Here is a 127716-nt window from a genome sequence, read left to right on the forward strand (position 1 = left end):
TCTTTAATCTTAGGGTATCTAGGAGACAGAAAGCACACACAGAAAAAAGTCTGAGAAATTTCGGATGGTGCAGGTGCATTCCCCCCCCCCCCTTCAAGGCTTCCTTAAGGCAAATAGTAGAAATCGTAGGAGTATGTGTAGAACACACAGGCTCTGGAGTCAGAACTGCCACCTTGGACGGGTCACTCTCCCAGCCTTAGTTTTCCATCTGTAAAATGGGCATGCCAAAACCAACCTTCCAGGATCGTTGTGAGAATGAAGTAAATAGACACAGCCCCAGGTTCTTGTCCCACCTAGCACTTACCACAGTGTGTTTAAATGTTTAAAATGTGTTCCACCGCTGTATCCCAGCTTCTAAGATGTGTCTGGCACAAATGTTTGGGGAAAAGATAACATTTATAAAAGTCCACCAGGCTCACAGCTGATCTTCAATAAATTAAATGCACACATACACACGTGTATATACACACACACATAATATATATATATATATATATATATATATACATACACATACATATACATATGTGTAAATATACGTGCATATATATGTGTGCACAAAATTAAGAGGTGGAAAGAAGGAAATCTCTCACAGAGATGTGGGAGTCCTCCGGAATCAATGGAACAGGTAGTAATAGCGTGGATGACATTGTACTGGGATCCGAGGCTCTGGGTTCAAATCCATTCTTGTCCTGACCAGCTCTGAGGCAGTACCAAGGGTGCAAGAAATACAGCCAGTCTCTCTGGTTAATCTCCCTTCACCTATTGGATCTTCTAAGCAGCCTCAAATCCTTTCTGGAAAGATCTCACACATAAAACACCAGCCGATTGAGGGTCTGATTCCTCTCTGAGCCTCCGGTCGTCATCCGTGAAAAGGGCACAAGCAGCTAAGGTTTGGGGGAGCCTGCAGTGAAAGCACCTGGCAACCCGGGGGGCCTTTTACACCCAGGGGGAAGGGCCGTGGCGCGGAGTCTGACCAGCATCAGTCCAGAAATGCAGACTTGCCCAACGAAAAAGCCCTGAAAGGGCAGGCCACGTTTAAAGAAAATAAAGGTGGATTCCAGGCATGAGCTTACCACGGGGCAGGGGGACTTCCCCGCCCCCAGGTGCGCCGCCCGCGCCGCCCACCCCGGGCGCCAGGCGAGGGAAGCCGCGCTCTAGGACCCGAGGAGGAAGAGCTGCGGGGAGACGGTGCCTCCAGCGGGTGCTGCCGCGAGCGGCCGGCCGAAGGGGCTGGAAATGAAAGTAAAGCGCTCCGGAGCCACATGGACGGAGCTGCCGGGGCGGCGGCGCCGGGAGCAGGATGCGGCCGCCCGTAATTAAATAGCATTTACTCTTATTATTACTAATAATAATAACGTAATCATACCTCTAGTCATAGCATACCATTTATCGGGCTCGGCGCAGGCCCGCGGGGAGCGCAGCCCGGCCGAGGTGAGTGCTGCGCGGGGCCCGAGCCCGGAGGGGCAGAGGCCGGGGCCCGACCGCGTCCCGGCGGCCGGCGGCGGGAGGGCTCGGGGGCGCCCGGGGGCCGGGCCGGGCGGAGGCGCGGGGGATCCGGGCCAGGCCGGAGCCGCGCGGGGCCACCTGGAAAGTGCATTTTGCAGAAATAAAGCAAGAGCCGCCAAATCCTCATTTCCTCCTTTTTGGGGCTCCCCCTCCCCTTCCCCGTGCCTTGCCCCAAAGTTTCAAAGTTGTGCGGCCGGGGGCACCTGCCGCTGGGTGATTTGGCTGTCCCTGCAGCTCCCGGAGGGGGGGGTGCTTTGGAATTTTGTGTCGTGGGGGGCTCCCGCCCCGGCGTCCGGAGCTTTGGGGTGCGCGGATGCTTTGCCGGCCCCCGCGAAGGGGGCCGAGGAGGCTGGCAGGGGCGTCTCTGGCAGCGCGCCCCTTCCTTTTGTGTGCGCAGCGCCAAGAGTTGGAGGGACCGCAGCAAGGGCCGTGGACCGCGGCCGCCGACGGGTCGCCTCTGCCGGCTGCCGCGGCCACGCGAGCCCGGGGATCCGGGGCCTGCGGCCCGGCCCGGGGGGAGGGGGTGGCAGGAAAGGGGGGCGCGGTCTGGGTAGGGGGGAATTTCCGGTCGCAGGATTCGTCTCTGGGCTCGAAGGAGTGATCCGGCCCGGCCGCCGGGCGGGGAGTGCGCGGGGATTGCGGGGTGGGGGTGGGGGACGCAGCTCCAGCACCTGGGGGGCGCCCCGCGGGGATGGGCGCCCCGGAGCCGCGGACCCCGGTCTCGGACCCTCCTTCCACTCTCAGAGGGCCTCAGGGACCCCTTCGGGCCAGCTCCCTCCTACCCCCCCCCCTTCCCCTTAAAATCTGTCTGGCTCGGATGTTTATAAGATGTCTGGTTTGGGGGTCTTTCACACAGACAAAGCAGTTTTCCCAGGAAGAAAAAAAAAAAAATCGTAGGAACGATTTACTCTGACCCCGATGGCTGGGGTGCCAACAGGGCATCAACGGGGAAGAGAAGGGGCTGGGGGCCAGAAAGGGGGGCTGGGGAGTCTGGGGTAGAAAAGCATATTGGGCCTGGAGTGGGGGACTGGGGGCCCACAGCAGCTTTGTTAGGGATTTCATTTCTCTTAGGTTGCACACACAGACTTTGGTGCCTAGGTACCAGACTTTGAACCCCAACTTCTTACCATTTTCCTCAGCGTCTGCAATTCATCCAGCCCCATGAAAATAGCAGAATGCAGATCCTTGGCTTTTCATACAAACACGATAATTATAGTACATTTAGCAACTGTTTAACCCAAAATTCCGGCAGAATCTTTACGTCTACTACCAAGACTACTACAACCCCTCTCCCCACATACAACCAACCATACCCGCCAAGGTCTTCTTTCCCCATTTTGACATCCCATAGAAATTAGACTGCATACAAGGGATGCATGGCCAAAATGCTATTGGAACAGGTTTGAGGCATGGGGTACCTTAAGCTGGGAAGGAGAAACCTATGTTCAGGAGGGATGAGATCTGAGCATGGGAGAGAGATTTTTGTTGGTCCTTGAGCTGGGATGAGGTTTGTGTTCTGTGGATGCCGTGAATTACAGGCTGTTGGCTTTTTGTTTGCGATGGACAGTTAAGAATGTGGGTGTGGGTGGATTATTTGGGGCTAAGAAGCTCTGTGGGATGAGCTAGTCTCTAGGTATAAGAAAGTTAAGGCGTCAGTAGGTTTGGCTTGGAGAATCTGAAAATAAGAATCCCTTAAATAGCACTTTTTGGTTTATAACAAAAGGGCTTTCACATATGCTGGCTCATCTGTCCTCCATAGCAACCACATCAGGTGGGCATTTTTCAATCCTCATTTTCCAGGTGGGAAATCTGAGGCTTCTAGAATCAAAGGTCTCTCTGTCACATAGCAGAGCTAGGATTCCCACTTAGTTGTCTGGCTCCAAATCTTCAGTCTTTCCAGGGTCCTGGGCCACCATAACAAGTTAGTTTTCAAATGTCTCCTGTGAGCATGGTGAGGTGCTAAAGGGCAGGCTTGGGGTTGAGTTTGTCACTGAGAGCCTGACCGGAACCCACGATAAGACCAGGAAATGCTCTAATACCAGAGTCAATGCAGTGGGAGTGAACAGGAGAGAGAGCTCTCAGGGTAACCTGGAAAAGTTAGGAGAGGCTTCCTCCAGGAAGTGGATCTTGAGCTTGAAAGAATGGGGAGGCTTGGCTGGGGGACAGAAGAGGAAGGAATTCCTGAGCTCACCATGGTTGCTTCTGTGCTGGGAGGTTGACGTACATTCTCTCTGATTCTTACAGTGGTACCATGAGGAGTGGGCATTATTCTTATTTTTTTTTTAAGTTTATTTATTTATTTTGAGAGAGAGAGAAAGAGAGACAGAATCCCAAGCAGGCTCCACACTGTCAGCACAGAACCTGACGGGGGCTCAAACTCACAAACCATGAGATCATGACTCAAGCTGAAGAGGGGCGGGCATTGTTATCTCCATTTCACAGATGAAGAAACTGAAGAACACAGGATTAATGTGGCTGGCTCGATGTCACCCAGTTGGATTTGAACCCAGGCCTTTGTGACTGTTGAGTGTGTTACGTTGGAATCGATGTCACAATTGGACCACCTCCATTTCGAATATGTAGAGACCAGGATAGTGTGACTGAGCAGATGCAGTGGGGATGGGGGCTTAAGCCCAAAGACCAGCAGGCTCTCCAAAAGGCCAGGGAGTTGTACTGAACTACCGTATGTCCCAGGGCCTGGTCCTGTGAAAGTATTTAGGAGATTTCTGGGGCGCTTGGGTAGCTCAGTCGGTTAAGCATCTGACTCTTGGTTTTGGCTCAGGTCATAGTCTTGCGGTTTGTGGGATCAAGCCCCGCATTGGGCTCCACACAGTCAGCATAGAGCCTGCTTGGATTCTCTCTTTCCCTCTCTTCCTCTTCCTGCTTGTACTGTCTCTCTCTCTCTCTCTCTCTGTCTCTAAATAAACCTAAAAAAGAAAGAAAGTACTTAGGAGATTTCTGGAAGCATGCCTCGAGAAGGTAGGATGAATGGTGGTGAAGGAGGTCTGGGCCCTGAGTGTGGAATCTTAGTCCATTTCCCTAATGCCTATGGGTGTCTGGCTTGACACCTTGAAGTAGCTTGTAGATTGGAAAGGACGAAGATATGGTTGATTAACCCGAGCTTCCCAAGAGCAGAACTGGGTCTGATTCACCCCCTGTGCCCCAGGCTCAAGTGGAGGTGCCAGGAGGACGCTTTCGGCCAGTGTGTTGTCATGTTGAATTATACCCCAAGTGTAGAGGAGGAAGGTTTATTTTGCCCCAGGGTGGAGGGTCTTTGTAGAAGAAGTGCCATTCGAACATTTGAGAGACGGGTTCAAGAAAGGCCAGAGAAGGCTTTCTGAGAAGAGGCACCGAGTCGGGCAAAGGCAGCGTAAACGACGGCGCAGGTCACCTGGTGTAGCCACCATGTGGGTGGCAGGCATGAGATCAAGTTCAAGTCAGGCTCTACCGCTGTGGTCCCTTGGGCTCTCGGCCTAAATTTCCCTTTCTGAAAGCAAGCCTTGAGGTTTGATTGTGTGATGGTAAGCTGTGGGAGACGCCCAGTGCCTGGGGATCGGGGCAGGAGAGTCCGATGATGAGAGGAACTAGAAGCGGAGGGATTTTTAAGTTTGTCATCATTTAGCCATTAACCAATCCAGCAATTACTGATAGTTAAGCCCTGTTGTGAGTGTTTTTTCCTAGATGAGCTTACTTAATCTTTGTAACAGCCCTGAAGGTAGGCACTGTGATTGTCCCCATTTTACAGATGAAGAAACTGTCAAGGGAGGTTAAGTGGCAGAACTGGAGAGCAGACCCGGACGACCAGGCAGCCTGGCTCTTGACTTGGCCCAGCGTGGGACGAGGGGTGGCTGGGAGAGGCGGGGCAGGGAGGGGAGAGCGAAAGGGCCCCCCCCCCCCCGCAGTGGTAACTTCAGGTGGAAGAGGAGGAGGTGTCCTCTGAGGAGGTCCCACTGCAACCCGAAGCCGGAGCCTTGGCCCAGGCTGATGAAGTGACTGCTACGTGTCTGCCCCCAGGAGCCTCCACAGAAGCCAGCTCCTTTCATCACATTTAATGGCCCATAGAAAACGGGCTCGGTTTCCTCTTCTCTGTCATCACCAGCTCCGGGGCTCCTTCCCGTCTTATTTATTTCCCTAGGAAGTCTGTTCCCCTGCGAGTACCCTGATGGCTTCTGCAGGTGTACGAGCACTGTGTCTGCATCAGGCTGTGGGGACCACTGCTGCGTTCCAGAACCCAGCTGTAGCCGACTTCAGTTCGGCCGCACATCCCAAGCCCCGAATCCGAGGTGACAACGCAGGCTTGATGGCAGCATCGGCAGTAGTGACACCAGCCACCGCGTATTTAAGGCTGCTGTGTGTGGCCTGGCGCTTTCTGGGCCTTCTCTTATTGACTCCGCTTCACAGCTCTTGGAGGCAGGAACACGAATTAGCAGCCCCATCTTGCAGATGAGGAGATTGATGTTCCAGGATCACATGGCTGTGGCAGAGCAGGGAGTCGGCGGGGAGGGGTCAGACAGAGCCAGGCATATGACACCCCTGAGCCCAAGGTCTTTGCTGCTATGCAGGAGAAGTACCTTCAAGTTATTTTATTAGTTAGTTAGTAGTCTGTACACCCAACGGGGGGCTTGAACCCATGATCTCAAGATCAAGGGTCGCATGCTCTGCTGACTGAGCCAGGCAGGCACCCCTCAAGTTATTTTAGTCTCCGTGAAGGTCTTTTCTTATCCTTCTGGAAATCCCAATTATCTGTTGTTTGTATTGTGCTTTTGGCCATATTCTCATTAATCCTCTTGATGCCCCTTTACGGTAAGAAGTCCCTCTTTTGCAGAAGAAAATTGAGGGGTCCAGCCTCCAGCTCTTGCTACCCTGTCCCTGCTATGACTTTGGAAAGGGGACAGGGTGTCACATTCCCTTGGACCGAGAGCCACGTCTTCCTAAGTGCTGGGGCCAGCCAGGGAGCATCCACTGAGCACTTCCTGTGAAGGCTGCAGGGGGAAGTGGAGGCTGTGACCCTTCTGGGGTTAACAGAGGTCCATCTGTGCTCTTGTTCTCTGGCGCATTCCATGTCGTGCCCTGTCCCCCTGCAGCCAGAAGAACTTAGGGCAGGGAGTCCAAAGTCCTGAGTTTCACTCCCAGCTGCAGCACATACTAGCTGCATGTTCAGGGGCACAATCATATTATCACTCTTGGCCTCAGTTTCTTGTTCTGTGAAATGGCCTCACTGATTCAGTCCTACCTTCCTTGAGTTTGCTGTGAGGCTCAAATGAAGAGGATTTGAAAGCTATAAAGGCCACTGGTGTGACAGCGTGGTTGTGGTGGCCATAACCTCCAGAATGTTCCTGAATCTTCTCCGCTGCCTACCTCGATCCGGGCCTGGACCACTGCCGTAGCCTGCTAACTGACCTTCCAGCCTCACCTCTTGTCATCTGTCTTCAATGCAGCAGCCTCAGTAAGGGCTCTTCTCAAGATTTAAGTGGGACCTTGTCACTCCTCTGCTGAAAACCTCCCAGTAGCTTCCTGACTCAGAACACAGTGCTGGCTCCCCAGTGTGGCTTGCATGCAGCCTTCTAACCAGCCTTACTCTGCCCCTCGAAACTTGCTTCCTGCTTGGCTTGCCCTCACTCCAGCGCTGCAGTCACACTGGCCTTCTGTCTTTTCCTTGAACATTCTGAACTTGTTCCCACCTCAGGGCCATTGCCGTTGCCGTACCTTCAGCCGGTGCACGCTTACCTACCTTCTGTGTTCCCATGGTGGGCTCCATCTTATTTCTCTTAAATGCCACCTCCCTGAAGGGCCATCCCTAAACTCCCAGCACCGCTACCCCCTGCCCCCCATCACTCCCTGCCACATTTCCTATTTCAGCGTGTTTGCCACTCTCTGTAGCTTTACTTGTCTTTTGCATTTAACATTGCCCTGTTTATTTGTCTTCCCACGCCTGGACCACATGCTCCACGAGGTCGGGGACATTATTAACCCTGTTCCCCCAGCATCTGGCATATAAAGGTGTTCTTTGGTTATTTGTTGGATAAATGAATAATAGTAGCAGGGTGGTCCAGATCAGCCCTTGCCAAAAAAGAGTGGCCTAGATAGATAAACTGCAAAGGAATTGGTGTTGACTGATCAAAAAGCGCTTACAGGGTAATTTTGCAAGTTGCCAGCGCTCTCTGACAGTACAGGTTCAGCAGAAACACAAATTTCTGATCTCCTCTTGGATGTGGGGGTTAGGGGCCCACGATATAAACCTGCAAAGCAGCCTTGCAAGTTGGGTATCATGAGCTCCCTCTTCCAAATGACAAAACAGAGGTTCAGAGAGGTGCCCTGAAAGCCAGCTTGGGGCTGTGGCGCACTCCCGGGCTCAGAGTCCTTTGCACTGCCCCAGCCTGCCTCTCTGTCTTCAGACAGTGAAGCGGGCTGAGCAATCCATGGAACACTCTTGGTGCCCAAGTGGTATGACCACAAGGATTCCTGAGCTTCTGTGCACAGGGCCAGTGACTTCTCAATTGCTCAAAAGAAAAAGCACTCCACAATAGTAAGTGATCACTCTGAGCTATGGGACACTGGATGATTTCTCCCCGCCCCACCCCCCGTGTATTATATTTGCCCATAATTCCCAAGCCTTTTGCAATAAGCTTCTGTTCCTTTCCTTTCCTTTCCTTTTCTTTATTTTCTTCCTTCCTTCCACTCTCCCCAGAGCCTGACCATGCTGGTGCCAGCAGTGTGAGAAATATAGAAATGCATCTCTCTTGTTTTTTAAAATTTTTTAAGGTTTATTTTTTATTTATTTATTTTTGAGAGAGAGAGAGAGACAGAGCACAGTGGGGAGGGGCAGAGAGAGGGGGAGACACAGAATCCGAAGCAAACTCCAGGCTCCAAGCTGTCAGTGCAGGGCCTGATGCAGGGCTCGAACTCGCCACCCAGGTGCCCCGAGCTTCTGTTACCTTTCTTTGAAAGAAAAGTTAGTTTAAACATCTCATCTCCCTTGATAGCTGGGAAGTTGTGAAGAAGCTGGAGCCTGGACCCCTGGAGACACAGATGTGGGACTGAACCCTTCCTGTGCAGTTTGGCCCCCAAGTAGCTGGGAGGGTAAGGCAAGAGCGAAAAGCCCTTTGTAACTGCTGACTCTTAGTTTGACTTATGGTGGCGCCGTGGGGGAGGCCTGAGGGAGGTTTCCTGAACTTTGGTTTCTGTTCAAGGTAGTTAAAAGAAAACAAATTGCAAGTTGCTGAGGCCTGTGGGTGGTCCTTTTCTCTCCGTCATTCCTTGACAAGTGGTTTCTGGTGGAGCCTGAGGTGGTACCTACGCTGCTTCTGGCTTTCTTCCTCAGCTGCTGGGTGGCCTTGGGCAAGTCGTGGACTCTCCAACCCTCACTTCTTTTTAAAAGATTATTTTTTTCTTTTCTTTTCTTTTCTTTCCTTTTTTTCTCCACCCCCCCACCCCCATCCCCAACCCCCGTTCCTTAAGTAGACTTCATGTCCAGTGTGGAGCCCAACCCGGAGCTTGAACTCACAACCCTGAGATCAAGACCTGGGCTGAGATCAAGAGTTGGATGCTTAACTTACTGAGCCACCCAGGTGCCCCAAGACTCTATTTTATTTTTTTCAAGCCTAGCTTTTCTGTGGAGAGTGGACATGGTGGCACCTACCTTTGAGATTATTGTAGGGATAAACATGATTCCTTAGGACAGGGCTTCTACATCATCTCTGTCCTGCAGACCCATTGGGCAGCCTGGGGAAGCCCGTGAACACCTTCTCAGAATACCGTTTTTAAGCGCATAAAGTAAAATATGCAGGATTGCAAAGGAAACCCAATTCTCTCGAACCGTAGCTGGGCTTTTTATCAGTGCACTGAGAACCAGATCTGGCAGTGAGTCTAACATAAGCGCCATAATTCTGAAGTTGTGATGAGCGTGAACAATATTTTGTTGTGCCTGCAGTAGCTGAAATGTGAAAGAGCTGTGATTCCTAGCACGACACTATTGCAGCGTGTTGCCTGCCTTTGTAATTGAAGGGGATGCTAAATACCAGGTAGGGGGTAGTGAAAAAAACTTCTAAATGTTTTCCCATCCAAGTTCATGGACTCCTGAGTTCTCTCTGGGGGCCGCAGGCCTAAAACCCTTGGCATAAAAGGTGGATGACACCCAGCACATAACCTCCAGAAATGAGCCAAGACCCCTGCTCGGCCTCTTTGGAACAGAGGGGCCTCAGGTGGACAGACAGGGTGCACGGGGACCGTGGGGAAGAGATTCGTGCAGACCCGGAATTCTGACTGGTGAGGTCGAGGATGGCGAAATTGAACCTTTGCTGGTCTCTGAGTAAGCTGTCGAGGGCCTGGTGAGTCAGGAGAAGTGCCAGGCATCTTTGGAGATGACGTAACCTCAGGTAGTATTCATGCAGTATACGAGGCCAATCTGTGATACGCGGCCAATCTGGCACCGACCGCTCGCCTTTCATGAAACCTGGAGTAGGTGAGGGCCAGGCTGGCAGAGTGTGAGATGAGGCTGGAGGCAGCCTGCGGGGATGGGAGAGGAGCACCTTTGAGTCGGGAGGTCAGAGTGTGTGGGCTCCAGAGCCCAACTGCCGGGGTTCAAGTCGCCGCTCTGTCCCTTATAGCCTGGGTAACTCTTGCAGGTTAGTTCACCTCCTTGTGCCTCGGTTTCCTCATCTGTAAAATGGGGATGATGATAGTATTTTCTTATGGTGTGTTGTGAGAATTATGTGTTCTATTTAAAGCTCTTTGAGCAATGTCTGGTAGGCGAGAGCGCTTAATAAAGGACTGAAATCAGCACCTTTGCTGTTATTCGAGGGTCTGTGAGATTCCGCTCCCATAGTTGGAGAATAGGTTGGAGAGTGCGGCTTCTCTGTGCTGCCCAGAGATGAATCAGATGCAGCGTCTGCCTTCAGGAAGCTCAGGGTTTAGGGAGAGGGGGACATAAGCACACCCTGTCCTTTAGCTAGGGTAAGTGCAATGGTTGTGCCGAGCTGGGGTGCTGTGTTAGCTGGGGGTTGGGGAAAGGGTCTTCCCGGTAGAGGAGCCACCTCAGCTGAGCTTTAAAGAGGCGCCGGGCACTAGCCAGGGTGGGAAGGAAGCAGTGGGTGTGAAGGCTGTTCCACACAGAGTGGGCAGCTTGGGTTTGACATTGTCAGAGTGTGACATTCCAGGCCAGTCATGGGGCCGGAGGGGAGGCGAGGTACTTCCTATGGTGTGGTGTGCCTGGGGGGAGCCGCTTGGCCTTCATCCTCCTGGTAGTGGGTGTCGTGAAGGTTTTGTTTGTTTTTCGATTTTTTATTCACAGGAAGTAGCAAAAACAGTACAAAGAATTCCCTTCACCCAGCCTCCCCTGCTGATGGTATATGGTGGTTGTACATTATCAGAATCAGAAAATCGGCATTGTTTCACTGTGAGACTACCGATCTTATTCACCTTCCATCTTTAAAAAAAGTGTTTTTTTTTTTAACGTTTATTTATTTTGAGAGAGAGAGAGAGAACCAGCAGGGGAGGGGCAGAGAGAGAGAGGGGACAGAGGATCCGCACTGACAGCGGAGAGCCTGATGCAGGGCTGGAACTCACAAACTGTGAGATCATGACCTGAGCTGAAGTCGGATGCTTAACCACAAAGCCACCCGGGTGCCCCACCTTTCATCTTTAAAAAAAAAACAAAAAACCAAAAAAACTGCATTCATCTGTGTGTGCGCCTATGTGCACCTGTTAAGGGTTTTGAGCAGGGGAGTGACGTTGACATGTGTGTTAGGCAAATCTCCTCAACCACCAAATGGTAGATTGGAGGGGGCTCGTTGGAGGCTGTTGGCAGGAGATGCTGAGGGCCTGAGACCCGTGGTCATGGAGATGGCAGGAGGAGCTGCAGGGTGGAGGATGTTTCAGAGGTAACGGTGGAAGGAACTGGGGACTGAGAACAGGATGGCAGTTGGAGCTATGAATGGAGTTTGGGGAAAATGGAGGAGGAGCGGGAGCAGGGGAGATGCTGCGAAGTTTGGATTGTGGTAAGTTGGAGGAGCACCCAACTGGGATGGGCACCAGGGAGGACTTTGTGGACACATGGGCATCCGAGCTGGGTCTTAACGGATGAACAGGAGTTGGCTAGGTGTGTGTGTAGGGAGAGGGCATTCCAGGTAGAGCGCCTAGGATTAAGAAAGGCATGGAGGTCATAAGCGGCCTGGGTGTTGGACATCTAGGTGGCACTGCCCAGGGGTTAAGAGACATGAATCTGAAATATTGGGGAGGGGGTGAGCCTGGCAGGAGGAATAGATTTGTGAGTCATCGACATGACTCACGAGATCATGACATGCAAGAGCTCCTCTGGGGAGAGTATGTAGAGGGAGGAGGACAGAAGCGCTGTCCCTTAAATGGAAGCTCAGGTGCGTTGGTCTTGAGACCTGGGCAGAGGAAGAGGAGCCCCTGACAGAGCAGGAATGGTCAGAGAGGCGTGAGGAGGACGTGGCAGACGCAGCCGAGAATATACTGAAAAAGGCAAGTGAAGAACTGTCCCTCTATGGGACTTAGCAACTAGAAGGTTCCTGGAATGGGGAGGACCTGTGGCAAGCACCTTCGGTGGAGTGGGACCAGGGCTACTGAGATGTGGGGGGTGCAGGGGGAGGTAAGGCTCTAGAGACAGTGTGGACAAGAAACGTTGCCAAGGAGGGGCATCTGGGTGGTTCAGTCGGTTAAGCGGCCGACTTTGGCTCAGGTCATGACCCCGCGGTTCATGAGTTCAAGCCCCACTTCGGGCTCTGTGCTGACAGTTCAGAGCCTGGAGCCTGCTTTGGATTCTGGGTCTCCCTCTCTCTCTGCCCCTCCCCTGCTCATGCTCGCTCTCTCTCTCTCAAAAATAAATAATAAAAACATTTTAAAAAATTGAAAAAGAAAAGAAAAGAAAAGAAAAAGAAATGTGACCAAGGAAAGGAGGAGAGGTTGTGCATGATCCAGAAGGGGAGGGAGTTACTTGGAGGTGGGAGACACACAAGCATGCTGACAGGCTGCGGGGTCCTGGGACTGGGTCCTGTTGCCTCATGGGCAACAGAGATGGTGATATGTGTGGGCCCAGGCTGCCCGAATTTGAATCCCAGCTCTATCGTGTACCAGCTGTGTGACCTTGGGCAACTCACTTCACTTCTTTGTGCCTCTCTTTTTCCCTCTGCAAAGTGAGACTAATAGTCTATCTCACAGGGGTGCTAGAAGATATTATGTATAAAGAGATCATGACGTGCCTAGAAAAAAAGAGAGGGAGATCACGACAGCCTCTGGCATGAGGTAACCACTAAGAAAATGTTATTATTGCTTGATTATTTCAAGTATTTCTGTTTTTGTCATTTATTTAACACTCATTGGTTCTTTTTTAAAAAATTTTTAAAATATCCATTTATTTTTGAGGAAGAGACAGAGTGCAAGCGGGGAGAGGGGCAGAGAGAGAGAGAGGGAGGGAGAGAGAGAGAGAGAGAGAGAGAAGGAGACACAGAATCTGAAGCAGGCTCCAGGCTCTGAGCTGTCAGCACAGAGCCTGACAAAGAGCTGGAACCCATGAACCAAGAAACCATGACCTGAGCCGAAGTCAGATGCTTAACCGACTGGGCCACCCAGGCGCTCCAACACTCATTCATTCTTATCTATATAATGCCTGGGTTAGATGAGTTAATATTCATTCATCCATTTCTTTTACCACCGTTTATGGAGCACTTGCTCTGCACCAAGCACAGGGCCAGGCACCGAGATTTCAAGAGGCTGGTACAGTCCCTGCCTGGTCTGATGAAGATCTGAATTTCTGAGTCTTTCATCTTCAAACTCTTCTCCAAAGTGGGGGGGGGGGAGGGGGGAGAAACACAAAAAGCAAACAAACAAAAAACCCCTTCATGGTTCTCAGGTCAATGGTTTGGTCTTTTTCTTGGGAAGAACAGCCCATGGACATTCGGGCAAACCTGCAACACTGGGTTTAAAACCAGGCTGCTGGTTCCCACTTGGGCTCTGCCCTACTGGGTTGATCTCAAGTCAGTCATGTCATTTTGCGTTTTAGATTCAAGGTGAATACTTTGTGGGAAAAAAAGAATCTAAATCATTCTAAGGTGTACAAAGCAGAGTGTTCTGTGTCCTGTTGTTGCCCCTTGGCAGGTCCCAGTCCCCAGAGAGAACCAGTTAAATTGGAGAATATCTTGCAAACTTCTTGATGTAAACGCACATTGCACACAGATGTGATCATACGACACACAGTGTTCTGGAATCTGCTGCTTTTTTTCTTTCTCAATGTTGTATGGCGGCATCTCCATGACAATGCACGTAGATTCAATAGCTGCACTGTAAGGGGTATTGTGTAATTTAACGGATTAAGCTAATTCTCTACTGGTGGACATTGAAGTTCCTTCTAGCTTTTCACTCTTTAAAAAAAGACATCCTGTGCAAATATAATTGAGTGCTTGTACAAGGATTTGGGTAGATTAAGTTCGTGGAAGTGAAGTTTCTGGGTCGAAAGGGCGCTTTATCATTTAGAAGGAGTTTGGCTGCAAGTAACAATTCCTACCTCAAAATCGGAGTTCATTATAATCTCACGTGATTAATGAGGCGGAGCAGTTCCAGGATCAGCTAATTTATTGGGCCAGACACGTCATTCAACACCTTTGCTCTGTCTTTGCGCTCTGCCATCCCCAGCGTGTGCATCTTCTCGATACTCCCCGTCCTACTGCAGCAAGTAACAGATCATTGCTTCTGCCCTGTACTAAGTGTGAAGAAAACCGTTCCTTGGCTGACTTCCCCTCCTTTCTCATTGGCCAGGACGATGTCACATGCCCTTACCTAAGCCAATCACTGGCAACCAAAGGGACTGTTGTGATTGGCTTAATCCAGTGCAGGTTCACCTGAGTGACTGGGAAAGGAACAGCCTTGGGGCTGTGCAGGGAGGTAGAGGGGCAAACCGGCTGGCTTCCTGGTTTTGGTAGATGTTGCTACGCCACTTCGCAGCGATGCTGCCGTTTCGCCCTCTCAGTGTACTTGCAGTGTTGGAAAGTGCCCATTCCTGCACCTGCATCAACTAGGCTCTCTTCTTACCGTGGTCTCAGAGGTGAAAAGTTGCTGCTTATTGTGTGGTTCTTTTATCAGTGAGTTTGAGTGTCTCTTCTTCATGATTCATGTTTCCTGTGGGTTTCCTGTTTATGTTCTCTGCCCCTCTTTTTAAGTAATCATAATGATTATAAAATAGTAATGGTTGACATTAAATGCTTATCCTGCCCGTGGCATCTCATTGAACCTTGGCAACAACCCTATAAAGAAGGTATTAGTAAAAAAAAAAAAAAAAAAAAAAAAAAAAGAAGAAGAAGAAGAAGGTATTAGTATCCCTGTTCTAGAGATGCGGGGGCGTGAAACACAAAGAACTCAAGCAGCTTGTATACAGTTAATACGGAACAGGTCTCGAATTTGAACCCACCTGTGAACCTGGGTATGTGGTCACAGACTATGCTGACATGTTGGAATTGTTTCCTGTTGGTTCCTTAATTCATGGCTATTTCTGCGAAGAGCCGTTTGAGGTAGGTCCCACTTGAAATTCCCAAATTATAAGAACATGGACCTAGAGTAGGGGGGAGGGGACTTCCCCACCTGGCAGTGGGGTCCTGGGGAGGCTTGGGCCTGTTTTCTCCTTTGACATTTTTTATCCCTTGCACTTTTTTTTCTTTAAAAAGATACAAGATTTGGGGTGCCTGGGTGGCTTAGTCAGTTGAGCATCTGACTTCAGTTCAGGTCATGATCTCACAGTTTGTGAGTTTGAGCCTTGCATGGGGCTCTGTGCTGACAGCTCGGAGCTCAGAGCTTGGAGCCTGCTTCAGATTCTGTCTCCCTCTCTCTCCACCACTCCCCCACTTGCTCTCTGTCTCTGTCTCTCAAAAACAAATAAACATTAAAAAAAAAAAGACAAGATTTGGGGAGCTGGGCAGCTCAGTCAGTTAAGCATCCTACTCTTGGTTTCAGCTCACGGCATGATCTCACAGTTTGTGGGTTTGAGCCCCATGTCGGGCTCTGTGCTGACAGCATGGGGACTGCCTGGGATTCTCTCTCTGCCCCTCCCCTGCTCGCTCTATCTCCTTTTCTCAAAATAAATACTACAAAAAAATAAAATAAACTTGTTTAAAAAAAAAAGACAAGATTTGGGGAGCCTGGTAGGTTCAGTTGGTTGAGTGTCTGAGTCTTGATTTTGGCTCAGGTCACGAGCCCCACGTTGGAATCTGCACCGAGAATGGAGCCTACTTGAGATTCTCTCTCCCTCCCTCTCTCTCTCTCCCTCTGCCCCTCTCCCCTAGACACACACAGTCTCTCTCAAAAAAAAAAAAAAAAAAAAAAAGACAAGATCCATTTGGCCCACATGCTCCTTGTTCTTCTAGCAAGTGCCCTGAGCATGTCTCACCCCTACCCTCACCAACCATGCCCTACCCCTACCCTCATCATCAAGGAACTCACCTCCCTCTTCAGCTGAGAACAAATGGTCTTTGAACCACTGTCTCAGTGTGCTGGGGATGCTATAACAAAATACCATAGACTGAGTGGCCTAAACCACAGAAATCTATTTTCTCACAGTTCAGGAAACTAGAAGGCCCAGGTCAAGGTGCTGGTGGATTCAGTTTCTGATGAGAACCCTCTTCCTGGCTTGCATATGTCTGCCTACTCATTGTGGCCTTATCTGGCCTTTCCTCTGGGTGTGGACAGGGAGAGAGAGGGAGTGCTCTTTGGTGTCTCCTCTAATAAAAACACTAACCCTGTCAGACCAGGGCCCCCACCTTATGACCTCTGTAGAGGCCCTATTTCCAAACAGTCATATTGGGGATTAGGGCTTCAACATGTAATTTTGGGGGGACACAAGCATTCAGTATATAAATTCTGCCCCTTACCCTCCTCCCAATTCATGTTCTTATCATGTGCAAAATGCATTCATTCTGTCCCAACAGCCCCCAAAGTCTTAACTCATTCCGCCATCCACTCTAAGTCCCGAGTCTCATCTAAATATCTAAATCAGGTCTGAGTGAGACTGGAGGTAGATTCATCCAGAGTAAATTCCTCTCTGGCTGTGATCCTGTGAAACCAGACAGTTTATGTGCTCCCAAAACACAATGGTGGGACCGGCGTAGGATAGACATTCCCGTTCCAAACGGAATCAGTTGCAAAGAAGAAAGAGGTGAGGTGCTCCAAGCAAGTCTAAAACCTGGTGGGGGCAAATTCCATTTGCTTTGAAGGCTTGAGAATCCTCTTTGGCTTGCTGTTCCTTCTTGCTGGCTCGCTGGGGCACAGCACCGGCCCCCCAACGGCTCTTGCAGTGGGTCACCCCCTGCAGCTCTAAAAAATGAATTGGTGGCCCCACCCAGGCAGCTCTGATGATCTGTGGATCAGGGTCAGACTTCCTTTTTTTTTTTGAAGGATAGAGCGTGTTTGCATCCAGATAGCTCTATGGTCCGGTCCTGTAGAATTCAAGAAGTCCAGCAGCCTTCCTGCATTCTGCTGTCCACTTTTCTCTGACCCCTTTGGTTCTAACGGGCAGAGTTTCTGTTGGTATAACCCCATCTCTATTTCTGACTTCTGCCGCTAGCTGATTAAGTCCGTGGTTCACACCCACACTCACCTCATCAAATGGCTGTTCAGCCGCATCCTTACTGTTCTCTTCAGAACACGTGTTCCTTTTTTTTTTTTTTTGCAATATGAATAGGCTGAGAATTTTCCAGCTCTTTGAATTCTGGTTCCTTTTGTTTAACAATTCTTCAATTCATCTCTCATCTCTCAAATTTTACTATAAGCAGTAGGGAGGACGCATGCCACACCTTCCATACTTTGCATAGAAATCTCTTCTGCTAAATATCCATTTTCATTGCTTGCAGGTTCTACCTCTCAGAAGAAACTGGAACACAATTTATTTATCAATCTGTCTGTCTGTCTGTCTATCTATCTATCTAAGTTTATTTATTTATAATCTCTGCACCCAACATGGGGCTCAAACTCACAACCCTGAGATCAAGGATCGTGTGCTCATCCTCCTGAGCCAGCCAGGCTCTCCACTGGAACACAATTTAGCCAAGTTCTTTGCCACTTTGGGACAAGGATCACCTTTTCCTGAGTTTCCAAGAACTTATTCTTCATTTCCATCCGAGGCCTCACCAGAATTGCCTTTAACATCCTTATTTCTACCGGCCATCCCTTCATGGCCATCGGGGGTTGTTCTAGCTGCACCTCAAAGCTCCCTGAACCTCCTCCATATGTTTAGGTATTTGTTACAGCAGCACCCCCACCTCTTGGTACCAAAATTTGTACTCGCCTACTCAGGCTGTGGGAATAAAGTACTGGCTCAGAGCTCTACCCTAATGACCTCACTTAACTTGAATTATTTCTTAGAGGCCCCATCTCCAATACAGTCCTACTGGGGATAGGGTTTCAACGTATGTATTTGGCGGGGACACAAACATTCAGTTCATAACAACCACACATACAAAGGTTCTCCCAGAGGAAAGACATTGGGAAGGAGGGAGGGGTGTGGGGCCTTAGGTGTTTGCTGGGGACTGGGGGGCTTTTGCTTACTTGGCACTTTAACAAGGCTGTCCAATGCCCATCTCTCCAGACCCTTTGAACCCAGGCTGTAGGGTCACTGTGTGGCCTTGAGCAACTTTCCTGGCTTCTTGGAACACTTTTTCCCTCCCTGATGGGGTTGTAGTGAAACTTCAAAAAAAAAAAAAAAATCACATTTATTTAACGATGTCTCATTTTCAGGTACGGTAAAGCCAGACACAGAGCTTTTTTGTTCAAAACCTGTGACTTCTCGGGGTGCCTGGGTGGCGCAGTCGGTTAAGCGTCCGACTTCAGCCAGGTCACGATCTCGCGGTCCGTGAGTTCGAGCCCCGCGTCGGGCTCTGGGCTGATGGCTCAGAGCCTGGAGCCTGTTTCCGATTCTGTGTCTCCCTCTCTCTGCCCCTCCCCCGTTCATGCTCTGTCTCTCTCTGTCCCAAAAATAAATAAACGTTGAAAAAAAAAATTAAAAAAAAAAAAAAAAAAAACCTGTGACTTCTCATCTTACTTTAGGGTGAAGCCACGGCCCTTGCTCTGCTGATGGAGACCTCACATATGGTCTTCCCTGGTAATGTCACAGACCTTCCCATACACCACTCTTCCCACTGCCCACTCTGCTCCATCCACACTGGCCTCCTTGCTCTTCCTCAAATACACTGATCAGTCTCTACCTCAGGACCTTTGCACTCACCATTCTTTCTGCTTGAACACGTTTCCCCACGTGGCTTGCTCCCTTCCGTCATTTTGATCTCTGTTCAAATGTCAAAGAGGCCTTCCCTGAGTCTGCTATATAATTATAGCACCCTGCCACTCTATCACCTTATTTTTTTCCTTTCCTATGTGTATCCTTCCTGTGTGACGTTATACATTTATTTCTCCTATCTCTCCTCTACCTGCACATATACTCTAAAAGAGGACTTTGTCACTTTTGTTAATTGCTAAATCCCCAGGGCCTAGAACATTTTAGGAATCCCTTAAGGGCTCATCGCACAGGTGGCTGGCTGGCTGCCTCCAGTGAAGCTCCTTTTTCTTCATGTTGTGGCTGTGTCCCTGCAGCCTGGTTTCCCCACTAAACTGCGAGGGGCAGGGGTTTCGTTTCTGTCATGGCTGAGTCCCCTGCCTCCAGAGCAGCGCTTGGCACAGTGGAGGAGCCACTCACATTTAATGAGAGACTGAGGTCCTGATTGTTGCTCTGCCCACTTCCCCCTGCTCGCACAGGGCCACTGCCTGGCAGCCGCTGTGGTTTTCCTTTCCAGGTGGTATGCTTCATACTTTACTTGCCCCTTCCATCTGGGTGTCTGGCACTTAGCAGGTGCTCTCTAGCTTACTTTCTGAGAGGCACACGACTGGGCAAAGCCAGACGTAGTACCAGACCACGCAGCTCTTGGGGTGGTCTGTCCCCCTCCTCGTTAGCAGGGCCCACGAGAGCGACCAGCAGAAGGTCCTTCAATCAGGGAGAGGTGAACCCAGTATCTGGTACATGGTAGGCACCCGGGAGGCGTGGGTTTCCTTCCCTTCCTGCCACCTGACCTTCCGGCTTTCTCCTAGTTGTGGGCCAGGCCTGCTGGCTGACCCCTGTTGGCAGCCTCGAGGCGGGTTGGAGCCTGGGCTTCCCCATCCTCGTGGCTGTGCAGATTGAGGGGTGCCACAGGGACTTGTTGGGGGTGGGGGGAGGCTCAAGCCAGTCTCAGCGTGAGTGTTTCTGGGCAGGTGTCCTGTAAGGAATGTCCGTTCTCTCCCAGTCTTCTCAAGAAACTTGTCATTCTCCTTCACATCCAGCTCAGGAACCACCTCCTGCAGAGCCTTCCCCGGTTCCCCCAGCGGACCCACCGCTCCTTCCTCTCAGGTCCCAGGCCCTTTGCACCCACAGCCAGCCTGCATCACAGCTGACGGCCCACCTGTCTTTCCCCCCGCCCCCCGCACTGGACCAGGAGGTCCTGGTGGGCGGGACTGGGCCTCAGCCACCAATTCATTTTGTGTCTCCCCTGCCCCCACACCTGGCACCAAGCAGGGAGGGCATAAATGTTGGTTAGACTGAACTATACCCTCACTCTCCGGGGCTCTCTCAGAGGATACTAACTCACCAATGTGTCGGGGGAGTCAGAAAATCTTCCCGAAGGAGGGGGGATTCCCTCCGCATCCTGGGCCCCAGTAAGACCTGGGCCTCCAGCTTGGTGTTACTTTGTATTACTCTGAATTTTAGCAGTGGTTATACTCTCACTGGAGAGGGGGTGTCTGAAGGCCAAGCCACATGCATCTCCCCCAAGCATCCCTGGTTTCTGGCTGATCTTGCGTATGGTGGCACTTTTTTTTTTTTTTTCTCCGTTTTTATTTATTTTTGGGACAGAGAGAGACAGAGCATGAACGGGGGAGGGGCAGAGAGAGAGGGAGACACAGAATCGGAAACAGGCTCCAGGCTCCGAGCCATCAGCCCAGAGCCCGACGCGGGGCTCGAACTCACGGACCGCGAGATCGTGACCTGGCTGAAGTCGGACGCTTAACCGACTGCGCCACCCAGGCGCCCCGAGTGGTGGCACTTTTTTTTAAGCACTGCAAGGGCCCAGCCCCTTGGGACAGCCCTACCAGCCTCTACCAGCCTGGCAACATTGCTTATGAAATAAAATCGGTTTGCCAGCCCTGGCCTAGGGTCTATACTCTCAATTGAATGACCCTAGAGTGGTCGATAATAGATCCTAGAACAGGACATTGGAAGAAGCATAATATTTTCACACAGAAGTCTTCCCCCAAATTGCCCCCAGAGACCTCTGCCTTTCCTGGGCCATGAGTATTCAACACCAAACACAGGCTGAGGTGCCTAGGAAGGCTCCTAAGTGGTTCTACCTCTACTGTACCCTCGAGGAGGGAGAGCAGCAGCCTCTTTCCTGACCTAAAGTCAGCATTTCCAGGCCTGGCCCCCACTTGCTGGCTGCAGGCCTTGTGACCTCTCTGAGCCTCACTTTCTCCATCTCTCAAATGTGGGTCCCAGATCGGCTCAGCCCCGAGGGTCATCAGTCAAGATCAGATAAAATGTGAGAGATGTCAGGGATTTCATGAACTATTGGATGCAGCCTGACAGAAGGCCTTCCCTTCCCTGACACCAATGAGCCAACTCCTATTCACCCTTCAAAGCCCAATTCAAATGTCGCCCCCTTTGTTTCCTAAATGTTTCAACTTTTTTGTGCCTCATCCCAGCCACAGAAGTCTGGTTTGGGGTGGAGTTGGTGGGATGTTCTTGCCATGTCTCTAATTAGGTTATAAGACCTGGGTGCAGGTGGCCACGCTGGCCTCACCTTATAAAATGGGCCTGTAGCAAATGTTGAATGCCCCCCATAGAAATCCTGATCTACAAGCTACCACTTGTAAAGTGTCTGCTATGTGCCCGGCTCTGAAATGAGGACCCTCCTCTGTATTCAGCCCACCAGGAGGTGCTGTTTGTAATCCTCATTGTACAAAGCGGGAAGCTGCTAATCAGGGAGGTAGAGTAGCCTGCTCTGGGATTTGAACCCTTCTCCGTGGTGCGGGCACACAGCAGTGCTGCTGCTCTGGGTTTTTGGTGGTCAGAGAGGAGGATTCGCCCGAGGCTGTGTGAGGAACCTCCTTCATAACCACCTGGGGCAGGGAGTATTTTTTTCCTTGGCATTGGATGCGGACTTAGGAATTCTCACTTGGGATGGATCTGGGCAGTGCTTGTTTCTGGTAGGTCTGCTCAGACTCCAGGGCTGGGAGGAGACTGGACAACACTCCCCTCTGACTGCTGCAGTTTTCTGAGAGAACTACAGGCTGAACAGGGCTGGGGGAGGGCAGGGGGGCAGCCGCTCCCACCTGGTGTGAGCTGGTGTGGGGGTTTGGGGAAATGTGACCAGTGGGAGAGAGTCAGTGAAAGAGACTCGGAGTTAAAGAGAGTCATCAGACACTCTAGGTAGGGAAGGGCAGGGTCGGATTTGTGGGCCTGAAAGCACCCCCCCCCCCGCCGTGATGGCCTCAAGGAGGTGGGGGGTGGGCAATGAGGCAGCTGGTCCCCTTGGCTGGGGGCAGGAAACAGCCCAGGTGGTAGGGAGGGATGGGGGCTGGATTCTGACCTAGGGCAAAGTGACAGGGCTTGGTGGTCATGGCCGTGACCAAGCCCTGTAGTGCTGGTTGTCTAGGCCCATGGGGGTCTGCTCCCCTGCCACAGGCCTGCTGCCCACGCTGGGCCACACTGTGTGGTGACGGGTGCACCCTTGCTTCTCCCACCAGGTGAACCTCTCTTCCAGGGCCAGGACTGGTCTCACCCATCTGTGGTTCCCCAGGCTCCCAGGAAACAGGACAAATGGGTATATGATGGTCCCATCAAAGGGAGGGAGAGAGGGGCACCTGGGTGACTCAGTCAGTTAAGCATCCGACTTCGGTTCAGGTCATGATCTCGCAGTTAATGGGTTCACACCCCGCGTTGGGCTCTGTGCTGACAGCTCAGCGCCTGGAGCCTGCTTCAGAGTCTGTGTCTCCCTTTCCTTCTGCCCCTTCTCCTTCCTTCTCTCTCTCTCTCTCTCTCTCTCTCTCTCTCTCTCTCTCTCTCATGAAAAAAATAAATTAAAAAAAAAGGGAAGAAGAGAGACTCCATGGAGGAGCTAGGCTTTGAGAGAGGAACGGGATTTCCTTCACAGGATGGCTGCCCAGGTGGAAAGAAGTGCAATGGCAAAAGTTGGGGGACAGGACGACCACCACAGACCGTTCTGGCTGGAGGCCTGGAGGGGAGCTTGAGTGTGGGCGCGATGAGCACTGGTTTCCTAGACAGGGAAGCTGAGGACAGAGAGACCGACCAAGAGGTGTGCTTGGCAAGGCAAGGCGGTCCAGACCCATCACTGCCTGCCTCCTACAGGAGAACAGGGTCATCCCAGGAAACACTTGAAGTTTTTTTGCAGGAGGGAGGAACAGGGTTGGATAACACATATCCCCAAGGTTGTTGGACTTTATTTATTTATTCATTCATTCATTCATTCATTCATCCATTATTTTTTTTTATGTTTACTTTTGAGAGAGAGAGAGAGCACGAGCAGGGGAGGGGCAGAGAGAGAGGGAGAGAGAGACTCCCAGGCAGGCTCCACACTGTCAGCGCAGAGCCCGATGAGGGGCTCGATCCCGCGAACCCTGAGATCATGACCTGAACCGAAATCAAGAGTTGGTTGCTTAACCGACTGATCCACCCAGGTGCCCTGTGGTTGTTGGACTTGTCCTGCTCCAAGCGCTCTGCACGTGCTGTCTCCTGAGCCCTCCTGACAGCCAGTGGTGCAGGAGCTGCCTTCAGCCCCATGCTCCCCATTAGGAGACCGTGGCCCAAAGTCACACGGCAGGTGTAAATGCTGGCATTCACACTCCCATCTGTCTGAGTCCAGAGCCCTGACTCATGGCCCTGGCAGGGCAAGCAGATGTCTAGTGGGCACATGGGCCCTGGCCCTGCCCAGTGTGAGGATCTGATGCGGAGTCTGAAGACTCGTGTGGCTTCACCCCTCCCTGGGAAGGACACATGGGAGGAGCGAGATCCAGGGAACCGAGATTCCCGATCTCACACTCTTAGAGCCTCACAGCCACCCTGCCAGGCAGGGCTTATCAGCTGACAAGTTACGCAGAGGAGGAAAGTGAGGCACAGAGAAGTGAGATGGCCTGCCCTGGCCACAGGGTGTCTCACAGCTGTGGGCGTGGCCAAGGATGTGGCGTTCGGTCTAATAGAGCCGTTTGCCTGCTCATTGGTTGAGTGGCCTTGGCAAAGAAATTTCATTCTTTGTGCCTCCCTGTCCTCATCTGTAAAATGGGTTAGTGACACCTGCCCCTCTTACTGGACAGGATTGTGAGGATGTGGTTGACCGGATGGAAATAAAGAACAAGGTAAGGAAGTTTTAGAAGGTATTAACACACTTGCTCCCTCCCCAAAGTAGCTGGGTGTTTTTATACCTGTTTTTTTTTTTTTTATCTTTTTAAAAAAATTATTTATTTATTTTTTAATTTACATCCAAGTAGGTTAGCATATGGTTTCAGGAGTAGATTTCACTCCTGAAATAATGATTTCAGAAGTGGATTCTTTAATGCCCCTTACCCATTTAGCCCATCTCCCTTCCCACAGTCCCTCCCTTAACCCCCTGTTTGTTCTCTATATTTAAGTCTCTTACATTTTGTCCCCCTCCCTGTTTTTATATTATTTTTGCTTCCCTTCCGTTATGTTCATCTGTTTTGTATCTTAAAGTCCTCATGAGTTAAGTCATATGATATTTGTCTTCCTCTGACTAATTTCACCCAGCATAATACCCTCCAGTTCCATCCACATAGTTGCAAATGGCAAAATTTCATTCCTTTTGATTGCTGAGTAATACTCCATTGTATAGATATACCGCATCTTCTTTATCCATTCATCCACCGAGGGACATTGGGCTCTTTCCATATTTTGGCTATTGTCTATAGTGCTGCTATAAACATGGAGGTGCATGTGTTCCTTCGAAACAGCACCCCGTGTCCCTTGGATAAATACCTAGTAGTGCAATTGCTGGGTTGTAGGGTAGGTCTATTTTTAGATTTTTGAGGAACCTCCATCCTGTTTTCCAGAATGGCTGCACCAGCTTGCATTCCCACAAACAATGCAAAAGGGATCCTCTTTCTCCGTATCCTCGCCAACATTGTTGTTGCCCGAGTTGTGAATGTTAGCCATTCTGACAGGTGTGAGGTGTTATCTCACTGTGGTTTTGATTTGTATTTCCCTGATAATGAGTGATGTGGAGCATTTTTTCATGTGCCAGTTGGCCATCTGGATGTCTTCTTTGGAGAAGTGCCTATTCATGTCTTTTGCCCATTTCTTCACTGGATTATTTGTTTTTTTGGGTGTTGAGTTTGATAAGTTCTTTGTAGATTTTGGATACTAACCCTTTATCTGACGTGTCATTTGCAAATCTTCTCCCATTCCGTCGGTTGCCTTTTAGTTTTGATGATTGTTTCCTTCCCTGTGCAGAAGCTTTTTCTTTTGATGAGGTCCCAATAGTTCATTTCTGCTTTTGTTTCCCTTGCCTCTGGACACATGCTGAGTAAGAAGTTGCTGTGGCTGAGGTCAAAGAGGTTTTTGCCTGCTTTCTCCCTGAGGACTTTGATGGCTTCCTGTCTTACCCATTTTGAGTTTCTTTTTGTGGATGGTGTAAGAAAGTGGTTCAGGTTCATTCTTCTACATGTCGCTGTTCAGTTTTCCCAGCACCACTTGCTGAAGAAACTGTCTTTATTCCATTGGATATTCTTTCCTGCTTTGTCAAAGATTAGCTGGCCATACATTTGTGGGTCCATCTCTGGGTTCTCTATTCTGTTCCGTTGATCTGAGTGTCTGTTGTTGTGCCATGTTTTTACACCTTTATACACCTTGGTGCCCCTGTTCACGCCTTCGTACCAGCCTTCTGCTGATGCAGGCCCACCTTCCCGGCTGCCCACCATCCTCTCTCTGTAACCACTTGATGGGGGGAGAGTGAGGGCCACACTGTGGGGGAGAGCGTGGAAGAGGCCCGTGAGTGGCCTGGACGGAAAATGCTGGCTTGAGACCAGGCAGCTTCCAGCCTCTTTTCCACGGGGTGATGGAGCCCCAGGCTCAGGTTCTGACTCAGGAGGAGGCCCACCCCACTCTGGGCTGCCACTGGGTTGGACCAGCTGATCCCAACTGATCTTCTAGCCCATACATAGTGCCACGGAAGCCAGCTGGGCCGTCTGGGTCTGGCGGGGAGCTCCCAGCCCCTGGGGGCTTTGCCCTAAAGACCAAACCTCTAGCTCTACTGCCAAGCCTCCCTTCTCCTTAAGCAGTTTCCACTCGCTGCCTCTCTGCAGCAGGCCCCCTGCGTGTGCTCAGTGCCATTCAATTGCTGTGCAACTTCAGGCCTGTCCTCAGCCTTGCAGAGCCTCTGTCTTCTTCATCCAGAACATGGGCGATTCCCTCCCTTGCCAAGACAGGGCACACACCATGCCCCCTGGCCTGCTCCAGGCCAGGCTGGTTCAAAGTGCAGAGGGGCTGCTGGTGGTAAAAGAGGATGGCCTGGGTTCAAATCCTGCCTCAGCTATGAGCGGGCTCAAGACTGGGGCTCCCTGAACTTGTTTCCTCCTTGATAAAATGGAGACAAAATGACACCTGCCTCGTGCCACTGTTGAATGATTCAAAGAAACCCTTATACAAAGTGTGTGGTGCTGCATTGTAGCTATAGTCACTGGCATCGTTTTGCATTTTCCCTGTCTCTTCTCCCTGGACTGAGTTTGCTGTTCAAACAAGGTGTTCTCCTGGGACTTGAGGGTGTCTGGTGCAGCACTGCAGCCCAAGCCATGTGTGAGAAAGGGCAGGAGGCCTCCATGCAGCTCCCTGCCCATCAAAGGAACAGCACAGAACCAGAGTCCAGTGGGGCCTGGGCGTGCAGGGCAGGAGCTGCGTGGTCTGGTTCAGACGGTCTCTATAGGTCACTGCCCCTCAGCGTCACCTGTGAAATGGGATGAGTGCAGGAATGAGAGGGAGTGCACAGTGGGATGGGGACTGCGACCAGCCACCGGCCCCTGCTGACTAACTGATGGACTGTTCTCTCCCCCAGAGACTGATGGAGAGGCAGAGACGGAAGGCGGACATCGAGAAGGGGCTGCAGTTCATTCAGTGAGTGTGGGGCTGGCTGGGCGGGCGGGGGGCCAGGGACGGCAATGCCCGGGCTCTCTCCAGCTCTCCCTTTACTTCCCACTCATCCTTTGCTGCTCAGGCTCCCTTGTGTGCTGGGGAGTGAGGAGGTGGGTTGTGCTAGGAAGGGGCTGGCATGGCAGGGGCTGGGCGGCCGGGGGGCGATCTGTGAAACCACCCCCATGCACACACACTCCCTGACCCTGGTCACCCTTCAGTCCCGCTCAGCATACCACTGTACCCTCGCCCTCCTTACACGCTGGCACGCTCCCTGTTAATTCTCCTGCTTGCCTGTGCACAGCTTATAATCAATCAATAAATCAGTTTCCATTTATTAAGCACACCTCTCAGGCTCTGTGCTGGACCCTTCATGTCCATCATCTTCTTAATCCTCACAACAGCCCAGTGAAGTAGGTGGTCTTTTCTCCATTTTGCTCAGAGATGTTAAGAAACCTGTTTATGGTCACGCAGCTATAAAGTAATAGGATTCTTTTTTTTTTTAATGTTTATTTATTTTGAGAGAGAGCACAAGCAAGGGAGAGGCAGAGAGAGAGAGGGAGAATCCCAAGCAGGTTTAGCACCGTCAGTGCAGAGCCTAAGGTGAGACTCAAACTCAGAACCGTGAGATCATGACCTGAGCTGAAATCAAGAGTTAGACACTTAACCGACTGAGCCATCCAGGCGCCCCCAGTGATAGGATTCTAACCCAGGTCTAGCTGACCCCAAACCCACATTTCTTTCCATTATTTGTCCCTCAAACACATGCCATGTTTGTTTTTAATTTTTTTCTTTACACACAAAATATTTTCAGTAAATTTTTTTTACCTCTTAAATAGATCTCCAGAGGTGTATTTATCACGACACTAATGAAGTGTAAGCTGCAGGGCCCCTGATTTGTGTGGGTCCTTTCCAAAGCCCTGGAAGGCTCCCTTAGCAATTCTTAGTGTCTAATTTTGTGTTCTTTTTCTTTTCTCTCTTTTTTTTTAATGTTTATTTATTTTGAGAGAGAGAGAGAGCAGGGGAGGGGCAGAGAGAGAGGGAGACAGAGAATCCCAAGCAGGCTCCTTGCTCAGCAAAGAGCCCACCATGGGGCTCGATCCCAGCACTGAGAGATCACAACCTGAACGGATATCAAAAATTGGACCAGAAAAAAAAAAAAGTTGGACCGATATCAAAAGTCGGATACGGGCACCTGGTTGGCTCAGTTGATTGAACCCCCGACTTTGGCTTGGGTCATGATCTCACGGTTTGTGAGTTCAAGCCCTGTGTCGGGATCACTGTTGTCAGCGCAGAACCCACTTCCAATCCTCTGTCTCCCTCTCTCTCTGCCCCTTCCCCCCGCTTGTACTTTCTCTCAAAAATAAACGAACATTTTAAAAAAAGAAGAAAATATTTTTTTAAAAAGTTGGATGATCGGGGCGCTTGGGTGGCTCAGTCGGTTAAGTGTCCGATCCAGATTTCCTCTCAGGTCATGACCTCGCAGTTCGTGAATTTGAGGGCGCGTGGGGCTCCACGGCGGAACCTGCTTGGGATTCTCTCTCTTCTTCTCTCTCTCTGCCCCTCCCCCCCCCCCCGCTCACTCACTCGCGTGTGTGCACACGCTCGCTCTCTCTTTCTCTCAAAATAAATAAAGTTAAAAAAAAAAAAGTTGGATGATCAACCGACTGAGCCGCCCTGATGCCCCTTGTGTTTCTTTTCTTAAATAGGAATCCCCACAAAACTAGGATTTATGTCTACATGCCCTCATATAAACTCCCCAATTTTGTTCTCTCACACAGACCTCTAAAACACCACCTGCCTCTTCACCACAGACTGGGTCCCTTGTCACACACACAGTGTCCCCATCGCTCTGATGGTGCTTGTGTTGACATTCACATGCTGTCCTTCCTCAGCTTGCAACACGGTCACTTTGTCTTGTTCAGGCCACTGCAAGGGCTGTGGCCCACCTTTCCCTCTTCTCTAGGCCAGTCTTCCATTTGGGGGGGGGGATTTTTTTTTTTTTTTAAGTTTATTTATTTATTGTGAGAGTGAAAGAAAGTGCAAGCGGGGGAGGGGGAGAGAGAGAGAGGGAGGGAGACAGAATCCCAAGCAGGCTCCTCACTGTCAGTGCAGAGCCCAATGCAGGGCTCAAACTCACAAATCGGGAGATCATGATCTGAGCCGAGATTAAGAGTCTGTTGCTTAACGAACTGAGCCACCCAGGCGCCCCTAGGGAGGGCTTTGATTTGGGGGGAGTGTTCAAATTTTATTCAGAGGCCAGTCTTGCAGATACAGTGTTTCATAAGAACTCTGTCTTTAACTTAAGTCACTGATTTCCGTGGAGCTGGACCTTTGAGCCCTGCCTTCTGAGTCCCCGCCCCCCCCCACCTCCCTGGGTGGTCTCCATACCTGCGAAATGAGACAAGGCCCCTTCCCTCACAGAGGCATTGTGCTGGAGGTAAATGGTAGGTCGCTCTGTGTCCTCCTTCCCCTTTCCAGAGAGGAGCTCCAAGAAGGTTCAGCGATAGGACAGCCTCCCGGGAACCCCAGTGTTAGTCTCCTAAGGGATTGCTTTACAGGGTAACACAGTAGGACCTGCTGGTTTTAAAATTAACTTTTATCACATGTAGATTTTGTGTGCTTAGCATTTATTAGGCACCTCTGGGCACGGAGCACTGTAGGAGCTGTGAAGCAGCTTGCATGGGTGGGGTGGCACTGGCTTGTGTGGATGAGGTGACCTTCAGGTCAGAGTGTGCCCTACTGACCTGGGAGCTGGGGCTGGAGGGGAGAGGCTGGAGGTGGGAAGCCAGGAAGGAGGGTAGCCGTGGGGCCTGGCTGGGCAGTACAGGGAACAGCGATGGGCCCTGGTCCCTGACGGTGGGGAAGCAAGGAGGGCAGGATGGGAGCCCCACTGTCACAATCAGGGACACCACCTCCCTCACACACACAGGGGAGGGACCTCGGTGTCTTCTCTCACCCCTTTGGCTGACTGGCTCAGGCTGCTCTCTCTTGCCCAGGTGCCGGCAGCAGCTCTGGGCAAAGGAAAGAGCCCCAGCCCTGTGCTTTAGTCCCAGCTCTGATGCCGACCTGCTGTGTGACCTTGGCTGAGTCACTGTCCACTCTGAGTGTCTGTTTTCACCTCTGTGACATGAAGGACCAGAGACAAACCCCAGCTGCTCTTCTAGCTTAGCCTTTTAGCCTGACAGATGTGGCTCTTTTCTCCTGGACTGATGCTTTCTTCTATACTGAGCTGGCATTTTGTGGGCCACGGGGGAGGAGAGGGTGCCCACAGCCCCATCTGCTGGGCTGGAATGAGGAGGCAGGCTCTGACCTGGCCTTGGCCAAGGTCATGTGTGTTTGGGGGGCTGGGATGGGAGAAGGGCAGAAGCTGTCCAACTGGGGGGACCTGAGGTGGACTTTTCCTGCTGCCTGGGGCCTGCATTTACAAGTTTAGCGTGTCGGGGGCACGGTCATTCCCAGAGAACTGGTTTCTCAGGAAGAGGCCAGCTGGCTGGCCTTCTCAGCATCTGTACCCGGAAAGCCTGGGGCAAACACAAGGCCTTCCTCCCTCCCTTCCAGCAGAAACGGAAGACCAGCATGTGTTGGTCTGGGGAGAAAAAGCTGCTGTTCCCTTACCCCAATCCACAAGGTGACATCTGAGGTCTGAGGTAGAGGCGCCCACTCCTGGCATGATCTGTGGCCTTTGGCTCTGGCTCCTGGGGCCTCCATGAGGCTGAGACCCCTGGGCTCACCCAGACTCTGTGTCTCTCTCCTTTTTCCTGCTAGGTCGACACTACCCCTAAAGCAAGAAGAATATGAGGTGAGCATCGGCGGCGGGGCCGGGGGAAGGCAAAGGGCAGGGGTCCCCAGGAGAAGGGGGGTGTAGAGGCCGGGTGCCAGGGCTGGGGCCGCATGCAGACCCCTGAGCCCCCTCTGCACCCCACTCCCTGGCAGGCCTTTCTGCTCAAGCTGGTGCAGAACCTGTTTGCTGAGGGCAATGACCTGTTCCGGGAGAAGGACTACAAGCAGGCCTTGGTACAGTACATGGAGGGGCTGAACGTGGCCGACTACGCTGCCTCCGACCAGGTGGCCCTACCCCAGGAGCTGCTGTGCAAGCTACATGTCAACAGGGCCGCCTGCTACTTCACCATGGTGAGCCCGCACCCCCTCCCCTCTTCACCCTGCCCGCCGTTTCCCGCAGATGCCCAGCCAAGCTGGGCCCGCACCCCAGTGAGCCTCTGCAGGCCCGGCTCCTCCACCCCCTCCTGTGGGAGTGTCACCGCCTGCTTCCGTGGCTCTCAACCCCAGCTGCACCACAGACTCACCTGGAGAGCCCTTAAAGTGCTAATACATGGTACAAAAAGTGGTTTGTAAGGATACGGATGCCTGAGCCCCACCCCCGATGAATTAAGTTAGATGTTAGACTGTTAGACACTCATCAGGCTGGCCTGGGCATGGATAGGAGTCTGTAGGGAGTCAGGGCTGAAAACCGCTACCCTCATCGTGCACTGCCTCTTTCTGCAAACCCCTGGCCACTCCTGCTCCTTCCTCCTGGGCTCCCTCCCATCTCCCCCCATCCTCCCGAAAGCTCTGGCCTCCTCCTCTTCCCTGTCCTGCTTGCTCACTGACTCAGTCACTCACCAGATCCTTAGGGATGCTCTGCCGTGAGCTCTTTAGAGGACCCCCTAACACCTCTGCAATCCAGAGTGGACTGTTCTGGATAAGCAGGTCTACCAGGTACCTGTTCACACCGTGTTCTGTACCCTGAGCTGCCTTCTTGATTTCACTTCCTCTCAGAGGTACCTTGATTACTCTTGGGCCATGAAGTTCTCAGCTGAAGGCAGATATGGAAGTAGGTGTGTCTGAATGGCCAGGCTCATTGCTGCAGAATTTGAAGGCCGTCCCCCCACCTCCAGTGGCCTGCCAGTGCCCGTTGCAGCCCCCTGAGCTGGACATACAGTTGCCCTTGACCAGAGTATGAATGTCAGAGGTGTTTCCTGGAGCTCTGGAGGCCCCTCCCCGATCCTCCAGCCTCCCCCGTCTCTGCAGGGAAAGGGGTGGGAGGGAGATAACCAGAGCTGACCGTGTGGCCTCCCACTCCTCTCCGCAGGGCCTGTATGAGAAGGCACTGGAGGACAGTGAGAAAGCGCTGGGCCTGGACGGCGAGAACATCCGGGCGCTGTTCCGCAAGGCACGTGCCCTCAGCGAGCTGGGGCGTCACAAGGAGGCATATGAATGCAGCAGCCGGTGCTCCCTCGCGCGGCCCCACGTGAGTGCCCTGAGTCCTGGTGCAGGGCTGGGCTCTGCTGAGCCTGTGTCCCCACCTGTGCCGTGGACCGGCAGATACTGATATTTGCACCGAACTCTGGTTGTGTTTCAGGCACTGCTGAAAATACACAGTGTGTATTAACTCACTTAATCCTTGCATCAGCCCTTTGAGTTAGACGGAGGAACTTACCCGGGAATCACAGCTGTGGGCTGCAGAGCTCACACTTGAACCCAGGCAGTCTGATTCTAGAGTTGGCATTCCTTTTTTTTTTTTTTTTTTTAATTTTTTTTTAGTGTTTATTTTTGAGAGAGAGACAGAGCATAAGCAGGGGAGGGGCAGAGAGAGAGGGAGACACAGAATCCAAAGCAGGTTCCAGGCTCTGAGCTGTCAGCACAGAGCCCAACGTGGGCTGAAACCCATGAACCGCAAGATCATGACCTGAGCTGAAGTCAGACGCTTAACTGACTGAGCCACCCAGGAGCCCCTAGAGTTGGCACTCTTAACCTCTAGGGTTGCAATAAGGACTCAAAGGGGTGTCACATGTGTGGGGGTCCTGATGTCCAAGCTGTCACTAGGTGGGAGAGAGGCAGGGAATTGACCACTAGTGAGCCTTGCTTGCCCTGGCCCACACACAGCTGGGTGCATGCCCCCTCCTCCTTTATTCACCCACTTCTTAAGTACTTAAGTATTTACTAAGCACCCACGAACTACCCAGATCTGTGCCCTTCAGGGACCCACAGTCTGCTGGGAGACGTGGAAACATCCCTGGGGTTTAGGTCTGACTCCACCGCTGACCCCCAGCATGACCTTGGACAAAACACCTCCCCCGTCTGCACATCAGCTCCTTGTCTATGAAGCACCCTTCCTATTTTATCCCTGAAACAATGAGTGTAAAAGGGCTCAGAAAAGGCTCCATTCTGCCCAGGAGTGATCAGGATCTTGGAGGGCTCCCTGGAGGAAGGTGGGCTTGAGTGGGACCAGAAGAAGCAGGAAGGATCTGGTGGTCAGAACAGAGAGTGGGAGGCCATGTGCATAGTGGTCAAGGATGTTGGTGTCAGAGAGCTGGCCTGGGTTTGAATTCTAATCTTGGGTTAGCCACCTACTAGCTGTATGACTTTGGACACACAGCTTAGTCTCTCTGAGCCTCGGTTTGCGCCCCTGTCAAACGGGGGTGGTAATATACCAGGCATCATAGAGCTATGAGGATGGAATCTGAAAATCACACAGTAGGTTCAGAAAACATTCGCTGTTACTGTCCTTTTGTTTATTTTTCATGCGTCTCCGATTCAGCTTAGTTCACAATTGAGAACCTTTCTTATGACAATAGTCCCTGGTCCTACAGCGTTTCCTAGTGTTCCCAGCACGTCCACATCCAAGTCTCATGTCTGCCATTCCTTGGCAGGCAGGGTGGTGCTTACCTCACTGTACAGGTGAGGACTCCGGGGCCCAGTTAGGGCCTCTGACTCTGAGTTGGGGGATCCCCCCGTGCTCCAGTCTTTGTTGGCAAATACTGGCTGAGCCCTGCTCCGTGCTGGGTACTGGGGACCAGAGATGACTCAGACTCTGGCCCTGGGTTCCAGGAGCTCGTCAGGTAGGGAGGTGGACAAATGCTCGGGGTATTACAGCATCCCTGTTGCCTCTTTGCTGCCTGGACCGCAGTCACCGTTTCTTTTTTACTGGTTAGTCTCTCCCACTAGACTGGTGCCTCCTCGAGGCCTGGGCCCCATCTGCCCTCTGCTAGTGGCGTCTCTGGTCCTAGCCCTTGCCTGGCACTTAATGCATATACAGTAACACAGCCTTGGAGGGAGGAAGGGATGCTGGGTGCTGTTATTGAGCGCTAACTGTGGGCCGGCTGGCTATGTTCCACACTTCCCGCATTCTCGCTCCCGTGGGCCCGGGCACGACCCACATGTCCTTCCTTGCAAAGAGTTCCGGGACGTCGTGTGGTGAAAGCAGCAAGTTGTAAGTCGTAGAGCAATAGGTGTAATGTGATCTCACTTATGTTAAAAAAAAGAAAAAAATCCTCACAAAACAAAACTGAGCATCCTTTATAGATCTGTAGGCACGTTATGCACGTTCCTGGAAAAGAGCTGCAGGGAAGCACATCAGACCACAAGGCATGCTCCCTCCGGGGAGGAGCCTAGTGTGAGGATGGGGAAGCGGGTGATCCAGGGGAGCTCTTGCTCTCCCTGCAACATTTCAACCGTCTACAGTAGAGTGACACTACGCCTTGCTGAATTTTAGAAATAGAAAGATAATTCAATTTTACCTCTTTTTCAAAAAATTTTTTGAAGTTTATTTCTTTTGAGAGAGAGAGAGAGGGAGTGCAAGTGAGGAGGGACAGAGAGAGAGAGAGAGAGAGAGAATCCCAAGCCAGCTCAGCACTGTCAGTGCAGAGCCCGACACAGGGCTCAAACTCATGAGATCATGATCTGAGCTGAAGTCGGATGCTTAACTGGCTGAGCCACCTGGGTGCCCCTAGAAATAAAAAGATAATTTTAAAATCCAAAGCAAAAATTATTCCTTTCCCCTCCCCACAGTGAAAGGGAAAAAGGGAAGCATGGGTTCTGGTTCAGCCCCACCACATGCTAGTCGTGTGACCTGGGCAGCCAGTGACCCCTCTTAGGGCCTCGCCTCCTTGTCAGTAACATGGGGTGGGGCGCTCGGCTGGTTCCATCTGTAGAACTTGGGGTAACAGCAGACCCCCCCCCACCCCTTCCCTGCAGTGCTGTTCAAGGTCTCTGGAGCACAGCTGCTGAGCTAGGGCAGACTAACCCCCTCCACCCTGTGTCTTGCTGTTGCAGGATGAGAGCGTAACTCAGCTTGGTCAGGAGCTGGCTCAGAAGCTTGGGCTTCGAGTTCGGAAAGCGTATAAGAGGCCCCAGGTAGGTGGGCTCTGGGTGCTGGGAGTTCACGGGGGTGGAGATGGGGAGGTCTGAAGGGAGCCCAGGCACCTCTGGGGAGAAGTGGGGGAGGGTGGCCAGGGCCAGGCCAGGACAGAGAGGAATGATAACAGGTGATCTTCCCTCTCTGTTGGCCGAAAGCCCTGGACTGACTTCCAGAACCTTTCGGAAAAATGAGAGAACAGTCAAAGCTTCCAATTCACTTTAGACACCAGCTGCTAACACCTCCTCCTTCCCCTGGCCTGGCCGACTTAAGCACCCCCGAGATGGCCTGAGATGACACCGGTGTCTTTTCCGCCTCATGTTCTCACATAACCTCTGTATGGTGCAGATATCTATTTGGCTCATTTAGATCCACACTTATTCACTTGGCACCTATTGTATGCCAGGAAGCTGCATGTAGGAGAGGGTACGGCTCTAGAGTCTGCTGTGACCTTGAGCAAGTTAGTTCTTTCCCCCCCTGTGGTTTTTACATCTGGAACATGGGGATAATTATGCCCATCTCAGGGGGTTCCTGGGCGGATCATCAAAATCAAAGAATGTTTGATGTGGCACCTGGCACACAGTAGGAGCATGTATGTGGAGGTCCGTCCTCTGCCAGGTCACAGTTACAGGAAGAAAACGTCCAAATCTGCTCCAGAGAGAGAACAGGTAACTTCTGATAGGCCTTGGGGCAGGGAGCCTTAGGGCACTATGGATGCCAGCTGCCCTAATTGATGGGACCCTGAGCATCTTTCCCGAACCTTCATCTCTTCCCACCTCTCTAATCCCTGCAGGAATTGGAAACATTTTCTCTGCTTAGTAATGGCACTGCAGCTGGCCTGGCGGATCAGGTAGGATGGGGGCTGGGACCCCAGGCCTCCCTCCCTGCCCCCAGTATCAACCTATCTTGGTTCATCCCTCAAGAGAGCTTTGGATTCACTCTCTGGGGTATCATGCCCCCAGCGGTGGATCCTGGGCCATTAGACTGAAGGGCTGGGTTCAATCTGTCCCAGCCCCCACTGATGTGAGCCATGCACCTGGCTGATAGCCTGGGCCTGGACGAGACTAATAACACCTCTGGGATGCACAGCACCTCCACCTCTTAAGAGGGGCCTCCTGTGACCACAGGGGCAAAGTGTGGGGACAGGCCGCGGCCACTATGGGCAGGGAAGTCTCACCCCCACCCTTCTTTCGCTGTTTTCCTCCTCACTGGCCATTCTGCATCTAGGCCTCTGGGTCTCAAATGTCTCCCCTCCTCCATACCCTGCTTTCTCTGCCTTTTCATTTTCAAGGCCCAGCTCAAGTGTACACCCCCCACTGAGACCCTTCCCGATACCCCTGCCTAAGCAACTGCCAGGGAGATGCACAGAAGTGGGGGTCAGAGCTCACACCTGAGACTCCCACAGCATGCAAGCTGTGGTCTTGAGCAGAACCTTCACTTCTGAGCCTCAGTTTTTAAAGCTGTGAAACAGGGGTGTTGTCCCTCGCCCAGAACAGGGGAGTATACCCAGAGGAGTGTGGCACCTGAGGGAGCTGAGGAGCAGTAACTGCTGAGACTACAGCATTACCCTGGGTTTGGGACGCCCACACGCCTCGGGGCCAAGACCCTTGTGCCACCACCAACAGACCTGGCTCACCCTCGGGGCGGTGCCAGGGCCCAGCACACACACTGGACTCTCCCACTGCTCACCACACATGATCAGGTAGACTTCGACGCCTTTTGGAAGACCAGGGACGGGCTCTAAGAGCGCTGGTGGAGGCTGGTGTCCTGCCTTCTTGTATGTAAGGGGAGACTGAGGCACAGAGTGAGGAAGGGACTTGGCCAACATCCCACAGCAAAGCAGCAGCAGGCCCGCCTGCCTTCTTAGCGTTAAGGGTTTTCATTCACTCACTCAGCAAACTCCCAGGGGACCCCTTCTTGGCCCTGGGCTGGGAGCTGGAACATAGCTGAGTTAGGCACATCCTTGCCCTTGGGACTCCTGGGTGCTGAGGGAGACCAGTGTGGATCTGCCCGTACAGCCCCCCTTGTGGATCATAACCAGATACTATTGGGCCTGGCACATGCTGGATGCTCAAAAAAAAGCTATAGCATTTTGCTCTAACAAATTGCCGTGAACTACGTGGCTTATAAACAACAGTAATTCATTTCTCACGGTTTTGGAGACTGGGGAGTCCAAGATCAAGGTGTTGGCAAATTCGGTTTCTGGTTCACAGATGGCACCTTCTAGCTGGAACCTCACATGGCAGAAGGGGCAAGGGAGATTTCTGGTGTCTCTTTTATAAGGGCACTAATGCCATTCATGAGGGCTTCACCCTCAAGCTAATCACTTCCCAAAGGCCGCACTTCCTAATACTATCACTTTGGGGCGTAGGATTTCAGCATATGAACTTAACATTCGTTGAACATATCACAAACATTCAGACTATAGCACTGACTGACTGACTGACTGACTGAACAATTGCAAATAATTTCACACTGCTTGAGGGAGGTACTGCCTACCCCTATTACCAAGGAGAAACCAAGAAGTTGGGTGACTTGTCTGAGTCCACTGAGCCTGGAGTAGGTACATGGAAAAGAAAACAATCGTGGTTCCTGCTCTCAAAGAGCTCACAGTCCAGGTCGAATGGACACTAGCCTGATTATTTCTGGTTACAAACCATCATGAAAGCTGTAAAGACAACGTGTGGGGAGCCATGGGCCATTGGAATAGGGAGGCCTGATTTAGACTGGGCATCAGTGACCTTTAAAATGAGACCGGAAGTTTGCAGAGTAGGCAGCGCATGGGGTGCTGGTAAAACAACATTTCAGATGGGGCGGTATATGCAAAGGCCCTGAGGCTTGGAGGAACTCAGAGTATGGGAGGAACCCAGAGGAAGGGAGGCAGGGCACTAGTGGGGCTGGAACATTAGATAGAAGCCAGACCACCTACCCCCTGGTGAGGTGAGTCTTTGTCCCAGGAGTGTTGGAAAGGTATTGGAGGGGAAGAGTATTGATTCAGTTCATTGATTCGTAAGGGCGTTTTTCTTTTGTTTTTGTAAATGATACTTTGCTTCCTTTCCTTTCCTTTTTTTTTTTTTTAAGTTTATTTCTTTATTTTGAGAGAGAGAGAGAGCAAGGAGGGGCAGAGAGAGAGGGGGAGAGAGAGAGAGAGAGAGAGAGAGAGAGAGAGAGAGAGAGAGAGAGAATCCCAAGCAGGCTCTGCTCTGTTGACACAAACAGATCCCACTAACAGGGAAATCATGACCTGAGCCAAAATCAAAGTTGGATGCTTAACTAAGGGAGCCACTCGGGTGCTCCTGATTCAGAAGGGATTTATTGAGGGCTCCTATGTGCCCAGCATAGAATTGACTGAGGCACTGGAGATACAGCCGAGAAAGAAATAGTCAAGGAGCCCCACCCTTGTAGAACTTACAGTCTAACTAGAGGAGACAACAAATAAAAAGTGATAAGTGCTGTGGAGAAGGGGGCTGGGGAATGCTGGGGCAATTGGGAGGGGTTGCAGTTTTAAACAGTGAGCAGGGAAGACCTCAGTGAGGAGACACTGGAGCAAAAACCTGAAGGTGAGGGGTGTGCCTTGAGGAGGTCTGGGGGACCAGGCAGACGGAATGGCTAGTGGAAAGGCCCTGAGGTAGGAGTGTGCCCAGTGTGTGGGGAGAACAGCCAGGAGGCCATATTGGCTAGAGGGGACTGTGCAGGGCTCCTCGTTCCTCCTTCTAGAGGGTTTAGGGAGGCAGGGAGTTACTCAGGCAGATCTTTCTTTTTTCTTTCTTTTTTTTTTTTTTTTTTAAAGCTAGCTTCCTCCCTTCCTTCCTTCTTTCCTTCCTTCCTTCCTTCCTTCCTTCCTTCTATGCAGATAGGGGAGGGGCAGAGAGAGAATCCCAAACGGGCTCTGCGCTGATCAGTGTGGAGCCTGATGTGGATTCAGATTCACAAACTATGAAGAGATCATGACCTGAGCTGAAACCAGGAGTCAGCCGCTTAGTCAATTGAGGCACCCAGGAGCCCCCAGGCAAATCCGATTCAGAGTTTCTGGGTATCAGCGGCTCCTGCCTCATTCCTAGAGCTCAAGCAACAGGGGCTCCCTTCTGTTTTCTGCTGATAGTGACATGTTGTACCTTAAAGGACTACTCTGGGGTGATCCTGGCTAGGTACGTGATGGGGTACCCCTGCTCCTTCCTTCTCTTCCCACAGTGACTGCCCTGGTTAAGGCCACATCCCAGTCTTCCAGGTTGGGCTAACCTCCCCTTCTTGTCCCCCAGGGTGAACTCTGACAGCCAGGCCTCATGAGTCTCTCCCCAGCATGGAGACCCTCAGTGGTTATTAATTAAAGCATCTGTTTAGAAGTAATAACTCCGGATACTCTTGCTTGGCGTTCAGGGCCCCCTGCAGTCTAGATCTGCCCTCCCTCTCCTTCCTCACCTCCTCCTCACGCACCAGATGGTGTGTGTGTGTGTGTGTGTGTGTGTGTGTGTGTGTGTGTGTGTGTGTGTGGGCTCCTTGACAAGCTCATCTGAGAGCAGGACCATGGCTTCCTCTGTTCAGTGCCTGTGCCTGGCACCACTTTGGAGTCAGGTCAGGGATGCCCGGCTCCACAAGGGCCTGCCCTCAGTGTCCACTGAGTCTGCAGCCAGGGGACCACGATGGTGCCACGCATGGCATTGGGCACCCCAGCCCCTGCCAAACCATCCCCGCAACCGTGCTGGGGCCCCCACCACGTGCACAGGGGCCAAGACTGGCCATGGGGGTCGGGGTCTGTGAGGAGCCCAAGCAGAGTGGACCCCACAGATCCTGCCTCTGTGGGCCACGTGGTGCTGCGCGTGTCCACATGCACACACGCACGTGCATACGCCCAGTCACATCCACACGCTTCTGTGTCCACGTACCACGCACACAGAGCCACGTACTTACATGCATATGTACACACACGGTGGCCTAAGGCTCCACAGAGTAGTGAGGGGGGAACGTTCCAGCCAGATCCCCTGACCCGGAAGCTTGACACACACACCGTGTGTGAGCCTGGCTGCGGGGATCCTGGCAGGGGTCCCCAGCCCAGGAGTCCCAGTCATTCAGCCAGTAAGTCATTCCACGTGTGTGACCGGCAGTGGGGACTCATGAGCTGCAGCCACCGGGAGCTTCTTACGACCTGGAGATGACACGGGCAGGCACAGGGTCCGTACCAGCGCTCCCGTCGGCAGCGTGAAGGGCGAGACACAAGGAAGGCCGTGAGTTCTAGGAACAGATTAGAATGCGAGGCAGCCTTGGTTGGGGAGGAGGGAGCCAAACTCAAAGACAGAGACACAGCTCGAGCACAGGCCTAGCGGCGGGAGAGAGAAACGCGTATCCCAGGCCACAAGACTAGTTCTAGTTCGGAAGAAGCCGGGCGCTACAGCCGGGCCTGTGTTTTGGTTCAGGTCTTGAGCGCACCCTTATCTGAGGTGGCCACTCCACCTCCCGGAGAGCTGCCAGGGCCTGCCATTTCGTGACAGCCACGGGCACAAGGCTCGCCGGGGCGGAGGCGCTCCATACTCGTTGCTACCTGAGTGTCCCTAGCAGGAAGGGGCAGGGAGAGATGATGGGCTGGAGCTGGGTGGCTGGCAGGGGCCCCGGCGAGCCGTGGACAGCACCGAGCAGGGAGACGCACGGCCGTCCCTAGAGACGTTCCTCTGGCACCTCTGTCCCCACCTCACGTGTTTCATATGCTTCCCGTGGGAGTAGCAGCTGTGACCCAGCACGGCAGCTCTGGGTTTGTGCAGCCAACCCCCACCCCGCCCCGGACATTGAACGGCACAACTTCTCCGTGCAGGGCCAGGCTCCAGGGCACAAGAAGGAGGTATTCTGTGCAGGTGCCCGGGTTGGGGTCAGACAGCCCCTCTCTGGCCCCGGAGTGGCCGCGTCCCTGGACCAATGTCTCCTCTGTGTGGGGGAGAACACCTCTCAGGGCACCTGGACCTAGGGCTGAGCTTGTCTGGCTGTAAATTGCGGGCCCGGCCTGGCGTGAGGCAGGGCCCTGGGTAAATCTTGTTGCTGTTGGCGCCACTGTAGATCCACGGGGCCACGTGGCTAGCAGTGAGGCTCTGGTCCCCCTGCTTCCCTCAGTGGGTGCACAGAGAACGTGGGGTCACCCAGGGGCCCAGCTGGGGAAGGGGAGGATGTGCCAGGCTCGAGAAATGACTCGGGCCACAGCCAGAGGGGGACGCCAGGCAGGGACGATGCGGCAGGCGAGTCTGTGGGGACAGAATGTGGCGGCTGGTGAGCGGAAACACCCAGGCCCCCCAGGCCAGCCTCCTGACAGACACAGAGAGCACTTCCTGTGTGTCAGGCACTGTTCTGAGTTCTATGCAAATGTCAAGTGATTTCAAACTTCTAACTGTCCTAGAAGGTGGGCGACTGTATTATCCTTACTCCACAGAAAAAGGAACAGGCCTAGAGAGCATGAGGAACTTGGCAAGGCCACAGAGCAAGCTCAGGCCCAGCTTTCCCTCCAACAGCAGGTCCACCAGTGGCAGTGGAATCTCACCAGGGCTCATTCGGCCTGGGGCTGTAATTGGGGGAGTGACACTGGTGATTCGAGGGGTGGCACTTTTGTCATAGAGCTGCAAACTATCCACGCAGGGCACAGGTGTAGGAGGGCTCAGTAAAATCCTAGCCACCTGGCCCGGGGTATGGACCCTATGCTGTGATGGGTAAGGAAACTGAGGCTCAGAGGTTATATCTCTCCCCGCCCGGGGCTCTCCTCCAGCAAAGGGCAGATGTGAGACTTGTGTGACTCCTGCCTCCTGACTGTTGCCTGTCCAGACCCGAGCTTAATTCCAGCAATAGGGCAACTGGGTGGCTCAGTCAGTTGAGCATCCAACTCTTGATCTCAGCTCAAGTCTCGATCTCAGGGCTGTGAGTTCAAGCCCCACGTTGGGTTCTGCACTGGGTGTGAAGCCTACTTAAAAAAAAAAAAAAATACCAGGGCACCTGGGTGGCTCAGTCGGTTAAGTGCCCAACTTCGGCTCAGGTCACGATCTCACAATTCTTGAGTTTGAGTCCCGTGTCGGGCTCTGTGCCGACGGCTCAGAGCCTGGAGCCTGCTGCAGATTCTGTGTCTCCCTCTCTCTCTGCCCCTCCCCCACTCGTGTTCTGTCTCTGTCTCTGTCTCTGTCTCTCTCTCTCTCTCTCTCTCAAAAATAAGTAAACTTAAAAACTACCAACAATGGTCACTGAGGTGAGGTACCATGGAGGAGGTACCATGGACTTCCTAGCCCATGTCTGCCTGACCCTCTGTGTCTTTCTTCCCACAGGGAACTTCCAATGGATTGGGGTCCATAGATGACATCGAAACAGGTAGTGTCCCTGATTTGAGGGGACAGGGTGGAGATGGGACCCCAGGAAGGCTCAGACGCTCCCAGCCTGGGCCTGAGGGCTCCCTGCCCTGGGGTTTCCCCCTCAGGGAGAGGAGGGTGGGGGGTCTGCCACACAGTAAAGTAACACTGGTCTCATGTCCTCCACTCCAGGCCAGCCCCTCTCCCAACTGAGAGACCCCTTCTCTTCCTCACTGGCTTCCAGGAAGAGTCACATTTAAATTTTTTTTTTTTCAACGTTTATTTATTTTTGGGACAGAGAGAGACAGAGCATGAACGGGGGAGGGGCAGAAAGAGAGGGAGACACAGATCGGAAACAGGCTCCAGGCTCTGAGCCATCAGCCCAGAGCCTGACGCGGGGCTCGAACTCCCGGACCGCGAGATCATGACCTGGCTGAAGTCGGACGCTTAACCGACTGCGCCACCCAGGCGCCCCAAGAGTCACATTTAAAAAGTGTCCCTTAGAGAGGGCATTGCTTAGCCCAGGGGGACAATATTCAGGCACTGGGCCAGGCCCATTGGAGAGATATTGTAGGACTGAAGGACCCTCTCCTGTTTTGTAGAGGCCTTCTTTCACTATGACTGAGCCTCCAGGCATGGGGTCAGGTGGGCGGGACAGGCAGGATTCCTGACAGGAGCTAGGGAAAGGAGGGAAGGTATTGCAGGAGAACCCTAGGGCCCTGGATCACCTCCCCATCCCACCCCCCACCAAGCAGGACCCCCTGCAGCTACTGAACCCTCCCTCCCGTCCACAGACTGCTACGTGGACCTGCGAGGCTCCCCGGCCCCCCTCCCCTCTACCCCCACAATGCCCCTGTTCCCTCACGTTCTGGACCTGCTGGCCCCCCTGGACAGCAGCAGCAGGGCCCTCCCTGGCACTGAGAGCCTGGACGACTTCTCCGACGGGGATGTCTTTGGTCCGGAGCTGGACACCCTCCTGGACTCACTGGTGAGCCCTGCTGCCCCCATTCTTCTGCTCCCCTGATCCCCTCCCCCTCCCCAGGGCCCCAGCACCTTCATCACCTGTCCCACAAGGGGTGGAGGGAGGGTCCCATTCCCATGTCACAGTTGGGGAAACTGAGGCCTGGGGAGGGAAAGGGACCTGCTTGGGGTACAGACCTGAAGCTCTAGGATACACAACCAGAGGGACCACAAAGATCCTTAGCTCCACTCGTGGGATGGCTCTGGGCTGAGGCACAGAGGAGTTGGCTTGCCTGGGGTCCACAGTGCCTGTCTCTGCCCAGGCCTGGGTGGTCGAGTTCTCCTCCAACCCCTCCCTCTGTTCCCCACCTCGCAGTCCCTGGTCCAGGGAGGCCTGCCTGGCAGCGGCGTGCCCAGCGAGTTGCCCCAGCTGATACCCGTGTTTCCCGGTGGGACCCCACTGCTGCCACCTGTAGTGGGTGGCTCCATTCCCGTCTCCAGCCCACTGCCCCCTGCCTCCTTTGGCCTCGTCATGGACCCCTCCAAGAAGCTGGCCGCCTCTGTGCTGGATGCCCTCGACCCCCCAGGCTCCGCACTGGACTCCCTCGACCTGCTGCCATACTCGGATACCCGGTTGGATGCCCTCGACAGCTTTGGGTCGACCCGTGGCTCCCTGGACAAGCCCAACTCCTTTGTGGGTGAGACCTGGGTGGGCACATTCACCCCCACCCCCTTGACTGTTCAAGTGCCACCACATCGCCAATCTCTGGAGACTGGAATCAGGATTATGGCTCTATTCGGCCAAAGCCCAGGCCCTCTCACCCCATTGTGGTCCAGAGCCACAATGGCCTCTGAGTTGCTGTGTCTCCTGCAGTGCTCAGCACAGTGTGGGGCTGAGGCCAGAGGGGTTGGGTGTCTTGTTCAAGATCAAACAGCAGAGCTGGGAGAATCCAGGACTCCAGACTTGCAGTATGTTGCTCTCTGCCCAGACTTCTGGGGCAGGCTGGTAGGATCCCATGGGGATATTCCTGAGGCTGGGGGAAGCAGTGCGAGCCTGCAAGCTCCTTCATCACCACTCTGAGCTGGGTGCCAGGGACCCAGAGAGGAAGCAGACCTGTCTGGGCCCTTACTGGACCAGCTTTCTGACAGTTGGACCTAGCCCAGGGGATGAATCCCTTGGGGATCCATGAGGCTGCAGGAGCACTGATGTGCTTCTCTCAGCTCTGGGGTCAGAGGAGACTTCCTGGAGGAGGTAATGGCTGAGCGAGGTCTTGAAGGAGAAGGTCTTAAAAGAGCAGTAGGATACAGGCCTGCCTGATGGACAGACTCGCTGACAAGCAGAGTAGTCAACCAGAGGGGAAGGGCCTTGAAGACCTGAGGCTGGTGTCAGAGGACCTTTGATCCAAGCTGAGAGCTTGGGCTTTCTCCCAGGGGCAGTGGGGACCACAGCAGGTAAGCACAGGATAGACATGTGCAGGCTGGGACACTTCTCTGTTCCTGGGCAGTGGTCTTGAGAGTAGAGTCAGGGGATCAGCACAAATTAGGAGTGGATGTGTGGCCTGGGGGGGTTCCTACAAGTTAGAAATGCATACAAAGAAGTCCTCAGAGGGCTTCTCACGCCCTTCAGAGCAGAACAGGTGACCCCTGTGTTTTCTTGCCCAGAGGAAACCAAGTCCCAGGACCATCGTCCCCCAAGTGGTACTCAGAAACCAGCCCCCTCGGTGAGTACTTGGCCCAGATCCACAACCAGGCACTTTGGGCCCTCCCAGGGGCAGCAGGGAAGTGGTTGTGGGCTTGAAAGTAGGGGTGAGCCTTCTGCATGAGATGGGGTACTGCATCTCCCAAGGAGAGGCACCCTCAGAATGGATGGGCCAGAGATGGTCTCTTCCTAGCCCTTCTGGACTGAGCCGCCTGCTGGCAGGGTGAGCTGAGGGCACGGCCCAACCCTTGTCCGACAGAAGAGGCCGTTGGGGCTCAGAGGGGTTAAGTAACTTCTCCGGGGTTCGTAACACCCCTGTTCTCGGGACTCAGCCAGGTTCTGAGTTTAGGAGAGCACTTGAGCAGGTGTCAGGCAGCCTGCGCTCTGCACTCTGGCCTCAGCCTAGACACGAGCTGTGTGGCCCTGGGGAAATAACCTAACCTCTCTGAGTCTTGCCTCCTTCCCCAGCTGCTGATGTGTTGGGGGCTTGGGAGATAGAGGCTGGGAGTGGGGAGGGCATGTGCACAGGTCCCAGTCGGGCCATTCCTGTTTCTCTGCTTTCATGTTGGGCTTTTGCTCAAAGGAAGATTCTGGGCCAAGGTCACGGTCACCCGTGTACCCCCACTAGGGTATTCTGATCCCTATGTTATAGATTCTTGGATCATGTTACAAGGAATTCCTTGCCTGGGAGGGTAGGAGAAATAGGAGGGTAGTACTGGGCTACAGTTCTGATCTTGGGTGGGTTGCGGGGGGCGGTCACGGAGTCCCCAGCCTCTGGTGCCCAGGCTGGCCCTGGTGGCTCTGGCCATGGTCCAGTGCCCAAGATGGCCACCCTCCTCCCATCCCAGCCAGAGCCCTCCATGCCCAACACCGCCTTGCTCATCAAGAACCCCTTGGCTGCCACCCACGAGTTCAAGCAGGCCTGCCAACTCTGTTACCCTAAAACAGGTAATGTCACCCCTCTGTCCAGAGATATTGGGAACCTGGAGAGTATCACATCCCAAAATAACAGAACCCTCGTGTACCCGTCAGAAGCATGGGAAAACAGAATCCCCGCCGGGTATTTCAAGCAGGTGGGCGGGGGAGTTTGGATGGCATAGAACATGGGAGTTTGGGCTTTCAAAACTGCTAGAAGGGCTGGAGGAGCGGAAGCTGGGAGGCTCCACTGGCCTCTAGGCTGCTCTTCCACAGGCTGAGGACCAGAGTCGGGTTGTGCTGCTCCACACAGCGATCGGGGGGGCCGCTGGACCTTCTGGCCTGAACCACAGCCGCCCACAGCCCGGAGGCTGGTTCCTGGCCATGGAGTGGAGGCCCGCCGGCTGCTGCAGGGACACCTTGGCCCACACCTCACTCCACCTCCACCTCTTGGTCCGCTTCTCACGACTGCATCTCCTTGGCGAATGCAAACTTTGCCTGGAACCCAGGTGGCAAAGGAGTCTGGGAAATGTGGTTCCTAAATCCCCAGCTCCCAAATCCAAGGGAGGCTACAGAAGTTTGGAATAGATGCCCAATGCCTAGAGACCATTTTCAGCACGCCTGGAATCTCAGAATTCTAGACTAAGACTCATTTGCCAGAAGCCCTGAAGTTTTCATGGGATACTCTCTTAGGATGCCAGGGTTAAAAATCTTAGCAGTCTAGAATTCTCTGTCTCAGGGGTATTAGAGTTAACAGGACCTTAGAGGTTGTCTAGTTGCTGTCGTCTACCCCCTACAAGATGTCCCCCTTCATCCCCCTGCCACGTACATGTCACCCATGAGAGTCATCTCACCAAAGTTCCCAGGGGCTTGCGGGGGTGGGGAACAGAGCGCCATCTTGTTGGATGGCTATGCCCACGCCGAAGTTCTTCCTCACAAGGACCTCGGACTGCCTCCCCAGTCCACACGCCCGCTGCCCCTGTGCCGAGAAGCTGACAAACGCCCCATGAACTGCTATGCACCTGGTGCTGGCACAGCCAGGTCATTCGGGGTCCCCACAAGGGCTGATTCCTCACTGTCAGGGCAGAGGAGGCTCTGCGTCAGAAGACTTGGCGGGAGCAGGGCGGGGGAGGGTGAATCGGGGCAGTGCCACGCTGGGCAGGACCAAAAAGGGGCCGACCTGCTCTCTGCCAGGTACTGTCTTCACGATACCTTCTAGGGAAACACAAAATGTCTGGCTCACTGGAGGGTCAGGAAGGGGGCTGGGTGCCTTAGAAAGGGTGCTTTGGAGGGGGCCTCCCCTCAACCTGCCTCCAGGGAACGTGTGGCCAGGAAGAGTGTGGCAGGAACTGGCAGGAAGCCCAGGTGAAGGAGGTGTGTTTTTAGGCAGGAGTCCAATTCCCACGGCTTGGGCCCATCCACTGTCAGCCTTCATTTCTACATCTGAAGTTCGTCTCTGTCCACGTGTACCCACAGGCCCGAGAGCGGGTGACTATACCTACCGGGAGGGCCTCGAGCACAAGTGCAAGCGCGATACCCTGCTTGGCCGGCTCCGCAGCTCCGAGGACCAGACCTGGAAGCGGATCCGGCCCCGGCCCACCAAGACCAGCTTTGTGGGCTCCTACTACCTGTGCAAAGGTGGGTGGGCTGCGGCAGGGGTGGGCAGCACAGCCGGGGCCTCGCTCCTCTCACGCCCACCTGGGCTCTGCCCCTCATCACGGGTAGACGGGTGGCCGTTCACCGAGGATGAATCCCACACCAGAGTGAGCGTCTAGCTCCCCACCCCGACAGCTCCACAGACTGGTGGGAATATTCGAGATGTTCCGTTCCAGCTGGAGCCCCTACTGAGTGGGAGGGTCAAGCAGTTCACAGAGAGTGGTGGTTGTCACTGCAGGGTCGCAAAGGCTGTTGGAGAGATGTGGAGAGAATCCACATAAAGCATCTAAGACTGGCACATAGTAAAGGGCTTGATGAATAATAGCTTTTATTTATTTGGTTATTTATTTTAAGTTTATTTATTTGTGAGAGAGAGAGAGAGAGAGAGAGAGAGAGAGAGAGAGAGAGCACAAGCAGGGGAGGGGCAGAGAGAGAGGAAGATACAGAATACAAAGCAGGCTCCAGGCTCCGAGCTGTCAGCACAGAGCCCGATGCGGGGCTTGAACCCACGAACCGCGAGATGATGACCTGAGCTGAAGTCAGACTCTTAACCAACTGAGCCACCCACGTGCCCCTATTTATTTATTTTTTTTTCAGTATCACTTTTAGGTTTTTATTTACATGCTAGTCAGTTAACATAGAGTGGATAATAGTAGCTTTTTTTTTTTTTTTCTACGTTTTTTATTTATTTTTGGGACAGAGAGAGACAGAGCATGAACGGGGGAGGGGCAGAGAGAGAGGGAGACACAGAATCGGAAACAGGCTCCAGGCTCCGAGCCATCAGCCCAGAGCCTGACGCGGGGCTCGAACTCACGGACTGCGAGATCGTGACCTGGCTGAAGTCGGACGCTTAACCGACTGCGCCACCCAGGCGCCCCAATAGTAGCTTTTAAAGCTGCTTATGTTGTCATTTTCCTCACTTCTGGCTCATGTGGATTTGGCCAGTATTTGACGGACGTTTGGCACATACCTTATTTGGGGTCTTCTGTTTCCCGACCAAGCGTCTTGGCGCAGTCTACCTGGCACTGCATGAACAATCACGACCTTGTAAAGCGCTTTATCGTGCCACCCTTCTGTACGCACCATCACGCTCCTCACAACTCCACGTGAGGAAACTGAGACTTTGGGAGGCTCTGCCTTTGTCCCCCCACCCAGCTCGTGGCAGTAGCCCCAGGCTTTCTGGACCAGCTTGCTGTCCTCCCAGCAGGATCTTGAGGACATGTCACTCCTGGGCTCAAAGGCCTCAGCTGTCCCCTGGCCAGTGTGGGTGAAGTCCAAATTCTGTGAGCCTTACAAGTCCCCCCCTCTGCCCTAACCACCCCCCAAATATACTGAATCCTGACTCCTTTGCACACTCCTTTGAACTTGGTCAAGCGGCACCCAGATCTTAGGAAGCCACTCCCTGCAGGGCTCCCCAAGGGATGCAGGACTGGTTCCAGCACAGAGCAGCCGGTGGTGATCATCTGTGCACCGGCTCACTTGTCCTCGTGTGTCTGCGGCCTGGCAGCAGGATGGGGCAGTGCAGACTTAGAGCGTGAGCAGGGGAGAGGAAGGAAGAAAAGCAGTTCCTGCCCCCAGGAAATGGCAGGGCTCTGGGTTGTGAGCCTGCTGCCCTCCCAGCTCCCTGGTCCCCAGGAGTTTTTCGGTTTTTTGTTTTTTGTTGTAAAGTAGGCTCCACACCCAACGTGGGGCTTGGGCTCACAACCCCAAGATCAAGAGTCGCACGCTCTACCGCCTGAGCCCACCAGGCCCTCCTGGTCCCCAGGGGTTTTATTTATTATTTCACTTAACCCTCACAACAACCCAGTTCTCTGTTTATGGGACCGACAGCTGAGGAATCCCAGGGAATCCCAGCCCAATCTGCCTAGGCCCTTAACCAATGGTATTTTCCTGGTGAATAGTAAGAGAAACACCCCTCCTGTTTATGTAGAGGCTTGTATTCCTCTCCAAAGCCCTTTATCCTACCTTTCATCCTGCCCGACCCACATAAGGCTGCTTTGTGAGGTGGTGGGGTGGGGTAACTGCATGCTTTGTAGATGGAAAAACAGGTCCTCCCCCCAACACAGGTGCAGGGCAAAGAAGGGACCTGGCCTGAGAAGGGCTTCCCCCAGCTCTGCTGCCGGACCCCTCCCCAGTCCTGTGATGAGCAGGCCAACCCCCCCACCCCCGCCGTGGCGGAGATGAACCTGGGCCCGGCCTGCCGCAGTGGCGGTCCCAGGAGCTCTGCGGGCTGCCGTCCCGCCTGGCAGAACGTGTGTCCTGTTGCCTCTTTGCAGACATGATTAACAAGCAGGACTGTAAGTACGGGGATAACTGCACCTTCGCCTACCATCAGGAGGAGATCGACGTGTGGACAGAGGAGCGGAAGGGCACCCTCAACCGTGACCTGCTCTTTGACCCGCTGGGGGGCGTCAAGCGTGGCAGCCTCACCATCGCCAAGCTCCTTAAGGAGCACCAGGGCATCTTCACTTTCCTCTGTGAGGTATCTGCCCACTCGCCTGCCACTTCCACGGTCAATGGCGCACATGGGGCTGGGGGAGGGGCTCCCCAGTGCACTCCATTATAAAATGTCCATCTTGGAACCGTGGGTTTGGGAGGCCTGACTTTAGAATCAGTGGATCCTTGGACTGTCAGAAAGGTCCATTGGACCCTAGCATGCTAAAGCCCAGATCCTATCCAGCCCCCTCATTTGGGGGAGGCTGAAACTGAGCCCAGAAAGAGAGATAATCATACCCCCTCTTTCCTTCTGACCATCAAAGGCCAGGCTCGGCGCCAGGGGCTTTCAGTACTCATCTTCCCCACACCTCCTTGTCTCACTGTGCTGACTCCAATGCCCATTACAGCTTCCTGCCCACTCCCCTGCCTGTGTCCAGGCTGCCCCCTGTCCTGGGAGTATCCTCCCTGTGTTTCTGCATCTCAGACCCTCCGAGGCTCCACTCTGATCCCAGCAGCGCCACCAAGTTGTTGTTAGTTCCTTCCCCTGAGTTGCCCCAGATGACCCTGCTGGCCCCCTGCTTCCCCCCGCCCGATCAGAGCATGATGAGGGCAGTGACAGTGTCAGGCCCACGTCCGTGGAGTGAGAGCTCCGGATCCAGGCTGCTGGTGCAGCTCAGCCCAACCCCGACCCTTTGCATGGCCGGCCCTTCCCCCCAGCTCTTAGAGCAGGTGGACCAGCTGCTCCCTTCAGAGCAGTCAGCCTGGAATCACCGCTCCCAGCTGCAGCTGCATGTGCTCTCAAAGCACTCGCCATTCTGTTATGTCCTTTCTGAGCTTCACAGTGAACCCATGGGACAGCGGGCATGGTTACCCCAGTTTACAGTTGAGGAAACTCGGGCTCAGAGAATTGGAGTTACACCCCCCCCGCCCCAGGCATTTGGGGTGGGGGACCAGCGAGAGCTACAGTCCAGGCTGTGAGCTAGAGCCAGAGAGATAGGGGCCACAGATCCTGGGGTTCCCTTTCTCACTCCCCTGACTCAGGGCAGGGCTTGCAGGGACCCAGTCTGTCCCTCCCCGGGTGGCCATGCCAGGTCCCAGCCCACCCTCTCCTCGGACAGATCTGCTTTGACAGTAAGCCCCGGATCATCAGCAAAGGCACCAAGGACTCCCCGTCTGTCTGCTCCAACCTGGCTGCCAAGCACAGCTTCCACAACAACAAGTGAGTGGGACTCACAGCCCGGGCCTGGGAGCAGGGGCACAAAGAGACTTAGGGTAGTTCAGGTGCCTGGGGAGCAGCTGAGGCCAGAGGGTTGACTTAGGGCGTCAAGGCAAGGGGCAGAATCCAGCATCCACCTGGAAAGGATGAAACCCCATTTATTGAGATCTATATTCCAGGCATTCTCTCGGGTATTTGAATGGTCTCCTCTGTCTTACGCGGGAGGAGACACAGTCTCTGTTGTACTGATGAGGCTTGGGAGTAGCTCACGCAACAGGCACGTGGGAGGCCACATCTCCGACTCCCATCTGGTGCCCTCCACTGTCGTGACATTGGCCTTGGACAGTGAGTGGGAGGGGCTGAGTCAGGTCTGACACTCAACCTTTGCTCCCTCTTCCCTTGGCTCTGCCCCAGCATGGATGATAAAGTCCAGGCCCTGGGGTCAGATAAACCTGGGTTCAGATCCCAGCCTGATCAATGCCTGTTTTATGCCCTGCGTGCAACCCTTGGTTTCCCTGTCCGTAAAGTTGCTGGGGTTGCTGTGAGCGTAATTAAAATTCCTGTCCCAGAGGAGATGCTCAATGATCGTTCCCCTGGCCGCAGGAGTGGCTCTGGAGCACTGAGCTGGGGAACCTGCCCCTTCCCCCATCCACAGGCCCTCCCTTCTCCCAGCCTCATAGCAGGTGGCATCTGTGCCCTCCTGCTGGCAGCTCCACCTTTGAGCTGGCCCTGCCTTGAGGCCAGGGGAGAAGCATACAGCCGAGTGTAGGATCCCCATGTCTTGCCTATTGTGGTGTTGTGTTCTAGAAGTGGTTAATAGGGCAGGAACACCCAGGGAGAAGCCTCTCCCCGCAGGCTTGCCCGGCACTGGGGAGACTGGCCCTGTCCAGAATAGTGGCAGTGGGGGTAGGGGGTGTTGGGGCTGCAGACTGCATTGTGCCTTCCGCCCCCGTGCCCGCCAGGTGCCTGGTGCACATCGTCCGCTCCACCTCCCTCAAGTACTCCAAGATCCGCCAGTTCCAGGAGCACTTCCAGTTCGACGTGTGCCGCCATGAGGTGCGCTACGGCTGCCTGCGGGAGGACAGCTGCCACTTCGCCCACAGCTTCATCGAGCTCAAAGTCTGGCTGCTGCAGCAGTACTCTGGTGAGGGGGCTGGGCAGGGGCGGGCAGAGGGCGGCGACAATTGGCTGAGGGTGGATGGGCCGGCCCGTGGCAGGTGGCAGAGGGGGACTCGAGTTCAGGAGGGGCGGTTAGCGGGGGAAGGGGTGCCTCTGCAGGAGCCAGTGCTCCCCAGACATCACAGAGGACACAAAGCCTTGCTCTCGGGGAGCTTCCAGGCTTGGAGGGTCCTGGGTTGATCCCTATCCAAGCCGTGCCGGGGGGGAAACACATACAGAAAAGGGAGAGGGGGCGGAGCCGGGCTGCCTGATTGGTCATCAGCAAGGTCACTTCCCCCTCACTGAGCCTCCGTTTGCTCATCCGTGAACTGGGGATCCTAATCACCTCAGAGCTGAGGAGATGAAAAGATATCACTCCCTCACTCATTCATCTAATAGGATGACGAGTGCACCTGCTCTGTGTCAGGGACCGAGCAAGACTACTCGAGGTCCTTGCTCTCAGAGAACATCTGATATCTGTAAACGGGGGCAAGGCAGGCAGTGCAACAAGTAGGTAATAAATCCCGTATTCCATCTGTTCGAGGATGCACATACCTCCCCATCCCCCACTGCGTGTGGTAATCTAATTAGCATTGGGGGGGGTGTAACATAAAATAATGGTGCATCTAACAATTGATGTCTTCTTAGAGTTGATGAAATGGGGTTATGTAATTTCAGATGTGCTCAGTGCTGTGAGGAAAATAAGGCAGAGCAATGGGATGGGGAGGGACTCAGGCTGGGGCATTTGGGATAAGGTCTCTCCGAGGAGAGTGGCATTTGAGCAAGGAAGGGTAAGGGGAGCATGCCTGGCAGAGGGAATGGCAAAGCTGGAGGCCCTGAGGCCGGAGCAAGCTTGGTACAGAAAGGCTGTCTGTGACAGCCGAGTGGCTGAGCATATGGGGGGAGGAGGGCCTGAGAGGTAGGTAAGGACCCACGTGTGTACAAGTCTCTAGGCCGTACACAGAGTTAGGATTGTTCTAGATAGGATGTGCAGGGTCTGGAGGGTTTAAGTGGGTAGATAGCATCTGATCAGTATTTTTAAAAACTCGCTCTGGCTACTGGGTAGAGAATACAGGGGTGAGGGTAGACAGAGGGGGCCCAGGGAAGGTGTGGCTCAGGCCAGGGTGACAGCAGCAGGGTGGAAGGAGTGATCAGATTCTGGGGGTGCGTTGACGGTGGAGCCAGTGGAGTTGTCGATGGACCGGATACGAAGCATGAGACAAAGGATGGCATCAAGCGACTGCAAGATTTTTGACCAGACTAACTGGAAGAACGGAGTGGCCACGTTCTCAGAAGGGGAGGCTGTAGGGGGAGCAGGTTTGGGGGGTCACAGCAGGGCTCGGTGTGGGAAGTGGAGATGTTGAGCAGGCAGCTGGATGTGGAGGTCCGGAAGTTCACCACCGAGGTCTGGGCTGGAATATTTGGGACTCATCAGCCAGCAAGTGTGTGTCAGGGACAGTGCCTGATCCAGAGTAAGCCCCAGTGACAAGCAGCCACCATGGAGCAGGAGGCCTAGGACAAGGTCGAAAGGAAATCAGTCTGAGAAAGAGACTGGAGGGGATGGGAGCAGGGTATGCTTCACGAAGAGGCTCCAAGCTGTACCTCAGAGGGTGGGCTCGGCGTCAACAGTCAGAGTGGGAGGGTCTGGGCCACCAGGGGGTGTCTGCCTTTGCTCACCTGCAGGGGTCCCTCCGTGAGCTAGGGAGCCAGGCTGGGCCAGGCACGGAGCCCGAAGAGCCACTGGGCTAGCGGCTGCCAAGCAGGAGTGAGGCCCGAGGCCCCACTGAGCGAGGTGGAGGTGCTACCTCAAGTCGAGGAAGGGTGCTGAGCAGCTGCCCCAAGAGACGGAGCAGCATGAGGGCAGGAGAGCCCCCACACCATGCCGCAGGGCCAGCCTCTCTCTTGCATTTTCCCACTCTTGGCTGCATTTTCTGCTCCTGCTCCCTGGGAGGGCTTCGAGCAGGTCCCCCATTCCCAATTGCACGTGAACAAACAGGCCCAGAGAGCATGAGTGCTCTCCCCGCACCCCACGTCTTTCTGTGCCAGGGCCCACTTGGGGGGTGGGGGCCTGGGCGTGGCACCTGGAGATGCCCCGCCTTTCTCCTCACTGAGCCCCTTCACGGACGCCTGCACGTGGTCCCGCCCTCCACAGGCATGACCCACGAAGACATTGTCCAGGAATCCAAGAAATACTGGCAGCAGACGGAGGCCCATGCAGGGAAGGCCAGCAGCAGCTTGGTAAGGCCCTGGGTCGGCGCTGGGCGGGGGGTGGCATCAGGCCCCTGAGGGCCACTCCCCGTTCCTTCAATTGAACATAATTTCAGACTTACCAGAAATTTGTAAGGATAGTACAAAGAATTCATGTATACCCATTTCTCGATTCCCCAGACATGAACCATTTTACCACATTCCACTCTCACTTTGTCCTGGTATGTGTGCACATCCACACAGAGACACTTATCTACAATTATAACCTACCTTTTTCTGAATCACTTGAGAATAAGTTGTAGCCATGATGCCTCATCATCCCCCAAAACTTCAGTGTGTATTTCCTAAAAATAAGGACACTGTCTTACATAATGACCGCAGTACAATTATCAGCATCACAGAACTAACATCGGTGTAATTATTCAGATTATGATGTCCTATTTATTCAGATTTTGTGAATTGTCCCCAAGTCCCAAGTGACACTGCATTTATTTGTTGTGCTGTCTGGTCTCTTAATCTAGAGCAGTCCCCCAGTCTTTCTTGTATTGCATGACATTGATGGTTTGGAGGAGCGGCTGTCTTATAAAAGGTCCAGCCAGAGGCACCCGGGTGGTTCGGTTGGTTAAGTGTCCGACTCGTGATTTCGGCTCAGGTCATGATCTCACAGTTCGTGAGATCAAGTCCCGTGTTGGGCTCTATGCAGACAGCTTGGAGTATACTTGAGATTCTCTCTCTCCCTCTCTCTCTGCCACTCTTTCTCTCTCTCTCTCTCTCTCTCTCAAAATAAATAAGCATTTGGGATTATCTGATGGTTCCTCAAACCCCAGAGGTGATGTTCTTCTCAGTTCACTCATCAGGAAGCACATCATCTCAATTTGTCCCATTACTGGTGATCACTTGATTGAAGGTGCCTCTACTATATGGGTTTCTCTCCTGTGAAGTTACATTTTTCCCCCTTTGTAATTAATAAGTACATTCTGGGGAGATACCTTGAGACCAGGTAAATATCCTGGTATTCCTCAAACTTTTCACCTACTGATTATATCATTTCCATCTCTTTTGATCCTCATCCTGCTCCTGAGGAAGTGAGCTGTGGCATTTGCAGATGGGGAAACTGAGTCTTAGAACATGCTAGAGACTCACCCAGGGGCACACTTAGTGGAGTAAATGCCTGGTTCTCTGACATCTTGTCCTGAGCTCACTCTGCCCTCCCACAATTGTGCACCATTCCTGCCACCCCTGAGGATTCCTAACCCATAAAATGGGGTCATAATCCTGCCTCCCATCTCCCAGGGTAGGTATGAGGGTACAGAAGCTGACCAAGCTATAGCTTGCTGGGTCCCTGCTCTGCACCAGGCCCTGTGCCATCCTGATCCTCATATGCTTCCCTAAGAGGGAGGGATCATTATAGCCATAGATGACAGTGGGGACAGAAGGGGTGATCTCAGGCCCAAGAGATAGCGTGAGCTGAAGCCCCTGTGCCATCCAAGAGGACCCCCTCCCCAGGCCAGGCATACCTACTGGTCAGCTTGGGAGAAGGCCGGGCCCCTAGCCCCTCCTGAGGCCAGCATGGGTGTGGCAGTGAGCCAGGGAGAAGGGCAGGCTGGTCGACGGGGCTGCCTGGCCCCCTTGGGACTTCCCTCCTCTCTCTCCCTAGTCCTTCTTTCTGTTCCTTTTTCTTTCTTTCTCTCTCATCTTCTTGGCTGTTTCCCTCCTCCGCCCCTTCCTGTGCAATCCTCTTTTCCCCTCCCTCTCCCCCTCCCTGCCATGTGGTTTATTTTTTGCTCCTGGCCAGGATCCCGGCTGGAAAACAGTGAGGGGCTTAGGTTGGATCTGCAGTGTTATCTTCTAAGAGAACTCGGAGTCCTTACCACCTCTACCCCTTCTTCCTACTCAGGGCTGCTGCAACGGTCCCCAGAGATGGGGGCAGGCCCGGCTGCCCAAAGGTGCCATGACTGACTTCAACCCACTCTTGCTGCCAAGGCCCACCCCGGATACCACCCTTGGGCCTGGCTCAGGAACAGGGCTTCTGTGCCAGTCGTGGCCGTGACCAGGGCATGAGGGGTCTTGGCTTGGCTGCCATCAGAGTGCAGGGCCAGTAGCACCGTGAGGCCGAGAATGAGATGCCAGGGTGGGAACTGCTGAGGCCCAGTGCCCATGGTGCCATAGCGGCGCCATCCCACAAAGAAGCATGAGCACCCGCCTCTTGCCAGGTCCCTGTCCTCAAGCCACTTACCCGTGGGGGGATTAGTAACCTCTCTGAGCCTCTGCTTCTATCCAGTCAAGTGGGAACGAACCCACCTACCCCCCAGGGCTGCAGCAAGGAGCTGGTGAGGCTGTGCGGTTGTGGAAAGGGAAGGCCAGTGAACTGGCGTGGCTGTTCGTTAGAGCAGTCCCCACTTACCCCACCTGTGAAATGAGTTCCCTCAGGCTTCTGGAAGAATCCAGTGGAACACCTAGAAATCAGTAGTGACATGGAGAACCTACTGTCCGCTCTGGCACCGGCCATGCCCCAGCTACAAACATGCCTCTACCTTGTTACCAAGGTGACGTGTGGGTTGTCCTGGGGCCGAGCCAGGCTGCGAGTGTTCCAGCACCAGGCCAGGGTTCAGTTCACACACACGAACAGAGCCCCTTCCTGCTCAAAAACAGGCCCTGAGCTAGGTAGTGCCAGGGACACAGAGTACTCCCATGGGAAGGGACATGTGCCCTCCAGCCTAGAGGAGTGAAGGCTGCCCGGAGGGGTAACCCTACATCTAAGGCTCCAGGGAGGACAGGGAGGCTCAAGGTGACAGGAGAGCTCATAGGTTAGCCAATATAGCTGGGTGAGGGGGTTCAAAGTGGCAGAAGACAAGGCTGGGTGGCCACTTCCCCCACCTCTCCCCCTACCCCCACCCCAGACGTGCAGAAGACCAGGCCCTCCTGTCTGCAAAGGAAGGGCTGGAGCAGAGGATGGGGAGTGAACAGGGTGGGGCCGGAGGGAATCCAAGGCTGCCCAGAAGTCTGTTCCACGGCAGGCTCCTGTGCAAGTGGCTTCCCACCTGGGCCCTGCTGTCCACAGGCCCGGCCCTTGTAACTAGATAAGTTGATCAACATGAGGTAGTTCGGGTTCTGTGGGAGCCCCTAGGATGGGCAGCTGCCACTTAGCAGAGCTCCGGGGAAGGTGTGGTGGTTGAGCTGAGGTTTGAAAGTTTCCAGAATAAGCCTGAAGCAAAAAGGAAGGGCATTCCAGGCAGAGGGAACAGCATGTGCAAAAGCATGCCACGCTCAGGGAAATGCCAGCAGCTGCAAAGAGCAGACCCACGGGGACTAGCTGGATAAGGCAGAATGTTCAGTCAGGAATCTGGAGCCCCGTCCCAGGCCTGGCTCCCACACTGAGAGGCCATGAGCCCTGGGGTGGGGAGGTAACTCCCCTCTGGTAGTGGACTGGCTCCTTCTAAGGCTCTAGGTGGCTCGAACACGGTTGGAGGCCACCTGCATGACAGACCCCAGGCCTCAGCCCTGGTGCCTGTGGATTCACCGGCCCCTTTCCCCAACAGGGTGCCCCTCGGACACATGGGCCCAGCACCTTCGACCTGCAGATGAAGTTTGTGTGTGGCCAGTGCTGGAGGAATGGGCAAGTGGTGGAGCCTGACAAAGACCTCAAGTACTGCAGTGCCAAGGCCCGGCACTGGTGAGCCAGGCGACACTCGGGGGCTGGGGTGGGGGGTGGGGAGCCCACCCAAGCGCCGTGAGTCGGGAGTTAGGAGGCCGGGGCTCTCTGTGGAGCTCACACAGCCCGAGGCTCTGCCCTGAGCTCTCCCAACCATCTCCCCCCCTCCCCCCCACCCTGCTCTGCCCTACAGCTGGACCAAGGAGCGGCGGGTCCTTCTGGTGATGTCAAAGGCCAAGAGGAAATGGGTGTCGGTGAGGCCGCTGCCATCCATTCGCAACTTCCCACAGCAATACGATGTGAGCGCCAGGAGTGGGGTGCAGGGTGGTGGTGGGAACTCAGACGTGGGGGCTGAGGGGCCTTCCGAGGGCTTGCCTGCCGGCTGGGGCTGTAACACAATCCAGGGGAGCTCAGCAGGCTCTCCCCGCGCCCACCCGGCAGCTCTGCATCCACGCGCAGAACGGCCGCAAGTGCCAGTACGTGGGGAACTGCTCCTTCGCACACAGCCCGGAGGAGAGGGACATGTGGACATTCATGAAGGAGAACAAGAGTGAGTGGGAAGACTGGGCAGGGTGGGGGCCTGGCCCAGTGTCCCCTCACTGCCAGACACCCCGAGTCATCAGTCGGCCCAAGAGCACCTGCTGTCTCTCCCTTTGCCACCACCCAGGCCCTCCTCCTGCCCCCCGCCCCCGACCGTGCCCGCCCAACCGCAAGGCCTGGGATGCCCCCAGCTCCCAAGTCCAGGGGGTGTCGTGGGGCAGAACGGATGAAGAATCCCCTCTCACCAAGCACTCTGGCCTCCATTGCCCACCAGTCCTGGACATGCAACAGACCTATGACATGTGGCTAAAGAAACACAACCCAGGGAAACCAGGGGAAGGGACCCCAATCAGTTCTCGGGAAGGGGAGAAGCAGATCCAGATGCCCACAGACTACGCCGACATCATGGTAACCCCCTCACGCGTGCGCGGGCCCGGGTCTGAGCCGGACCTGGGAGGGCGTGGGGTGGGAGAGCGGTCCAGGCGGAGGTGCGAGGAACGGGCACCCACGGCGGTTGTGCCCCCAGATGGGCTACCACTGCTGGCTCTGCGGCAAAAACAGCAACAGCAAGAAGCAGTGGCAGCAGCACATCCAGTCCGAGAAGCACAAGGAGAAGGTCTTCACATCCGACAGCGACGCCAGTGGCTGGGCCTACCGCTTCCCCATGGGCGAGTTCCGGCTCTGCGACAGGTGCTCCAGGGAGGGCGGGACCCGTAGGGCGGGCATGGCGGGCCTGGAGGAGCCTGGCAGGCTGCAGGGTGGGCCTGAGATGAGCCTGGGGTCTGGAGACAGCGCGCAGAGGGTGCTGTCCTGAAACAGCTGCTCCTGGATGTGAGGAGCAGAGGGAGCGGGAGCAGGGTAGGGAGGGACGGGGTGGGCTCAGAACTGCCAGACCCCTGCCTGCAGCCCTGAGGCAGATCCTCGAGGAGGCTAGGACGTGCCAGCTTTCACCAGGACCGGCGCTGCCCAGGGGAAGGCTTGTCTTGCGAGGGGAGGTTGAGCCGCCGGCCCGAGGTCCACAGCCCGTGGTGGACAGGGCTCGGGCTTGGGCAGTGAGCCTCCTGCTGCCTGCCCGCAGGCTCCAGAAGGGCAAGGCCTGCCCAGATGGGGACAAGTGCCGCTGCGCGCACGGGCAGGAGGAGCTCACCGAGTGGCTGGACCGGCGTGAGGTGCTGAAGCAGAAGCTGGCCAAGGCCCGCAAGGATATGCTTCTGTGCCCGCGGGACGACGACTTTGGCAAATACAACTTCCTGCTGCAAGAGGATGGGAACACCGCCGGTGCCGCCCCAGAAGCCCCTGCTGCTGCCGCTGTCACTGGGGAATAGGGCCATTTGTGGGCCTCGGGTGAAGTCCTAGGGTTCAGGGGGCGGGGGTGGGGACAGAGGTCCTGATAGGAGGGCCAGGGCAGGCCAGGGCTGGGGGCGGGGGGCCGCCCTCCTCAGGCAGCCCCCGGCCCCCTGGGGCCCCGTCCGTCCTCCGTCCTTTCTGCCCCCACCACCTGTGTGCATACCCAGGTGCGTGTGCTGTAGCCCTAAGCGGTCCCAGGGTCCTCGTCCTGCTGGAACACCCTGGGCAGACACCCCCAGCCCCCGCTCTCCTGGTTGGGGAGGGAGGGGCCTGGCTGACCCCTCCAGCTTCAGCCTACAGCTTTAACTTCTGTCTGCTCCTAAAGGGGGCCCAAAGCTCAGGGCTGGGGAGCCTGGGGTCCCCACTTGAATCTGCAGCAGGAGGGTCCTTTTCCCTGCCCCACCCTCACCTCAGATCAGTACACAACAGAGGGCTGGCGGCCCCAATTAGCTTTAAAATGCAGCCCCAGGGTGGAGCTGGGAACACAATACTGGTCGCTTGCCCTCTGGGGCCTCAGTTTCCCCTTTGGTTGGAAGAGTGGGAGGGGCTGGGCTAGATGATCTCTAGAGCCTCTCCAGTCCGGCCACCAGCCCAGCCCTCCTCCCTTGTGAGCCACCAAATGTAGACTTTAGGTCCTAAGAGTCCTCAGAGATGACTCAGCTCAAGCCCCCCCTATTGCAGATAGGAAGACTAAGGCCTGGAAGGGAGGGGTGATCTGCTCAGGGTCTCCCGCCCACGGCACAAGGTAAAGCCAGAGGCAAACTAGTCAAAAGGCTCAGGGCCAGTTGTCTGCTGGAGCCTCCAGGCTCTTGGCAGGGATATGACAGTCTCTGAATCAGTGTGCCACAGGGGCTCCAGGCAGTGGAACTTGTTGGCTGAAGAAGGGAGGCTCAGGGGATTGGTCATGGCAGCACCCTGTAGAGGGACGGTCCCCTCCTGAGGATGGTCGTAGCAAGTGTAGCAGCAAGTTGCTTCCCACGCCAACTCAGGGCGGCGGTAACAGGCAGGGCACCCATGGGCTCAGCTCCTGCATGATGCACTGGGAAGAAGGGGAAGGGTGGGGGTCAGGGAACGTGGAGAGAAGGGAGATGAATGCCATGGGCCACTCTAGGATCGCTGAGCATCATGGGTCACTTTAGGATGGGACACAGCTCCTCTTTCTTGAGGACCCAACATGGCCCTCATCCCTTTCTCCCCAGACCCAGACATACAGTCACGCCTGTCTGTCCCAGCCCTCCCTGATTCCCGGCCCTGCCAGCTGCCTGGGACCTCAGCTGACCCCCGGCCCCTACCTCCAGCCGCCAAGCCCTTTCCCATGCCTCTCGTCTGACCTGTCTGCGTGCACCCCCTCCTCTCCATCCCACCCACTGTGGGCAGACCCGGCCTCCCCTGGTTCCTGAGACATTCCAGAATGCCCCACACTGTTGGCACAAGAAGTGGGGCCCCCCGGAAGCAACCGGGGACCACAGCTGGAGTCAGGGGTGGGGGGTGAGACAAAGAGAATGGAATCCCCCTCATTTCTCCTCAAGCAAGGATCGATAGTGAGCAATGATGTGATTATGGGCACCCCAGACGCAGAGAACCTTGTTCCTCCTGCTGTCACTGCCCAGCCTTTCCCAGTAATCGTGGCATGCATCCTTTCTTCTCCCTGCCCCCTTCCCCCAGCAGGCCAGCAGATTCGTGCTGGTGGCGTGGCTGGAGGGGAGGAGAGACCACACCCGAGGTGGGGGCCGTGGCTGTGAATGTCGATGACACTTGTTTTCCCTGATCCGTGGTGTTGCAGTCTGTCGTCACCAGCCTCGTTTTTAGTGTGTATATATGTCGCCCCCGTGATGCATATATACACAGGTATTAAATATATCGCTCTATATAATATTATATATGTGTGTGGTATCCAAGGAATCACTTCTAATGAGGGCTAAAGATAAAGAATTTGGCCAGAAAATGCAGCCATCCTGGTGTGTAATTAAGAGGGATTTTTCAGATTCGGGACTTGGAGCCATGGGTTGGAGGTGATTTCTCAGCAAGGGCAGGAGTGGCCTCGCCTGGGCCCAGTTTCCAGACCACTCCAGCCTTGCCGGGAGAGAGCAGTGGTGCTCCAGGAAAGAAAATGATTGGTGTTTGTCTCCTGCCCAGAAGAATAGGATTAGTGTCCAGATTTTTCTTCTTCAACATGTTACCCATCCAGGGTCCCCTGGGATCTGGGGCTCCCTGGCCTGGCCAAAGCTGGATCCCCCCACAGGGTTGGGAAGAGGGCCAGAGGTGGGGGGCCTGGGGACAGGAGTACACTTTGAAGGATGAGGGTGATTATTTCAGTCATGATCCTGACTGGGAGGCTTGGAGAGTTGAATCAGGGGCCCGTGCCTACTGCCAGCAGGCAGGGACAATACTTTAAACATAGTGATGGGGGGGGGGGCAGGCGCCCCCAATGTGAGTATCCCTTTGGAGTAGGGCGAAGGAGGGACGCTGCATTTCTCAGCTGGGCAGTAATCAATTTAATGGTCCTTTTAAAATGTCTGTGTATTAAAAATTTAAGAATACCACACTTTAATATTAAATATTCATAAGGTCTAGTATCTTGATAATAATGTAGATGTTTTAATAACAATTTTTGTCCTTCTTAAAATAAAATGAAAGAAACTTGATTCTTTTAGCCTTTGTTTCTAGAAAATAAACGTGTGCACTTTGACCTCTGTCCCCGACCTCTGTCGCTCCTGTTCCTCCCTGCCTGGAGCTTGTGCCCAGGGGCCTGGGCTGCTCTGTCCACATGGGGCAGAGCTGCCTGGTGCTGGGCATGCCTAAAGGCAGAAATTCCGAGGGGTGAGGGGCAGAAGGTCTGTGTCCCTGTGTAAACAGGGCCACCCAGCTGACCCCAGCTCAGGCAGCGCCTCAGCTGGCAAGGACAAGCTGTGCTGTGTACAAGAGGCCCCAGCAGCCACCCTTCACTGGCTCTCCTGCAGCCTGCCTGCTCACAGCCTTCCGCATGGGGGTCCCAAGGTACCCACACCTCCCTGCCTTTATCAAGGACACCGTCCTGAATTCCAGTCCTGAATTCTGTGCCCTTTCTGGGTGTGGCTTTTCCAGAATAGCGAGGAGGCATGCCATTGCTTTGGAATATGATTCTGACTGCAGCTTGGACTCCTCGGGACCCAGATTTCTCATCTTTAAAAGGAGAGAGTATGTTAGATTGGGAATTCTCAATTCGGGGAAGTCCATATCTTCTGGGATGGGAGGTACTTTCTCAAATCTCTTGGGTTGTGTGTGTTGCAAGGGATGGAGGGGGACCCTGATGGGAGGGGCCGCATATGTTCAAGAGCAAGCTCTCACCAGATAGCTGTCAACTGCAGTGTGGAGTGACACCAGGAACAGGGGGCCAAAGGTGCATAGGGGCTCAGGTGCTTGATAAATGACCGGATGAGCAAGAGAAGCCAGCAGCTTGATTGAGCACCTGTGCACCAGACACTGGATGCAGCATGTCTGTTCCCCACGACAACGCTGCACATTTGGTGTCCACATCTTAGAGACATTCAGCAAAGGTTCCAAGGACCCTCAGGAGACAGTAAAACAAGAAACACTGGGAACTGGGTGATTGGCAAAGGTCCCTTCAGCGCTGACGGTCTGGGGTTCTCAGCACCCCTGGTAGCACCGTGAAAAACGAAAGTGGCGTGGCAAAGTACAGGCCCCCAAAGGAAACCTCCAGACCCAGCCTCAAGCTGGAGAGATCATGAACCTGCATCCAGACCTCCCATGAATTCAGAAAATCAAAGACCGTAAGATAAGCAGGACTTCAATGTGCCTGGTGGACTAAACTCTTAAATTCTCTACGTTCCCCTAAATTCTCTTCTGGGCCTCCTTTAGCTCAAGTTGGTAAACATTCACTGAGCACCCACTCTCAGATCCTGGGAACAAGGTTACTGAAGAAATGTGGCTTCCCTTGAACCCAAGTCTGCCAGGGGATGCAGACCTACGTGGGAGAGGGCAGGATGGTTTGACAGGCACTGCGGTGGGAGGCATTGCAGGTGCCAGATCCAGGGAGGGCTTCCTGGAGGAGGTGAAACTGGGATAGAGGCTTCAAAAGATTGCTGTCCCATGGTTGTCAATGCACACTCATTGTCCCGCATCTTTCTTTTTCTCTCAATTGTATTTCACGCGTGTCTCCAAGCCCTGATGTAACTTAGGTATTATGATCAGTGGCCGACACTTTATTCATCAAGGGACCGGAGCTGACTTGAGCAGCCCCCAGTTATTGAACACACGTCTGTTTCTGGTCTTCCCTCCTGTGAGTAAGGGTCACAGTGAACACCACCACCACCACCATGGAGCCCCAGCAGGCTTCTCCCTGCCTCTGAGGAAGCTGCTTCTGAGGGAGGCCCTGGGCAGGTGGGGTGACTGTCAGGGACCTGCAGATGGTGAAGGGGCTCTGCACCTCTCTAGAGAAAGCCCTTGAGGGCTTTGCCAGAAACTGCATCCACATATACCCCCTCCCAGGGGAGCCATCTCTAGTAGGCATCAGCCTCTGAGCCAGGAAACCCAAGAAGTGCAGACAATCCCAACACGCCTGCCATGCGGCCCCTTCCAAATGTCTCCGGGTTTCTATGTGGCCTCCCCTTTCCCCATCTCTACCCTCTCCAGCCTCTTGACCCAGCAACCTGCTGATGTGGCCTCTGTGAGAGCACAGGTGACACTGCCAACTGGGCCCCCCGGAGTAGGGGTGCCACCTGGATTGACTTGCAGTGGCATGAAAATTCCCTAAGGGCGGGGACCTGCCCGGCCGGGTTTCTGACTTAACTTTGAATCTCTCACAAAGTCTTGGCTGGTGCCAGGTATGCAGCAAGTACTCACTTATGGTCTTAGATGCTTAGCACATCTGTACATTGGAAGGGTTCTGCAGAGAGTTCATAGGGACAAATGTCCGAGGATGGAATGTCACTTATCAGGTGGGTATTTTTGCGACACAGGGCGTTTCCTGTTGCCTCTGGAATCATGCTCTGTGGGCACCTACCCACTGCACCTTTGTGGTAAGCCAGTCTAGCACACCAGAGAGTTCTTAGGCCAGGGAGCGGTTCAGTCAGCTCCAGCCTGCAAATCCCAGGTCAACTTGAGGCAACCTGAATGCAAGGCCCACCTCACCCTCACTGCCCAGGGTCTCAGAAGCACAGGGCACTAGAAGGATAAATAAGAAACTAAATGTCTTATGAGATAGAGGAATGGAGAGGAAGAACAGGGATAGAAATTACATATGTGCATATAATGTTTATGTATTTTTGAGAGAGATTGGGAGTGGGGGAGGGGCAGAGAGAGACAGGGACAGAGGACCCAAAGAAGCAGGCTCTGAGCGGACAGTAGAGAGCCCGATGCAGGGCTCGAGCTCATGAACTGTGAGATCATGACCTGAGCTGAAGCCAGGGGCCCAACCGACTGAGCCACCCAGGCACCCCTGACATTATGTTTCTAAAGTATACCTTTATCAAAAGTGTTGAGCTTTGAGCCATATAATGTTCTTTGTATTCAAAACTTGAAATTAACTTTTAATTAATTTGGGAAAAGAGCATAGTTTGGGGAAGGCTGTTAGCAAGGAGGGGAGGGTAAGTAGAGGACAGGCTGAGGGCTGTTGGAGAGGCCAGGGGGGTTCCTGGAGTATTTTTGCTTCTGTACAAAATATTTTTGGAAAACAGTGAAGAACTGCATAGAAATCATCTATGCGCAGGGAACCAAATGCTTATTGCATCTACTTGGATCGTCAGAGACATAGAACCAGAGCTGAGAGGAACTTTAGAGGTCACAACACTGAGTAGTTTTGGAACCGAGACCCAGAAGGGCCATGCAACTTGTTCAAGATCCCATGTCCGTGTGCGGCCTGACACCATCCCCCCCACCCCCACCCCCACCCCGCCGGCCGAGTTTGATGTCGGTCTTCAATGGAGGGAGACATACAAAATCTTGGCTTTGACCACACATTCAAGTGGCCTGGGGACCACAGAGGCCAATGTCCTGGTGAGAGGGCCAGAGAGCGGGGGCTACAACAAACAGCCAGTTGCCACGCAAGTCCCCAGGATGGACTGGGCAGCAGGACGTCACCCGAGACCAGCCTCCACCAGGTTGGCAGAGCTTGCTCCCTTTCAATGGTGCCTGCTCTGCCTGGCCTCCCAGGGCTTGTCTGCTGGGCACCTGCCTCTTTCCCCTCCCCGGAAGACCAAAGGAATCCCAGGCTGCAGATATTCTCACTTCTTGTAGGAGCGCAGACTTCAGGCTCTGCAGATGGCAAAGCCGCAATTGCACACACCACACGCAAACCTGTGTGCCTTGCAGGACGCATGTGCGGAGCATACAGATACCTGCCTCAAAACATGCCAACAAACCCCTCTGGGCTCACGAGCTTGCAGGTGAACGTGTGATGCCCCTTCCCGTGCTAGTGTGTGCCAACACAGAGTATGTCCTCTGTCCTGAGCTGCCTGGGGTGCCAGGGTCTCAGGTTCCAGCCCAAACTGATCTCCATGGCCGGCCCTGCCCTCTGCTGCACTTGGCCACCGGGGCCCCTCGGCCGAGCGTGCCTGAGTGTGCAGGGCACACTTGCTGTGGGCGTGGAGCCATCTCCCTGTTCTCACCTGGCAGGCCCCGGTTATGGCTCCCAGCCTGGGGGAGAACTTCCCTTTGCAAAGTTAGATAACAGCCCGGGCTCTCTGTCAGAGGATTGGCGCGGCGGCTCCACGTGCTGCGGCTGGCGCAGAGCCAGGCCCGCCCTGCCAGGCAGCGGGAAGGGAAGGCCTGGCTGCAGCCGGAGCTGGCGGGTGGCCGAGCTGGGGGCGGACGGGTGGGCCGGGGCCCCTACTGCCCATTGGCTGCCTCAGGCTCCCGCCCCGCCCGCCTCCAGAGCCTGCGGCTCCCGGGCCAGCTCCTGTCTCTCTAGCTGCTTCTGAACTCCCGGAGCAAGCACCTCCTGCCGGGCCATGTCGAGCTGTGACCGGATCGGAGTGGCCCCTGCCATGGACATGCCTGAGGTCCTCAAGTCCCTGCTGGAGCACTCTCTGCCTTGGCCAGAGAAGAGGACAGGTAGGAACAGAGGTGGCCTGCGTTGGCTGGCTGCCCATGTGCCCGAGGGGTGGGGGCAATCACAGGCACCAGTGGCAGGACAGGCGTCTCCAGGCAAGGGAGGGTCCTCGGTAGGGGTCTGCCCTCGGCCCCTTCCCGGGCAGGCGGAGGGCTGGGTGCAGAGAGGGACACAGTGGCGGGGAGCGCCACTGCAACTCGGGGGCTGCCTCCGAGGCCTGCTAGCTTTGGGAAGCCACGGCCAGTGTGTGGCCGCTGACAGGTGCTGTGCTCACGTGGGACGAGGGCAGGACCGGAGCGCCCTGCCCAGAGAATGCACTGAATGCCGACTGCTTATCTGGTTCCTTCCCTCCGCACGTTGGGATGGCAGCGGGCTGGCAGAGACTGTAGGTGTGGGCAGCCTCCTGTGTCTGGAGAAGAGGCTTTCCTCCTTTCGCCTGCTTCAGCTCCCGCTCGCTGGAGGGCTGAACCCCTGGATGGGATGGAAGCCGTTATGTAACAGGACCACAGGCTCGCAGCCCCGGTTCCTAGGATACACAGGCAAACACGGGGCCAGGGAGCCAGCAGAGAGGGCGTGGACCGAGGGGCAGCGCCAGCAGCCGGCGCCAGGTGTCTCCTGAGTTCTGCCTGAGACACCGAAGCCCACGGCTAGATTTGGGGGCCAGGGTGCTCGGAGCGCGCCCTCCTGATACATCTCTCTCCAAATCTCTTCTAAGGTGTCCGGGGCTCACACCCAGGTCCTCGGTGCTCAAAATCCACATGTGCCTTTAAAGGAGCCCAGCAGTCCTCTGCTGCCGGTGTCTGACTTAGGAGCCCCGGGTGTCTTAGGGACCTTTCTTGGGCTCTCCCTCATCCTGCTGTGCTGGCGCCAGATCTGTCTCACCACCCGAGCCCTGGTTGTCCCCACAGGACTTCCTTACAAAGGACTCTTAGCTATTCCCAAACTCTGGAGCCTGAGGACAGACACCACAGCCCCTGCCCTCTTTCTCACCCCACTGGGGAGTGAGGAGTCACTGCCCAAGGCGGGTAAGGTGGCTCCCAGAGGTCAGGGCACGGTCCCTGTGGGCTCTCTCACAGAGCTCTGGGCCCAGGCCCCTCAGACCACCCCCCAGTGGTTTTCAACACTGAGGCAGTCGGGGCCACCCCCAGAGGTGGGTATCATTAGAAGGAGTTGGCTCAGGCCCCCAGCTGTTAACCAGGAGAAGCCCATCTTCCCTGGAAACCCTCAACTCAGCCTGGGCGATAAAGCTGCAGCTGACTTTTTCTTGACATCTCTGAAGGGCCGTGTGGGTGGATGAAGCTAGAAGTCCTTGCAAAAGCTAGATGTAGGTCCAGGCACCCAAGGAAGGTAGGGTGTCCCCGGATGGCCCAGTGCACGCACAGGGAGCACCTGGGCGACCAGCAGCCCTGCAGGGACAGCTGTCAGCTGGGCAGGGAAGGGTTCTCGGGGCAACTCAGGACCAGGATGACAAGGCTTTAGAAATATGACAGCAGCTGCTGGCCGCTGGCTTCCAGCTGGTCCCTAGAGCTAACGCTGGAAAGTCCCCATTGCTTTCTGTGGATGGGCAAAATCGGGGTCTGGCACTGAGGGGGCTTGCCCAAGTTCTCAGGCCGAGCTTTTCCAAGAACTGGAGATTTCTGGCTGAAAATCAGTTTGGCTGGTACGGCTGCGTTGGTCAAAGGGGTCATGGACCAGATTCTCATGCCACCTCCTATCCTGTCCCTCTCCTCATCTTTGATAAAAATGAATGTACCTACCTGAAAACCAATATTCCTTGGTGAAAAGAATACACATGCCACACAGAATGAGAATCTCCAGCAGTCATGCAGCGAGTACTTTATAAGTTTTCTTCCCCTGTGTCCCCTGACACTGGCATCTGCGCTCAGTGGGAGAACAAAAGGGTCGGCTAGTCGCCCCAGAGCGCGGCCGGTCCTCGGGATTGCTCACCCTTTGCTTTGGTGTGAAAGGGGTGGTTTCTCCGTGGGGGACGGCGGCCTGTTTACAAACCGCCCCCCCTTTCTCCAGCCCAGTGACTGCTTCGGCACACATTTAGGTCACATGCAGAGCATATCTTGGGTCCAGCGTGAGGGAATTTTAGAGGCAAGCCGTGCACGGTGTGAAAAAACCCAGGTGTGCTCTCATGAGACCTTGCTCTCCCTGCAGCCGTGTTCTAGTATAAAGATGCTCCCTAGCACCCAACCTCGGGGCTCCTCTCCCTCTTGCTGCCCTGGGCCTCCCATCCCAGCCTGCGCCGACCTTCACCTCTTTCCTGTCCCTGGTCGAGCAGACTTTCTCCAGCACAGCTAACCAGGCTGGAGACTCCCATGGCTTCAGGTTGTAGTGGCCACCTGGTGGACCCTCACTCTGGCCGCCAGGGTGACTGACTTTCCTGAGGGCAGACAAATTCATATCCAGCCAAAGAGGGGGTCTGTACCCTAAGCCCTGACTCAGTTTCTTCTCTGTCTCTGGTCCCTGATCCCTAAGGATTATTCTTGTTTCCATTCCTGCTCTTTCTCCTGAGGATCCTCTTCCAAGAGGTAATTCTGTTCCCGCACAGTCTATCTCTCACTTTCTTCTTCAGCTTCTGGAAAGACTCCGGTTCCCTCAACCACACTTAGATCTTTACACCCTGTCCTTACCTCAATGCACGGGCCTCAGCTACGCTCAGAGGCCGGCCCCCCATATTTCTACCACCTTTGGTCCCTCGGGCCTCCTTTTCAGGGAGATAAGTAGCATGAAAACACACCCAAGGTTGAACAAGTCCCTCGCTTTGAGCTGGGCAGACAGGGTACCTGCCTCAGGGAGCTTTTGACTAGAATTGTTTTTTAATGTTTATTTATTTTTGAGAGAGAGAAAGAGAGAGCATGAGCAGGGGAGGGGCAGAAAGAGAGAGACGCAGAATCTGAAGCAGGTTCCAGGCTCTGAGTGGTCAGCACCGAGCCTGACTCAGGGCTTGAACTCATGAACTGTGAGATCATGACCTGAGGGGGAAGTCAGACGCTTAACTGAGAGCCACCCAGGCACCCCTTGACTAGAATTACTTGTGGGCCACCCAGCAGGGGAGCCTGGACATGCCCCCCCTCCCCCCCCTCCCCCCCAGTCTGTAAAAGGGCAAAAAGAACACCTGCTTCCCAGGTATGTTGCCAGGATTAGAGGAGTTGTCCTATGTGGAAGCCTTTGCAAACTGTGAAGTGCCACAGTTGTCTCTGCGAAAGACAAAGAGCAGCTGAGCCTGGTATTCTGCTCCTTCCACCAACATCACATTTGTAATCTGACCCTCATTCCCTTCTTTCCACCCTCCTTCCCATGGATATTCTCCTTGAAAGAACTGGATGTTGCAAGTTTGTGGGAGCACACACACAGGGCTGTCTCCTTGGAAACACGAGCTGAGGCTCCCAGGGCATGGTGCCATTGTCTGCACCTAACGGTGCCAGCTGTGCTGGCCAGAGAAAGGGCTGAACAATAGGCTGGATCCTAGGGGGACTTGCTAGGGCAAAGGCAGGGGTGCACAGGAAGGGCCTGGGCGTCCTCCCCTTGGAGGACTGAGTTAAGTGGCCCAAGAGGTAGGCTCAAGGCAGCCTGGGCTGTCCTGAGTTTGGCCTCAGTAAAAGTCCATGTGGTTGCCTCCACTCCCAGCCTGGTGGAACCAGAGAAAAACTGGGAAATCGGAAGTTTGCTTTCAGGGAAAAGGAGGGGAGCTGATCTTCTCTGCACTGGGCTTGTTACCTCCTTTAATCTTCACTGCCACTTTTAAATGAGGAAGTGCACTCAGAGGGATCGGCTACCCTCCGGCCGGGTGTGTGGGCCAGCCTCTCTTCTTCCCTCCCACCACAGGGACCCAGAGCCTTCTTTTCTTTATGTTCCCCACCGTCACCAGGCAGAGGAATGTGATAAACTCATTCTCATCCAGTTCCAGAAACTATCAGTTAGTGTCCAGGAGTGCCCCTTCCAGGTGGCTCTGCATCTTTATGAGCTTGGCCCAAGGCTAGGTTGCCAAGGGAATGAATCCTGATTTTAAAAGCGCTGTTTCCCGAGTGTGAGCTTTTACATCCCCATGTGTGAAGCGGCTTTGCAAGGGGGGTATGATTGTCCATTCCACAATGAGGAACGCTCAGGAAAGGGAAGGCCGCATGCTTGTCAGGAGTTCCAACCCAGCTCTGCCTGCTCCCAGGCTCCTCCCCTCCCACAGGATTCCCCAGGGTCTCTTCAATCATCCAATCAGATGTCCTGACTGCTTATTGAGCGTTTGCTAGCTTGTGGCACAGGGGCGAATGAGGCAGACACTGCCCCCTCGCCTGCGTTTGCATTCCAGCGGGGAGAGGCAGACAATCAGCCAGGAGGAGGGTCGCGGCCAGCCTCCCCGAGGGAAGGGGGTGACACTGGAGCTGAGGCCTGGAGAGTGAGGAAGAGTGAGCAACCCCAAGAACTTTCAGGCTGAGAGAACAGCACCTGCAAAAGCCCTTTCCTAGGAGAGGAAAGACACGTGTCTGGGGAGTAAAAGGCCACCATGGTGGCCGAAGGTGAGCAAGGGGGAGAGAAGGAAGAGGTTAGGTTGGAGAGACCCGCAGGGGGCAGAGCCTGCAGGGCCCTGAAAATCATAAAGAAGAGTGAAGCTGTTACCGCCCTGCCTGAAGGTCGCCGCCCACCCCCACTTTTCTTGGGGAAGTGGCAAGTGGGGACGAATGAGGTATTCCCAGAACAACCCAAAATGTGATTATGCTGAGTTAACTTCAATGGAGCACTTGCTCTGTGCCAAGTGCTGTTCTCCGCAGCATGCCTGCATTGTCTCCTTTTGACATTCAGGCACAGAGAGGTTAAGTAATTTGCCTAAGGTCACACAAGAAGTGGTCAAAGTAGGAACCGGACCCAGATGGTCTGGTTCTAGAGCCCACACCCTACCACTGTGCCGTCAACACAGCTTTCACTGGAGACACCGTGGCTGTCAGGCGGTGGCTGTTGAGACGTGGCACAGGCTGGATGGAGGTGATGGCTTGTCTGGAAATGGCCCTCTCAGGGCAGCTCTCCATCTGTAATCTGAACCCTGGGAGTGGACAAGATGCAAGCCAAACAGGAAACTCGCATTGAAGAGATGGGCAAGAGTTAGTGAAGAGCCTCCACCCACCACTTCTCCCCTAGAACACACTGAGACCAAGGTACACACCACAGCCCAGAACTATGCAGCCACAGGTATGTGGGTCGTTGGCCAGGCTTGCGCTGGGGGATTTGCCACAAGGATCGCTCCTGTTTGTTATTCCAGGTTCCGCTGTGAATCAACACGACGACTGTTCCTTAACGTTAATAACATTCCAAACGTACATGACTTGGCTCTGAAAGATTTTGTTAACCTTCCTACCAGCAGCACTGCCAACAAAGCCAGCCAACAGCTTTTTATCTACTACCTTGAATCAAGTTTTGTGCCCCCCTGCGTTGGGTGTTGGCAAAGCACACAGATAACCGGGCTTTGTTGGAGCTCTGGGGAAGCCTTCGCATTGTCCTGCTCGCACACGCACCACGCTCACGTCACATCTCAGTAGGCCAGAAGATGAGGTCTGTCCTACCAGATGCTGAGCATGTGGCCAAATAGATCATCGTGGGGTATCTGGCCAAAGGCTCCCTTGCTGGAGTTTTAGCTCCTCTGAACTTCAAGTTTAAATAATAATACTCCAAGTCTACACGATGGCTTAATGAAAGGTACTTGTTCTGTATATGCTCGGTTAAGTTTTGAACTGGGGTTGGTTAGCAGGTTTCCGGAACACTAGGGAGAATTTCAAGCCAGCCTCGCTATGGAAAATGGTCATTTCACATCCGTGTCTCTGCTGTAGTTTGACTCTAGAACCCAGCCTCCCCAAAATAATTCTGCTCCTGACCCAACAGCACCTGAATGAAGGGGAAGGGTGGAGGCCCACCCACTCCATGCCATACACTGTTCAGGCGGGCACCTGAGAGCGCTTGTCACACATTATCCTCATAACCGCTCTGTGACATAAGCAAACCCATCTGTTTCCAAGAGAAAAATCACCGAGACTTAGGCAGGAGAAGCCACTTGCCCAAGGCCAGGTGGCTAGTCAGCGGGCTGAGGGGAGACCCAACCAGGCCTGCCTTCAAGCCCACAAGTTCACTGCCGTCCCCTGGACCACGCTTCCCTCGAGACGTCACTGAATTCAAACCCTGTCACTGAAGAACACTGAGGTACCGCTTCATACCTTTAGAGTCTTAGCCATGTAACGAAATGTTCTTTTTATGGAGATTCTCTTCTTCGTAGGGCTCCCAGACACGGTGGAAATCAGCTAATTACTCCTCACAACACCTATTCCTCCTCTAGGAGAAGGGGTGAGGCCACGATGTTGTTCCCACTTTACTGATAGGAGACGGGGGTAGACAGGGGGCTACCGGCCAGCTGGAGAAGGGAAGCCCCAATGGAATGGCTCCCGCCCCACCTCCAGGGAGGTGCTGTTGAAGCTGCCGGTCCACAATGTAGCTAACCTCCTAGTTTACAAGCAAGCACGAGAGAGAACACGTTTGTAGTGTTCCCACAGTGTTTGTGACACACCATTTAGCCTGCGGTTATCCAGGAGGAAAAAAAAAAAACCCTTTCTAGGGAGTGCCAGGACACGAAAAGAGAATGGAATCAAAACTGAGTTGTAAAGCCCTAACCTGCTTGTCTCGCTCACCAGTGTCGTTGGCCTGTTAGGTTGGTCGCTCCAGGCTGGGTGGTAAGTGGAGTTGGCATTATGCCCTCTGGATAACTGTAGCTTACAAAGATACCTAAATCTTTACTCCTTCTTACTACACCCCACCCTTGTTATAAGCAAATGTTAAAACTTTCCACTGTTAAATGATCACAAATCCAAACATTTTTTTCCCCTTCAGTGATGTCATATTAGCCATGAAAATATACATTTAACTCTAAAGCAGCAAGTCTCTCCATGGTCAATCTAGCCATTTTTTTTAAATGTTTATTTATTTTTGAGAGAGAGAGAGAGAGAGCGCACAAGCAGGGGAAGCGCAGAGAGAGAGGGAGACAGAGGCTCCGAAGCGGGTTCTGTGCTGACAGCAGAGAGCCCAATGTGGGGTTCAAACTCCCGAATCGTGAGATCCTGACCTGGGCCGAAGTCGGCTGCTTAACCGACTGAGCCACCCAGGCGCCCCAAAGTAGCCATTAAAAAAAAAAAAATCATGTCTATTTCCTTGGGCTACCCTTTGAAATGTGTTTCTAAAAACCTCTAGGTCAGTTTCTCCTAAAGATATCCTTATTTTTAAGGATTTTATTTGTAAGTAATCTATACACCCAACCTGGAGTTTACAATCCTGACATTAAGAGTCCCATGCTCCACCAACTGAGCCAGCTGGGTGCCCCCTAAAGATTCCTTTGCTCGGCCACACTCAGAACTCTCACGAACAAGTCTGCAACACAACAGATTTTCTGTGCACAATTTTGGTATTTCTACTAAACAGAGAATCACATGGGCATACATCAAGCAGTAGAGTTGTACCCAAGAGTTTTAGTAAAATTACGAAAAATACCATTTGTTGCAGGGTTACAGTTGTGCTAGTGCATTGGCTTATGGAAACCCCACAACGTAGATCCTGTCCTATCTCCATTTGATATATTAGGAAAGGAGGCCTGGCGAGGTGAAGCAGTTGGCTGGAGTTATGAGCCAGAAAGTGACTGAAGTCTAATGAGCATGGCAGTCAGAACTTGAATTTGGAGTCAAATTCCATCACCCTGTCCCAACCATCCCCCAGAGGCCTTTCAAACCTCCTGCTTTCCAGGCCTGCTCAGGGGCCCAACTTCTTTCCTCAACTCCCAGCAAAATTCTGATTGCATCAGCTTGACAGCTTTCAGCTAGCTGAGTGTTGCACCTACACCTAGCCCCAAGGACTGCAAGCTGCCATTCCCCAGCCTGACTACTGGAAGGCCCAGGCTCACTGGTGAGAACCGGGATAAACGGGCCAAAGCACCCCCTCCCCACCCACTCCTACCCGGCTCTGGGAGTTTAGACAGGGAGAGTGTAGTACTGTTTGGGTGCAAAGCAGAGCATCATTTACGCTTTCATGAGATACAAAGTTCCTGGGCGCTGTATAGGAGCAGCTTCCTCTACCGTCTCCACACTTTGTGGACCCTCTCACATACTACATTTTTACGTGTTTCCGGAAGAAGTCCCGGGGAGTTTTTGTGTTTTAAGGGGGGAAAAAAAAGGAGGTTCTCCCACAAAGCGTGTAATCGGTACCCTGTGTAAAAGAATATTGTTTTGCTTCGCTTTTCCCCAGGAAAAGGAAGGAAAGGTCCTGCAGAGGAACAGAATTTCAGAGCTGTATAGGATTTTACAGATTAGCCCAACCCCTGAATTGTATGGATGAGGAAACAGGCTCTGAGTGAAGCCACGAGACTTTCCCAAGGTCATAAGCTAGTTAAGTGGGAGGGCGGAAGTGTGTACCCAGGCCCCGGCTCGGGGCCGGCCCTTTCTCTCCACCCGCGGGCCTCAAGAATGCTCCCTCCACGCTAGTGTTTATCTGGCCGCCACACCCGCACCAGAAACCCGGATCAGCGGGGAACCTGACACCTCCCCGGCCCCAACCCCCCCCCAGCAGCGGCCAAGCTAGCTCTGGCCAACCGTACGGGCAGGGCAGGTCGCCGTCTGCGGCCCTGCCCTCAGCCAACCTCTGGGTCGCGGGGGAGGAGGGGGGTGCCACCGCGCTGGTTTTGCGTTCTTATCCCACGACCCTGGGCAGAGTCCCCGGAACAAAAAAGCCCGCCCCTCCCCTCCGGGCCGCAGCCCCGCACGTGCTGCGCCTCGTGCAACGCCCCGGACCCCGCCCCCGCCCTCCATTGGCTGCTCGGTGCCTTCCTCTTCTTTCCCCTCCCCCCACTAGACTAGGGCTGCGGCTCCACGTGACCCGCGGGGGGACGGCCGTGCGGCCCGAGCGGGCGATTTGATAGGCTCCCTCGGCCGGCCTGGCCACTCCCAGCCCAGCCTGTCTTCAGTGGCGCGTCGGGAAGGTGGCGAGATTGCGATGAGAGTGAAGGGGAAACGGTTACGGTGGTCTGGGAGGAGAGCGGGGGTTATGAAGAGGGAGGCGATGGTGAAACCACTGGTAGAGGGTAAGGGGCTGCGGCGGAAGAGGGCCCGTGACACCGACTCCGGCAGGCGCCAATCAGGTGACACGGGCGGACGGGGCGGGGCCTCCGGCGTTACTCCTCACCTGGCTCCACACGTGCCTCGCTTACCCCGGCGGCCGAACCAATCACGGCCCAGAAGGCTGCGCCTGCCCTCCTCACAGGGTGGACCAATCCAAAGCTGCGATCCGGGGATGCTGGCCTGGCCTCATGAATAATTAATGTGCTAGAGCCAGTCTGCAGGCGGGGTAGGGATGGAGGGAGGTGGGGGTGCCGCTGGGCGCCTGCGCAGTAGCTGCCCGTGTCGGCAGCTGCGGCGGGTCGCACGGCTCCGGCCCGTCTCGGGGGGCGGGCGGGGGAGGCGAGGCGCGCGAGGAGAGCGCGGGGCACGATGTCGGACGCGGGCGGTGGAAAGAAGCCGCCTGTGGAGCCGCAGGCGGGGCCGGGCCCGGGACCGGGGCGCACCACTGGAGAAAGGGGCCTGCCGGGCTCCTTCCCACTGGTCCTGAAGAAGCTGATGGAGAACCCCCCGCGAGAGGCGCGCCTCGGTGAGGGGAGGGGGTCCGCGCGCGCCTGGGGGCGGGGTTTCCGCAGGGGCGGGGCCCTGTGAGGGCGGGACCGGGAGGTCGGAGGTCAGGTCCTAGCTGTCCTGCGGAGGGGCCTGGAGGGCGAGGCAAGGGGGTTGGGAAGAGAAGGTCGGGGTGAGTCGAGAGAGGCTAGGGCAGATGGGGGTTGGCGGGGAAGGGGCAGGAGGGAGAGGGTGGGGTGGGGGTCACGGTGAGGAGGTTCATTCGGGCAGCCTCACGGCGCGCGACGTGGAAGGGTTACTGAGAAGGCTGATGGGGGTCGTAGCAGCCACTTAAAGGACGCTCCAGGGCGCCTTCCCTGAGGATGCCTGCACCAGAATCAGTTGGGATGCTAGTTTAAAATGCTGGTTCTGGGGCCCCACCCATCGCCCACCCAATCTGTGGCTGTTGGGACAGGAATCTGCATTTGAAGGAGCACCCCACCTCTGTGATTCCAAAGTCCACTAAAGTTTGAGAAGCGCCAATTGTCTTTGTGTATGGACTTCCCCGATCCTGGGAGCAGGACCTTACTTCGTCCCTGCGTGTGCCTATCCCCGGCTACTAGGTACACACGGGAGCTTTTCTGCTGCTGAGGTGGGGGAGGGGTGTCAGGAGAGGGGATGCGAGGCGCTCTCCCAGGGGGAGAATGGGGCCAGGCAGGAGGCAGGTAGAGGGACGAGGGTCAGAATGAGGCCACTGTGGCCCTTCACCTGGTTGTTTGGGGCTGAGTCTAGACTTCGGGGCCACTATAGCAGGGCTGGGCTTCTGGTTTCCTAGGCCACAAAGGTCCCTGGGGCCTGTGTGGAAAGCAGGTTTGGCCCTGTTTTTTGGCCTGAGAACAGGAGGTTCAGGGCACAGAAGGAGTGCCACCTATTGTGAGGTTTTAGGGGCACTGAGGTCTGCTTTCTATCGGAGATCTTTGCATTTCTAAGAACCATCAGTGTAGTTCAAGGATTTGGGAAGGAAAATAAGCCCTCTGTGAATGACCTGTCTTGAGTTTATTTTCTTCTTAAAAATGCCATTTCTCTTGTTTTTCTGGGTGTGTTCTGAGGCTCCCATCTCTATGGCTGTCATTGTTGGGTTATAAATAGATTCAGCACATCAGGTAAGGCCAGGCTCCCCCCTCCTGCTTTGGAACCTCATATGCACAGACCCTTTTCTTTGTTTTGAAGGCACTGCATTATCCCGGATGTGAGGATGAGACAGGCTGCTGGAACAGGTGTACACATCTCTCAGGTTCTTATTCAAGATTACCAAGTAACAATCATCCATAACAATAATTCTGCCTTACATTTGTATGGTGCTTACAAAGCACTTTGACATAATCTTACTTAGTCTTCCATACTAGTTCTATAAGGTATTATCCCCACTTCCCAGATGAGGAAAGCTGAGGCTCAGAAGTGAGGATGCTTCCTCAAGGTCACCTAGCTAGGCCTTACAACTCGCAGTCTGGCCTGGTGCTTTTTACTGTATCACTGGCAATCAGTGATGTCAGTCCCTGTGACCTGAGTGATGGGCCTAGTTCTTTATCATCTCTTATAATTAAAAGTCCATCTTATAAAAACACTGATTAAAAGTATTCTTGGGGCTCCTGGCTGGCTCAGTCAGTGGAGCATGCAACTCTTGATAGTGGGGTCCTGAGTTCAAGCCTCACGTTGGGCACAGAGCTTACTTAACAATAAATTTAAAAATAAATAAACTTAAAAAGTAAAAACTGAAAAAGGTATCTATTCTTAATTGCTTAGGCCAGGTAAAACCTCGAATTTATTGTTACTTGTCCTTCAGTGTAGCTGTTTTTCTACCTCTTTCCTTTTCCTACCTCCTTTGATCCCCATGATCCCACCCAGCACTGGTCACAGTTATTTCTGAACAGAATGTAGAGTCAGGATTTCAGAGGAGGAGAACAGGGAGGCCATCTGGCCCACCCAGCCCACCAAAGCTTGGCTTTCTTACTTCCCATTTGGTTTTAAACCAAAGCTTGGTACAGAAGGCAGTTGCAACAATTCAAGTTAGAAGCCATGACCAAATTCTGTTTGTTAAAACCTCCACCTTTTTAACACACTGGGTGTGTCCATTTTTATTGGACCAACAGGCTGCTTTTTGACTGACTGTGGCCTAGGAGTCCATGCATGACTGCTTTAGTTCCAACATAATCATATTTGATTTCTCTTTTTCACTTCAGAATCCAGAGTTCAAAGTTGTCTCCCTCAATTTGAAAGCCCATTATGAACTTGTCATGATTTTATCTCCTACTTCCCTGATTAGCCTCCCTGTCACTTTGATTTCCTTCTAACCTTGTCACATTTCTTTCATCTTTTTTTCTTAATTTGCCCTTTCTTGGATATCTGCGTGCATAACTTTTGGGCTGAGACAATTAGGTGGGATCCCATCTCCACTAATTGATTAGCTTTGTTTTGAATGGAAACAAGCTTTTCTTCTTCAGCTCCAGCCTCTCCTTCTTCCCAGAAAACCTGCCTTCAGTCTTCTCTGCTTATTCAGGGATAGAGGTCTCTTGAAACGCTTGCTCTGAAAAAGGTCCTGAAAAGACAGCTCCAGGCTCTCTCTATCCAATAAACCTAAAGGGAGGCAGGCAGTTCGCAAACCCAGCATTTTTCATTCAGTATGCTCATTTTCCCTCCGCTTGCTCCTGTAGTGGCCCTTGAGATCTAGAAACGAGTCAGACATAGTTCCTGCCCTCAATGAGCTCACAGTAATAGCAGATGCCTGCTGTGTGCCGGGAGCCCTACAGGACACATATCTCTAGGGGCACCTGGCTGTCTCAGTCGATGGAGCATGCAACTCTTGGTCTTGGGGTTGTAAGTTCAAGCCCTACATTGGGTGGAGAGACTACTTAAAAACCAAAACCTTAAAAAAAAAAAAGTTACCTCTAGTCTTCACCAAAGAGTCTGCTTTATCCTTACAGTGGAGTCCACTGAGGCCAGGAGAGGTTCAGTAACATGGCTAAAATCACACATCATAGCAAGTGGGTGGCAGAGCAGAGCTGGGATTCAAGCCCTATTCTGGGTTGCTGTGGAGAAGAATAGCTAGAGGGGACAGGACAGGAGAACACAAAAGTTCTTGGCCTGAAGAATCCTAAAATATCCTTTCCTAAAATATCACTAAGATACCAGAAACTCCATTTTTTTCCCTGAAACCTGTCCCCTGCAGATGCCAGTCCCACAGCCTATTCTGAATTAAAGCTGGGACCACATCAGGCCCTGGAACTTGTGAACATTCTGGCAAGCCCAAGTATGGATGAGGTCATGCAGCCATCTGTAAAGGAGGCCAGTGGGTCTGGGTCAAACAACAGGTTATAACTAGAAGGCAGAGGGGGCTCTTGAAATTGATGGGATGGATCAGGGCTCTGAGAGAGATGAGTCAGCCCAGGGAGGCCCACTGCTTGCCTCCTGGGATTGAGTTACCCTCTTGTGTGGTGTCTCATCACAGATTCTGTGTCTGCAGATAAAGAAAAAGGGAAGGAAAAGCTGGAGGAAGATGAGGCTGCAGCAGCCAGCACCATGGCCGTCTCAGCCTCCCTCATGCCGCCCATCTGGGACAAGACCATTCCGTACGATGGCGAGTCTTTCCACCTGGAGTACATGGACCTGGATGAGTTCCTGCTGGAGAACGGCATCCCCGCCAGCCCCACCCACCTGGCCCAGAACCTGCTGCTGCCCGTGGCCGAGCTAGAAGGGAAGGAGTCAGCCAGCTCTTCCACAGCATCCCCACCATCCTCCTCCACTGCTGTCTTTCAGCCTTCTGAAACCGCGTCCAGCACAGGTTAGTGCCTGGCCACCTGTGCCAGCCCAAGAAGCTCAGTTCCCACTGAGGGCTGCTCAAGTCCTCACACCCAGGGAGGCCTTTCTCTCAGAGCAGGTCCTAGGGGGCTTGCCGTGTGGAGAAATCCTCTGCTCCCCACCCTTCAGCGCAGTCCGCTAAGGCTGGGGATAAAAATAGAAGTTCCTCAGCGCAGTTGCTGCCTTTCTGTTGGTTGGTGTGCTGCAGATGGTTAGGACAGTGGAGTGAGCCCTTCCAGTCTGAGCCTTACAAGACAGAGACCCCATCCTGCATCTCCTCAGCACTGCTCTTTACCTCTGCGTGCACTTGGCCACAGCTTATTGGGAAGCTCAGGCAGGAGTAATAATAGTAGTAGTTGTAACACTGGTAGTAATAACAACAAGATCAACAACAACAACAACATCAACTAACATTTATTTACCACTTACTCTGTACCAGGCATTAACACATAATCCTCACAAGAACCTTAAGAGATTGATACTCTACAACCTGTGTTTTTAGGTGAGGAAACCAAGAAGTTAACTAACTTGCCCAAGGTCACACAGTTGGTAGGCAGTGGAGGCAAATACTTAAAGCCAGGATGCCTGACTCCATAGCCACGTACTGCTTAGGCACTGGCACAAGGAAGGCATTCCTGCTGCCAGGACAGACATCACCTTCAGGACTCCTCCTTTATCCTCTTGTCCTTTTTCTGTTTTACCTCTGGGGATGGGTGGGTTGGTGGGTTGCTTGGTTGGTTTGTTTTCATGATGCTTGGACATGAACCCTTCACAAGAGACATGGTCCCTGCCCCAGGGAGCCCTACAAAGGCATACAGACCAGTGGATCCCGGGAAGGATCCCAGGAGCCAGTATGGAACCCAGGGGACCCACACCCAAGGAAGTCTCATGCTCTATATTAATTTACTTTATTTTTTTACTTTTTATTACGGAAAAATTTTCAAATACAAAAGAGACTACTATAACGAACCTTCATGTAACCATCATTTGGCTTTCATAATTCTTAACTCATAATCAGTCTTGTTTTCTTTTTTTTAAAATTTTTTTTTTTCAACGTTTATTTATTTTTGGGACAGAGAGAGACAGAGCATGAACGGGGGAGGGGCAGAGAGAGAGGGAGACACAGAATGGGAAACAGGCTCCAGGCTCTGAGCCATCAGCCCAGAGCCTGACGCGGGGCTCGAACTCACGGACCGCGAGATCGTGACCTGGCTGAAGTCGGACGCTTAACCGACTGCGCCACCCAGGCGCCCCCTCAGTCTTGTTTTCTATAGCTTCTTCCATTCTCTCACCTGATGATTTAAAGTCAGATCCTAGATACTATATCATTTCACCTGTAAATATTTCAATATGTATGCAAAATGTAAGGGTTCTTTCAAAAAACATAACAAAAATACCCGTTTTTCCATATAAAATTGACCATCCATCCATCAGCATTCAAATTTCCAAAAAGTTGTCTCATAAATGTTACTGTTTTGCAGTTTGTCTGAATCAGGATCCAAACAAGACCCACACGTTTCATTTAGTTATGCCTCTAATCTTCTGTAATCTACAGGGTCCCCTCTCCTTTTTTTCTTTGCAATTTATTTGTTGAAGAAACTCAATCATTGGTCCTGTAGAGTTTTACACGTGCTAGATTTCTCTGACTGTATCCCCGTAGTGCCATTTAACATGTTCCTCTGCCCCTTGTTTTTCTCCTGTAAAATTAGATCTAGAGGCTTCAGCTGATTGCAGCTGAATTCTTGCTTGAAGGCAGCTCATTTTGTGCTCCTCAGGTTATCCTGGAAGGCTGGGTCCGTGGGTGGGGAGGGGGCAGATCTGTAAATGAGCCCACATTTTATACCGTAGGCAATCTAGGTAGCGAAGCATTTGCCTTTGTTTTGTTTTTAAGTTATCCTTCTTAACGAAATACAGCATACAGAAATGCCCATATCGCAGCTCGGTGCATCTTCACAAAGTCAACCCACCCACGTAATTACCACACAGATCAGGTTATAGAGCACTGTTGGTATCCAGGAAATGTCTTGTGGCCCCATTCAGTCATTACTACCCAGAGATAATCGCTGTCCTTATTTCCATCACCAAAGATGCATGGAATTGTGTGTATCATACATGGAATTCTACATTAATTGAATATATGTGCATATTATATGTTATGTTTGTTTTTACCTATTATAAGTTAATTATGTTTTTATTCTGGCATTTATAGGTGCTTATAGCTAGCTTGATAATACACATACAAATTATGTGGGCATCAAAATCTTTTTTTTTTTTTTTTAAGTTTTATTTATTTTGAGAGAGAGCATGAGCAGGGGAGGGGAAGAGAGAGGGAGAAAGAGAATCCCAAGTAGGCTCCGCGCTGTCAGCACATAGCCCAAGGCAGGGTTCAAACTCACCAACCGTGAGATCATGACCTGATTCGAAATCAGGAGTCGGATGCTTTACCGACTGAGCCACCCAGACACCTCAGAGGTTTTTTTTTTAATTTTATCTATTATTTTTTGAGAGAGAGGATCCCAAATAGGCTCCATGCTGTCAGCATGGCATCCAGCATGGGAATCAAACTCACAAACCATGAGATCATGACCTGAGCCAAAATCAAGAGTCTGACACTTGACCAACTAAGTCACCCAGGTGCCCCCAGAATCTCTTTACACTAACAAAATATATTTACAAAACATGCTTATGGAATAGCTCTGTGTCAGAAGAAAACCACAATACAGGTAAAGTAAGATTGATATTGAAGAATTGTACACGTGGTAGAAATGAAAGTAGCATTTCCTCTTCTAATTTTTCAGTTCCTTCTGTTAAAAGACATCAGTGGTATGTGTGCTCTGTCTCGCTTCTTTTCTCAGATTTGTGAGAATCGTGCCTATGGCAGTTTGTTCATTTTCATTGCTTGGATGATATTCCATTGTATGATCACACCACAGCTTATCCATTTTGAGGCTGATGGACATTGGAGGTGTTCCTAGTTTTAGGTTATGCGTGGCACTGCCGTGAACATTTATGTGTGTGTCTTTTGGTAAATACATCTGTGCATCTCTGTGGGGCATTTACCTAGGAGTGGTATGGCTGGGTCATCAGACATGTATACTTTCAGCTTTTGTAGATCCCTCCAAATAGTGTACAAAGTGGTTGTAGCCATGTCTGCTCCTCCCAGCAGGGAGTGGGAGTTCTAGTTGTTAGTCTTTGGCACCTTGGCTCTTTGTTTTACAGGTGTAGAATTTGAGGGCTGCACTATTCCCATAGTTACCACATTGGTCCCTGGTCATTTCACTCTCCTGATTACAATTCTTTGTAATTAACTTCCTCTAATAGGATCCAGTGAGTTTACGTACATGATCTGGTGAAAACCTATCATGTCACACCTCCGCTCAGAACCCTCCAGTGGCTTCTCCCATCTCAGGACAAAAGTCAGAATTGGCACTGGCACTATTGACATTTGGACCAGATAATTTTTTGTTGTTGTTGGGGGAGGGGGAGGGGGAGGGACTGTCCTGTGCATTATAGATGTTTAGCAGCATCCTTGGCTTCTACCCACTGGATGCCAGTAGAACACCCCCCCCCTTCTTTTATGTGGACAGAATCGTCCCTGTTGAAAACCACTGCTTTATTGGGATTAAAAGCCCTATATTTTATGTTTTGGACCAGTCGTGTCAGTCTGTCCTCTCACCCTTTCACTTCAGCCACATTGGCTTCCCTTCTGTTTCTTGAACATACCAGTGCTTGCCTGCGCACATCCTGGTACACTTGATGTTCATTCTTTCTGAAATGTTCTCCTCCTAAATAGCCACATGGCATCCAACACTTTTATAGATATTTTTAATTTATCTTGTGTAATGTCAGCCTTCCCCCGCTAGAATAACATTCCACGAAGGCAAGGATTTTTACTTGTTTTGTTCACTGGTTTGTCTTTGCAAGGACGGTACCTGGCATATGGTAGATATTTAACAAATATCTACTGACTGAATATTTTGTGTATTCCTATCAGTAGCATTGAATGAGCAAGCCAAAGATACAGTTTTTTTGTATATAACTTATTTCTAATAATACACAACTTCTGAATTCTGAAAGTGCCTTTAATCCAATGTCCACTCTAAAATGGTAGCCAGAAAGGGCAGAGAACAGGATTCAGAGTCAGCTAGACCCGGACCCAAATTGCAGTTGGGTCACCTACCCTCTGTGTGACCCTGGGAAAACCAGGTTGTTTCTCTGAACCTCAGTTTCTTCATCTGTAAGATAAGGTTAACACCTGTCTGTCTTTCAGAGTTGTCCAAAGACTAAATGAGCACAGTGACTGATATGTCTCAAGGGACTCAAAAATGGAAGCCATTTCATTGTTCAGTCTGTGTCCTTAGCTCATAGTATTTCACAGAGAAATTCAGCTGTTTCTCATTATTTGAGAACTTGAAACCACAGGAAGTAAAGGGGGTATAATGATTTAATGTTTTGCTTAACATTTCTGGGGGGAAAAACACAATCGGAAAATCCTGTCTTTTTTGAGAACCTCTGTTTCCTTTTGAGCATTTTGTTCCTAAAGGAAAGAATTCTTTCCATATTTGTGTTGTTGAATTGAATCACTTATGCCAGTCTGGCTTGGGAGTTGATGCTGCTGTGGTTTTTTTTCACTCCAAGTGGCAGTGGCTGGTGCAACCTTGAGATTCAAGCAGGTGTCTGGGTGTGTGACATGAGTGAGTCTTTCTGTCCAGCGGGCTGCTTTGGGAACCCCTGCCTCTGTGTCTTTCAGAATCCTCCCTGGAAAAGGAGAGGGAGACACCCAGTCCCATTGACCCCAACTGTGTGGAGGTGGATGTGAACTTCAATCCTGACCCAGCTGACCTGGTCCTCTCCAGTGTCCCTGGTGGGGAGCTCTTCAACCCTCGGAAGCACAAGTTTGCAGAGGAGGACCTGAAGCCCCAGCCCATGATCAAAAAGGCCAAGAAGGTCTTTGTCCCCGATGAGCAGAAGGTAACCTGATATCTGTTATAAATGAAGGTACAGTGTTGGTTCAGGAGCCCAGGGGCTGTGTTTCTTCCCATTTGATTTTATGTGGAGGACCCTCTCTCCTCGCAGATACTATTTAGAAAGGCATGAGTTCAGAGTCATATCCTGCAGCAGTTGGTAGAAAGAAAGGGAGTCAGGTAGCATTTGGCCCAGTGCGACTCCCTGTCCCTTCTGTCTTTTCTTACCGGCCACCACTGTGTTGATGTTCCCACTTCCCTGGCCTTAGCCCAGCCTTCGGGCAAGAGCTCACCAGGCCACAGGAACTGGGGTTGAACGAGCCCTTGCTTTGAAGGACAAAAGATAGTTGTATGTTGCCATCCCCAGGGAGGAGCAAGCAGCTTTCAAGCTGATGCTTTTGTAGGAACTCAGAGAGGGGGAGAGAGAGGAGGATTTTATAGTCTTTCCATCCTTTTTTATGAAAAACTCAAAGGAACGTATTTCATCCAAGGTTTGGAATCAGGCAGACCTAGGTTCAAACTCTACTTTGCCACCTAAGCCTAACTGAGTCTCAGAGTTCCATCTGTAAAATGGGAATAACCATACCTGCCTCTCGGGTTTCTGAGGCTTTAATAATAATGACAATGAAAATGGTAAACATTTGTATATATTTACCTTCTATGTTATGTAAACCTTACTATAAGCCAGGGACTGTTGTAAGCACCTTGTACATATTAACAACTCAGTGAGGTAGTTACTGTTCTTATCCCCCGTTGTAAAGATGAAGGACAGGAGACATTGAGAGGTTAAGGAACTCAAACAGTTCCACCACTGATAAGAGGCAGAGCCAAGATTTAAATTCAGGGGACCAGATGCAGGGATGCAGGCCCTTAGCCATAACCAAAATGCAAGGCAAGTGCGCATACAGCCAGTGCCTTACGTTGAAGTAGCACAGAGCAGGCTACCAGTGAACCCTCTTCCCTCCACCACATATCCTACCCAAGGACTTCTGTTTGTTATTCCACCTTCCTGGGGAAAGGTTAGGGCCCCTCCATGTCCTTGACACGTGCAACTCCTTCCCTGGGGTCCCAGCTTTCGTCTGGCCGCACCAGATGTGTTTTATGAGGAGCATGGAGCGTGGGGTGCGGCAGGAGGGGAAAGGTTGGGTTCCCTCCTGGGGAAAGAGGAGAGACCCACAGAGAACACTTTCCCACAGGATGAAAAGTACTGGACGAGACGCAAGAAGAACAATGTAGCAGCCAAACGGTCCCGGGATGCCCGGCGCCTGAAGGAGAACCAGATCACCATCCGGGCAGCCTTCCTGGAGAAGGAGAACACAGCGCTGCGGACGGAGGTGGCTGAGCTGCGCAAGGAAGTGGGCAAGTGCAAGACCATCGTGTCCAAGTATGAGACCAAGTACGGGCCCTTGTAACCCGTGCCCCTGCTTGGGCAGCACTGCCTGCACCTCAGACCTCTGCCTGGGGGCTCCCTGAAACCCCACACACGCGTGGAGACTTATGACTCGTCACGGTCGAATGGTGGCACACCTGCTCCAGGAGCGTTCACGTTCAAGCTTCATTATCACACGGCCAGCGCACGTGGCGACTTCTCTGGGGGGCCAGCCTCCTCACCAGTGGGGATGCGAGAGAATCTACGTAGACGGGTGAATCAGCCTTAGTTTCTATTCTTGGATGTCCCAGTTGAATCGGAAGGGGACCTCTGGGGTACAGATCTCCTTTCACAGGGCGCTCAGGCTTCCCTGACTCTCCCTCAGTCTCCGGCCTAGGCCATCGAGCCTTTCTCCACAGAATGAGTCGTGACCCTTGTCGCCCGATGTCTTCTCAGGTAGCGGGGCGCATTTCCAGGTGGGGTGTGTCTGTCATCCACCTCACCCTCCCCAGAAAGTCGTTGAGAGAAGCATCCGTTCCCATCCCCCTCAGAGGTAGAAAGACACAGCAGCTCCTCCATAGTGTCCACATGGGTGCCAGGCCACAGGAGCAGGGTCTCTGCACAACCTGGGATGGGGTGTGGGTCTGGGGCCTGCAGCACAAGTGCACCCAGCTATTCTTAGCTCCCACACCCCTTTTCTCTTGTGGCTCTGAGGCCTGGAAGCCAGGGAGGAGGCCCTGGTGATGGTCTCTCTCCACTTTCCATTTGCTTTGGAGGAGGGACTCCCTGGGCGGCTGGTCTTCGAGTCTTGACCACAGTGCAGAGGGAGGCCTTCTCATTTCCTCTTCTCCAGGTCGGTCACTCATGGAGGCCACCTGAAACTTCTTTGTCCCACTACACTGGGCCTCTGGGCCTGCTGTTTCTTTTCACCCAGTGACCACGCTCAGATCTTGGATTTAAAAGGAAAACCCCCCTCGCCTAGGAAGCTTAACTTCCTGGAGCCAGGATGCACCTTCCGCATGGTGTTTAGAAAACCGGCCTCCATAGCCCCTTACACTGTGGGCGGAGAGCTGGGGCATGTTTCTCAAGAAGTTCCTGTTTTTTCTTGCTCTGCTCTCCAGTATGGGCCAGGCCAGAGTCCATTTTCCCTAAAAACAGAAGAGGGCTTCCCAGTTCTTGCTTCAGGACCCCTCCCCCGTGCTAGCTGCCCGGAGTGTCAGCCGGCAGGACCTGGTGAGGGATCACCAGGAGCACAGCTCAGCTCTTGCACGGAATAGCAGCCTCTTGGGCCGTGCAGTTGGGCTAGGGTCCCTTCTGTCTGCATCCCAGGAGACACGGGCCACCCACACAGGCCTGGCTGTGGTGTGGAGGGGAGGGGTCTTCGCAGCTGTGGCTCTGCTACCTCACAGCTGCTCCTTTCTCTTGTGTCGGCGGACTCAAGTCGTCCTTTTTCTGTACCTGGAAGATTGAGGAAAGCCGTGGAACCCTCTGCTCACTGTGGTCAGCAGGGGTACCTGGAGATGGGTGTATTTATTTGCTCAGGGCGGGCAGCCTGTGGTAAAGAGGGGTCAGAGGTGAGAGGCGCACTTTGTCGTGCTTAACCACTGGCTTTATTTAAAGTGGTGGCTCCGAGTCCAGGCCCTGACCCTAAAAGACTTTTCATAACAGATGTTAAGACCGGGGAAAACCATGCACTGGCCATGGGCCACACCCCAGGAGAATGCCACGGCCCTCTGGGGACCTGCACACCTGCCCTTCCAGGGTACTTGACAAGGGTCCCCGAGGCCAAGGGAGGCCGCCCCCTCCCTCTTGATTTTTACTTTGTGGTTCTATAAAAACCGTGTTCACTTTCACTGTATTGTAACCACAACAGGGCCGTTGCATCCGGCATGTCCGTGTCCTGCCCCGGGCAGCTCGCCCGCCCGGGCACTCTCTCTCTGGTCTGGCTACCCACCAAGAGGGCAGTTCTCACTTTGTAATTGGTAGAAGAGCCTCCAGCTTAAAAGCTCTTCATTTTCTTTGGCCAGAAAGTATATGGCTCGTGTTTGTTTTGTTTTGTTTTGTATTTTTAAGGATGGACATTTAATCTCCGGATGGTGTCCATGTTCCGACCCCAGCGGGTGGAATGATGGCCTGGTGTCTCTCCTCTTTGTCTCACCTTCTGCCTGTTCATTGCCCTCCCTTTCTTCCCCGCCAGGCAGTGGGTGTCTGGTTCCTTCCCAAAGTGCTTACTTGGAAAGAGTGTGGCTGCTGACCTCTTTTAGAAGAGCTCCTTTGAATTGGGAGCCTGGCAGGGACAAGAAGGAGGGGTCCACAGAGGTTGACATTTTGAGGAAGAGGAGTGCTCAGGTAAAGCATGTATCCTTCCCAGGCCTAAAAATCGGGTGCTTGGAGCAGGAGAGGCCTGCTGCCTGCTCAGTATCCCGTCAGGAATTGAGAGTCTCCTTGACTCTCTCCTGGACCCTTTCCGTCTTGGGGCTGACAGCCAAAGAGTGAGGCTCCTGTGCTCAGACCTTTGACGTCTTTTAAGAAGCACTGGAGGCTAGGGAAGCCAGCTAAACGGCTTTCCTTGGGTTTATGATAGCTTGGGGAGTGCATGCCTTCCTAAGTTCCCTGTCTTCAGCTTCATGGCAGCCTCATTGCAACCTCAGAACAGACAAACCAAGAATGAGCTAGAATGTTGAAAGAATATACATATAATAAATGTATATCTAGATATATAAATATATATATATATATAAATATATATATATATATATTTAGAGAGAGAGTTTTCATGATGGCTAGCACCTTGTGGAGGACCTGGGTAACTCGTACCCTTGGCCAAAGGAAGAGGTTTGCCTGTCCGGGTCCTGAGGTTGGGGAGGGCACTTGGCAGTGACCCTGGACTCTGGGTAAGCATTGCCCTGTGAAGGGGGCTGCTGTGGCCCCAGGCAGGCAGCTCATACAGTCCTCTAGCCTGAGGCGGGGTAGCAGGCCTGGGAACCAGCAGGGGAGAGCCCCTTCGTGCTGGGCAGCTCTCCATCCAGGCCCCTGGGGGCTCTGCTCCAGGTGACACAAAGGGCCAAGAACCCCTGGTTTTCGTGGCAGAGCCCCACCCCAGAGCTCCTTTGACATCTGTTAATTAAGTGCAATAAATTTTTCTAGAAAATGGCAAAGATGACTTCCAGGTGGATATTGCTATCATATGGTGTTGGGGATGCCAGAACACCACTTGGTTTTATTTTTCTAAGTGCATGTGACAGAGTGTGTGGGGCTCTGCACCCTCCCCTGGGAGCTGGCATTCCAGCGGGCCCCTCGCCCCTTTACCTTTGGTGGGGGAAGGAGGCAAGGAGAAAACCCCTTCTTCCCAGTTGGAGAGGGCAGAAGCAGACTGTAGCCCATTGGCCTTATGTGCGTGTGTGCGTGCGAATGTGTCAGTGCTGGTGGGCCGGAGTGATGTGGCAGGGAGGGAAGCCGGGAATGTATCCTTTTCCAAACAAAATTAAATATTTTGAGATGAGAATTGTGGGGCTGTCTCTTCTGTCCTCCTCCCTTCCCATGTTTCCTCTGGGTGCATTTCAGCCTAGGAACCTGAGGGACGTCCAGGCACCCATGTGTCACCAGCTGGGTACTCTCGGCCAGGTCACCCAACCACGCTGTGCCTCAGTTTCCTCATCTGTCAGATGGGAGTAATTCTGCCTGCTTACCTCACAGTTCATTGAGGAACAACAAATACCAGATAAGAAGCAGTTTGAACAAGTAAAAGTGCCGTACACATACTAGAAAGACAGGGAACTGCTCAGGAAGACTGCTCAGGGAGCAGTGGGCAGCAGCTCGGTAAAAAGGAAAAAAGCATAAAGACTGAGAGTTGGGTCCTGATGGTGGGATTCTGGGGGGTTTCCTTTTCTCCTCTTGCTGAATATTCTGTCTGTGGCCATCAGACCATCACAATTAAAAGGTAAGTTTATAGGGGCATCTGGGTGGCTCAGTTGGTTAAGCGTCCAACTTGTGATCTCAACTCAGGTCATGATCTTAGGGTCAGGGTCACTGAGCACTGTGCTCCGTGCTGGGTGTGAAGTATACTTAGAAAAGAAAGAAAAAGTAAACACAAGGGTGCAGCCACTTGGGACCCTTGTTGTCACTACTGATTTGCTCAGCATTGGTGTCCCCAGGTCCACATCCCCTGCTCAGGGCTGGCCTGGGGTCCCTGGGGGCCTTCATCGGGGGCGGGGGCAGAATAGGGTGCACCATCCGACTCAGAGCCTGCTGCAACTTCCCATCCTCCTCCTGCATCTCCGCCCTGTCCTCGCCCTTCTCCCTCGGCCCCCTCTATGCGCAGAGCTGGTGGCGCCTGCTTCCCCCAGGAGGCCTGCAGCTGCCTGTTTAAAACCAAGACTGTTCTGCCCTCTGCCTCCCCGTGCTGCATGGTAGAAGTGCTGAGGGTCGCTGTGTCTTGAGGGACCAGGAACCAGCCCTAATTTTGTTTCTGAGGGGGAAAAGTTTGCATTTAGAGTTTGGAGACGGCAAGGTGGACTTTTAAAAATGGCCATTTTACAAATAGAAAAGCAAAGTGATATGCCCCAAATAATAGCAGTGGAGCTGAAATTCAAACCCAGAGTGGGTTTCAAATTTTCAAGTTCAAATTCCCTGAACAGTAAAGGGAGGCAGACTGTTGTTGGCCTTGGGGTCAGGGCAGTACCATATATCCTGTCTTTTAACCAACTGCACCCGTGGGTCTTCCTGCCTCCGCACAGCTTACAAAGGCCTTACAGCCCAGCCTCCTGCTCATGCCAGCTCCCAATATCTTGAGTATCTTCTAGTATCTTCTTTTAAACATTTTTTTAAATGTTTATTTTTGAGAGAGACCGAGTGTGAGCCAGGGGAAGGGCAGAGAGAGAGGGAGACACAGAATCCAAAGCAGGCTCCAGGCTCTGAGCTATCAGCACAGAGCTCAACGTGGGGCTCGAACTCGAACTGTGAGATCATGACCTGAGCTGAAGTTGGACACTCAACCAACTGAGCCACCCAGGTGCCCCACTTCTATAGCCTCAGCCAGGGCTTGGTGTTTTGAGATACTATCTTGTCTGAACTTACTGGGGGTGGGAGGAATGTTCACCCCATTGTACAGAAGGGGAAACCAAAATTTAGAGAAACTTCATCCAACAAATATCTATTAAGTGTCTATTCTGTGTCAGCTCCGCCTCCTGCCCTCACAGTCTGCTAGGAAAGACAAACATTCCACAGACGAAAATAGGGAATGATGGATTGTACTAAGTGATGTGGCTGTAAAGACTGGGGAACTATGAGAGAGACCAGTCCTACTGGAAGGGGTCAGGGAAGACCTGTCTGCAGGCAGCATTTAAGCTGAGACCAGAAGGGTGAATGGATGTGACTTGCCCTTAAGACTCACAAGTTGGGCACAGCTGAGTCCTGTGGGTGGCTTCTGACCTCTGTCTGTATGCCTGTTTCCTGGGCAGACACGGCCGTCCTGCTGTCTAGAGGGGTGAGGCACAAAGAGACCAGTTAGGAGAAGACCCAAGGTGAGTGGGACCTTGACGCTCCCACCCTCTTGTCATTGAGGTTGGGAATGGGACACCAAGAAGCCTGGGAAAGCAGATGTAACTTAAACCGAAGCTCGGGCCCAGCGGCAGAATCCTCAGGCAAAGGCATTGTGTTGGCCTTTCCCCACCGCCTGAGCCACCTTGGGGTCTTCAGGGGGCTGCTACATGGTTATTGACCCAGCCCTGGACACAGTTCATTGGTCAACGAGTAAACATGTGACTAAACCGGGCCTATAGGGTCCTTCCCTGAAATCTGTTTCTCCCTGAAGGTGACCTGCCCTAACCCACTACTCTGTGCTCTCATACGGATGCTCCCACCCAAAGCAGAGGTTTGTGCAGCTTGGGAGCATAGGGGATTCGGGCTCAAAATATAGCAAAGCTACAAGATCTCTGCCGAGCACGTGGCAGGTAAGAACACAGGCTTTGGAGTTAGTCCTGGGCTCAGACCTTGCCTCCATCACCAATTCAGGGTATGATCTTGGGCAAGTCACTGCCCCTGTCTGGGCTTCTGTTGTTTTGTTTGCCTTCTTTCTTTTTCTTTTTTTCTTTTTTCTTTTTGAGAGAGCACAAGTGGGGGAGAGGCAGAGAGAGGGGGGCAGAGGACCCAAAGTGGGCTCTGCATGCTGACAGGCTGACAAGCACTGGGCTTCTGGGTTTTTTTTATCTGTAGAGTGGGACACCAGCTTCACAGGCACCTGGGAAGTGCTGACGCCACTGTAGCAATGGTATAGAAGGTGCGACACGGACCAGGCCTAGCAGCTGGTCAGTGTGGGATGCAGCCAGGCTCAGACCAGCTGTGTGGCCTGGGGTGAGTTATTCCACCTCCCCAGGTGATTTCTCTGTCTGCACAAGGTGAATGTGCTACACAGAGAATGTGTGAGTGCCTAACACCATGCATTTCTCCCTCCCACCTCACCGGAGGACAAACTTCCAAAGCTGGACACACACCCCCTTCCTTAACTGTACCCAACTACCAGACAGCCCTGGTACATCTCCCAAGGCTATGCCAGGCCAGCCCCGCTGGCAGCTCCTGACGTCAGCTGCTAATCCGGGAAAGCTGCCAGCCAGAGGTAGGGGTGAACAGCAAAGGAAGTCAGAAACAGGTTAGAAGGTGGGTGCCCCCAGCCCCTGGCCCCCAGCCAGCCCTTCCTGTGCTCTCATCAGCTTCTTACTTCAGCAAACCCTCCCAGCCTCGCAGGCTGATGCCCGGACATGGTGGAGCAAGGGCCTCTTATCGTGAGCCACCGGCTCTGAGGCTGCAAGTGTCTCCAAGCTGGGTAGGGGGCATCCTTTTCGGCCTGGGTTCCAGGCTGACTCTAGGTGGTGCCATGTGGGCTGCAGAGAAAGCAGAAGAAGGAGGAATCTCAGCCAGTTCTCTGAGCCTAAGCCAGGGACACCATCCCTCATGCTCTCCTGTCATCTCAGCCTCACACCACCCAGGATGTGCATTGTTTTACAGAGGAGGACGCACTGAGGCTCAGCCAAGTCCTATGTGACTTGCGCAAGATCTCATAGCTACTAAGTATCAGAGCGAGATTCTAACCCAGACCAGGTGGTTCCTGAGCCCAAGCTCTTCCTCCGTCCCCGCCATCTCCTGGCCAAGGTGCTGTGCTGCCTCGGCCTGTCCGCGTGCAAAGCACACCCCCACCCGCCACCTCCCTCGGGCCGGCGGAAGTCAGCCAGCCAAAGCAGCCAGACCAAGGCCTGGTCTGACATCTTCCCATGGACTGTCCAAGCCACCCTGGCCAGCAGTAGGGAGGCCAGGCCCAGCTGCTGGCGAGGGGGAGGAAAGACTAATGTTTGTCCCACACGCTGGGCCAGGACCTTCACAGTGTCCCCCATTGGACAAATGTGGAAACAGGTTTGGAGAGGGGAAGTGACTTCCCTGAGGCGATTCTGCTTCTCCTCCCCACCCTCCTCCCAACCTCTTCCTTGGTCCTCACCCCCCCGCCCCCGCCCCAGACCAATGTATTTCCTTCTCCTTCCCTTACAGCATGTCCTCTCCTCCTCGGTGCCAGGGCCAGAGGCTCTGGACCACAAGGACCTCAGAAGTTATCCTATCCAGGCCCTCCTTGAATGGATGGGCGAGGGACCCAGAGAGAGAGAGAGAGAAAGGAGCTACCCAAGGCCACAGAACAAAATGAGATTTGGGCTAAGGGATCTTGCATCTCCACGTTTCCTATCTCCCTGAGATCACATCGAAGCTGGGTGACCCTTCACTCAGGAGGGCACTGGCTGTCCCTACTCGTACCCAACCACAAGGTGCTCACAAAAACCTGGGCTCACATGGAACCAGCCTCATCCCAGGTCCATCTCCAGCTTGCTGTGTGCCCTCCTGCAAGCCACATCCCTCTCTGAGCCCCTTCTTCATCAGTGCCATAGGATCAGAATCCCCTGTCCTGCCCACCTATCAGGGTTGCCATGAGGATCCTATGAGGTGCTGGATAGAAGCCCCTCGTAAATTGCAAGGGATGGGACATAGGACAGTGTCCCATCCCAACACATTTGGGACCCAGAATATGATAGATGCCTCACTCCCCCCTTACCTCCACCTCACACACTAATCACTTCCCCATAGACTTGCCAACGCGGGCTAGTCCACCATTAGAAAAGCTGTCTGGAGGGCAGAGACAGGTAGGTAGAGGCAGGAGATAAGGCTGGAAATCAGCAGGGCCAGGCCACTCAGGGCTAAAGAGCATGGCTGTCCTCCTGAGTCTGAGTCCACAACTGCTTTAACCACATCTGTGGCAGGCTGGGCTATACCCCCAAGCCTGTTACTCTGAGAAGCTGCTGGACTGAACTCAAATCACCTTGAAATCCTATCCTAGAACTTTGCTGAGGCCCCAAGTGCAAGCCTCAGGGGTGTGACCAGAGCAAGTGGAAGCACCCAAAGCTGGGACTGGAGTCCTGGGCCAGGAGCCAGTGCCCAGCCTACCAGTTACTCACTGAGGCCCTCCTTGCTCTGGGTGTCAGTTTCTCCATGTGCCCAAGGATACTGGAACTGTGGGTCTCAGCACTGATGTTCAGATTCTGCAATATAGCATCACCAGGCCCCTGTCCATACTTGGGCAAGCCCAGCCTTCCCTTCTGCCTTTTCTCTGCCTCACAAATTCCTACTCATCCCTCCAGGTCCCAGTCAGCAGTCACCTCCACCAGGAAGTCTTCACCAACACCCCTGGGGACAAGTTGCCCCTCCTGCATGATTCCACACCTTCTTCGGCAGGCCTCCAGTCAGACCCAGTCCTGCCCTCAGACTTGAGGTGAGGCTCCAATTAATTAAAACACATGAAATCTGAAGAGCCTGGTTACTTCTGTAGCTTAAGTGTCTGACTCTTGATTTCAGCTCAGGTCATGATCTCACAGATTTGTGAGTTCAAGCCCCAAGTCGGGCTCTGACAGCACAGAGATTGCTTGGGATTCTCTCTCTCTCTCTCTCTCTCTCTCTCTCTCTCTCTCTCCCTCCCTCCCTCTCTCCCTCTCTGCCCCTTCCCTGCTAATGTGCACACATGCACTCCTTCCCTCTCTCAAAATAAATAAACTTAAAAAACTAGACATGAAATCCTTAGAATAGAGTAACACAGAGCACGCAGCCATGCAGATCATCTATACCCCAGCAACCTGCCCTGTGTACCTCCACCCACATCCTCTCCCCTAAGCTCCACACACTAATCTGGCACCTCCACGTGGTCGTCTCACAGACATTTCCCCTTAGCCTGCCCAGAGGCTCCTGGTCTCCCCCAAACCTGCTCCTCCTATGTCTTCCCTTCAAAGTAAAGGGCCCACTGTTCCCCAGGTGCTTAGACCAAAACCTAATTCCCTGCTTTATCTCACAGCCCCATCCAATCCATCCACAAGTCCTATCAGCTCTAGAATCCAGTGGCTCCGTACTATCCCCACTGCCACCCCTGGTGTCTGAGCTGCTTCTGTGTCCTACCTGGATGGTGGCAGCACTCCCTCCCCCAACTTCCTCTTTTTTCACTGCCCAGTTTGTCCCTCTCATGGCACCTTTCAACTATCCACCATATCCCACGGCTCCCATCACACTCAGAAACAAATCCCAACTCCTCACCACAGCCTGAAGATCTCTGTGACACCTGCCTGTGACTCTTTCTTTCCTCCCCCTCCAGCTCCAGCAGCAGGCTCCAGCCACTTTGCCCTTGGGCTCCTCCTGGGTCATGCCCAGCTCCTTCCCATCTCAGACATAGTGCACTTGCTGTCCTGTGTGTTGGAGTGCCGTCCCCCAGATCTTCTGGGCCTGGTCTCACTCTCGTGCCTGGCCTGCCCAGTCCTTGGCACACGGCAGCTGCTCACTGAACGTCTGCCAAACCTACAGGGGATAGGGGACAGGAACAGGGCTGGCCCAGCAGGGCCGGGTGTCGGCTGGAGTGTGGTGTCACCACCAGGTGGCGCTGCAGACACATCTCCGGGCGGTGACCTGGGGTCCAGCCTCCAGATTTATTCTCTCAGCAAAGCCTCTGGGCCTCCTGTGCCAGGCGTGCCAGGCGTGCCAGGCGGTGCTGTCGGGCACCAGCTGACTCGGCCCCCGCCCTGCCCGTCCTCCAGTGGCTGGCTACTGTCGGATGTGGTCCAGGGGTGTCCACAGAAGGCTGGGAGGAAGAGAGGGAGGGCTGGCTGCCCCCAGCTTCCTCATCTGTCAGCAGGGACAAGACGGGACCCAGGACTGAAACCCTGTGGCAGGGAGCCGAGGTGGGCTGCTCTAACACAATGAGGCTGAGGGGCTTTCTGAGGGGGCCTCCCCAATGATGCGTGAGTGGGTGGTGTGTGCATCTGGGGAAAAGGCAGGTGGACAGGAAACCAGCCGCCCCTGGGGCCTCACCCTCCTGCTGCATCAAACAGGGAAAGTCTCTAGGGCCTCCCCTGCCATGAGCCCTGTGACCTGAAGAGTGGGTGTGTATGCATGTGTATGAGAGAGAGAGAGAGAGAGAGAGCGCGAGTGTCAGAGTCCCCAGATGTATGTGTTTGTCTATGCGTGTGTTTAAGTGAGTGAGTGTATGTCTGTGTGTGTCCACACCTAGGAGCCCTTGGGTGATGACAGGCTGCCTCTCACCTTGGCAGAGGAGGATCAGGGATTCCAGGCAACCAGGGGCTATCATCTCCCTGCCAAGAGGGGCCCTCAGGGCCTGGAGCACCTGCTCAGTCAGTACCAGGGCACCCGCTTCTGTTCCAAGCACCTGGTAGCTGAACCTTCTCTCTCCATTGCTCCCCAAGAGCACCTATGCTGCCTGATTTGCATGCATTTGCATTCAGACCCCCCCACCCCCGGTCCCCACTCTCAATCCTGTCAGCGCAGTCAAGGAGGCTGTAGACTTCCCGTGGGTGAGGAGCCCGGGGTGAAGTTGGAGAGGCCTGCCCCTAGCCTGCCCAGACCCAGAGAGTCAGCCTGGCTCTTTCCCTTCTCAAGAGATACAATGATTAAGCACGTACTGTGCTGAAGTAGGCCACCAGATACTTCATTCACCTATCCATTACATCTTCACAGCAGCCCTGGAGGATATCTTTATGCCCATTTCACAGAGGAGAAAATTGAGGTTCAGAGAAATGAAGTGACTTGGCTAAGATCCCACGGTAAAAGGCATTGGAGCCCAGCCCTGGCAGACTTTCTGCCGGCACACTGGGGTGTGCGTATGGGAAGGGGGGCACAGGCTCTCTTTCTTGGCTGAGGACTGGTGACAAGCCATCTGCCTGGCCACCTGGCTCTTACTCTTTTCACTCAAGTGACTCCCTGGGGAGATGAGGGTGGTGGTGGTGGTAGTGATGACGGAAGACAAAGGGGCTGCTGAGGTTTTGGGGGTTCCTGAGCTGATTCTGGCCTCCCTCCACACACCCACCCAGGTCCAGCCAGAAGGTTTTCTCTACAATTCTTCCTCCCAGACCAGCTGAGCTAGCTGTCCCCCAGCTCCTGGTGGCCCTGCCCAGACGTTGTCTGAAGAGGCCAACCTTTCAGGCCCAGCTTCAAGGTGAAGATTCAGTGACCATTTGCTTAGGAATAATAATAATGATGATGATGATAATAATAATAATAATAATAATAATGTCTGCTGTCAGTTGAGTACTCACTAAGCATCCAGCCTTGTGCCCAGTGCTTTTCAGGCAGTCTCTCAAAGCAATATTTTGTACAACTAGAATTGCATCATATTATTATCCACATTTTTCAGGGGAGGAAATAAGGCACAGAGAGGTGAAGTGACTTGCCCAAGATCACACAGCTAAGAAATACCATAGGCAGGTTTCAAACTGAGACTCCTTGGGTCCAGAGTCTGTGTTGCACTGAAGTGAACAGCCAAGAAATGGATATTCTATGGGCCTGTCCTGGCTAGTCACTGTGGGCTGCAGGGGTGTCTTAGACCACTGACTCTAGGCTGGGCTGTGTTGGGCAAAGTAGGTTCGCCTCACCTCACGTGCGCTAGAGGACAGAATCTCCCTGGATTCCAGCCACTGCACAAGTCACTTTTCCCCTTCCAGCTTGGTTTTCCCCTTTGCTAAAGGAGGCCTCCGACCTTGCCCAGCCTCCCAGGGTAGCTGTGAGGATAGAGTCGTCAAAGCTGCCATTGTCAAATGGATTTTTCCAGTAGAATCTCATTTTCAACCACAATCTTACCCAGAAGGCTGACATATGGAACTGATAAAAAGGATGTTTCATCAGCATAAATTTCTAAGCTCAGGGCCCTGACAGATCCTTAGTCTAAAGTCACTTGAGGGGTGCCTTGGTGGCTCAGTCAGTTAAGTGTCCGACTTCAGCTTAGGTCATGATCTCGCCATTTGTGAGTTTGAGCCCCGCATAAGACTCTGTGCTGACCACTCGGAGCCCGGAGCCTGCTTTGGATTTTGTGTCTCCCTCTCTCTCTCTGCCCCTCCCCCACTTGTGCTCTGTCTCTCTCTCTCAAATAAATAAACATAAAAAAACACATTAAAGTCACTTGAGAGGGTAAATGCATGACAATTGTGATGGACACACATCTTGCTTGGGGTGTTGGTGAGTGCCATGGTGCCAGGAGCTACCCCAGCACTCAATCTATTCCTGCAGCTTGTCTGAGCTACATGGCATCGTTTTTAAAAAATGATAGCTCCGAGCCACCAGCACAGAACCTGACGCGGAGCTCGAACTCGTGAACCGTGAGATCATGACCTGAGCCAAAGTTGGCCACTCAACTGAGCCACCCAGGTGCCCCTAAACAATGCATTTAAATCAAGCTCTGGTGGCAGCCGTATGATCCAGCCAGGGGTTCCAGGTGTCTATGGAGCCCATCTGATGACTCCCAGCTCCAGCCGTGGCACCCCGGGCAAGTCCCTTGCCCCCTTTGGGCTTTAGGAGGTAGAGGAGGCTGGGGTCCACCTTCAGTGGCCCATCTGTTTACCTCAGCAGGTCTGAATTTGGCGATCAGAGACACTTGGCCGATGACCTGGCTCCCCACAGAAGCCCAGTGGGTGCAGAAACAGAGTGTGTGGAGAAACCCTTCAAGGAGTGGCCTGGGGGCTCAGCTGGGATATGGGAGACAGCTAGGTGGGGTGAGGTGGGGTGGGATGGGGAGGGGACAGGGAGCTGACCTTGCTGAGAGTTTAAAAATAAATCCTGAGTGCTGTTAGCTCCAGCCAGCCCAGGCTCCCAGGGCCTGGTGACATCACCAGGGCACAGGATGTCCTTGGCAGGGCCTGGGGTGGCAGAGAGGAGGGCAGAGGGGGTCCCAAATTGCCCTTTCTGCTCTTTGTGTTTGGGGAGAGCCAGCCTGGGTTGTCTTGGGCAAGAGGGGCTGCCAGGAGGGAGCAACATTTGGGAGCATTCCATTTTGCACCTAAGAAAACTGAGGCTCCAACTTTAAGAGATTGGGCAGCTCCAGAACTTGAGGCCAGCAGTGCTAGCTCTCAGGTAGTGGTTCTTGAAGTCCGGTGGGCAAGGGATGAGGGAGCATTTGGGGAGAAGTCTCACCTGGATGGAGGGCAGGCGGAGGCACCAAATGAGCAAATGCCTAGCATTGTGCTTGACACTGCTCAAAATAAACACCCTCTTCCTGACCATCCTTTGCCTCTGCATCTCACTCTGACCCTGAGGAGAGACTGGCAGGGATTCATGCTGGCCCCATTTTATAGATGAGGAAACTGAGATCCAGGGAGACAGAATCACCTCCTCTAGTCCTCACAGCCAGCGTTACCATGCCCAGGTAGGATAGGGTCCAGTATCCCCTGGCAGTCCCCAGCTTGAGCTGCTGACAGAGAGCTAAGGTGAAGCCAGAGTGTGAGGGCTGGGGGACAGAAGGGCTGCCGTGAGGATACAGGGAGGGTCTGGAAAGGAGACCTCGCCAACTCTGTTCCCACCATTCGGTGGGCCTCCCTCCCATCCCTCCTCTACGGACTTCCTGGCCCCCTGCACTCAGGACAGTCAGGCCTCCTTGCCTGGTCAAGGCTTTTCCCGCACATCCAGCCTCATCAGCCTCGTACCTGATGTGCTCTAAGCCTCAGCCTCAAACTGCTCATAGATTCCTACAGCGATTGCTATTTCGGGCCTCTAGCCGTTGAACAAGCTGTTCTTGCTGCCTGGAATGCCCCCTCCTGTATCTTCCTGGGAAACTCCTATTCATCCTTCACAGTTCAGCTCTGAGCTGTCAGTGCTCATCAGACCACGACTGTGATCTTGACTGATTGCTGTGGTTGCTGCCCACCTCTCTTCTGGAGGGACAGCTCTTATAGGGCAGGAGCTGTATCGTATTCCCCTCTCTGTGCCAGTGCCTAGCTAGTGCTTGGGTGAAGGAATTCAACTGGTCCTGACCCTGCTCATTTCTCGCCATGGACCTTGTCCAAGTCACATCCCCTCTCTGAGCCTTGTCAAGTGGGGACGAGGCCCACTTTGCAAGGTTGCTGGAGAATGGTGGAAACTACTGTACCCCTTAGTAGGCATTAAAGGGCTTTACCGGTGTGTGGGGGCCACAATTCAGACAGTATCTGGCCACAGACCCTAGTCTAACCTCCCCCCAGAGTAGGCCCCTCACTTGCTCTGCCCTATCTTTGCATCCTGCTCATCAAATCAAAGCAGGGCAGTCCCAACTTGCCACCCTCCTGCTGTTTGCTCGCTCCCTCCCCGAAAAGCAAGCCTTAAGAAGCCCAAGATTCTCCTAGCGAGCCCGTTTCAAATGCTGATTCCCAGGCCTCGTCACCAGAAGGCCCACTCAGAGGGGACTGGTGTGGAATCCCAGAAGCAGCATTGTTAAGCAGCCGCCCAGTGACCACGATCCTGTTTTAGGAGCCTCCTGGATGCAGCATGGAAGTCCGAGATGACGCCCTGACCTGGGGCAGGGAGGGACAGCCAGTGCCATCCCGGAGGGGCCGTAGCTGCCCACAGCTGCCCGCAGCCTTTCTTCCTTTTCCCAGGCGGAGGCGAGCAGGCTAGGCTAGGGGCTTTGGCAAGGGGCTCCCTCCGTCTGCTGGCCAAAGGCGGACCCCCGGCCCGCCGGCATTTGCTGCACACGGCAGGCGTGCGGGCCCCCAGGCCGGCCCCGCTGTCGCCTCCCGTCACAGCCGTCTGCTGGGGAGCCAGACGCGGATATAAATAACAGCGAGGCCAGGCCGGATGAAGTAAGTGCGAGCGGAGGGAGGCGGGAACCGCCGCCGGGGAGCGGGGGAGGCAGACGCGCTCGGCGGGGAAGGGGCGGCGCGGGCCCGGAGCTCCCGTGGGTCCCGGGTGACCTTGGAGGAGGAGGGCGGGGGCTCCGGGCCGCGAGGTGTGACGTCACCTGACCGGCGGGAGCGCAGAGGGGCTGCGGGAGCCGGGACCTGGGAAGGAGGCTCGGGGCGCCGAACGCCGGTCCCGGGGAGCCAGCGGGGGGCCTCTGGGCTGGGAGGCTCGCCCGCCGGGGAGCAGCCTCGGCCCCTGCGCACGCGCCGCCGGCTCCCAGCCACGCTCCCCCCAGGTGTCCGCTCGTCCCCCGCCCCCACGCGCAGCACGCGCGGGCTGGACGGGCGCGGAGGGGGCTGTTCTGGTGACTGAGGGCGGAACAGCCAGGCTGTTCCTAGGAGGGGCCGCCCCCATTGGCTGCCCTTCCCCGCCCCGCCCCCCGCGCCGCCCGTTACGTAACCCTCTCCCCTCCCCCTCCCGCCTCCGCTGGGGTTGGGGGCCAAGAAACCAGAGGCCCCGGTCCATCCCTGGGTGCGGTCCTGCGTGGCCCCGCAACCTTCCCTTCTGCTCAAGGTCCAAGGGTAAACTGAGGCCGCTGTCTGGCGGGGCCCAGCGGAGTGGGTGCCTGAGGGGATGGGGGTGACCGAGCTGGCTAGGATCCTTGGGCTTACGGGGGAGTCCAGGCTGTGTGGGAGGCGGTGACCTCCTCCTCTGTAAGGTTCTCTCCCTGGCCAGGGCTTTAGGGGCCCTGGAGGTGCCCTGCCGTTGGAGTCTTCCACAGCTGCTCCCCCCACTCCACTGTGCCTGGGCCACAATGTATCTTGAATTCTAAAGTCAGGCAATGGTACCTAATGGTGACTGGTTCCTCCCCCTACCCTCTGGGTGAGCTTGGGTAGACTTCACATCTTAGAGCCTCAGTAATCCCACCTGTAAACTGGGGCTGCTCATGGGCCCTCCTTCTAGTGTTGTAGGGGAGGATGGAGGCATGTCAGCACCTGCTGAGTACTTAGCAAGGTAACTGTAAACTGTCCCAGTCCTCCCCTAATCCCCAAGACCTGGTTCAGTGCAGGACCTGAACCTAGCCTTGGGCTTCTAGGCAGTGCCCCACTGGGCCAGTCAGCTCCCTGTGGACCTTGGCATTTGTCCGGGGAACACATGGTCCATGCCTGCCCTCTGGCCTGGCCCACAGCTGCAGGCAGGACTGGTCCTGGAGGGCGGTGTAGCTCAGGGGGCCTTTTCTGGTACCTTCTAAGGTCAGACTTTGGGACAAGAGAAGTATCTGCCCAGGCCTCCTGTGTGCTGCTCAGATTCAGTGGGAGCCTCAGTCCCTTCATCTGCAAAACGGAGATGATCACACTTCCCTCCTTCGCCTCCCGCCTGGACTGTGGGTCCACGTCATTATGCTCATTTTACCTTCCAGCAGGTGAGAATTGGTGTCCTTTTACAGTTGAGGAAACCAGGAGGTGGAGTAAACTCTTCCAGGTAGGGTGACCCAACTGTCCTGGTTTGCCCTGAACGGAGGGGTTTCCTGGGACACAGCACTTTCATTGGGAAAACTGGGAGTCACCATACCTCTAGGACACACACCTCACAGGTTATGTTATCTGAGTCCAAAGTCTGGCAGTCGGTCCAGACTGTATTTCTCTCTATCAATATTTACTAAATGAATGAATACATCCCTCCCCACAACTGTCCTTTGCTGGGCACCTTGGCTCATATATCTGGATGTAGTTTGGACTCTGCCAAAGTGAGCATGGTCTCTGGGTTTAGCTGCTGAGTTCCTAGAACCCCCTCAGGCCCTCCCTGCTTCAGCTTGGCCTGAGGGATTTCCCATGGGTTTACTCATTGGACTCTTACCCTTTTTCCCACAGGGGTGGGGAGCTACTTGCTCCTAATATCAGCTTGTGTTCCTTTGCTTCTTAAAGCTCAGTTTTCTCACATATAAAATGAGGGTGATAGGGCCGCCTGGGTGGCTCAGTCAGTTAAGCTCCCAACTTCAGCTTAGGTCATGATCTAGAAGTTCGTGAGTTCGAGACCCGCGTTGGGCTCTGCGTTGACAGCTCAGAGCCTGGAGCCTGCTTCGGATTCTGTGTGTGTGTGTGTGTGTCTCTCTCTCTCCTCCTCCTGGGCTTGCGCTCTTTCTCTCTCAAAAATAGATAAGCATTAAAAAATAAAAAACTAAAATGAGGGTGATAAAACCTGCCTTCAGGGTTGCTGCAGGGTTCGGGGGAAATGTAGGTAAAGTTCCTGGCACACAGGAAGCCCTCAATACATAAATGTTGTTATTATAGCTTATTAATGTAATTATAGCCAACTATTCCATCAAGTGCTTCTCCGTGAGGCATGAGGGTCACCATCCTAAATGCTCTCCCTGCATTCCAGCCCAAAGAAGTAAGTGCCATTTTTTCAGGTGAAAATCTGAGTCTCAGAGAGGTGGTAACTGCCTGAGGTCACGGCAGGAAGGGGCAGGGCCAGCATTCCGAAGGGTTCTGTACTTAGGTAGGACTTAGCTCAAGTGATGGCAGCTGGGAATGGTGTGGGGAAACTAAGGCACGCGGTGGGGAAGGATGGCTGAGGTCCTCAACAGGGCACTGGGCTCCCGTGTCTCTCTCACAGACAAGCTGGTCCTCTCCTTGCCCAAGGTGGCAGGTCAGGTTGTATGAAGAAGCCCTTTGCTCAGGCCAGGCTGTTCCCCACCCCCAGTCGGCCGGCTGCCCGTACCCTCTGCCAGCTACTGTTCCCTGTCGGCCAGCCAAGTTGTGGAGCAGTCCAGGACATTGTGTCCAGAGAGAGGGCCAAGCAGGCCCCCCTACCGGTGGCTGATGACCTCCCGCCCTGCCCCTCTGGGCCTCAGGCCAACATGGCCTGTCCTCCGCCCTGGCAGAAGCAAGAGGCCAGAGCTGTCCTCCCAAAGGCGAGGACAGTGCCTCACCTCCTCCCGCCACCCCCGCGAGCCCTGCTTGAGAGGGGTGCCCCCTGTTGCAACCCACGCCCTCTCTCCAAAAAGCAACCCTAAATCCAGAGGGGTGGGCCCTCCAGGGTGTCTATCAGGAGAAGCCAGCTGGGCTCCTGAGAAACCTGTTTTCCTACCGTTGGCATTTCTGCTCTGCCTGTCTCCAAATCCGGCTGAGCCAACGGGAGAGGCCCCCTTGGGCAGGGCACTGACTGTGGGGGGGCTCAACCCTGTTTCCACACTTTATGGCTAAGAGAGCTGAGCTGCAGAGAGAGGCCTGGATTCTGGCAAAGCCGCACAACCCAGCGGAGGCTGCGCCATGCGGAGCAGGAAGGGGCTGGAGGGCAGCGACTGGGAGGGGCAGTCTCCGAGGAGCGGGGGCGCACAAGAGACAAGAGGGACCCCTCCGGTCTTAGTTTAACTGCCGTCTGCTCAGAGCCCCCTTCTCTCACTTCCCCCCACCGAGTGTTCCTGCCTTGTCGCCCGTTCTGTTTCCCTGAGGATATTTCTCCACATGGCTTCTGTTTGTTTATCAGGTTTATTGTGGGTCTTGCCCACCAGAACGTGAGCCTTGGTGAGGGCAGGGACTGTGTTGTCCCTGCTGCATCTCCAGTGCCAAGAACACAGGGTTTTGCACACAGTAGGTCAATATATGTTTGTGGAGCAAGCAATTGAATATTGGCGGTGCCTTTTAGTCACCAGAAGCAAGATAAGGAACATATCCATCACCCCCAAGAGTTTTCTTGTTGCCGTTTTTAATCCCTTTCTCCTGTCTCTTTCCCTCTTCCTCTCCTGTCTCAGGCAACCACTAATCTGCTTTCTGTCACTACATGATTAGGTTTGCATTTTGTAGAATTTTCTACAAATGGATTCAAACAATATGTGGGTTTCTTTTTTTGGATCTTTCACCCATTTTAATAGTTTGAGGTTCATTCATGTTGTTGCATGCATCAGAAGTTCATTTCTTGGGGCGCCTGGATGGCTCAGTCGGTTAAGCATCCGACCCTTGGTTTTGGATCAGGTCATGATCTCGTGGTTTTGTGAGTTCGAACCCCGCATTTGTCTCTGCTGGCGTGCGGAGCCTGCTTGGGATTCTCTCTACCTCTCTGCCTGCCCCTTCCCCACTCATGCTATCTCTGTCTCTCTCAAAAATAACTAAAAACTTAACACCAAAAAAGGTTCATTTCTTTTTATTGTTGTGGAGTATTACGTAGTGTGATGTACTGGAGTTTGTTCACCATTTACCCCTTGAAGGACATCTGGGTTTTGTCCAATCTGGGGCTAACACATCAAGCGGCTGTGTACATTTGTGTACAAGTCTTTGTCCTGACATTCATCCCCTTTTCTTATGGGTAAATACTTAGGAACGGAGTGGCTGGATCCCATTGTAGGAGTGTGTTTAACTTCTTTTTTTTTTAATTTTTTTTTTCAACGTTTATTTATTTTTGGGACAGAGAGAGACAGAGCATGAACGGGGGAGGGGCAGAGAGAGAGGGAGACACAGAATCGGAAACAGGCTCCAGGCTCTGAGCCATCAGCCCAGAGCCTGACGCGGGGCTCGAACTCACGGACCGCGAGATCGTGACCTGGCTGAAGTCGGACGCTTAACCGACTGCGCCACCCAGGCGCCCCAGGAGTGTGTTTAACTTCTAAAGAAGCTTCCAAATTATTCTTCAAAGGGGTTGTACCATTTTACATGCCCACCAGCAGTGTATGAAAGTTACTTGTTCCTCCACATCTTCACTAACACTTGCTATCGTCTTTTAAGTGTTAGCTGCTTTAGCAGGTGTGTTTATTATGGCTGTAGTTTGCATTTTTGTAATGACCAATGATGCTGAACAGCTTTTCATGTGTTTATTCACCATTCATGTATCTTCTCTGTAAAGTGCCTATTCAGATATTTTGCCCAATTTTTACTAGGTTTTTTTTTAATTTTTAAATTAAAAATTTTTAATTTAATATAATTTTTTTAAAAAGTAATCTCTACACTTGGGGTCCCTGGGTGGCTCAGTCTGTTAAGTGTCAGACTTTGGCTTAGGTCATGATCTCATGTTTTGTGGGTTCAAGCCCCACATTGAGCTCTCTGCTGTCAGTAAGGAGTCTGCTTTGAAACTTTGGTCTCCCTTGCTCTCTGCCCCTCCCCAACTCTCTTTCTCTCTTAAAAATAAACATTTGAAAAAAAATAATAAAGTGATCTCTACACCGAACGTGGTCTCAAACTCCTGACCCTGAGATCAAGAGTCACATGCTCTTCTGACTGAGCCAGCCAGGAACCCCTTGTTTGTTTTCTTATAATGGGGTTTTTTTTTTCTTTTTTTTGAGATATAATTGCATTATATTAGTTTCAGGTGTATGACATGATTAGATATTGGTATATATTGCAAAATGATATAATTGAGTTTTGAAAGTTTTTTATGGATTCTGTATAAAACATTTTTGGCATATACATATAATTTGCAAATATTTTCTCCCAGTCTGAGGCTTGTCTTTTTATTCTCTTACTAGTGTCTATGGAAAGTGTTTTGGTTTTTTTTTAAAATAAAGTCAATTTATCAGTTTTTTCTTTTATGGATCATTTTTTTTGGAGTCATATCTAAGAACTTTTGTCTAACTCGAGATCATGAAAATTTTCTGTTTTCTTTTAGAGGTCTTTAGTTTTAGTTTTATATTTCTGCCTTTGGGATATCTCTGTGGCCTTTTTTTTTTTTTTGAGAGAGAGAGAGAGTGCGAGCAGGGGAGGGGCAGAGAGAGGGAAACACAGGCTCCGAAGCAGGCTCCAGGCTCCAAGCTGTCAGCACAGAGCCCGACACGGGACTTGAACCATCAAACCGAGAGATCACGACCTGAGCTGAAGTCAGACGCTTAACCGATTGGGCCACCCAGGCGCCCCTCTCTGTGGCTCCTTGAATGGGCCATCTTCATTTGCTGTGCCCGTGGCTTCACTTATCACCCATCTACTCCTGAGACCTGTCCTCTCCTCGCCTTGCCACCGACTACCTGGAGCCCCCCGGTACTTAGTCTGGGTGTCATCTTACCAGCCCCCGCTGGAGCCCTTGGCCTGTGTTCTGTGCCGTACCTCCTCACTCACTAGCTTCTGTCAGCCCTCTGAAGAGCCTTCCTGCTCTGGGTGGTAGCCTTCTCTGGGCACTTGTGGCTCCCTCTGCTTCCTTCTGTCGTGGACCTGACCAAGGTGTTGAAGTCATAATGACCTGGGTCTGTCTTCCACCACCAGACTTATCCACACTTCCTCTAGGAGGCCCACATGCCAGGCCTTTGTGTCCAGGTCAGGGCCTGGCACAAGGGAGGGGCTCTGGGAAGGTTCATCGACTGTGTGAGAGAGCAGGGTCTTACTCTGTCTGTCGCTGGCTACAGATGGGGCAACCTGGGGGTGAGAGACTTCAATCTAACATTTAAGATAAAATCCCAATTCCTCCTCTGGGCCACAGGGCCCATGATATGGCCCTGAGGACTTCTTTGGCCTGAGCATACCACGCTTGTTCCCACCTTGCCCTTGGAAGTGGTTGACCCCTCTGCTGCTCCCTCTGCTAATTCTCTCGTAGTTCAGATCGTAAGTTGAGAGTCCCCCTCCTTGGGAAAGCCCCTTCTTCCCCTGACCAAGCTAAAGGAGCCACTTGGTCACTAGCTACCATCACTGGTTGCGATTGTCTTAACGGCTCATCCTCGATGTCTGACATTTTCTCATTTGTTTGTGGTTAATAGAACATCATCTTTATTTTTTTTAATGTTTATTTATTTTTGAGAGAGAGAGAGAGAGAGAGAGAGAGAGACGGAACACACGTGGGGGAGGGGCAGACAGGGAGAGGGAGACACGGGATCCGAAACAGGGTCCGGGCTCCGAGCAGTCAGCACAGAGCCCGATGCTTCGCCCGAACTCACAGACTGCAAGATCATGACCTGAGCTGAGGTCGGACACCTAACCAACTGAGCTACTCAGGTGCCCCTAGAACATCACCTTTGGAAGAGCAGGGATTTTTTTCTGCTGTTTGCCCTTATTTTCCTCATGCCTGGAACAGCGTCTGGGACTTACGGAGGCTCCATGGTGTACGGTGAATATTACATGTTGAGTAGAGCGAGTCAGGGTCGAGCTAGCCAGAGGACGCAGCTGTTTGGGTGCCTGGGCCAGGTCTGTGCTCCACAGCCCTTCTTTTCACTCAGCCCTGCCACCACCCAGCGGTGTTCTTATGTCCTTGTGCCTGCGAGCGGTGTGTGTCTCAGCCAGGAGCCATGCGGTCCTGCCCAGGACTCAGTCTATTCGTCTTCCCTCCCTCCCTGGGAAACGTGCTATGGCATGGGGCCCTCCCTCGGGTCTTGGGAGCCACCGAGGCAGGAAGAAGAGGTGTTGACCCAGGGACCAGCCTGAGTGGCCTAAGTGGCCAGGGGCCTCGCTTTGCTATCCTTTGTTGTTGTTGTTGTTGTTGTTGTTTTAATTTTTTTTTGCATTTATTTTTGAGAGAGAGAGACAGAGACAGAGCACAAGTGGGGGAGGGGCAGAGAGAGAGGGAGACACAGAATCGGAAGCAGGCTCCAGGCTCCGAGCTGTCAGCACAGAGCCCGACGCGGGGCTTGAACCCACGAACCGTGAGATCATGACCTGAGCCGAAGTCAGTTGCTTAACTGACTGAGCCACGCAGGCGCCCCTTGCTATCCCTTGTTGTACAAGTGGGACAGCCGTCAAGAGGGAAGAGAGGTGTTCAAGGTTAAAAGGAAAGTGAGCAGCTGTGAGGTCTGAGAGCCCACTTCTCTTGCTGGCAGTGAAATTCCCCAAATTAAAAACCAGTGGATCAGTAGGTTGCTGTTGCCCAGAGGCTTGGAGACTTCCTGGCTGGTCCCAGCCTGTCTTAGGCCCTGCCCAGGCAGGACTTGGCCAAACTGGCCAGGCCCGGGGGTGGGGGGAGGGAGCGGGGGAGGGGGGAAGTGTGCCCCTCTGTCCCTGACTCACTCGGGGAGGTGGCAGTCGCTAGGACCAGACAGTGGCATCCCCTTGGCCTATGGGCGGGCACTGACTCAGGCAGGCAGTGACCAACAGAGCAGAGTTCTCCTGCCGCCATGACTCACACCCACCCGCCCATCTGTTCTCCAGAGAGAAACTCCCAGGAGGTTTCGGGACGCAGGTCAAAGGCCCGTCGCAGCCCAAGGCTGAAGGCTGGGTCCCCGGAGAGGATGAGGGGCAGTCAGCGTACTTTGTAGTATGGGGGAGAGGGACATCGCCAGGAGACAAGCAGCTTCCCACCTTGGCAGAGGGCAGAGCAGGGCCCGGCCTAGCCTCTGCTCCAAGGATGGAGTTTCCTTTTGTGCCCGAGCTGCCGGGTCCTGCTGCTGGCGGGGTTGGGTTTTGGCCTGTTTGCTGATGCAAGGAAGCCTCCGGGACTGGGCTGGCTGGCGGTGTTTGAGGATGGACAGTAATGGCCCCGATGGAGAAAGTGACACTTGCCATTTAGTCTGGGCCAGCCACTGTGCTTAGCATTTTCCATTCATTATTTCACTTAATTTTCACGGGTAGTACGATTATTATCCCCATTTTAGAAGTGAGGGAACTGAGGAGCCAGAGGAGGTGAAATGGTTTGGCTGGAGGTCCACCAGCGAGCGAGCAGTGCGGGCGGGAGTAGAACTTGCGTCTTCTAAAAGGGAGTAGAGGTGACTCTGCCCAGATGGTTCCCTGGGGAGGGGCCTGGCCTTGCTTTTCTCCTTCCTGGCTAACTTGTGCTTTCTTCGCCTCCTGATCCCTCAGCTCTCACCCACCCTGGGCTCACCTGTCCTGTAACTGGCTCACCTGTGCTCCCGGGGTGGACAATGGGTGTTCACGGAAGGTTTGTCACGTGAATAAATGTGCCTTCTTTCCGAGGAGCTGAGTGTACCAGGATGAATGCTTTTTCTTTCTCTGTGGTAGGGCAGGGACCCCAGGCAGCCCTTCCCCCGCACTCCACCCCTCAAGAGCCAGTGAGCATTTAGTGAATAAATGAAGGCATGAATGTATGAAGAAATCCTTTCTTTGCCCGTGCCGTGGAGAATTTGGGGGGTTGTGTGAATCTGGAATTACCATTCTCTCGACCCAGAAGGCGGTCTCGGCACTGAGCCGGGGCTCCCTCAGGCAGGTCAGCTCTGGCACATGCGCAGGGAATGGGAATGGGGACCACGGGTACCTGCTATGGCAAGACCTGTGCTAGATGCTTTATATCAGCATAAATAGAAATGAGTGTGCAAGGGGCCCCGGGGCCCCCAGGTGGATGGGTAGCCTGTACACAGGGTCAGAGGGAGAGGCTGGGCTTCTCCCAGCAGGAAAGTGGGACCCCTGGGAGCGGACTTCCGGCTGGCAAAGGCCTGGGCATCCTGAGTAGGGGCCTCCCTCTGCCTGACAGGCTCTGTGGAAAAGTGGCCCGTGGAGGGGCCAGACAGCAAGAGCTCCTGGGACCCCGTGTAGAGATTCGGGGTCTGGCCCCAGAGCTTCTAGGCCTAGTTCACACACTCAGATAGGGAGGGATCAGTGCTGGCCAGTTTGGGAAGCAGGGCACTGGAGGAGACCCACTGATGCCCCAGAACTGCCCGCCCCCTGTCCCAGCCTTGAAGTGGCAAGGTCCACCCTCCTGTCCCCTCTACCAGTGTTACACTTCTATAGCAGTTCTCACGACTCTACGTGAAAATGTTACACACTATTCCGGCTTCCCATTGTACTAGTCTCGTGAATTGAGCAGGTAATCCACCTCGGAGCCCTGTTTTCAGTTGTACTGTGGAGGTAACACCTCTATCCCCAGGTTGCTATGAGGGTCAAAGATTCATTGAATACCTGGATGCCCTCTTCAACTTGGGGGCCACGGCCGGCCAGGGAGGTACCCAAAGGAAGTGGTTTCCCCGGTGATGCACGGCATTATACAGGCCGGCCCTGCGGGGGGGAGGTGGCTGAGTTCTTCCCCAGCCCCAGGCTCTGGAACTGCCCAGCCAAGAGAAGGGCCAGAATCCAAGAACCAGGTTTTTGGACAGAACCAGACTTAGGTGGCTCTTCTCATCCTTACCCACCTCTAAGGGTCTAGCGGTCTGAGGTCGGCAAATACTAGATCTAGAGCAGGCTGGAGGCCGATCCCTCCTTCGGCCTCCGAGGAATAGGCCATTCCTAAAAAAGCCACGAAGTTATCCTGTTCTCAGGGCTCTGTTGCCAGTACTGGCTCCGCAACCTATCAGCAGAGGGAGCCTGGGCAGTTCCCAACCTCGGGGAGCCTACTTCCAGTGGAAAAGAACCCTTGGAAGTGGGGACTCCACATCCTGGGTTGATGGGACAGGTGGTCAAAAGGGGCCTGTGGCACGTGGGCCCTCCTAAGGGGTCAGGTCAGGAGGACCAACGGTCTCTTGAAGCCAACGGAGGCTGGGTTGCTCCCACGTTCTCCATCCTAAGAGGGGCCCCCAAATAAAACAAGCCAGGAGCAAGCAGAAGGCTATTATATATCATGCTTTTAATACAAACTTAAAAAAATCTGGAACAATATAAACTGTACAGATTTGATCAATCTTTTTGTTTTGTTTTTAAACTAAATCTCTAAACACACCAATGTCCCATTCCAAAATATTGCACAACATTCTGAATACAAAACGCTTGATTGTATTCCTCCTTCACTAAAGAAAACAAGTTCATTACCCTGCTCCCCCAAGCTCCTCTCCACGTTGCCTCAATGCCCTCCTTCCCATCCCTAGGGGTCAAACTAGAGAATCTATAGCTCACTGCATCGAGAAAAATACATCATTCTGGACTAAGAGTTTACATTCTTTACAAGACGATCCACCTTTTGATTTATTCCTGGGAAAGAGGGACAGACAGAGAGAGGATGGGGAAAGGGGAGAAATAGGTTTAATTCTCCTCTTTTTTTATTTTAAAGTTTGTTTTTCCTGAAAAAATATCGTTTCTCTCCTCTTAAGAAAAAATCTTGAAAAGAAAAAAATTACGTTTTTTACGTTAGAAATATACATATATTATATATACCTCTTACATTTTACAAATGTAGCAAATTATTCAATACAAACGGACACCAAAAAATGTAAAAAATAAAAAAAAAGTTTTCCTACGAAACCAGGTAAATTAGTGCAGAGTTTTGTTTTTGTTTCCTTAAAAAAAATAAAATTGAAGCAAAAATGCCTAGATCTGAGACGAGACAGACTGAACCGGGCCCAAGAGTCCAGCACTGGAGCCATGCTCCTGAACAAACATTTTTCTCCGTATTTCAAAAGACACTAAGGGGTCGGTCTCCCCCTCTCCCTAGATGTGGTGAGAAACAAGCTGACTGGGGGGTGGTAGGTACCTGTGCACGTGAGTGAGGGAAAGGGGGGCTGGAAGAGGGCATAAATAAGGCAGCATCCAACCTTTCCCAGAGAGCAGCGATCTGCCTGGGCCTGTCACTTGCGCGGGAGCTGAGGGCGAGGGAGAGGGTGGCCCGGATGGGGCTGGCCCCTGAGAAGCATAGGGGACAGAGGATACCGGGCTGAGGAGCCGGGGCATTGCCCCGCTGGGGGAGGTAGAGCTGGTGCCCACTGCAGGGAGGGGAGGCTGGCAGTGTCTGTCTGGGCCGGACCCACTGCCACAGCGGTTGCCCACTTGGGGGGTCACTGAGGAGGTGGGGGTGGGGTGGGGTGCCAAGGGCTTTGGTACTTTTTGGTGACGGGGGCCCTGCCGCCATGTGGCCCACCAGCCAAAGCATCAGCGCGTGAAAGCTGGTTCGCTAGGGTTGGGTGGGAGAAACATCTCCTCTTCTGGCAGAGGCAGGAGCTGGTGCTCTCTTATAATCCACACACACCGCCTGCCATAGTCAAATGCCTGTCCAACCTGGCCTGCCCGGGAAACCACTCCTCACGGCATCAAGGCCAAGTGGGACCGGGTCAGCCAGTAAGAGGGGATGCCAAGAGGTACCAAGAAGTTCTCATGCAGGCAGGGGCAGAAACATACTAAAATAACATCTACAACCGAAAGACTAATTAGTCTCAATTGAAGGCTCAGGACTGCCCACTGTAGGCACTGACCCAAACTCCCACCCCCCCTCCAGGGTGCTCAGGTGAGCGGCTCCCACCCTGGGTTAAGGTCACCAAATAGGAGGATCTGAGTCCAGGGACTTCTCTTAGGCATCAGGGGCTGGTATTCCCTCAGCCCCTCACAGCTAACCCTTTTTTTTCTTTTTTTTTTTTTTTTTTTTTTTTTTTTTGGTCAAAAACAAAAGTGCAGATCCCTCCGCAGTCTGGAAACCAGTTCCTTCTGCAGTATTTTCCCCTGGGAGTGTCTTAGGCTCAGCCGCAGTCTCACCCCACCACATGACCCACCCTACAAAAGGACTGACCACCCGCCCGGCCCATTCCCCAACCTCCTACATAAATAAGCACTTGCTGCAACCTGGAATCATGTCGGGGCGGGGGGGGGGGGGGGAGTTTCACATGGCTTGGAATCCTTTAAAACAGGACAGCAAACCACGCACATGGACGCGCGCGCACACACACCCACACCTGCCCCCCCCCCTCGCCCCGTTACCCACAACCTCAGGCCCCGGGAACAAGGGGCTGCATGAAGAGCCACATGTGTCAACAGATGGGTCTCCAGGGCCATGATGATAGTCCGAGCCAGATGGGGATGGTGGCGTGGGAACACAGGACAGAGATGAAAGCAGTTCCACCAGACAGAGTGCTACCTGGAGTCACAGACATCAGCTCTAGTGGGAGGGTGTCAAGTCGCCAGTCAGCAGCTCCCCGTGTCTCAGGCCCGAGAGGCAGGGGGGGTGGGTGCTGGGGTCAGACCTATCTGGGTGGCAGGGCCCAAGAAGGCCCTCTGAGGTTGGATGGCTTTGAGTAAAAGGATAGCTGGGTGATAGAGGCAGTGACACAAGGCAGCCTCTCCCTGCTCTGGGCAGGGTCAGGCCCCAGCTGCGCCTCTTCCGGCTCTTCCTTCCCTGTGAGAGAGGACACGCGATCCTCAACAGTGTGAGGGAGGGAGGGAGGGAGGGAACAGGGAGCAGCAATTCACATCTGGACCATTCTTAGCACAGGAAGCCACTAATTAAAGATGTTATATAGAAAACTACATGTAAAAAAAAAAAAAAAAAAAAGAAAGAAAAAAGAAAAAATATAAAACCCAAACCAATCAAATAAATCAGAGGCAGGCAGGAAAGCAGCAGGGGGTCGAGTTAAACAGATTCGGTGCTTCAGGAGCCCCCTCCCACTCCATGCCTGGACCGGATCTTTTTTCTAAAAGCCAGAGTGCGAAGACTGGAAATCTTTTTGTGTATTTTTCTTTTCCTCTTTTTTTGGCCTTTCTTTTCCTTTCTCTTTTCTGTGGTCTCGGGCGCTCCTGGCCCCGTGGCGGGTGGGCGGTCAGTTGGCCAGCACAACCGGCTGGAAGGGCTGGCTGGGGTACTGCATGGTGCTCAGGTTGTAGCTGAGGCCTTCCACGAAGGGGGTCTTCTCCAGGAAGAGGCTGTTGGTGCCGCCTCCAAATACCTGGGCCACGTCGAAGCCGCTGCTGTTGCACGTGCCGGCCCCACTGCCCCCGCCATCGGCCCCGTCAAAGAAGAGGCTGGGAGAGCCCCCGTTGTACACGAACTCCTTGGCATTGGGGGAGAGCTGGGACTGAGGGGCCGGGTTGGCCGCAATGAAGTTCAGCGAGTGCAGAGACAAAGAGAGGCTCTTGTGCTTCAGCAGGTTGTTGGTGGGAGAGCGGGCCATGCGGGGCTGCTGCTGGGGAGGCTGCTGGCCACTTGCCCCGCCGCCGGCCATGCCCCCGCCATTTGCTGCCGCACCCCCCTTCTTCATCTTGGTGGAGCCAAACTTGGTGGCAGCGAAGGAGGCAGTGGTGAAGGTGATGGGCTGGGCGGAGCGGGGGATGAAAGTGGGGCTGGGTGACTGGCCGAAGGATGGTGACGGGGAGTTGGAAAGGGAGCTGTCCTGGCTGCCGATGGGCACGAAGACCTGGGCATCAGGGTTGAAACTGCTCTTGAACTCCTTGTCCAGCTCTGGTGCAACACAGCCCTCGCTGTCATCCAGGTACAGCACTTTCACTGCCCCCTTCTCACCGATCTGGTAGGACACCTCGAAAGGGTCGATCCAGACGCTCAGCTCTTCAGGCACATTGGCCCGCACATCCTCCACTGCCAGGCCGCTCCGCTTGGCGGCCAGCTCCACCACGGGGTCCACGATCTCCCCGATGTGAACACAGCGGAAGCCAGAGCCCTTCAGTGGCTTGTCAGGGTACCAGTGGCCTTCATATTTCTTTTTCAAGAGCCGCTCAAGCTCCTCCCCAAACAGGTCTGCCCGGCGCCGGGGCAGCTTATTATACAAGTAGGAGATGATAAAGTTCAGGGCCACTTTGATCTCCAGCTGCATGGTCCTTGCTCTCCTAGGTAGCGAGTCAGCTCACGGCAAGAGTGCAAACCAAGGGCAGTGGCAGGTGACGTAAGATAGGCAGCCTTGGGCTCCAGAGAGCTCTGAGAAATGAGAACAAAGGGCATCATGAGTAGATTATGCAGAAAGCCCAGAGGGTAGGGGGTTCAATGGCAAAAGGCACAAAAGCACCAGCTTCGGGCCACATATACTCAGGGTCCCATTTTCTGCTCCACCAGTGACCAGCTTAATTGTGTGACTGAGAGCGAGCCACTTTTTTTCTCAGCCTTAGTTTCATCAGTAACATAAGGTCATCATGGAGATGAAGTTAGCTCAAAGATGTCAACTGTCTTATGCCGAACCTGGTAGCTAGTAAAGACTTGATAAAATGAGCTACTGTTTTGCAAGTAATTCTAAAGAAATTCTAAAGGAATTCAAGTAATTTTAAAGGAGTGCTGTGGCTTCCACTATTTTGAGAAGTCGGGTCACACTATACAACTGCTATTAAAAAAAAAAAAAAGGAGCCCCTAATTCAGCTGGAGAAGAGAAGGCTCTTGCTAATGTATCTCTGTAACATCTTGGTGAAGTCGTGCTCCCAAACTGTCACAGGCCAAGATATAAGTGTAAAATCCTTAGTTTTTCTCCTTAAATGGAAAGGGATACAGATCACTGAACAGGAAGCAGCACTGCCAACTTTTCAGTGGGGGCTTGGACTCCAGTCACATCCAATTTGTCATCCTGGGCTCCCTGAGTATGTACGCTTTCTGGCTCACTCTGGGTTTGCAGAACTGATGTAAGAACGCCACAGCGTAACCAAAGGGTGCATTTCCGTGTAGGCCGTCTCCAAGAATGGAGACGAGAACATGATCCCTAGGAAGAAGTCAAGACCTGCATTAACCAGAGGTGTGGACCAACAAGGGAACGCTGACGAGGGGGCCGTCCCAGGGAAGCAGAGGAAATGAGAGGGAAGCAAAGCCCTGTAGGCCAAAAAATCCTTAAGAACAGCACTGGTGTGGCCTGAGGGAATCTCTACACTTCTGGCTGGAGTGCAGGTGATGAGGGCAGCAAAGAGAAGAAATTTTCCATCACCCTGCAGTCTCCAGCTGGGGACCCATCATCACTCAGTCTCCTGGGGACTGTCTGACCACCTGTCCTTGGCATCGGATTGGATTTATCAAGTGTTTGGAGATCCCCGGAGAGGAGACAGCCCAAGATAAACACTCAGATTGTTATTTTGGGATTCTCTCACAGCCAGCTCCCACAGAGGTCAAAAAGGTTTATTTCTGAGGTCTGGGCCAGCCTCGTGTCTCAGGAAGATGATCTGTAAAGTCCTGAGAGCCAGTGATCCTAGTCCCACTTTCTCCACAATGGCAGCTCCAGGCTCATGCCGTGAGAAGACTGAAAAGGACCACCTTCGAGGTTCAGCAGGGCCAGAACATGTTTCTAGCCAAGCCTCTGGGTGAGAATGTGCTGCTGAGCTCAGCACAGAGACAAGACTAATCCATGATCCATCAAGGGCATTTTGCCCTGTGATAGATGTGGGGCTAGATTTTGATTAAAATCCCTTCTGGTGGTGACTGGTGGCTCAGCTGATTAAGTGTCTCACTCTTGATCTCAGCTCAGGTCTTGATATCAGGGTCATGAGTTTGAGCCCCACTTTGGGCTCCATGTGCAGCTTGGAGCCTACTTAAAATAGTAAGTAAATAGGGGCGCCTGCATGGCTCAGTAGAGTGTCCAACTTCAGCTCAGTTCATGATCTCACGGTTCGTGAGTTTGAGCCCCACGTCAGGTTCACTGCTGTCAGTGCGAGCCTGCTTCAGATCCTCTGTCCCCTTCTCTCTCTGCCCCTCCCCCACTCATGCTCTCTCTCAATAATAAACATTTAAAAAAATTAAAAGAGTCGCTCTTAAAAAATTTTTTTAAGTAAATAAATAAATATAAATCCCTTCTGGGTCCAGCAGAGAATAATCAGTTGCTAATTCTTCATTTGAGGATCCTAAGTTTTCTGAACACCTGCCCCAGCTTACTTCCTTGTAATTCTCAGGACTGGGGCCATGGCTCCTAGGGGTATTGTTAGGACTGGATCCTCAGGCAAAAGCTCTCTGGGGTGAGTATCAGAGAAGCAGCACTGGATCAATCTGGAGCATCACATAACACTGGCTACGAGTCTATCCCACCCTCATTTCAGGTCTGAGCAGAGGGTCACATGCCAAGTCAACAGAGTCCTTCTAGGTTAAAAGAAGGAAAAAAAATGGTAACGGTAGAGGGTTTTCTGTTGATAAGGATTGCGTTCATCACCAGATGCAAGGCTAGCCCCCAGGAATGGAAGTCTGTAAGGGCCATAGCAGCCACCAGAGGTGTCCTACATGGAGGAGATTACAAAGGTGTGAAGAAAGTTGGCACTAGTTCCCAAGAATAGGCCTGGAGTTAAAGACAATGTTTTCAAAGTGTTTTTAAAAATAAAACAGACTTAAATATGACGTGACTCTTCTCCCAAAGCACCACATGGCCTCTTGGTATAGCAGACCAAGGGGCCTCCTACACCTCTCTAGGCCTCCTCAAACTTTACTGCATATGTAACTTCCAAGTTAACTTCCCCTCAAAAGTTCATCTTCACAATGGGACCATTTTGTTTTACTGTTAAAAATATTTTTATTGGGGCGCCTGGGTGGCGCAGTCGGTTAAGCGTCCGACTTCAGCCAGGTCACGATCTTGCGGTCCGTGAGTTCGAGCCCCGCGTCGGGCTCTGGGCTGATGGCTCGGAGCCTGGAGCCTGTTTCCGATTCTGTGTCTCCCTCTCTCTCTGCCCCTCCCCAATTCATGCTCTGTCTCTCTCTGTCCCAAAAATAAATAAACGTTGAAAAAAAAATTAAAAAAAAAAATTTTTATTTATGTATTAAGTTTATTTATTTATTTATTTTGAGAGAGAAAGAGAGAGAGAGAGAGCACGAGCAGGAGAGGGGCAGAAAGAGGGGACAGAGAGAGAATCCCTTTGCTGACAGCGCAGAGCCTGACGTGGGGCTTCAACTCATGAACCATGAGATCATGACCTAAGCCAAAATCAAGAGTCGACACTTAACTGACTGAGCCACCCAGGCGCCCCAAATGGGAGCATTAAAAAAAATTTTGGGGGGTGCTTGGGTGGCTCAGTCAGTTAACTGTCCAATTTCGGCTCAGGTCATGATCTCACCACTTGTGGGTTCAAGCCCCATGTTGGACTCTGTGCTGACAGCTCGGAGCCTGGAGCCTGCTTCAGATTGTGTGTCTCTCTCTCCTTCTTTCTCTCTGCCCCTCCCCTGCTAGTGCTCTGTCTCTCTCTCTCTCTCTCTCAAAAATAAACTAAAAAAAAAAAAAAAAGGGGGTGTGCGCCTGGGTGGTTCAGTCAGTTAAGCGTCCAACTTTAGCTCAGGTCATGATCTCACAGCCTGTGAGTTTGAGCCCCGCGTTGGGCTCTGTGCTGACAGCTCAGAGCCTGGAGCCTGCTTTGGATTCTGTGACTCCTTCTAGCTCTGCCCCTCTGCCTCTCATGCTCTGTCTCTCAAAAATAAGTAAACATTAAAAAAACCAATTTTATTGTTTATTTATTTTGGGGGGAGAGAGAGACAGCATGAGCATGTACTGACAGCTCCTGACGTGGGGCTCAAACTCAGGAACCGCGAAATCATGACCTGAGCCGAAGTCAGACACTTAACCGACTGAGCCACCCAGGTGCCCCAAAATGGGAGCATTTTAAATGCAGGCCAAAGTCATTGGGAAATAAGCCTCCCACCCCAAAATACAATAGAACCACTGTCATCAGCCCTGCCTAGCTAACCATTTTCTGCAGCATAAGCAACTAAAGCTGCACACCAATTTATACCTCAGTGATGCTGCTACACAAATAAGGAAGTACATAATGCCGTCTTTGCCTCTTTAATTGGAGAACAGGCCAGGCCAGATGGCTGTGGGGTGGAACCTTTCAAAAATGCTGGACAACCAGAATGAGATTTTCTGCTCTCTCAGCTCAGGCTCTAATTTTGACTTCAAGAAGCTTATGGAACAGAGGATTAAAGCACTGATGCTGTCTTGTCTTTAACTAAAGATAAGAATGACCAATCAGATGAGTTTGTTCATTTTTTTTTTTTTTAAGGCTATGGGCAAATTCTAGAGCTTCTATATAAAATATTCATAAAAATGTGGTAAGATTAGAAAGCTTGGCAATAACTACTCTTCGACACAAGGAACAAGTAGGTTTAGGAGGCAAGGAAGGACTCGAAGATCTCCTCCAACCCTCACTCCCGTGCAAAAGGACAGAAAGGTGGCAAAAAGTAAAAGTAAAAACAAACCCAAGCAAACACCCCCCCCATCCAATGCTAAGTATTTAACAATAGCAAAATCTATCTTTTGTTAATATATTAGAAAGTTGAAAACGTGAGAGTAAATTCTGTCCAAATTCAGTTAGAATCTTATTCTCCTTCACTTTTTATTTCCAACAGCAAAATTAATCTCTGGTTCAGATCCCTTGTGCTGTCTTGTGTTTGAAAGAGTGCTTAAGGACAAAAATGAGGTAAGAAAGGCGGCTGCTGCAGTCAGTGATGTGGTAATGGTGATTCCAGAAAGAACTTACGACAAATATGCTATGGAGGATTTTTATGAAGAAAAGCAGCTATGTTTAAAGAGGAAAAGGAGGGATAATGGTGACAGAAATCCTCAGGTCCCTAAACCACGAGAACCTATAAAAATATCCAGGCACCTTGGGCACCTGGGTGGCTCAGTCTGTTAAGTGTCCAACTTGGGCTCAGGTCATGATCTCAGGCTTCTTGGGTTAGAGCCTCGAGTTGGGCTCTGCTCTGACAGCTCAGAGCCCGGAGCCTGCTTCAGATTCTGTGTCTCCCTCTCTCTCTCTGCCCCTCCCCGGCTTGCACTCTGTCTCTCTCTGTCTCTCAAAAATCAATAAACATTAAAAAAAAAAAAAAATCCAGGCACCTCAAGCCCTAACATCGGAATAGTCCTACAACTGAAGCGCTATCAGATGCAAAAGAGTCTGAAAAGAGTCTGGAGAGAGGAGTCAGGGAGGAGGGGCCCTCAGTTTTGACAAGGCCAGCAGGTGCCACAAACCGGATGCCCAGGAGAGCCGGCTCAGTGGGACTGCCCGGCCCCACCCCACAATGACAGGACCGGCGGGTATGGTTGAAGGGCTTCCAGGACTTGGGCTGACTGACCGCAACACCCCAGCCAGAGTCTCCACCATGTCCCTCAAACATGGACTGTGCAAGCCCAACTCTTCAGACTAAAAAGGCCCTTTCTGGGGCACTCCATTACTCCGAAGCCAGGAAGATTTCACTGTAACTCCAACGTAGGCCGGCAGCGAAGGCGCGCTCTGTACCCTGGGAATTGTAGTCCTCAGAAACCTCATACTCACGTTGGAGCAAGTGACCTACTTTCTGTGTACACTACACTTCCCTGCGTGCTTTGCGAAGGTTCAGCCAGCTAATCACGCATGCCCGGTAAGGGGAGCTGGCCGAGGTCCCGAGAACCTAGGAAAAGTTTCCGATGCACATGCGCGCTGTGGCGGACGCCCCCCCACCCCGCCCACCGCCTAATACATTTTATATAAATTCTACCCATAAGGCCTACTCCTCGTATTGTACCACCCCACTGTATTCGCGTCTTGGCCTCAAGTAAGGCTGAATTCTCCCCACCCCTTCCCCTTTTTCTTCACTGCCTCTCATGACTGTTGAATTAAAGATCTCCTAGTGAGTTTTTTTCTGGGTGAAGGCGGTGGGTGGGACAGATAAAGGTCACCCCTCCCATCCCCCCTCCCCCCCGCCCCCCCCGCCCCCCCCCCCCACGGTGCCTCACCCAACACTGCCACTTAATCTGTATTCCTTGGGCTGGGTGATCTCCTTCTGGAGTTGCTGTAGGGACAGTGAATTCAAAAAGAAAAAAAAAAAAAGCCTTTTCACTTAATGCCCAGCGGGCTCAGCTCCAGGACCCCCAGAGCCAGGGAAGGCAGGAACTAAACCCAGTTCTCCCGTCCTCTCAGCCAAAGAAATTCCCAGTTAAGCTGCGGGGAGGAGCCGGGCCGACAATCAAAAGGCCCCAAGCCAGCAGGGCCCAAGCCTCACCCCTCTTTTAATCCAACTCAGAGTAACTAGACCCAGCTAGGGAAATGGGAAAAGGTTCCTGGGCAGGAAAGGAAAAACCGTACATCTGACACTTGAACAACATATTCTAATACTTGAAATTGTTTGTGAGTCCCCTCCCATTGCAAGGCCTGCTCTATGACCAGACTTACCAGATCCTCGGCAAAGCTCCCCAACAGTGTTAAACCTCCCTAATCCTCCCTCCCACACAAGCTTCTTTCTCCCACTGCTTAAGAGGGGGATGGGGCAGGCGCCCAAGAAAGCAATAGCAGTGCTTTTCTGCTGGAAAATCAAAGATGAGGGACTCACTCCCAGGGTAGGGTGGACAGGAAGGAGAAAAAGAAAGGTTAAGATACTGAGCAGGCACCCAAGAACCCCTTCGCTGGTCCAACCTGAAGCCTACTTTGTAGGGTTCTGGTTCTTCTGCGGGGTGGGAAAAGCCCTGCCAGCTGCCCCTCCTCCCCCCACCTCTCTGTTCAAGGGCACAGTCCATCCTCTGGACACGAGGGGAAAGAGCTTAAAAGTAGGGCTCTTCCTCCCAGGTACCTCACCAGGATCAATCAGAATCCACTCACTTGGTATTGCTGTAAAGGTACTTACCCCCTCCCTGCACAGTTTTCCCTTAAAACACTAAAGAGGATAAAGAGCTCAGGCCAAAATGGTGAATTCTGGTTCAGCGGCCAGGAGACAGTCACCACTGACCGGTCCAAAAGGGGATGTCCACCTTCCACCTCTCGGCTCCACAGGCCCAGAAATAAACCCTATTAATTATGACCACCCCCTTCCCCACACACGGGACAAGAAGCAGAAAAACAAGGCCTGGGTCCCCTTCTTTCCTGATTCATTTAATGGTGGCGGAAGTTATGTTTTGGGGGTGGGGGGAGATCAAGGAAAAATCTACCGCGTCTCTACGATATGAAGAACTGAGGGAGGCGGAGAGGGGAGGAAATGCACCCCACCCAGGAGGGGGCCACACTCCGAACCTAGAGAAGAGAGGAGCACCGGGGGAAACGGGGGGGGGGGGGTGGTTCTACAGGGGAGGTGGAAGGAGAAAGGAAAATGTTGGCCAGTCGTCAGGGTGGGGGCGCGACAGCAACGTGCAGCGTCCAGCAAAGCGAAGAGCGGAGTGGGACCGAGGTGAAGGAAGGCGTCTCGAGGGTTCCCCCGCCCGCACGCCCCCCACGCACTCACTCGGGTCTCCGCGGCGGCGGGGCGGTTCAGGGTGGCTTCTCCCTTCCAGGGTAGTCCGGGGCGCGGTACGGTGGTCGTTCTTTCTTCCTTCCCGGGCGCCGCCGGGCCGGAGGCTGATGGGTCTTTTTCTTCGTTGAAGGTTGGGAGCAAGGAAGGGAGTTTGGGGCTATGATTCTCAATAATAATTCTTTCAGCTTTTTGGAGGTCAGGCTCGGCCAAGGGGGGACGGAAGGCGGGCGGGCCGGCCGGCGGCGACGGCGCGGGGATGTCGGACCGAAGGGCGGCTCGTGTCGCAGGGCGGAGGACGGTCCGGGCTCTGGCCAGCGGGCGGTCCTGCCCTTCTGGCCCCGCGTCGCCCGAGCCACTCGCTTCTCTCCGGCAACGACCCGCACCTTCCCGCGCCCCGGCCCGAAGTGAGCAAAGTCAATGAAAAGTTTCACCCTTAGCAACCCTGCGCATGGATCCGGCTTCCCCACCCCTGCGTGATGCGTCCCTCCGCCCTGCAGGGGCGGGGCCGGGCGCCGAGCCGGGACTACTTCTCAGCACGCCGGGAGGCCTAACCCCTCGCGCAGCGCCGCCCGAAGCTCCGTGTGCCAGCCGGGGGTGCTCCGCGACCCCCTTTCGCCCGCCGTCCGGTGGCCGGCCTCTTCTCACTCAGATCCCAGCCCAGACGCCAGCAAAGCTGCCTTTGGCCGGCCTGTAACGCTGTCCGCTTCCCCTCCCCATCACAGCTCCGTGCCACAGTTATTTTCTTCATGCCCCAGATCACTTTGAAAGTGTGCTTATTGGGTACAGTGTTTCTCCCCAGGTAGACAGCGAGCTCCGGGAGGGCAGGGGCCTGAACTGGAACCAAGTTGTTCACTTCAGACGTGTTGGATGAATGGATGTCGCGGGGAGGGGTAACTCTCTCCCCCCAACTTCCGTGGCTTGGGCCCTACACCTGCCCAGGCGCTGACGGTCGCCCGACCCGTTACTCCACGGCACCTTGGCGAGTCCCTCCGGGTCTGGGCGTCTAACCGTCTGACCACCCCCCACGGCTGTCGCACCGTCCCAGTTACTGTCCTTTGACGGGACGGCGCGAGCTTTAGAAACGTTTCGCTCCTACATTCGGGCTGGCTCGAGTCTTCCCAGCGCCTCGGGCCTCGTCGGGGGATGCTAATGTCGGAGAAGGGCGAAGGGGAAACCGGGGCCAAGGCACACTGAGCAGGAGGCAGGGGAGGCGAGGGAGCCTAGCGCCACGTTAACCTTCCACTTGCCGCCTCTGGCCCCCAATTACCTCGCGACCGGAGAAGGCCAACACCGGCTCCGCGCAGGCGCGCGAGCACGTCCCCGGCCCGCCCCGGGCGGGGCTCGGCCCTTGTGGGGATCCTCCCGTTTGCTTTCTCCCGGACGGTGACCCTTGTGCTGGGCACTAGAGAGAGCCACATTTCTTCTATTAAGAGCTCCCGCCGGCGGGGCTTGGAGCCTGCCCATGTTAGGGGTGCCGGGGTCCCCAACTCGACGGTCCCTTAGGCTGCAAGACCTAGCTGGGCTTCCTGGCCCTGGATGGGGTGCGCCAGGCCCGCGCGCTCGGGCCCCCGCACTCGGCTACTTTGTGACTGCGGGGCGTGGAGTTGGGGGTAGGGAGGCTGTGCCCAGGTGAGGTCACAGGCGGACTGGACTGCCAGGTGGGGAGATCCGGGGCCTCTGGAAGCTTGCGCGTTGTCGTCTCCCCAATCGCCCATTCCCCAATTTTCTCCCCTCCCCCCAACCTTTATTCTCATTCGAGACGGTTCCAGCCCAACGGCAGTCACCGAACCCACGTGGGGTGGCGGAATCCAAAAGTTTCCAGCTACGAACAGTTTGCATTTGTTTGTTCCTTGATCACTTTTTTTTGGCAAGGGCAGAGACCAAGGTAGCGTGGGGGGGGTTAAAAGCGTTTTCCTTGACTGCAGCAGGAAAACGCCGGACTGGAGGGCAAACTCCAAGGGGACAGGGAGGCGGGAGGGAGCCTGAGCCCGAAATCGCCCATCCTCCCCCCCCCCCCCCCCGCCCCAGCGCTTCAGCCCCTGGGGCACCTCCAGGGACTACTTGCCTCGTGCGTCAGCGAGTGGCAGAGCGTCACATATACGCCCCCCTCCGTTTTGCCCTACTCCACTCCTCCCCTTCTTTTTCCTCCCTCTCCACCTCCCTCCCTCCCCCCCCATCTCTTCCCACTCCTCCCTCGCTCTCCCCTAGCGTGTTCCACGCGAGCAGAGAGACCCGGCGGACCCACAGGGTTCCAGAGCACTGAAGAGCTAAAAATATAACGGGTGTGCTAGCAACAGCCTTCCGATTGGTCGGGGAGCAGGGAGAGGCGGTATCTGATTGGGTTTCCTTTCCAACAGCTAGGATTAAGAATGCGGGCCAAGAACCGAGGCGCTCGGCCCAAGGGGACAGTGTGCGTTTGCGCAGTGAGGCATTGCAAAGGATGCTGGTATTTGAAGTTATTCATTAGAGGCAACCTTGGAAATAGGTGGGTTTGAATCCCAGTTCTGTCTGTCCAGCAACCATGTTAAACTTGATTTAATGGCAGCAAGTCTCTTTACATCATCAAACCTGCTTTCTTGTTCTTAAAATGGGGATCGTGTGGAGATTAAATATGATACAGTGTATAAAGCTTGGCTCAAATAGTTGGTATACTTAATTTAGAGGTAACTGTTCAGGGGGGACCTAGGTGGCTCAGTGAGTTAAGCCTCTGACTTTGGCTCAGGTCATGATCTCACATTTGTGAGTTGGAGCCCTGCGTTGGTCTCTGTGCTGACAGTTCAGAGCCTGCAGCCTGCTTCGGATTCTGTGTCTCCTTCTCTTTCTGTCCCTCTCCTGCTCACGCTCTGTGTCTCTCTCTCTCTCTCAAAAATAAATAAACATTAAAGGTAACTGTTCAGGCCAAACTGCATCCTACATATCCTGTTCACAGTTAGATGTGCATTCCCCAACAAGAAACCCTACTATACAGAATGAAGAGAAAAAAAGGTTAGGGTGAGCTGAAATGAACTGTCCTAGGGAATCTCAGAAAGGAGAGATGGAGTTCATATTAGCAGATTAAAGGTAGACGTCTCCTAACATTTAAGTGCAGGCTGAGGAAGGGCACAGTGAATCCCTGGACAGAAGGCGTTACATTTCTGCGTGTTCCAGCTTTTATTCTAATCTCCCCTGCAGTGCTGGAAACACACCAGGCCTGAGCAATTTAACTGAACAAAACTGAGAAATCCAGCCTCCTTGACAATTGAGAGCCCTGGGTAAAAAGGGTTGGCATATAAATAGGAAGAAATAAAATAGAGGAGCAAAAGGTAATCACCATTCTTTACTGCTGATGGCTCCATTTGTCGTGTGAGTTGGAGGAGAGAAGGACTTTTTCTCTCCTCAACGTGTGATTTCATCTTGCCAGGGCTTAATTGTGAGCTTAATTCCTACTCAAGCATTCCGCAGTCCCCTCCCATTTTGAATAATCATACGTTGCAAGGTACACACCACGGTTTCAAAATGGTGAGCTTCAGACGCAACCCCCTGGTCTGAGAGTAAGCAAGTTATACCAGATGTTTTGTTGCCTTGGCAAGTCAGGCTGGTTAATAATTAACCCCAATTAACTCTCAGGGGTGAGTCACTCTCTCGTACACACATGCTAGGGTGAGAAATTTTGTAGTTACTTTTATGTTACCTAAGAAAATATTTCCTCAATTTGATTTTTCAGATCCACTGCTCCAGCTGGGCAGGAACAAAGACAACCACAACAAAACTGACTTTGGAGAAGTGATTGGATGCAGGACAAAATGATTTGCTATTTTTTCACCACCAATATGTGAGTGAACAAACCTGGCCTTTGCTAAGACACTAAAAATTCAGAGTTCAAAGAAAGTAACATTTTAGTCTTGGTGGTAACAGGCCACTCCGGATGGAGTTGATGAGCAACCAAATAGCTGGGAAAAGATGGGAATTGGAATCCTTTTCTTAAGGCAAGAACATTTCTATCAAGGCAAATAATCTTTCACCTTTATACCTAGCTTCAAACTACAACTAAAAACCTGCAGGTCAGAATAGAGTGACACAGTTTTTCTGAAATGTAGACAGTTCAGTTTGATTCCCTGGAAACTTTTTCTTTCTTTTTTATTTCCAGTATAGTTAAC

At 53.3% G+C, this 127716-nt stretch overlaps 3 protein-coding genes across 8 annotated transcripts; 2 read left to right on the forward strand and 1 right to left on the reverse strand.

The window, feature by feature from the left end:
* The first annotated feature begins 1193 nt into the window (after positions 1 to 1193).
* ZC3H7B (zinc finger CCCH-type containing 7B) lies at positions 1194 to 62567 on the forward strand. Of its 4 annotated transcripts, none has more exons than XM_047064954.1 (23): positions 1194 to 1434; positions 26610 to 26668; positions 30452 to 30485; positions 30620 to 30817; positions 31776 to 31934; positions 34739 to 34819; positions 35614 to 35670; positions 42107 to 42149; positions 42922 to 43115; positions 43464 to 43785; positions 44750 to 44808; positions 45635 to 45734; positions 47178 to 47339; positions 49634 to 49839; positions 50912 to 51012; positions 51972 to 52153; positions 54320 to 54405; positions 57915 to 58048; positions 58221 to 58326; positions 58469 to 58577; positions 58842 to 58975; positions 59094 to 59257; positions 59646 to 62567. In XM_047064954.1, exons 2-23 carry the CDS (start codon positions 26616 to 26618, stop codon positions 59890 to 59892), a joined length of 2931 nt encoding a protein of 976 aa, XP_046920910.1. In that variant the 5' UTR covers positions 1194 to 1434; positions 26610 to 26615; the 3' UTR covers positions 59893 to 62567. The 4 variants fall into 4 exon arrangements, with proteins under 4 accessions (XP_046920910.1, XP_046920911.1, XP_046920909.1 ...); XM_047064955.1 differs by lacking the exon at positions 1194 to 1434 and adding an exon at positions 11119 to 11387; XM_047064953.1 differs by lacking the exon at positions 1194 to 1434 and adding an exon at positions 11411 to 11504.
* Positions 62568 to 75915: 13348 nt separating this feature from the next.
* On the forward strand, positions 75916 to 90278 carry TEF (TEF transcription factor, PAR bZIP family member). 2 transcript variants are annotated; one of them, XM_047066682.1, is made up of 4 exons: positions 75916 to 76122; positions 80109 to 80426; positions 85194 to 85414; positions 86604 to 90278. In XM_047066682.1, the coding sequence occupies exons 1-4, from the start codon at positions 75978 to 75980 to the stop codon at positions 86817 to 86819; spliced, it is 900 nt and encodes a 299-aa protein (XP_046922638.1). In that variant the 5' UTR covers positions 75916 to 75977; the 3' UTR covers positions 86820 to 90278. The 2 variants fall into 2 exon arrangements, with proteins under 2 accessions (XP_046922638.1, XP_046922637.1); XM_047066681.1 differs by lacking the exon at positions 75916 to 76122 and adding an exon at positions 76448 to 76628.
* A 22553-nt stretch (positions 90279 to 112831) lies between these two features.
* On the reverse strand, positions 112832 to 124039 carry TOB2 (transducer of ERBB2, 2). 2 transcript variants are annotated; one of them, XM_047065866.1, is made up of 3 exons: positions 123572 to 124039; positions 122097 to 122152; positions 112832 to 116359 (listed from the first exon to the last, which is right to left on the reverse strand). In XM_047065866.1, the coding sequence occupies exon 3, from the start codon at positions 116256 to 116258 to the stop codon at positions 115251 to 115253; it is 1008 nt and encodes a 335-aa protein (XP_046921822.1). In that variant the 5' UTR covers positions 116259 to 116359; positions 122097 to 122152; positions 123572 to 124039; the 3' UTR covers positions 112832 to 115250. The 2 variants fall into 2 exon arrangements, with proteins under 2 accessions (XP_046921822.1, XP_046921821.1); XM_047065865.1 differs by lacking the exon at positions 122097 to 122152.
* Positions 124040 to 127716: the final 3677 nt, after the last annotated feature.

Source organism: Lynx rufus, unplaced genomic scaffold (genome assembly GCF_022079265.1).
Source record: "Lynx rufus isolate CCGP_SWC_20201006 ecotype Redwood Valley unplaced genomic scaffold, mLynRuf1.p SCAF_7, whole genome shotgun sequence".
Lineage (NCBI taxonomy): Eukaryota > Metazoa > Chordata > Mammalia > Carnivora > Felidae > Lynx > Lynx rufus.

Bases quoted from the DNA above. Each gene is read 5' to 3' on its own strand.
- ZC3H7B (XM_047064952.1), top strand. From the start codon at position 14,967: ATGTTGGAATTGTTTCCTGTTGGTTCCTTAATTCATGGCTATTTCTGC. The intron at 30,486-30,619 runs GTGAGCATCGGC...ACTCCCTGGCAG, and splicing joins TAAAGCAAGAAGAATATGAG to GCCTTTCTGCTCAAGCTGGT. The intron at 59,258-59,645 runs GTGCTCCAGGGA...GCCTGCCCGCAG, and splicing joins GAGTTCCGGCTCTGCGACAG to GCTCCAGAAGGGCAAGGCCT.
- TEF (XM_047066681.1), top strand. From the start codon at position 76,472: ATGTCGGACGCGGGCGGTGGAAAGAAGCCGCCTGTGGAGCCGCAGGCG. The intron at 76,629-80,108 runs GTGAGGGGAGGG...CTGTGTCTGCAG, and splicing joins CCCGCGAGAGGCGCGCCTCG to ATAAAGAAAAAGGGAAGGAA. The intron at 80,427-85,193 runs GTTAGTGCCTGG...TGTGTCTTTCAG, and splicing joins TGAAACCGCGTCCAGCACAG to AATCCTCCCTGGAAAAGGAG.
- TOB2 (XM_047065865.1), bottom strand. From the start codon at position 116,258: ATGCAGCTGGAGATCAAAGTGGCCCTGAACTTTATCATCTCCTACTTG.